This window comes from Dasypus novemcinctus, chromosome 19 (genome assembly GCF_030445035.2).
Source record: "Dasypus novemcinctus isolate mDasNov1 chromosome 19, mDasNov1.1.hap2, whole genome shotgun sequence".
NCBI lineage: Eukaryota > Metazoa > Chordata > Mammalia > Cingulata > Dasypodidae > Dasypus > Dasypus novemcinctus.
In genome coordinates, this window is record NC_080691.1 from 11,281,931 (window position 1) to 11,426,109 (window position 144,179).

The following is a 144,179-nucleotide window of genomic DNA, read 5'->3' on the forward strand; positions in this document are numbered from 1 at the left end:
TGTTTTAAGCCACAGAGTTGGTGGAAGTTGGCTCACAGGCACGTGGCAGGGCCGGTGGGTGGGCAGCTTGCTTCTGCGTGGCGCACGGCCTGGGAGGGGGCTGACGAGGAGGCGCACCGCCGCTCCGCCACGCAGCCTGCCCCCGGCGTGCGCTGACAGGGGGGTATTGACCCGCTGGGGGCCGTTTTCTGGGCACAGCCTTGACCCTTGACTCAACTGGCTCTGGGCGTTAACCGCTCAGGGGAACCCCCGCAGCCCTGCTGGGCGCTGCTCTGGGTACTGGGGACACGGCGGAAAACACGGGGGCAAGACCCTGACCGTGAGGCTGGCACTGTGGAAGGGGACACGGCGATACACCCGTGGAGCAGCTCGTGGCAGGGTGTGAAGGTGATGAGTGCGCTGGAAAACTAGACCAGGGCAGGCAGGCCGAGAAAGCCACGCCCCCCAGGAGGTGCCTGCAGCTAGTGCAGAGGCCCTGGGGCACGAGGGGGTGGGTGGGTTTGAGGATGGGGGGGGGGCCAGCGTGGCTGGAGCAGGGGGCAGGCAGAGGAGCTGAGGTCAGAGGGGACGGGGCCAGACCGTGGAAGACCTTAGAGCCCCTGGGGAGGACGTTGGCTTTGACTCTTAGGACGGTGGGAGCCACGGAGGACTGGCGCAGAGGAAGGAATGGCAAGACCTGACCTAGACTTAACAGGCTCATGCCCCACGGAGAAGAGACTGCGGGGCAGAGGAGGAGGTGGGGAAACCCTGGTCAAGGGGCGACAGCAACACACTCTGGAGCGTTTCCTCGTCGGCAACGTCGGCGCAACTCTGTCCCACGTCCACCCCAGGACGGACGGGAGGATGTAGTCAGTCCCTCTCATCCGCAGCAGGGCCTCTGAGAACGCTGCCGGCGGGCCCACCAGGCAGCTCGCGCTGCTGCGACAAGCAGCCCCGGGGGCAGCACCGCGGGAGCCCGTCGCGCGGGGTCACGATGCCGGTGGCCAGGCAGCACGAGGCGCAGCTCCACTGGCAGCACGCGTCCTCCCCTTCCAGGACCCGGGCGGCAGGAGAGGACAGGCCTGGGCGCCGCTGCTTCCACGGTGGGAGGGGTGGTCAGTGGGAGGCCTCCTCAAGAGCCCCCTTGGAATTGTCCCTTGGTCATCTCCGCCCTCCTCCCAGGGGTCCCTGCAGTCACCGGACACCAAGTCCAAAGCCTGCGCGTGGGTGTGTGATCCACCCCAGGAGCCGCCATCCGCTGCCATCCTGCCGTGTCATTGTCACACCGAGACGGAAGCGCCGCGGGGAGGTGGGCGGGGGCGCCACTGCCCTCAAACCCATAAGCAGGGGCCAAGCAAATGGGAGGAAGGGGCTGCCGGCAGGAAACCAGGTGGGCGCGCGAGGGGCCCCCGCGGCTGAGCGCGAGCAGCAGGGATTCTCAGCCTCGCCGCCAGAGGGCGCGGACGGGTGGGATTCGCCCAGAGGGTTCTTCACGGGAGCTGGGGGGCGTCCTGCAGACGGAGGAAGCTTAGCGGCGCCCCTGCCTTTCCCCGGGGGATGCAGCCGCACCCCACTCAGCCGCAACCACCGAGGGGCTCCAGGCCCTGCCCCTGCCCCCCCGGCTGCAGGGTGGCAAAATCGCCCTCTTGACACCTGGTGCCCATGGACAAGGGTGAGCCCGTGCAACAGACACCCTCCCTGCGGCAAAAGGTGGAGACACGCACACGCATTCACGGGTGTACCTGCATACATGTTCACCTACCAATCTACAAGAATTGCAACAGGAAACGTAACATGATTGAAAACGTCTCACCATGTTTGTACCCCAGCATCTTGGGGTAAGAGCTACGCTTCAAAGTTTTCTCAGTAAATGCACTCTGTAGTTTTTTAAAAAAGATGTTTTTATTTATTTATTTATTTATTTACTCCCCCCCCACCATTATTTGCACTCACTGTCTGCTGTCTGTGTCTGTTATTGTGTGCTCATCTTTTTTTTTTTTAAAGATTCAGTTTTTATTTATTTCTCTCCCCTTCTCCCCTTCCCGCATCACCCAGTTGTCTGCTCTCCGTGTCCATTCGCCGTGTGTTCTTCTGTGTCTGCTTGCATTCTTGTCAGCTGCACCGGGAATCTGTGCCTCTTTTTGCTGCATCAGCTCTCCGTGTGTGTGGTGCCACTCCTGGGCAGGCTGCACTTTTTTTGCATGGGGCAGCTCTCCTTGTGAGGAACACTCCTTGTACATATGGCTCCCTTATGCGGGGGACACCCCAGCGTGGTATGGCACTCCTTGCGCGCATCAGCACTGCATGTGGACCAGCTCACCACGGGTCAGGAGGCCCTGGATTTGAACCCTGGACCTCCCATGTGGTAGGTGGACACACTATCTCTTGAGTCAAATCCACTTCCCTCATCTTTTTAGTAGACACCAGGAACCAAACCCAGGACCTCCCATGGGTGAGGGAGGTGCCCAAACACTTGAGCCACCTCCACTTCCTGCTTGTTGTGTCTCTCATTGTGTCTCTTTATTGTGTCTCTTCATTGCATCATCTCATCTCATCTTGCTGCATCAGCTTGCTGAGACAGCCTGTCATGTATTTTTTTTGACCTGTAAGAGGTTAACTTTTCATGATCAAAGATCCATACAAGAATATAGTACTAAAAGAGTTTGTAAACTGAGAATCCTTTGTAATTTTTCATCAACCACTCCCTGATGTACTTTGCAACAAATAGAAAGAGATATGGATATGTAGATATAAAGATAGATGATAGAGAGCAAGACAGGTAGAAAGAGAGAGAACTAGAGACAGACGTAAATGGACAGATAGAAAGAAAAATAGATGATAGCCAGATTCGCTAGCTAGCTAGCTGATAGATGATAGATAGATGATAGACAATAGATGACAGAAAGACAGGTAACTTGATTTTTTAAAATGAAAGTTGACACACTGCAGCATGGGTTGGTTGCGTGGACTCTGGCACCCAGCCGGGTGCCTTTGACAGCTATTTTTCATATCTAAGCTTCAATTTCCTCAACTGTGAAATAAGGATAAAAATAGCATTTAGCTTGCCAAGGAGAATGAATTAAATAAATGCCTGGCAAATAGTAAGCACTCCAAAAATATCCACTTTTATTAGAATATTTTCATCATATTCTGGACTTTCTATTCCTTCAGAAGTTCAGGCAAGGCTCAAAATGCCCCCAGGTGGGCGGCACAAACCCGGGCAGCATGGGGCATGGGGTCCACGGCCAGCCTAACGCCCAGCTCAGCCCCGGCTCGACCCCGGCCGTCCACCCCGAGGCCAGACCTGCGCTCAGGGGGCTCCAGCACACAGTCGGTGGGAGGGACTCGTTTAACACACAGGAGCCGGACAGGTAAACCGCTTGCAGGACACGGCCTAACCAGGGGTGACTCCCAGCGCGGAAAGACCACGGAGGGCGAGCGAGCCCTAACGTCTTCACGGGTCACGGGCACTTTTCCGTATCAGCTGGCAGCCACAGGGCCTGCGCCGGGAAGGCGCGTCTGCTCGCCAACACGCAGAGGCCTGCAGCTCCTTCCCAGCCGCCCTTGACGACACCCAAATGGTCCCCGACCTCCTGGTAAGAGCCCCCATCCAGCCTCAGCCCCTCCCCGACCACATAGCCCTCCCAGGTGCCTGGAGCCCCGAGTGTGCGGGAGAATCCCTCTGGGGGCCGCCCGGAGCCCTGCACGGCCCGGGCACCCCGGCTGCTGGCTCAGGAGGGGCAGCCCCCCACACCCGTCCTGCGGGGGACGCAGCTCAGTCCCTTGCTCAGCTGGGGCCCCTCAGTGGTGGCACCCGGGCCCTGAGCCCGCCCTGCCCCTGCAGGTGGCCCTGGGCCCACCCTCGACACACCACGTGCCTCCAGAAAGCCGACCAGGGAGTCACGCGTTTCTTTTCTTTTTTTAAAGATTTGTTTTTTATTTATTTCTCTCCCCTCTCCCCCCACCCCCAGTTGTCTGTTCTCTGTGTTCATTTGCTGTGTGTTCTTCTGTGTCCGCTTGTGTCAGGGGCACCAGGAATCTGTGTCAGGTTTTTTGTTGTTGTGTCATCTTGCTGCATCAGCTCTCCATGTGTACGGCCCCACTCCTGGGCAGGCTGAACTTTTTTTCGCACTGGGCGGCTCTCCTTACACAGCATATTCCCAGCACGTGGGGCTCCCTTATGCGGGGGACACCCCACGTGGCACGGCACTCCTTGTGCGCATTAGCCCTGTGCGTGGGCCAGCTCCACATGGGTCAGGAGGCTCGGGGTTTGAGCCCTGGACCTCCCATGTGGTAGGCAGATGCCCTATCTGTTGGGCCAAATCCATTTCCCATGTGTTTTTTTTTTTCCTAAGATTTATTTTTAAATTTATTTCTCTCCCCTTCTCCCCCCACCCCCCAGTTGTCTGCTCTCTGTCCATTCACTGTGTGTTCTTCTGTGACCGCTTCTATCCTTATCAGCGGCACCGGGAATCTGTGCTTCTTTTTGTTGTGTCATCTTGCTGTGTCAGCTCTCCGTGTGTGCGGCCCCATTCCTGGGCAGGCTGCACTTTCTTTCGCGCTGGGCAGCTCTCCTTACAGGGCTCACTCCTTGCACATGGGGCTCCCCTACACAGGGGACACCCCTGAATGGCACAGCACTCCTTGTGCGCATCAGCACTGCGCATGGGCCAGCTCCACACGGGTCAGGAGGCCTGGGGTTTGAACCTCGGACCTCCCATATGGTAGGCAGATACCCTATCCATTGGGCCAAGTCTGTTTCCCCCAATGTGTTTCTTTAAGAAACAAATGCAGTAGCATTCACCCGTGGAGGTGCAGGCAAGGAGGGAGATGGAGAAGAGGAAGGCAGGTAAGGTCATAGCGGGTGACTCTACAGGGCAGGCCTGGGGCCACTGTGGCTGGAGCCAGAGGGAAAGGCCAGGTCTGCAGGGCCCCCAGGTGGAACTTCCCAGGCTGAGATGAAAAGCCCTAAAGCAGGGAGAGCTGGGAGTCATAGCTGCTTCAGGGGAGAAGGGGGCAGGTGAGGGGAGAGTGGAGGAGGAGGGAGACATGATGTGGAAGGTGGCAGGGCCAGGTGCCTGGGCAGTGCCAGGTCACAGCGTGCAGCAGTTTGCTATTATCTATGAATTCCAAAAAGAAATATAGGTTGTGCTTGTAAACTGGCCTGTTCCTCTGAGCGTGTTAGATTGTATTAGAGTCAGAGGTCACTTTTACTTTATTAAATCAAGATTAGGGCTTTTATTTGACCATGACATTAGGGTGTGCACTGTTGAGTCCCCGCCCCCTTGGTGGGGATAAAACAGGCTCTCACACACAGAGGAGAGCACAGGAGCAGATGCGCAGGAATAGAGCACACAGATATGCTGGAAAGAGAGATGAGCCTGCCAGTCCACAGCCGACCCTGGGGAGAGAGCAGAGCAGCTGAGCCCAAAGAAACGAGCCCCAGGGAGAGAGACGAGCCTCGGGCCAGCCCACAGCTGAGATAGGAAGGAGCTGGGACCACGGAGCCTTAGGAGGAAAGGAAAGGCTGAGCCCTGCAGAGACCGGCAGGCATCTTGCTCTAACACATGAAACAGACTTTGGTGAGGGAAGTAACTTATGTTTTATGGCCTGGTATCTGTAAGCTCCTACCCCAAATAAATACCCTTTATAAAAACCAACCCATTTCTGGTATTTTGCATCAGCATGCCTTTGGCTGAGTAATACACAGCATCAGGTGCCCAGGCAGGGTCAGGTGCCCAGGCAGCCTCAGGTCACAGCATCAGGTCACACAGGCAGGATCAGGTCACAGCTTCAGGTCACACGTCGGGTGCACTGGCATCTTCAGGTCACACAGGCAGCGCCAGGTGCCCGGGGAGCGTCAGCACCTGGCGGGGTGGATAACGGTGGCTATTGTGTGCAGCATCATCCTGTGTGGCAGATGGAATAATGGTCCCCTAGGAATCCCATGCCTTAATCCCCAGAGCCCACGATGAAGGCCCCTTACCCGGCAAAAGAACCTTGCAGGTGGGTTAAATTAAGGCTCATGGGTTGGGGGCCCTCAGGGATCCCTGTCACGGCCCCATGTGTCACAGCCAGCCTTAGAGAGGGAGGTGGGGGAGTTAGACTCAGACAAGGGGCTTTCGCGGTGGAAAAGGCTGAGGAGATGCGAGGAGGGGCCGTGGGCGCTTGGGCAAGGCAAGGGCACGGACTCCCCCAAAGCCCCTGGCAGGCCTCGCAGCTCTGCCCGCAGCCTGGCTTCACAGCTTCTGACCTCCACGGCCACAAGCAAGAAGGAAGTCTGGGCTCTGAACACACTGGGCCCTTTGCTCCTGCAGCGTGGGCGCTCAGGCCCTGGGCAGCGCCTGCCTGGAGCTCCAGCTGGTGGAGCTGGAGGGCCGTTAGCAGAAAAGATAACTCAGCGCATGAGGAATTCTTGATTTGCCAGAAATCCCCAGCTCCCCAGACTGGGGTTGCTCAGGGGAGCTGCGAGAGGAATCCCCAAAGCAGGCCAAGGTCAAGGGCGGAGAAGAAGCCCAGGAGCGGCCGGACGCCCCTGCCCCTGCCGGGTGGGCCCACAGCCGGGGGTGCCACTCGCTAGAACCCAGGAGAGACTAAATCCTGAGGCTAGCCCAGTGCTCCTGAAGAAGGCTTTCTAGGGCCCCCGGGTGGGGGGGTGCCATTTAACACTTACCGAAACAGCGATGCCCATTTGAGACCCAGCCAGGGCTCTGGACACTTTTTTTTTTTAAAGATTTATTTTTATTTGTTTCTCTCTCTCCCCCTCCCCCAGTTGTCTGCTCTCTGTGTCCATTCACTGCGTGTTCTTCTGTGTCCGCTTGTATTCTTGTCAGCGGCACGGAAATCTGTGTTTCTTTTTGTTGCGTCGTCTTTTTGTGTCAGTTCTCCATGTGTGCAGTGCCACTCCTGGGCAGGCTGCACTTTCTTTCATGCTGGGCGGCTCTCCTTATGGGGCGCACTCCTTGCACGTGGGGCTCCCCTACGTGGGGGACACCCCTGCGTGGCACGGCACTCCTTGCGCGCATCAGCACTGCGCATGGGCCAGCTCCACACGGGTCAGGAGGCCCTTGGTATTGAACCCTGGACCTCCCACGGGGCAGGCAGACACTCTATCAGTTGAGCCAAATCCACTTCCCAACTTTTTTTTTTTTAAGATTTATTTATTTAATTAATTTATTCCCCCCCGCCCCAACCATTTGCTCGTTGTCTGCTCTCTGTATCCATTCACTGCGCATTCTTCTGTGTCTGCTTGTCTCCCTTTGTTGCATCATCTTGCTGTGCCAGCTCTCCATGGGCACCAGCCATCAGCTTCCTGCGAGTGCAGGAGAGCCTGCCTTCACAAGGAGGCCCCTGGACGCGAACCCAGGGCCTCTCGTATGGTAGATGGGAGCCCAATGATTGAGCCACAGCCGCTCGGCGCTCTGGACACTTTTGCAAGGAGCCCACTCCCTCCTCCAGCTCAGCTCATCGCCTGCCTGGCACCCCCTCCACCTCTCTTCAGTGACAATGCCTCGTTTTCAAGACTTTGCAAGAAAGGGGGTGACTTTCTGGTGACTGTGTGGTGGAGCCAGGAGACAGCTGGAGCCATCGGCCGGTGGTCCCACCTGCTGGCCAGAGCCAAGGAGCTCCTCATCCAGGGACTCCTTGGCTGGCCGGTATCTGTGCAGGGCGGGATCTGCAGGAGAAAGGGACCCAGGACCCCAGGGCAAATGCTCCAGTGCGGAGGCTCATTTGGCTACTTAGCATCTGCCCTGAACCCTTCCTCATTTCAGTCGTGGAGGTTTCCGAGGACACGGCTGCCCTCAGGCTTCTCCCGTCTGTTCCCCGGCCGCTCTCCCTCCCAGATTTAATCTGGCATCGATAGCACTTCAGAAAATGTCTTCCCTAAGTGGTAAAGCCCTTTCTTAAACAATTTTCTGAGGAGATTTGTTAAGTGTTCCTAATAGAGCTGGTGTAGTATTTTCAAAATTCTGCTGGAGCTTTTGGATGTCTGATTGCACATTTTCTGATGGCGAGGATGCTGGCTCAACTTGGAGATGTAAATCTGAATTCAGACTGCTTCGTTTGTTTGCTCTTCTTCAGATAGCTTGTACATCTCCTGCCTTTCTTCTTCTGGGGTATTTAAAGAAGCAGTTAACTTAGCCCCAGAGCTCAGTTTTTGCAAAATGCCTTGTGCCTGTTTTGTTCAAGTTGTTTCTATTTTCCAATTCTTTTATCCAATTTTGTGTCACCACCATCCACACCACCCTCTGAAAGGACAGAAGACAATGATGTTGTCTTTGGCAAAGTCTCCAACAGTGAACTCAATAAACTCACCTTTGTCATTCAGAGCCATGCTCATACCTTTGTTAGAGGCTCCAGAAGTTGTTTTCCTGTTCATTCACTCTTCCCTTTCATCCTTTAGTTTCTAGTGAAATTAGTTTCAGACTTCCCCAGACTCCAGCATTTTCATTCAAGTTAGCCATTACCTTCATTATGTTGTTCATTATTTTAAGATGGGTTCAGGTACTTTTGGCTTCAACATTTGGCATTTGAGGGCTTTGTCTTCTAGTGACCCTCTCTCTCTTTAAAAAGGGACCAAAGCTATGCTTGAAATGAAAGTTAAGAGCTTTCTCTCTAGTTCTTTGGGAAGGCCTGTGTGTGTGTGTGTGTGTGTGTATTTTTTTAATGCTATTTCATTTTAGTACCATCCCATTTTATTTTATTTTATTTTTCTTCCCATCACCCTCCCCTGACCTGCTGTTTTCGCTGTCTGTGTCCATTTGCTGTGTGATCTTCTGTATCTATTTCTCTTTTTGTCTTCTCATCTTTCTCTTCTAGGATTAATTGAATCACTGGGATTCAATCCTGGGGACCTCAGATATGGAGAGAGGTTCCCTGTCAATTGTGCCACCTCAGTTCCTGATCTCTGCTGCATTTCACCTTGACTCTCCCCTTCATCTCACTTTTATTGCATCATCATCCTGCTGCATGACTCACTTGCATAGGTACTGGCTCACCCCGTGGGCACTCGGCTTGCTGCACAGGTGCTCTGCTCACCACGCAGGCAATGACTCACTATACAGGCACTAACATGTGCTCAGCTCGCCATGCAGGCGCTTGTGTGGGCACTCAGCTCACCACTCAGGCACTCACATGGGCACGTGGCTCACCACTCAGGTACTCATATGGGCACTCGGCTCACCATGTGGGCACTTGGTTCATCACATAGGCACACAGCTTGACACTCAGGCACTCACATGGGCACGTGGCTCACCATGTGGCACTTGGTTCACCACATAGGCGCACAGCTTGCCACTCAGGCACTCACATGGGCACGTGGCTCACCATGTGGGCACTTGGTTCATCACATAGGCGCAGAGCTTGCCACTCAGGCACTCACATGGGCACGTGGCTCACCATGTGGGCACTTGGTTCATCACATAGGCGCACAGCTTGCCACTCAGGCACTCACATGGGCACGTGGCTCACCATGTGGGCACTTGGTTCATCACATAGGCGCACAGCTTGACACTCAGGCACTCACATGAACACGTGGCTCACCATGTGGGCACTTGGTTCATCACATAGGCGCACAGCGTGCCACTCAGGCACTCACATGGGCACGTGGCTCACCACGTGGGCACTTGGTTCATCACATAGGCACAGAGCTTGCCACTCAGGCACTCACATGGGCACGTGGCTCACCACGTGGGCACTTGGTTCATCACATAGGCGCACAGCTTGCCACTCAGGCACTCACATGGGCACGTGGCTCACCATGTGGGCACTTGGTTCATCACATAGGCGCACAGCTTGCCACTCAGGCACTCACATGGGCACGTGGCTCACCATGTGGGCACTTGGTTCATCACATAGAAACAGAGCTTGACACTCAGGCACTCACATGGGCACTCGGCTCACCATGTGGGCCCTTGGTTCATCACATAGGCACACAGCTTGCCACTCAGGCACACACATGGGCACGTGGCTCACCACGTGGGCACTTGGTTCATCACATAGGCGCAGAGCTTGCCACTCAGGCACTCACATGGGCACTCAGCTCACCACGTGGGCACTTGGTTCATCACAAAGGCGCAGAGCTTGCCACTCAGGCACTCACATGGGCACTCAGCTCACCACGTGGGCACTTGGTTTATCACATAGACGCAGAGCTTGACACTCAGGCACTCACATGGGCACGTGGCTCACCATGTGGGCACTTGGTTCATCACATAGGCGCACAGCTTGACACTCAGGCACTCACATGGGCATGTGGCTCACCACGTGGGCACTTGGTTCATCACATAGGCGCACAGCTTGACACTCAGGCACTCACATGGGCACGTGGCTCACCATGTGGGCACTTGGTTCATCACATAGACGCAGAGCTTGCCACTCAGGCACTCACATGGGCACGTGGCTCACCATGTGGGCACTTGGTTCATCACATAGGCGCACAGCTTGACACTCAGGCACTCAAATGGGCACGTGGCTCACCACGTGGGCACTTGGTTCATCACATAGATGCAGAGCTTGACACGCAGGCACTCACATGGGCACGTGGCTCACCATGTGGGCACTTGGTTCATCACATAGGCGCAGAGCTTGCCACTCAGGCACTCACATGGGCACGTGGCTCACCCTGTGGGCACTTGGTTCATCACATAGACGCAGAGCTTGCCACTCAGGCACTCACATGGGCACGTGGCTCACCATGTGGGCTCTTGGTTCATCACATAGACGCAGAGCTTGCCACTCAGGCACTCACATGGGCACGTGGCTCACCACGTGGGCACTTGGTTCATCACATAGATGCAGAGCTTGCCACTCAGGCACTCACATGGGCACGTGGCTCACCATGTGGGCACTTGGTTCATCACATAGACGCAGAGCTTGACATGCAGGCACTCACATGGGCACGTGACTCACCATGTGGGCACTTGGTTCATCACATAGGCGCACAGCTTGCCACTCAGGCACTCACATGGGCACGTGGCTCACCATGTGGGCACTTGGTTCATCACATAGGCGCACAGCTTGACACTCAGGCACTCACATGAACACGTGGCTCACCATGTGGGCACTTGGTTCATCACATAGGCGCACAGCGTGCCACTCAGGCACTCACATGGGCACGTGGCTCACCACGTGGGCACTTGGTTCATCACATAGGCACAGAGCTTGCCACTCAGGCACTCACATGGGCACGTGGCTCACCACGTGGGCACTTGGTTCATCACATAGGCGCACAGCTTGCCACTCAGGCACTCACATGGGCACGTGGCTCACCATGTGGGCACTTGGTTCATCACATAGGCGCACAGCTTGCCACTCAGGCACTCACATGGGCACGTGGCTCACCATGTGGGCACTTGGTTCATCACATAGAAACAGAGCTTGACACTCAGGCACTCACATGGGCACTCGGCTCACCACGTGGGCCCTTGGTTCATCACATAGGCACACAGCTTGCCACTCAGGCACACACATGGGCACGTGGCTCACCACGTGGGCACTTGGTTCATCACATAGGCGCAGAGCTTGCCACTCAGGCACTCACATGGGCACTCAGCTCACCACGTGGGCACTTGGTTCATCACAAAGGCGCAGAGCTTGCCACTCAGGCACTCACATGGGCACTCAGCTCACCACGTGGGCACTTGGTTTATCACATAGACGCAGAGCTTGACACTCAGGCACTCACATGGGCACGTGGCTCACCATGTGGGCACTTGGTTCATCACATAGGCGCACAGCTTGACACTCAGGCACTCACATGGGCATGTGGCTCACCACGTGGGCACTTGGTTCATCACATAGGCGCACAGCTTGACACTCAGGCACTCACATGGGCACGTGGCTCACCATGTGGGCACTTGGTTCATCACATAGACGCAGAGCTTGCCACTCAGGCACTCACATGGGCACGTGGCTCACCATGTGGGCACTTGATTCATCACATAGGCACACAGCTTGCCACTCAGGCACACACATGGGCACGTGGCTCACCACGTGGGCACTTGGTTCATCACATAGATGCAGAGCTTGACACGCAGGCACTCACATGGGCACGTGGCTCACCATGTGGGCACTTGGTTCATCACATAGGCGCAGAGCTTGCCACTCAGGCACTCACATGGGCACGTGGCTCACCCTGTGGGCACTTGGTTCATCACATAGACGCAGAGCTTGCCACTCAGGCACTCACATGGGCACGTGGCTCACCATGTGGGCTCTTGGTTCATCACATAGACGCAGAGCTTGCCACTCAGGCACTCACATGGGCACGTGGCTCACCACGTGGGCACTTGGTTCATCACATAGATGCAGAGCTTGCCACTCAGGCACTCACATGGGCACGTGGCTCACCATGTGGGCACTTGGTTCATCACATAGACGCAGAGCTTGACATGCAGGCACTCACATGGGCACGTGACTCACCATGTGGGCACTTGGTTCATCACATAGACGCAGAGCTTGCCACTCAGGCACTCACATGGGCACGTGGCTCACCACGTGGGCACTTGGTTCACCACATAGGCGCACAGCATGTCACTCAGGCACTCACATGGGCACGTGGCTCACCATGTGGGCACTTGGTTCATCACATAGGCGCAGAGCTTGCCACTCAGGCACTCACATGGGCACGTGGCTCACCCTGTGGGCACTTGGTTCATCACATAGGCGCACAGCTTGAAACTCAGGCACTCACATGGGCATGTGGCTCATCAGGTGGGCACTTGGTTCATCACATAGGCGCAGAGCTTGCCACTCAGGCACTCACATGGGCACTCGGCTCACCACGTGGGCCCTTGGTTCATCACATAGGCGCATAGCTTGCCACTCAGGCACTCACATGGGCACGTGGCTCACCATGTGGGCACTTGGTTCATCACATAGGCGCACAGCTTGACACTCAGGCACTCACATGGGCACTCGGCTCACCACGTGGGCACTTGGTTCATCACATAGGCGCACAGCTTGCCACTCAGGCACTAACATGGGCACATGGCTCACCATGTGGGCACTTGGTTCACCACATAGGCGCACAGCTTGCCACTCAGGCACTGACATGGGCACGTGGCTCACCATGTGGGCACTTGGTTCATCACATAGACGCAGAGCTTGCCACTCAGGCACTCACATGGGCACGTGGCTCACCATGTGGGCACTTGGTTCATCACAGAGGCGCACAGCTTGACACTCAGGCACTCACATGGGCACGTGGCTCACCACGTGGGCACTTGGTTCATCACATAGATGCAGAGCTTGACACGCAGGCACTCACATGGGCACGTGGCTCACCATGTGGGCACTTGGTTCATCACATAGGCGCAGAGCTTGCCACTCAGGCACTCACATGGGCACGTGGGTCACCATGTGGGCACTTGGTTCATCACATAGACGCAGAGCTTGACACGCAGGCACTCACATGGGCACGTGGCTCACCATGTGGGCACTTGGTTCATCACATAGGCGCTGAGCTTGCCACTCAGGCACTCACATGGGCACGTGGCTCACCATGTGGGCTCTTGGTTCATCACATAGACGCAGAGCTTGCCACTCAGGCACTCACATGGGCACGTGGCTCACCATGTGGGCTCTTGGTTCATCACATAGACGCAGAGCTTGCCACTCAGGCACTCACATGGGCACGTGGCTCACCACGTGGGCACTTGGTTCATCACATAGATGCCGAGCTTGCCACTCAGGCACTCACATGGGCACGTGGCTCACCATGTGGGCACTTGGTTCATCACATAGACGCACAGCTTGACACTCAGGCACTCACATGGGCATGTGGCTCACCACGTGGGCACTTGGTTCATCACATAGATGCAGAGCTTGACACTCAGGCACTCACATGGGCACGTGGCTCACCATGTGGGCACTTGTTTCATCACATAGACGCAGAGCTTGACACGCAGGCACTCACATGGGCACGTGGCTCACCATGTGGGCACTTGGTTCATCACATAGGCGCCGAGCTTGCCACTCAGGCACTCACATGGGCACGTGGCTCACCATGTGGGCTCTTGGTTCATCACATAGACGCAGAGCTTGCCACTCAGGCACTCACATGGGCACGTGGCTCACCATGTGGGCACTTGGTTCACCACATAGGCGCAAAGCTTGCCACTCAGGCACTCACATGCGCACGTGGCTCACCATGTGGGCACTTGGTTCATCACATAGACGCAGAGCTTGCCACTCAGGCACTCACATGTGCACGTGGCTCACCACGTGGGCCCTTGGTTCATCACATAGGCGCACAGCTTGCCACTCAGGCACTCACATGGGCACTCGGCTCACCATGTGGGCACTTGGTTCATCACATAGGCGCACAGCTTGCCACTCAGGCACTCACATGGGCACTCGGCTCACCATGTGGGCACTTGGTTCATCACATAGGCGCAGAGCTTGCCACCTAGGCACTCACATGGGCACGTGGCTCACCACGTGGGCACTTGGTTCATCACATAGGCGCACAGCTTGCCACTCAGGCACTCACATGGGCACGTGGCTCACCATGTGGGCACTTGGTTCATCACATAGGCGCACAGCTTGACACTCAGGCACTCATATGGGCACGTGGCTCACCATGTGGGCACTTGGTTCATCACATAGGCGCACAGCTTGCCACTCAGGCACTCACATGGGCACGTGGCTCATCATGTGGGCACTTCGTTCATCACATAGGCGCACAGCTTGACACTCAGGCACTCACATGGGCACTCGGCTCACCACGTGGGCACTTGGTTCATCACATAGGCGCAATGCTTGCCACTCAGGCACTCACATGGGCACGTGGCTCACCCTGTGGGCACTTGGTTCATCACATAGGCGCACAGCTTGACACTCAGGCACTCACATGGGCATGTGGCTCATCAGGTGGGCACTTGGTTCATCACATAGGCGCAGAGCTTGCCACTCAGGCACTCACATGCGCACTCGGCTCACCACGTGGGCCCTTGGTTCATCACATAGGCGCACAGCTTGCCACTCAGGCACTCACATGGGCACGTGGCTCACCATGTGGGCACTTGGTTCATCACATAGGCGCACAGCTTGCCACTCAGGCACTCACATGGGCACGTGGCTCACCACGTGGGCACTTGGTTCATCACATAGGTTCACAGCTTGACACTCAGGCACTCACATGGGCACTCAGCTCACCACGTGGGTACTGGCTTACTGCATGCTTTCTCTTCTGCTTTTTCACCAGGAGGCCCCAGGGATCGAACCTTGGTCCTCCCACGTGGTAGGTGGAGGCCTTATCACTTGAGCCACATCCGCTTCCCAAGGCCTATATATTTTATCGTCAAGTGAAGAGATGGGCCCGTCCCAATTCTTGGTTCTTGAGGCCGAGCTTAGAGTTTTCGAGCTTAGAGCTGGCTTCCACAAAGACGACACAAGCCACAGGCCTTGCCAGAGTCTTTTGCGGGGAGGACAAACTTGTGAATTTTATAATATTCTCTACCAGAGAGAAAATCTTTTGGCTACCCCTTTGTTAACTCGTTAAGTTAGGTCTGTGTCATATTATAAAAGCAATCACAGTGTACCTTTTCAGTCATTTTAGCCCCAGCAGCAAGCACAGCTCTGGCTTCTATCACCATTGTACTGATTTGCCTACTCTTGAATTGTACTTGCATGAACTCATGCAACATGCTCTCTTTGGCATTTGGCTTCTTCCCCTTAACAACTTGTTTTACAGATATATCCATGCTATTGCATGAATCAGTATTTTTTAAAAATTTTTGCTGAGCAGTGTTCTTCGTGTGAATGAAGCACAATTTGTTTATTCTCCCATCGGTGGACATTTGACCTGCTTCCACCTTGGGGCGATTGTAACATCTGTAGTTAACATGCTCATACAACAGGGAAGAAAAATGTTTTTATTTCTTTTTGGTGAATACCAAAGAATGTCTTTGTTGGGTCGTATGCTAAGCATATATTTTAGTTTATGAAGGGGCATTGATGAGTCGATAAGAGCCATGGAATTTTGGATAAATATCTGTGCATGCATGTCTCCATTTATATAGCTATAGGATAGTATCTGTCACGGATATATGTGTAATAGGTGAAACTATGCATGCAGTTATCTGTGCTTAAATCTCGCTCTTTCTCTCTCTAGACTGGAAGGAGACACTAAGTCTCAACCTATGAAGCCCCTTCATAGAACATAACAGAGCACCTCGAGGTGAGCGGAGACAGCGCTGGTGGATAATTATTGCGGGGGAGGTTTCTGCTGTTGGTTGACCACTGCTCAGCTGCCCTTTGCTCTCAGCACATTTCACGTGCTCTCCTCACCTCTCTCTGCTTGCTATGGCATGGCTGCACCGCACCTCTGCTGCTGTCTGCGTACTTTATCAGTGCAGGTGCCAACCCACACTGGGCAAGCAGCGTGAGCCCCTCCCCCATCCGCAGAGCTAGGGGGATGCGAATTCCAGGGCTTGTGCAGGCAGTATCAGATCCAGAGGACTTGCAGGTACACAGATAGCAGGAGCCTGGGATGGCAGGTGGAAGCAGGAGAGGAAGCCTGCATTCCGGAAGGCAGAGCCGAGAGGGGAAATGCTGACCAGCTGGCTTGAGTCACCGAGTCCATCATATTCTTGAACATTTCATATTTAAACAATTACGTTCAGACACTTTTTGCAGAAACCACATGAGTGGGGGGTTTTGATACCTGCAAGCTGAGGGGGAGCCAGTGGTGTGTGAGATCCTGGGAGAACCCACCATCCTGCCCTGATTTGGGGGCAGGGATGTGAGAAGAAGGGCTGGCGTTGGTAGGCGGGCCTCTACCACTGGGGAGTCCTGATCCTAGAGGATCAGCAGGCTCCAGGGCAGGCCTGACAGGAAGCAGAGCACAGGCAACTCCGATTCAAGCAGGTGCCAGCATGGCTGGTCTTCTCCAGGCTGGAACAGGCCAAGAGAGGGGCTGGGAGGACAGTTGAATGGAAGGGAAGACACACACAGTCAACCACTCTTGCAGGGGAAGCACAGGACAAACTTCCCTACTGGACCACTTAGAGCCCTGGATCATTTTCTGTCTCTCAGGCCATTGAGTTCCTGGATATTTACCCTGACAGAACCCACCAAGTGGATTCTAGAGCAACCAGGGGCAGAATACAAGGAAAAGCCACCCAGCTGGTTGGTAAAGATGAGTAACTATCTAGTAACACCCTGGGTAAGGCAGGGCATTTTCTCATTCTAGGATGAGTCAATAGCGCACACACACACACACATACACACACACACATGTAGGAAGTATTTTATGGAAGCTGGCATAACAGAATGGGAAGAAGGAAGCCTAAGGATGCAGAAGAAGAACCACCTTTTTTTTTTTTCCAAAATACATTTTATCAGTGACACATGGAGTTTAAAGTTAAGCAATTTCAGAGAGAAAAATGCCTATTTTCAATAAAGATCTACTAAAGGAAACAGATATAAATTGTGGGCAGCACCTGCTCTCAGCCCAAAGATTAGGTTGGCACAGGTGGGCAGAGACAGGAGAAAGGCATCATTCTTTGTGCTAGAGTCACTACCTAGTTTAGCTGTGAACGTAGCCTTTTGCTGCCATCTATCTTGAGAATATGAAGGAATGAAGTGCAGGAACCTGAGGAAAGTGAGGACGATGGGCCAGCAAGCAGAGAGACCGCCACCCACTTCTCCGACGCCCCTCTTTCTACTAAAGTGGAGGAGGATGGTGGATGGAATCACTCTCAGTCGGCCCTAGAAGGCTCGCTGTGACCCCTTGTGGACCCTGTTCACCAGCAAGCATGTAGCCTTACAGTCCTCACACACTGTAGAAGCTGAGTTTTCCAAATGCTGGGGTGATGCTGTAACTGGGGGCAGGTCAAAATTGATTGGGGGGTGGTGCTCTCTGAGCCTGTAGCCTTTTCTTCTGAGCTTGTTTATCCACAGGGCTTGTCATGAGTGGAAAACACTGACTCATGTCCCTTATATGAACTTTGAGACACTAGGAACAGAGGTCACCTCCCTCAGAACCAAGATGACGAGGACAGGGAGACACTAGAAGCAGCTCAAATGTAAGATGCCCTTCAACAAGGAAGATCTGGCCTAAAATCCACTCCGTCCCACATGGACAGTTGGACGATGCCAAGCTAGCCTCACCACTTCTGTCCCATCTCCCATGCCTGTAACATTTCCCTTAGTGCTCAGATCAGGGAGAGAGATTTGAGCCTCGCCTCCTGTCTCCTTGCCTGTCAATCTTGCATTACAGTTCATTCTTTTCTCAATATCCTGATGCCACAGTATCGGCCTCTGTGCATTGGGCAGTGAGCTCTTGCTTGGTAACAATGATGTCACATTAAGCAAGTGATCAAGCTCTCAGAAGCAGCCAACTTGCTCACAGGTAATCAGATTTAGGGTCTCCCCACAGGATGGAGGTTGAAGCTGGAGAAGCCCAGCTTTGCCCCCATACTGGAGGCTTGTTAACCTCATCAGGAAGGAACTCTGGGGGCAGGTATGAGAGCAGTTAGGCACCTCCCCCCTAATTATCCTTTTATTCTAGAGAAGCAACAGAAAAATGGAAATTTTCATTAGAATCCTGAGGCCAAAGGAGATTCTGTGTCTTAGCATGATCCCTGCCCATGCCCTGTTGGCACAAAGCAATGTTTATTTATTAATGGCCCATCAATGTTAACATGCCCACGTGGAGCACCAAAGAGGAACCTCAACTAAAGCTGCGTGGCTCCTAAGCTCATTCTTGGAATTTTTCTAGCAAGATCATTTTATTTTGTCATCATGGAGAAATTAAACTTTTGAAGTGAACAAAATAAAACTACATATTAGAACATGTTTTACCAAAAAAAAAAGTAAAAATAACCCTATCATTTTATATATAGTGTTATTTTTACATTATTTTATGCACTGTGTATATATGTCATAAAAATAATGTGAATTTGCATTATAAACATATATGTATACATATTTTATACATACACGTACACAAAATCAATGGATTCCAGAGGTTCCTTTCTTCCAGGCCTTCCTGTCAAGTGTACCCCCACCCGCTTTGTTATTATTATCTTTTCTTTCTCTGTCCTCCCCAGCTACTGGTGCAAAGTTCCTTACTAATCAGTAACCTGTCTGTCACCTGGTTTTTTCCCTTAGACACGCAGCCTCATCTAACGGCTTTGAAGCCCAGTTTCAATTTAGAAACTAAATTCCCATAGCACTAATAGTCCACAAAGAGCTTCAGGCAGGCAGTGATGAGAGGGAACGGCGTCCATCTGACCACTTCCTTCCTCCCGCCAGACAGCGCCAGGAGCCCCATGTTCCCAGGCACGCCCGGCTCGTCCCTCCTGACTTGGAGTCCCTGGGACACCTGCTCAGCATGTACGACTCCTCGCATCTCATTTGGTTGTTTTATAAATGCCTGGGAGAAACAAAGTCCAACGAAGGCAAGACATTTAAATACGTATTTAAATAAATAGGTATGTGTGCATGTACATATTCACAGACACACACACAGCACTGGACTTGGCCTTGAGGGTGTCATGAAACAGTTGTTGAGTTTAATTGGAGAGGAAGCATGACAGCATCTTGGCCAAATGGGACTTACTATCTTTTAGCAGGAGAAAGTGACATCTTTTCTCTGGGTATTCGAGGCAGTAAGTTGCTTGTCTTGGAGCAGATGTATTGATTCTGGGCAGTCACTTAAACGTCCAGTGTTGGAGATTTGGACCCGAAGGGTGTCGGGAATGAAAGATCAGGGGTCTGCGAGCAGAGACTCATCAGACAGCTTTATTGTTCACAAGAGGCTCTATGTACACCCCAGTCCACATGGGCAGAAGCTGCAACACAGAGTTAACCGTCAGCATTACTCATAGTCTAAGGAATTCAAAAAATCTTATCTCAAGGTACAAAGTTTAAGTCTTCTATTTACTACACAAATGTCACCCACTCATCTTTTATTTTAGCCTTTCACAGCTTCATCCTGTTTGCCCGGAACTCTTAATTACCGCATTCCTTAGGTTGCAAGCGTAGCCGTGGAAACAGCACATCTCTCCTTGCGAGATCACTGTGCCTCAGTTTCCAACAGTCCAATTTGAAGATGTGACTAGACAAGCGTGGCCTCGGGTGGACAGGACCTTTTGTGACTCAGGAAAGCGACCTCTCTCTGCACCCCTGGCCCCTGGGGACAGCCCTCCCCTGGGAAGCCTGAGGCGGTGGTTTTACCTTGGACGGAGTCCGCGGTTGTAACTGAGGGCTGCTGGTGAGGGGTGGAGCCAAGGGCAATTAGAGAGGGGATCCCCACACTGACTTAGAAACTGGGTTCCTGAACTCTAATATGCACAGCAAGCACCTCGGGGGGCCTAAGAACCTGGGCTCCAGGCCCCCGCAGTGAGACTCGGACAGTGGGGGCAGGGGGCTGCTGATGGCCCCCGTGTTCTAATGCTGTCGGGGCTCCCGGTCATCCAGCAGAGCCCCGAGACGTCCCGCGTGGATGGGGGACCACGTGCCCCCATCTTCCGGGGCTGTCTCGGTGGACGCTCGCTGCCCTGGCGTGAGGACCGATATCGACCGTGCTCCCTCTCTCGGGGGCCCTGTCTGGACCGTAGGCGGTGCGGTCACCCTGGGTCGGGCCCCCACCTGTGCACACTCTGCCTCTGCAAGCTCTGGGTGCTGGGCCCGTCCCCCAGCAGCCCTGGTCGCAGGCCCCCCAAGACTGAGTCCCATCACTGCCCGCCAGAGGTGTCCCCACGTTTCGAGCTCTCCATTTAGGGTGAACAGTGGCAGAGCTGGGATTCTGATCTGCCAAGGCCAGTGACCACGGTGCTGAGCGGACACTGGGCAGCTCACGGGAAGACCATTTGGCAACCCGGGGCGGGCGTCGCTGGACCAAGGGAAAAGTCGGGCAGAGGAACCCCGCGCAGCTGGAGGACACGGCATCAGGGGCGGGGCAGCAGGGGCTCTGCTGGGGGGATTTGGACGGTACAGGACAGAGGGACGGCGCGTTCCGCCCCCTTCCTCCCGCAGACCTGCGCAGGTCACCCGTCTTCCCAGCTGTGGCTCAGGGAACTCGCATCTCAGTGTCCTGGAGTGACAGGCCAGCCCTGATCGGAGCTCAGGCTGGCATTCGCGTTGGAAGGACTTGGGATGGGCGCAGGGCCGGGGGCTCTGTGGGGCCTGGGGGTCAGGGCAGGGGCTTGGAGGCCGCTCAGAGGATAACCCAAAGGCCAGCAGGGAGGACGTGAGCAGATTGCGTTTTACAGAGACCGTTCTGGCTGCGCGGTGCAGAGTGGCTCGTGGGAGACAAATGTGAGTGAGCAGGTGACGCCGTGGACCCCTGCAGGGCCGGCGAGATGTGACCCTCGTTCAGCACCTTCTGAGCTCCAGCAGCCACTGCCCTGCATGCCAGCATGGGCAGGTCCTTCCCATGAGCGACGGGACTGGACCTACTAAGTGTAAACACCTTGTCACTGGGCAGGATTCAAGATCCAATCTGTCGACGGGAAGAATTCCAGGGCACGTTTCCAGTTCTCCATCAATTTCACACCCAGTCGCATTACTTTCTCAGGTGTGAAAGAACAGTCTGGAATCTAGCTTGTGACACTGTGAACTGGTATCCACATACCAGATTTGCATCAGTCTCATGTGAAAAATGGTTCATGTGACGCTGGAATAAAAGTTTGCTCTGCCCACCTCTCTGCTGCCTAAATAAGGGAGAATTTTTGAAATCAAAGTTAAAAGAAACAGTATTTTTTGTTTTCTCTCTACTCGCCAATTAAAGAGGAATTGTTGTGTATGGCACTCTGAAAATGCCATGAAACAGAGCAGTCCTAACATGGGAAATGAGTAATGGGAGTGATCCTGGATATTCAGAAATCTCACCCGACGTTCTGGGGCAGCCCCCACACCTAAGCCTTTTGTTGCTACGAGTCCCAGTCAGCTCCGCAGGTGAAATTCCTCATCTCAGGCCTGGGCTCCCTCTCGGCTCGTGCCTGGCTCATTCATTAACGCAGCTCCAGAGAAATCTGCCCGTTGCCCACGAGCTCCTTGGGCTGGGTCCCTCTGAGAGAAGCCTGCAGCCCCTTCACGTTACGGCATTTAAATATCCCTGGCATTTCACATTAAAATCATTTTTAACATTTCCCCCTGTGTGTTCTTCTAGGTATACTCTATCACCTGCTAAAACAGCTAAAAAGCTGCTAGCAAGAAATATTTAATTCTGACAGATGCATGGTGTCAAACCCTGCAGCTAAATGTGTTAGAAATACAGACTCACACGTGGTTTATGTCTCCCTTACATGAGGTAGTGCTAGGTGTGCACAAATTTGCACTTGCTAGTGGATATTTAGAGGAAAGCAAAAATACCTAATAGCTAGGCAGGCTTCTAAATTCACCTGATGGAAATGTTGCCTGGAGGTGATCTGATGTGTCCAAATTGAGGAAATGCGCCTGGCTCATGGGCACCGTGGATTAGGTTCAGGCGTCCCCAAGGGATTTTCTCTTGGGAAACGCACAGTTTTGATGGCAGGGCGGATGTCTGAAGATGAAGTAAGTGCTGGAATCTGATTTAAAGTGATTCTAAACTAAACATATTACTGTGCATTTTAGCCAGTGTTCAGGTGGACACGTCTGTTTAGTTTGTGACTACTATAAGGCTGAACTCTGTGAAATGGCTATTTCACCATTCTGAGCCATAAAATGTCAGTGTCATGACTAAGCAAGAGATGACTATAATTTATGTTCCCTAGATTTCTTACAATGTAAAAATGCGGTGATCAAAGACAGTAGTTGTTGTCAGTTTCATCAGGTGCCCCCCCTCCCCCATTTGCTCTAAGTTAGTGGAGCTTTTATTTCCTCACAGGCTAAAATGTGAGTTTCCGTGCAAGGATGAGAATCTGCCCTGGAATGTTTACTCCTCAGTCCATCCCATTTTTTGGCTGGAGACTAAAACGTGGTGGCCTGCTCTTGCTAGCCCAGCTCACGTCTTTCCCTGCAAAGACCTGCACCGCAGGACAGAACTTTCCAGTATCCCTCTCTCTGTCCCAGCACCACCCAAACGGCCGTGACTTGAGCCTCCTGCCTGTGTCACCAACAGGCCTGCTCTCAGCAGTCCCGACGGTCCTCAGGTAGGGCGTTGTGGAGATGACCCACCTCCATTCGTGAGTGTGGAAACCGAGGCAGGGAGCAATGACCCACCCCCTGTGGTGTCTGACCCCGGGTGCTGTCTCTCCTCTGGGCAGCAGTTCACACACTGGGTGTCCAACACGCGTTCCCTGAGAAGATAGGTCGGGGGCCTCCAAGCACAGGCAGGGTATGGGGTCTGCTCTCCCGGGCTGGGGCACACCCGGAAGTCAGGGAGCCAGCCACACAGAGGAGGGTGACCACAGAGAGGGGTGACCACAGAGGAGGGTGACCACAGAGAGGGGTGACCACAGAGAGGGGTGACTACAGGAAGGGTTGACCATAGAGGAGGGGTGGCCACAGAGAGGTGACCATACGGAGGAGGGGTGACCACATGGGGGAGGGGTGATGATCACATGGGGGAGGGGTGACCACACAGAGGAGGGTGACCACAGGGAGGGGTGACTATGGAGGAGGGGTGACCACAGAAAGGGGTGACCACATGGGGGAGGGGTGACCACGTACAGGAGGGTGACCACAGAGGAGGGGTGACTACGGAGGAGGGGTGACCACAGAGGGGGGGTGGCCACACGGAGGAGGGGTGGCCACAGAGAGGGGTGACCACAGAGAGGGGTGGCCACAGAGGAGGGTGACCACAGAGGAGGGTGACCAGAGAGGAGGATGACCACAGAGGAGGGTGACCACAGAGGAGGGTGGCCACAGAGGAGGGTGACCACAGAGGAGGGTGACCAGAGAGGAGGGTGACCACAGAGGAGGGTGGCCACAGAGGAGGGTGACCGCATGGAGGAGGGTGGCCACAGAGGAGGGTGACCACAGAGGAGGGTGGCCATAGAGGAGAGTGACCACAGAGGAGGGTGGCCACAGAGGACGGTGGCCACAGAAGAGGGTGGCCGCAGAGGAGGGTGGCCACAGAGGAGGGTGGCCACAGAGGAGGGTGGCCACAGAGGAGGGTGACCAGAGAGGAGGGTGACCACAGAGGAGGGTGGCCACAGAGGAGGGTGACCGCATGGAGGAGGGTGGCCACAGAGGAGGGTGACCACAGAGGAGGGTGGCCATAGAGGAGAGTGACCACAGAGGAGAGTGACCACAGAGGAGGGTGGCCATAGAGGAGAGTGACCACAGAGGAGGGTGGCCACAGAGGACGGTGGCCACAGAGGAGGGTGGCCGCAGAGGAGGGTGGCCACAGAGGAGGGTGGCCACAGAGGAGGGTGACCACAGAGGAGGGTGACCGCATGGAGGAGGGTGGCCACAGAGGAGGGTGACCACAGAGGAGGGTGGCCACAGAGGAGAGTGACCACAGAGGAGAGTGGCCACAGAGGACGGTGGCCGCAGAGGAGGGTGGCCACAGAGGAGAGTGGCCACAGAGGAGGGTGGCCACAGAGGAGGGTGACCACAGAGGAGAGTGGCCACAGAGGACGGTGGCCGCAGAGGAGGGTGGCCGCAGAGGAGGGTGGCCACAGAGGAGGGTGGCCACAGAGGAGGGTGGCCACAGAGGAGGGCGGCCACAGAGAAGGATGGCCACAGAGGAGGGTGGCCACAGAGGAGGGTGGCCCCAGAGGAGGGTGACCGCATGGAGAAGGGGTGGTCATAGGCCAGCTGAGATAACCCAACACCTTGGCGGAGCTGGCCTGTTATTTTAAGTGCCTGGAGTCTAGAAGTGGTTAATAAACATCTGGTAGGACCTGTTTGGGGGGCTGAGGATGCAGCCAGAGTCCCACGAAGTTCTACTCCGGGGAGCTTAGATAGTAACGATGGGGACTTAATGGTAAAGGCCATAAAAATTAACATGTCAAAATTAAATAGGTCAGGTGCTCGAAAATGTGTTGAAGGTGTGGGTCGAGTCAAAGAGGAAGAGGCGGACAGCGGGGACTCGCTCTTTATACAGAGTGGTCGTGGGGAGAGCTGACCCCCCGAATGGGGAGGGAGCGGGCGCAGTGCAGGGCATGGGCCAGCCCGGCCTTGGGGTAATGGAGCAAAGCAGCCGAGTGAGACCCCTTTGCACCGTATACGAGAGAGAGACCACAATTCATTAGGGCGCGAGCATATACATGTTCACACGCAAGCTAAGGTAGCAAAAAAGAGCTACAAAAGCTGGACGGAACGTCACACAACATCACACAGTTAATGTGACAAAAGAGCAATCAAAACCCTTCGCCCTTGAGAGAGAGGTGGATGCCCCTTGCAATTGCAAAAATCTCCCGCATGCCTGGGAGAGACTCTGGGCGGATTCCAAAGGCAACTGTGCGCCTTCCCAGGTCAGAAGGCTCACGGCTTCTCGTGGTAACATCCAAAGACCTGACCCCCTGCTGGGCCATTAAGCGCTCAAGAAGAAAGGGAGGCAGCGTCTTCCTTCCTCCTCAAAGATAATTCCATTGTTTTACCTCGGCACACACAGGCCTCAATAGACACTGAAGGAATGGGAGGTGGGAGGGGCAGGTGGCTGAGGACAGCTAGGGGGCTGGTGTGGGGAGGGAGGGGGCACTGGGAGAGAAGGAAAGGAGGAAGGACATGGGGTGGGGAGGGAAAGGGGGAGAGGAGAGAAGTGACAGAGAAATGGAGGGGGGGAGAGAGAATAAATGGAGGGAGGAAGGAAGGAGAGAAGAAACGGAGGGGGAGAGGAAGGAGAGAAGAAATGGAGGGGGGAGAGGCAGGAGAGAAGAAATGGAGGGAAGAAGGAAGGAGAGAAGAAATGGAGGGGAAAGGAAGGAGAGAAGAAATGGAGGGGGAGAGGAAGGAGAGAAGAGGAGAGATGGGAGGGGACGGAGGAGGGAGAGACTCAGCACACGTCAGATGCAGCCGAGGAAATGCAAATCCTTCCCAGGTATCCTCACCCCATCCCCAGCCCTCCCCCAGGTGGAAATGTCTAGAGCAGGCACAGGCTTAGGAGGGCCTGATGGACCTTGGACTTGGACCTTGGATCCTGACTGTTCTTTCCTGGCTGCATCACCCTGGGCAGGTGAACTTCATCTAAAGCTGTTTCCTGGCCTGCGAGATGGGGCTGGGGAGAGCCCTTATGCCCCTGCCACCGCGAGGGTCAGGTGAGGACAGCACGGGACACCTGTGCGGGCTGAGCGCCAGGCGCCCTCCGGGTGCCGCAGTAATGCCCGCTCGCGCCCGCTCCCTGCCAGTTGCCGTCCTGCATGGCTGGCTCGTCCCAGGGGCATGGGGCGGCCCTTCCACGCGCAGGCGGGTCCTCCGAGCAGGCGGGCAGGAGCTCTCCCGCTAGTGGAGCCTGATGGGCAGGGGGCGCCGGGCGCAGCCCACCCACAGCTTATGAGCCACGTGACCCTGGGGGTGCTCAGCTCCTCCCCTTCCCTTCCTCCTCTGAGAAGCGGATTCCCCTTTAAACAAGCCACCCAGCGCCGAGGGCTTGGAAGCGCTCCTGGAACATAATGAGGCTTGCTAGGTGTTAGTTGTCATTATCTGTTCATCTGATGAGCTGGGTCATTTTTAAATTGAAATTATGGAAATGATCTTCACATACAGTTGTAAGAAATACACTACAAACACACATGATAACATGGATGAATCTTGAGAACCTCATGTTGAGTGAAGCAACCCAAGCATTGAAGGACAAATACTACATGACCTCAGTGATATGAAATAAGCCAGCTGCCTCAGAGAGCTAGAGACTGGAAGATAGGCTTACAGGAAATCGGGAGGTGGAGGAAGGATGTAAGCTGACATCTACATGGGTGAAATCTATGATAAGCTGGAGGTAAGTATGTGTACAAGAAAGGGATAAAATGGGGCATAGGGCTACCTTTGGGTGGGGCTTTAGGGGTTTGAGGGGGGCTAAGGATGGGCGGATGGGTAATACTGCCCAAGAAATTGGGGGGAGGGTGGGGCAACACACAAACATAGGAAATTGTCAGGTGTTGGTTGAGAGTATAATGCTGAGAAAACCTTTTCAAAATATAATTAGGAAAGTTACCTGTTTAAGATACTCAAAGGGGATAACCTGATGCAGGACAGACTCCTAGGGAATATGTGAATGCTCATTTTGCCAGAGTGGGTTATACCATTGGGTAGAGACCCATATAATGAGAGTGAAGGTAGACCCACATCCTGGGGAGGACTAATGCCATCAAATAGAGGGAACTGTATCTCTCAAGAGAAAGGGTGGCTCCCAGGGCATTAGGGCAGTTGAGCGGGTCAGCCCCTCAGCACTGTTGCAAGTATCTCTGGACGTGGCTCCTCAGGAAATGAAAATTGACTGTCACTGTGGGCCCCAAGGAGAGGGGGAAATAGATATTTAATAGATGGAACCAGAGTAAATGTGAGGGCAAGGGAAGTGTTTCACAAGAGTACACAAGGATGGATATAAAACATGTAATATTACACCAAAAACATATAGGGGACGACAGACTAATAATGTAAACCATAATGTAAAACATAGGATAACTAAAAAAATTTAGAAAACTGTATAGCCTAGAGTATAAACCACAATGTAAACACAAATGTTACCTTGTTTGAAAGCTATTGTCTCATTATCTGTACATCAGTTTCAGTAAATATGATATGAATAAATTAAAAGATTATTTCTGTGGAAGAGAAAAGGTTTTATAATGGATACGTGGGACTACTGTATATTATATATATGAATTACTGTGATCTAAGGCTCCTGTGAAGAGAAGCTCAATAATTAGGGAAAAAAGAAAAGAAAAAGATAGGATGCAGAATTTTTCCAAATCAATATATATTCTATATCTAACTTTTAAACTCATCGCTATATTCCATTCACTATCAAGGGAATCTGACATTATATTGGGCTTCACTGTTCAGGAAGTTTTGGATCACAGAGTGGTTCAACAGTGGCAGCAGAGGAATACTGGTATGGGATGTTATTGACAGGCGATATATGGTTGACAGGGAGTTATACAAGGCATGTGTCCAGGGTGCGAGGAAATGTTTGGATATACTCATAGTGGAAACAATTAAAAACAACAGCTGGGGGGGGTATTGGGTTCCTGACTGGGGGGTGGGACTCTGTTGTGGTCCCTAGGGGAGCAGCGGCAGTCCCCCAAGTGCAACGGCAAGGACCAGGAAGGAATGAGGGTCCAACAGTGAGCCCCTGATACTAATGACTATGCTTGTGAGCCTATACACCTGAAATAAGAACAAGGCCTAGAGCAGCACTGTGCCTAGGGGTTCCCTCCTGACAGCCTCCATGTTACTCAAATGTGGCCAGTCTCAAAGCCAAACTCAGCTTGTAAATGCAATGCCTTCCCTCCAGCGTGGGACATGACACCTGGGGATGAGCCTCCCTGGCACCGAGGGATCACTACCAAGTACCAGCTGATGACGTAAATAGAAAATGACCTTGAATTAAAGGTTCAATGCGGACCAGCAGAATATCCCTGTCTACATATAATAACAGGAGTTAAAAATGCTGTTTGACCTAAAGTAAGGGGGAAATGGAAAGGACAAATGAGTTTATATGGCTATGAGTCTCTAAAAAAGAGTCTGGAGGTTGTCAGAAGGATTGCCCTTATGCACACCTGAGCAGAATCCCAGAGACAGATAAAGTAGATACAACCACAGGTATTGGTTCTTTTGAGGGCTAAAAAGACCCACAGGCTCTATGGTCATGGCAGATGGAGTTCACTGCCATGTCAGTTGGCCCTTCTTTGGAGCTGGTGTTTCTGCGTGATGGAACTGGACTCAGATGGGATCTCTTTTCACAAGACTTTCATGCTACTTTACTGGAATTGTAGTTGGTGCTGGGGTTTAAGATATATCTAAGGGATTTGAATCTCTGGACTGACAGTATGATAGCCAGGCCCTGAACCTCAACAGACTTCAGCTCCTACACTCTGATTTATTGGACTTACCCCACTCAGCTAACATGGAGTTGAAGAATGTCAACCACCACACCATGGAGCCTAGAGTGCTTACAACTGAAAGCAGGAAAATTGCATCCAGTATCCATGTGGAATCTAAGCCCCCTCTTGACATAGATGTGGAATGGACACAACCAAGCCAAGGTCGACAGGAAGGAGGACTACAGTAAGGATTAGAGTGGGTTTAATGATATTCTATTCATGAAATATTGTGGTTAATAATCGAGAAAATGTGGCATTGGTGTGGAAAAGTGGCCATGGTGGCTGCCAGGGGCGGGGAATGGGAGGAAGAGATGAGATGTGGAGGCATTTTCGGGACTTGGAGTTGTCCTGGGTGGTGCTCCAGGGACAATTGCCGGACATTGCCTGTTCTCCCATGGCCCACTGGATGGAACGTGGGAGAGTGTGGGCTATGGTGTGGACCATAGGCCATGGGGTGCAGCGATGCCCAGAGATGTACTCACCAGATGCAATGGATGTGTCATGATGATGGGGGAGAGTGTTACTGTGGGGGGAGTGGTGGGGGGGCGGTGGGGGTGAATGGGGACCTCATATTTTTTTAATGTAATATTTTTTAAAAAAATGAATAAATTGAGTAGAATTTGGAACAAAAAAAAAGAAGTAACGGAGAGAAGCCAGTGTCCCCAGGTACCCCCTCGTAAAGCTGTAGGACAAGACCGCACCGTTCAAGCCCACCCATCGTTCAGATCGTCCAGGAGCACCGTGCCGTGTGCGTGCGTTTGTGTGTGTGTGTGTATCTAACTCCACAGGTCGTCCAGGAGCACCGTGCCGTGTGCGTGAGTGTGTGTGTGTGTGTGTATCTAACTCCACAGGTTGTCCAGGAGCACCGTGCCATGTGCATGCGTGTGTGTGTGTGTGTGTACCTGACTCCACAGGTGGAGGCTGTGTGTCCACCACCACATTCACGCTCCAGGATGGCTGCATCCGTACAAGAACTCCACGTTTTGGTTGTTCTTCTATCATCACACACACACCCTCCTGCCCACTCTCCCCAAACCCCTGACCACCACAACTCCGCTCTCCATTTATCATTTTGCCATTTCAAAAATGTGTAGGTAGAATCATGCAATATGGAACCTTTAGGGATGGGTTTTTTTTTTAGATTTATTTTTTATTTTATTTCTCTCCCCTTCCCAGCCCCCCCACCCCCAGCTGTCTGCTCTCTGTGTCCATTCACTGTGTGTTCTCCTCTGTCCACTCGTATTCTTGTCAGCCGCACTGGGAAGCTGTCTCTTTTTGTTGCGTCATCTTGCTGCGTCGACTCTCCGTGCAGGCGGCACCACTCCTGGGCAGGCTGTATTTTTTTTTCTCCCAACGGGGAGCATTTCTTGTGCATGGGGCTCCCCTATGTGGGGGACACCCCTGCGTGACAGGGCACTCCTTGCGCGTATCAGCACTGCGCACGGGCCAGCTCCACACGGGTCAAGGAGGCCCAGGGTTTGAACTGCGGACCTCCCATGTGGTAGGCAGATGCCCTAACCACTGGGCCAAGGCCGCGTCCCTGGAGCTTCTCTCTTGAACCCAGCTCTGGTCTGAAAGTTCAGGTGGTTGTGAGGGATCCAGAGAATCAAGACAGCAAATGCTTGGCTTACTTTCATTAGAGAACTTGTAGCTTGACAGAAAAATCATGCTGAAAATATGGAGCTCCCATATACCTTTCTCCAATTAATAACACCTTGCATTAGTGTGCTACATTTGTTATAAGTGATGAAAGAATATTGTTATAATTGTACCATTGACTACCATCTGTGGCTTACACTGGGCTTCCCTGTTTGTGTTGTATAGCCCCATGGTTTTTGCTTTTTAAATTTATATTCTAGTAACATATATATTACCTAAAATTCCCTCTTTATTACCACATTCAAATATGTAATTCCATGCTGTTAATTATATCCAAAATGCTGTGCCAAACCTTACATCCAGGTATAAACTAGGAAAGTCTTAGATGGTGTTTGATTCCATTGTTTTGTTTGTCCTCTCCCCAAAGTAGATAAAAACGTCCAGTTTTCCTGGACTGAGAGCAGGAGAGCCCCAAGGCCTCACCTAGATGGGGCGGCTTTGTTATTGAGAGACCTCTAAGCCCTGCCCGGGCAAGTATCATCCAAGGTCAGTTTCCAGGACATACTAGAAGCTAATGCAGCACCTGACAACTGACCGTTCTCCATTTGGTGAACACGTTGGGTCACCTGTGCCACAAGCCTGCTTTAGCTGTTTTTATGTCCCCCAGGTGCACTGCCCATCCAGTCAGCCAGCACTGACCACAGAGTGATTCTCACCTGCGGAGGAGGGGACAGCTTACCCTAGGGGCATCTGGGAATGTCTGGGGCATTTGGGGCTGTCACAGGATATGCAGGCCTGGGGAACCAAGGCACGCTAACTGTCCCGAGCCGTGGTAGGTGTTTCCATATCATAAAGACCCAGATGTCGGTAGTGCCCGCTTGGGACGCCAGGCAGGTTTGAAGCTCCCTATGTCTCAGGACTGCCCCCTGCCACCATCTGATCAGTCACTTTTGTACCACCCACTGTCCAGTGGCCCTTCCAGAAAAAGCCTGTTTCTCTGGAGTTGCGAGTCAGACCTCCTCCAGTGGATCTGAGCGATTGACCAAGATCACATGACTGCCTAGTTCCGAGATTCCCAATCTCTCAAGCCAATTCTTTGCCATCACTGGTTTTGCTTCTGTATTTCAAAGCTTGTTTTTCTTCATGGCGGTTTCTATGCTTTGCAATAAAGGCTAATTAGTATATAATCCTGTACAAAGAACATACATTCACTTCTGAGGATGATAAATTAGATATTACTAATTTCTTATATTTTTGCTTGAAATTCTAATTTTGACGTGCACTGATTACATGCAAGGTAAGCCTCTACTTGTATTTTGAGATTAGATCTAAGAGGTTTTGCCTGCCTCCTTCTATTCTCTGTGTGGTCAAAGAATATTAACGAGAAGCAGTCAGATGTACCTGATATCCAACTATCTGCAATGAAGGCCACATAAAATTTTATATGACCTATTAGTTGAACTGTTTGTTGCTGATTTTATTCTCACCAAGATTACGACCATAAATATTTCTGTGTTTAGCTAGAGGGAGCCCTGACAAGCCCTGGAAAGTCGTGGCATCAAATCTCACTTTAAGGCTCTGCTTCTCGGGCAAGGCCATTAACACGTCTAGCTTCATTTGCCTCAGCTACAAACCAGGAGCTCAGATGCCCACGTGATGCTCCAGTCCAGAAGCTGGATGAAAGCAACGCTCTTTTTAAACAGGGACACAGCTGAAGCTCTAGCAACCCTTGCTCCAGCAAAATGGTTTCATCACGGTGGATTCTGGCACAATGCAGTCTGGCTTTTAATGTCATAATAATTAAGATTTTGAATTGGGATATCCATCCATTCAATGTGAGCTGTCAGTATCCTCAGAGGGTAATGTGAAATGCTTCTAGACCAACTTATCTATCATAAGCCATTGGTTTGCTCTTATTTTAGTAGGAGACCAAAGGTGCAATATTGGGTAAACTGTACTGCTTTGTTTGATCCATCATTGATCTGCTTATTTCCCTTCATTTACTTCTCCTTTCTGCTTATTTCAGTCTCCCCGCTGACCATATCACATGTGTGGGAACTAATATTTTGAAATATTTCTTCTCTGTTGGGTTTCTACTATCTTAAAGTACATTTTCTTCTTCTTAAGAAAGAAACTCAGAGATCATTTTCCAAATGAACAAAGTTATGTCATTACCTATGGAGAATCACTGCCACACTGTTTGTTTTGTTGCTCAGAGACAAGTTTGAATAATCTCTAATTTTCCCCAACCCTCGTCTATTTTCTAAATTCAGAGGAAATACTGGTGTTTTGATCTATATTGCCATCTCCAAACTATGCTGAGACAATCAAGTTTCAAAGTTGGCGTCTGGATTCTGGAAGACTTTAGTGGACAAGGCAATGCCCAGTGCCTTTTCCAGGCTTCTGTGGCTGCATCTGTAGTGACGAGCAGGCCAGAGTGGCCCGGGGAATGGGCTGAGAGTGTGGGGGGCCAGGGGTTACCCCCCGTGACCACAGCACTGCTGAAGCGCTGGTGGACTCCCCCAACAACGTGGTGCAGGGTGAGGCCAAAGCCCCAGGGTCCCTTGCACTGGGCCCCCCCCTCCCCCGGCGTCTTTCCTGTATCAGTGCCAGTGCGCCCTTAGGTGCCACTCACCACGGCCCCACTTGTGACCTCATTTAATACTATGACAACCTCTAGAGGAGGGCACTATTATTGTCCCTTTGCACAGATGCAAGAGCTGCTGCATAATCTCATAATCACAATCAATGACGTACTTAGAGACCTGTTACTGTGTACCAGGAATACTTGCCATAGGTATGTATGCGTGCGTATATAAGTCTATGAGTGTACACACAAATATACAGCCTGTGCAGAGTGTAGCTATCGTGTACACACACACATAGCATAGCTACAGCGTACACAGTACATGCACCCACCATGTGAAACCCTCACAGCCCTGAGCGGGCGCTGTCCCCTCACCCCAGTTTCACAGGTGATGCTGTTAGGCATAGAGGGTTTGAGTAATTTGCACGATTTCTTGCAGCTGATGAATGATGGAAGGTGGAATCAGCGTTCAAACCCACAAAGTTTGGCTCCAGAGCCGAGCTCTAGCCACTACCCTGCACTGCTTCTGCCTTCCATGCGCTCTGCATTCCTTTGTCATTTGAAGAGGCACAGAGAATCGAATCTCATGCTGGGCCTCTCCAAAACCTTCTCCTGTCCAAATAATAATATTTTTCTCTTTTATGACCCCAGTTCTGGATCCAGAAGTTTCTCTTTCATTATTCTTAGAGGTATTAATACCCTTGGTTGAATTTTGTACATGGCAGTTAGCCAGTTACAAAGAGGCAAACTGCCTCTATTTAGCTATTCATTAAAACTTCCTTAAAAGATGTTTCACAGCCCTTTTTCGGTTTTAATAACTGGGATGAAAAGTATGGAAAACGCTGCAACAGAAGTGGTAAGGAATTGGTAATTCACATTTATATACAAAGTAGACTGAAGGTAGGATAGAGAGTAAACCGCTTAGTCCATCCAGTAACACCCTGTCCCGTGTGAAGGAAGGCATCTGGTGATGTGGGCACAGGGTGCCCCTGCTCTCCTTGTAGCATGTGGCACAGCTGTAATTTTTAGGTTTTGTATCATCATGCACGGTTCAGGAAAGTATTTGGAATATCAAATGCATTCACGCAAGGAGTGCCGTGCCACGCAGGGGTGTCCCCCGCATAGGGGAGCCCCACGCGCAAGGTGTGCTCCCTGTAAGGAGAGCCGCCCAGTGCAAAAAAAGTGCAGCCTGCCCAGGAATGACGCCGCACACACAGAGAGCTGACACAAGAAGATGACGCATCAAAAAATGAGATACAGATTCCGGTGCTGCTGACAAGAATACAAGCGGACACAGAAGAACACACAGCGAATGGACACAGAGAGCAGACAACTGTGGGTGGGGGGGTGGGAAGAAAGAGAAATAAATAAAAAATAAATCTTAAAAAAAAAAAACAGTTGAAAGAATAAACAAATGGACAACTAGACATAGACTTATAAAATCCATTGTGCTGAAGATCCCTATGTACATCACCGAGGGTGACCTAACTGTGCTCCCACATATGGGCACTGAGCCTCTGTCTACTGAGCTGTGGGATTGCCCCATGCCCTTCATTCCCAGCTAGACCGGTCTTCCCAGTCCATGCCTGTGGCAGGCATCACCAATCAATCCCAGCATTCTCAGTGAGGCGGGGCAGAGCTCAGCATCCCTGTGAACACAGCACGCCATGGACACAGCCAATCCGGCAGAGGGGTGGATGAGCATCCTCTGTCAGTCCTCTCTGGAGGCCCAAGGCAGAGAATAACTTTGAGAAAGTGATTATCAAACAAATAATTAGAAGAGGGAAGGTCTCTGGGGTCTTTTGGGGATGCTTCAAACCTTCACAGTTGTTTAAAACCACTTCATTGTTCAAAACCGCTTTGCAGTGTCCAAGCCACATGCCTGGTGTGAGAGCAGGCAGGTGCCACAGCACTGCCAGCTACGGAGCCTTTCTTCAGCTGCAAAGGAAAAGGGAACAGCCTTTTCTCTACATTATCTCTTTATTGCCTCAGACCAAACCCACCCTGCAAACAGGTGTCCTCCAGAAACATAAGTGCTCGGTGCACATTAAATGAGCAAGAAGTGCAAAGGGGGGAGAGATGTGAGACAGGTGACAGCCAGAGCAGGTGTCTCCATGGGAACAAAGCCAGGAAGACCGGAAGTGAGTCGTCCAAGTTAGATGGAAACCCTGCGTGGAAGAGCTTCCCTGGGAGAGCTCAGGGGCTGGGGTGGGGTGCTCTCCTGCCAAGCTGCCCTGGAGACTCCTCTTGAAGGAAGAGCTCCAGGAGGAGGGCGCTCTGCTGGCAGGAATTCGCTCACCTGGCTTTTCTTCCATGAAGCAAATGGGAAACCACTGGGAGCTCAGGGCAGCAGGATAAAGATCTAAATTGTATTTTTCCTCCTCTTTTGGTCTGAGGTAAAAACAACGATGTTTTCTTTAAAGTGGACACCTTCCAAACTCCAGAAAAACTGGAACTGTACAACACAAAGAGCAAGCCCTAGTGTAAACTATGGGCTGTAGTTAATAGTGTGATTGTATGATACAGCCTCACTGATTTTAACGAGGGCACCACACCAGAGCGAGGTGCTGTTAACAGGGAACACTGTGTGTGTGCAGGGGGAGCTCTGCTCTTGGTATGCCTCTCCTGTAAACGTGCAGCTGCACTGATTTTTTAGAAAAGGACATAAGAGCCAGCTTGAAGGGGCTCCCATTGGCCAAACCTGGAACGATTGGCACATCAAAATAAACTGTAGAGTGCAGATTGCAGACCCCGGGATAAAATCAGAAACCATGAGCCTGCATTGATAAGAATGAGCAAGTTGGAAGTTGGGTGAGGAAGAGGGTATTTACATAATTTCAAAGCTTGACTTCACGGGGGAGATGCCTGGATGCCCCTAAACCATCCTTGGTAAAGGGACACACAGGATCCCTGCACCACCTAATGCGATGCCAAAGGTGCCACCCAAATGGAATCACGGGGCGCCGTCGGCAAGCCCAGGGGGGAGAGCCTGCACGCACCTGGCCTTAAGCCTCACAAGTGCCACGGTCATGAAAGCCAAAGAAAGAGTAAGAACCTGCTCCCAAGGAAGAGGGTTGAGGAGGCGTGACAGCTAAGCGCCGTGTGGCTCTGCGCTGGACCCTCTGGCTCCAAGGCCACTCTTGGGCCACTTGGCGGAACCTGAGTGAGTATGCGGATTAAATGGCAGTAATGTGAAAATACAAGCGTGTCTTAGATGCTGTTGTTTTGCTGCTGTTAGACTTTTGGGCATCACAGTGGCTCAGCGGTGGGTACTGGGATACCCTTCCCCGATGAGACCCACCCGACGCCGCCTTCGTGCTCCTACGTGGAGTCTTCAAGCCCCCCCAGGAGCCCTGCTCGCCCTCGTCCCTGCACGGGAGGAACAACAGCGCTCCTGGGGCCGTCTCATGAGCCAATCGCTGTTTTCCTTTAGTCGCTTAGCAGGCCACCCTGAATGCCTCCCGGCAGGTGATAAGCCCTTTACCCCGGATGCGCAGGAGCCGTGCCATTCGCCAATTCTCTTTCTGGCCTGGACTTCCTTGTGTTTTCAAAGTTCCTATTTTTTCTAAAGAAAGAAGCTTTAAATATATATACATATTTAATTGGAAAGAGTGTGACTTTCAGGAGACTCCGAGGCAAGCTAGCTTATCCTGAGTTCTGGAAAACAAGCTGGAGACTCTCTGATTCCTTGGCCATCCTCCTCTATTTATCAAACGCAGGGACAGACGGGTGCTTTGGTGTCGCCTGCCATCTGCACATACACGGTGACAGGCATGTTGGTCATCCCCTCTCCGCATCCTGGACGCGGTTGTGTCAGCACATGCTCAGCTTTCCCTGATGGTGGGTGTGGTGAGAGGGTCACAGGTCTGCGAGGAGAGGCCGGGGCGGAGAGGCAGGAGAACGGATTTGGGGTGCATCAGCTGCGGGGGTTCCCTCCACGCTCACCGTTACTGAAGGACTCCCCTCTCCCCGCTCACCTGGGAGTCTGAAAGAATCCCCAGGTGTGAGCTGAGAAAAATCCTTTCTCTGGTTGTCGAGTCTGTCCTTTAGCCCTCAAATGTCCTTTCCTCTCTAATAACAGCTTATATCTACACTGCACTCGCTATGTTCCAGAAAGTACTTTCTGGGGAGTTACCGTCATTACTCTTCACAGCACGTCCTGAGTTAGATGTTATCCCCCTCATTCTCCTCACAAGGCAGCGGAGGCACAGAGAGGTTAAGTAACTTGCCAGGGTCTCACAGCTCAGAACGGGCCGAGCCGGGCGCAGAGACCACAGCTTGCTTGGCGGTCACCCTCCACCCCGTGCTGCCCCTGGCACTGTTGCCACTTCAGTGTGTGCGCATTGACGCAGCTGCCCGCCAGCCACTGGCAGTTTCTTGGGGTGTCGTCAGCTTCTGGCAGGAAGTCCACGGGGGTACACAGAGGTGGAGTCCAGCTCCCGAGCTGTGCCCTGGAGAGGGGATGTGGAGAAGAAGACTGGACTCCAGCCACGATCACGGGAGGTGGCCCCTGCCTCCTACGGCAGAGACCCCCAGACACAGCAAAGGGTCTCAGTGTGGGGAGGTGCTGAAACATGTGAGGGGAGACGCTGAGGTGGATTGCTTTTACCAAAGCCCTTTCTTTTTTTTTTTTTTCCCTCTTCCTTTCCCCGCCCCGCCCCCCCAGTTGTCCTGTGTTCAATCACTGCGTGTTCTTTTGTCCGCTTCTGTTGTCAGTGGCTTGGGAATCTGTGTTCATTTTCATTGCATCATCTTGCTGCGTCAGCTCTCCGTGTGTGCAGCACCATTCCTGGGCAGGCTGCACTGTCTTTCGTGCTGGGCGGCTCTCCTTATGGGGCGCACTCCTTGCGCATGGGGCTCCCCTACACGGGGGACACACCTGCGTGGCAGGGCACTCCTTGTGCGCATCAGCACTGCGCGTGGGTCAGCTCCACATGGGCCAAGGAGGCCCGGAGTTTGAACCCCAGGTTTCCTATGTGGTAGGCGGATGCCCTATCCACTGGGCCAAGTCTGCTTCCCCAAAGCCCTTTCCTTAGCATCGCCTTCATTGTATACACAAGGTGATGAAAATGATGAAGCCTGACACTTTTTCTTTTTTTTTTAGCATTTTAAATATGTCAAAGCTGAAGTGACATAAGACCCATCTTACTGGACAAGAAGCTAAGGCACAGGGGCATTAAATAGCTAACCCAGTCATACAGGTAGACTGTGATGGAGTGAGGATTCGAACCCAGGACATCTGGCCTCAAAGTCAGTGCTCTAACAGCTGTGCTCTGCCAGCACCCACCGCCCCTTGTCATGAGGAAATAAAGTCTTACCTCACCCCCACACCAACTAAAGGGACGCTTTTCTCTTTCCGTTCCCCCGCGCCTGCCTCCAGAAGTCTCCCTTCGGTTTCCGGTGCCAGGTCGTGTTTAGTGCCGTGGATCGCACACTGCACCTTACAGCTCCCTGGTCACGGAGCCCGGCTGCGGTGATTAGCTCTTCATGGGAAATGCCCTAACGACGCTGATCAACCCGCTCACTTAGTTAATACACAGGATAAAAAAGCATCGTCAATTCAGCAAAGCGTGAGGAATCGAGGACATTCTTATAAAAACCAGACTGAATTGGAGGGTCAAGAATGAATTGGCTTGGTTCGTCAGGTGAAACAGAGCTGTTCCAGGTTGGAGGGGAGGTGTTTGGCAAAGTGGGCGATGTGGATTAGAGCACCCCGTCATCCCTCTGTACTTGACCATCCAGAGCTGTACAGAAGTGATGTGTTATCCCCTGGAGCAGGTGGAAAAACGGTCCCCAAACGTGTGCGCCCCCAGCCTGTGACCTGGCTCAGCTGGAGGAGTTTGCAGGTGTGGTGATGGGAAGGCTCCTGCGACCAGGAGGTGGTCCTGGGTGATGTAGGGAAGTTGGTGTCATCGCAGGGTCCTTTTATGGGGAAGAGGGAGATGGAGGCAGAGAAGGAGAAGTGAAGGTGCAGGCAGAGGTGGAAGTGGTGAAGGGCCACGGGCCAAGGAATGCGGGGCCCTTTAAAGGGTGGAAGCAGGGAGGGAATGGCTTCTCCTTGTAGCCTGCGGAGAGGAGCGCAGCCTGCTGACACTCGACCCGAACTGACTTTTTGTTTAAAGATTTATATATTTTATTACTATTATTTATTTCTCCCCTCTCCCATTGTCTGCTCTCCGTGTCCACTCGCTGTGTGTTCTTCTGTGTCTGCTTGCATTCTTGTCAGTGGCACAGGGAATCTGTGTCTCTTTTTGTTGCTTCATCTTGCTGCGTCAGCTCTGTGTGTGTGGCGCCATTCCTGGGCAGGCTGCACTTTTTTCATGTGGGGTGGCTCTCCATACGGGGTGCACTCCTTGTACATGGGGCTCACCTATGCGGGGAACACCCCTGCATGGCACGGCACTTCTTGCATGCATCAATGCTGCATGGGCCAGCTCCACATGGATCAGGAGGCCCGGAGTTTGAACCCTGGACCTCCCATGTGGTAGGTGGATGCTCTATCCACTGAGCCAAATCCACTTCCCTGAACTGACTTCTGACCTCTATTGCTGCAAGTGGATTTAAGGCGCTAGGTTTGTGGTCATTGGTTACAGCAGCAAGGAGTCACCAATGCATGCCCTTTGCTCAGAAGTGGGATTCTCGTAACTCCTGTAAATTTATGGCTAGGAGAGTACTCGGGCCCTAATAGGCATCATGAAGCATGTGTTGACTGAACACATAGATGTGTGGACAAGGGTAGATGCTGGCTAAAAGTGGTCTAAGCCCCCTTAACCGGATAGTCCTCTAACAGAAATGGTCCTGTGTATGGGTAGCCATACTCCGTCACTTAGCGGGAACTGAGTCTCCGTCCCCTGGGCTCTGGGGTTGCCGACAGGCCCCTGTAGCCCAGATGGGGCTGGTGTCATTTCCCACTTGCCTCCCTGGGCACCCCTCACCGATCGGTGACAGCGTTCACAGCGAGGCTGCGCAAAGTTTTGGAATCCACTCCATGAGTAGGCGATGGGTCTGCTGCCAGGTAGAGGCATTTCTGCAAGTGTATTTCTCATTTTCCCCAAACTGCTTTGCACTTCCAAAAGCTAGCTCGGCCTCAGGCCAAATGAGCACACTGACACTTACAGACTGTTTCTCTACTCTAGAGAGGAAGGCATCTTTTGTTTTCTCTTTGATTACTTGTTTACTGACCCAAACAGAAACCACCCCAGAAAGCATTTGGTCTAAATTAAATATAAAATGCAGTACACAGTTGTATTAGTCAGCCAAGTAATTGTAAGTAATACAATGTGACTGTATTACTTTAAAATCTGTTGCCACGTGTGGGAACAAGTGGCTGCCACGTCCACAAGGGCTCAGGCTTCCTGGGTTCCCCTCTCCCCGGGGCTTGCTTCTCTCCAGGCTCAGCTGCTCTGCTGCATCCACAAGGCCAGCTGTAGACTATCAGCTGAACAGCTTGTCTCCCTTCCCCTGCCCTTTGCCGTATCTGCTTCTCTGTGTGTTTACTTCCCAGGCTCCATCCCCTCACTCTAACCTCCCATCTCTGCAGCACGGTTTTTCTGTGAGTCTCTGCTCATGATGCAATGTCTTACTGATGTGGCCCAATCAAAGCTTTCACCCTTATTTAATCAAGTAAACCTCTGAATCCAATAGAATCTAATATGCCCAGAGGAAAAGACCAGTTCACAAACATAATCCAATATCTATGTTTGGAATTCGTAAATAATGCCAAACTGCTACAACAGTGAATGAGCAATGCGTTCAAATGTAGCCTGTTGATCAAGCTGCCCCGAAATGCAAACTAAGAATAAACATCCAGGCACGAGTGTCAGCCTGGGAACCCATTCCCAGACATCACAGGTGGTGGCTGGAGGGAAGCAAGAAACCCTGCGCCCGGCAGTCGCCGTCGTGTGCGACAGTGGGCCTTGGGGCAGAACGCACCCGCTCTGCTTTGGAGTGAAGAGTCATCTTTTGCAAAATTCACCTTTATAAGCCATCTTTCAAGGGAAAGCTTATTAGGAATGCATTCTGCTGGGGGTCAATCACTTAGCTGGCTTTTTCTCTTTTTTTCCCCCTAAAATGAAAGGAAGGCAACAGGAGCCTGGTCTGATCTACTAGAAATGCTTCTTGTGTCCCACACAGTTAGTTACAAGAGGGGCAGCCATCAGTGGGCCTGCCTGGCGGGGGGCTGGGGCCTGCGCCCTCAGGCCAAGACCACCCCTGCTCCCCAGGCCTCGGCTTGCACCGTCACCTGGGTCAAGTGCCCTGACTGCCGTTTGTGCCCGCACTCCATCACGGTGCCCCGGAGGCTGAGGAGATGCTGAGTTAGGGACCCGGGCTCAGGGGACCAGGCCCGCCCATGGCAGGGGCCCCGCTGAGCGCATATCCCGACGGCGGGACCCCGGCTCTGCCCCGCCTGGCCTCAGCCCCTCCCTCCAGCCACGCCGCCCTCTCCATGCCCGCAGAGGCGCTGAGCCGCCCCCCAGCTGCCCTTGCACCCCGTGTCCCCTGGCCTGCCCTGCCACGTAGCCCGTTTTATAGAACGTGTTCACATAGAAAATAAACATGTTTTTATTGTGGAGCTATAGATAGCGTGAAGCTGGCCCCTTACCCACTTGGGAGTGGACAGTCCAGTGGCATCAGTCATCCTCGCCACCAGCCAAGGCCACCACCTGGTCACCACTCCAAATGGGCTCCGCACCCCATGGCAGCTGCGCCCCCTCCCCCCAACCCCCGCCCCGGCCCCCAGCCCTGCTGCCGCCCCCCCGATCTCCTCTGTCGCCTGCTCAGCTCCGCTCCTCCACTCCGTCTGGGCCGCGTTCCAATGGCCCCGCCGATGTCCCATGCACCCCCAGGGAGGGCCCACCTTCTGGAGATCCAGGGCCCGATAGCGGGACAAAGCAGGAAGGAGGGGACAGCGGCTCTGGGGCGCAGCAGGCAGCCCTGGCCACCCGGGTCAGCACAGAGGGGCCCCCGCCCCAGCTCTCAGCTCCAAATCCACGGGCGCCCAGGGGGCCCCCACTGATCCTCAGGCCCCCCAGGGTTCTGGGAGCATGGCGTCATTTTCGCGTTACAGCCACGAGTGGGGAGGCTGGAGGGGCTGACAGTCTCCAGGGCCCCCACAGGGGCAGGGGCAGAGGCCCCGGCTGCCCCGCGCCCGCCTCCTGGCCCACGCTCACCGCCCCGCCAGGCTCCCACTGGGCCGCGCGCAAGGAGAATTGCCTTTAAAAGTCTTCTTAAACACGAAGATCCCCTGTGCTCCCCCTAATCTAGAATTCTAATTTCCCATGGGGCGCAGTAGAATTTAACAGTGATTCCTTCTTTCAAAAATGAAAGTAGCACGCCCAGAGCCTCTCCTTGTGCCAGGTGCCCTTCCAAGCCCTTTACATGTGGAAACTTTTAATTCACACAAGAACTCCACGACATAGAAATTAATACTCCCGCGTGACTGATGACAAGTCTGAGGCACAGAAAGGCTAAGCAAATTGCCCGAGGTCACACAGCTAGTGAGAGGCAGAGCCAGGATTTGAACCCAGGCAGTCTGGCTCCAGTGGGCTATGCTTATGCTGTGGAAAAAAATAGTTTCCTCTGAAAAAACACGGTCCAGTGACCAAAGGGGTAAAGCTAGACTTGTCCATTGCAGAAAGAACCATACATCCAAGCCAAGGAAATAACACCTCAAAGCATTTCCAAAATCAAAATTTGGAAGAAAAATAAGGGAGAAGGTTAATAGAAACTGGCAGTGTCTACTAAAGCTGAATACGTACAAAACTTGGGATCCAGTGGAGCCACTACCGAACACACATCCAACAAAACGTGTGGCTATGTTCACAGAAAGAAAATGAGCCATGCACCACTGTACACGCAGAAAAACAATGTGCTGCAACAGAAATCGTTCTCATAAATATAATGCTGAAGACATACCCCAGACACGAAAAAGTACCTGCTTTGTGACTCGGTAAAAACTCCATGAGCTGTGCAATTGCACAGGCACTTTCCAAATCTATGTTTTGTTTCAGTGGACGTCTTCAAACATTTAATAGATTTGACTTGACCTCCTTAAGCTTCATTTAGTACTCATTCTCTTTGTGTCTCAGTTGACTACTGAGATTGCCTGAAATAGTTTATTTCTTTTTTTTTTAGAATTTATTTATTTTTTTAAAAGATTTATTTATTTATTTAATTTCCCCCCCCCTCCCCTGGTTGTCTGTTCTTGGTGTCTATTTGCTGCGTCTTGTTTCTTTGTCCGCTTCTGTTGCCGTCAGCAGCACGGGAAGTGTGGGCGGCGCCATTCCTGGGCAGGCTGCACTTTCTTTCACGCTGGGCGGCTCTCCTTACGGGGCGCACTCCTTGCGCGTGGGGCTCCCCTACGTGGGGGACACCCCTGCGTGGCAGGGCACTCCTTGCGCGCATCAGCACTACGCATGGGCCAGCTCCACACGGGTCAAGGAGGCCCGGGGTTTGAACCGTGGACCTCCCATGTGGTAGACGGACGCCCTAACCACTGAGCCAAATCTGTTTCCCTAGTTTATTTATTTCTATTCTCTTTTTTAAACAAATGATTTTTCCTTTTGCGATCAGTGATTTGTCTTCCTGGAATTACTCCCTGAACACTCATCCCATGGAAAGTGAGCTGGGAAAGAGCACCATGGGAAGGAGGAGGGCGGGGGTGCGCCCGGGCGCCTGGCATCACCCTCTTTCAGCAGGAGCTCGGGCCCCCTGGCTGCCACCGGGGGAGGGGCCAGTGTCCAGCCAGGCCCTGCTGCGGCGCCTGCTCGGGGACCCTTGGCCTTGAGCCAGCTTCGGGCGCGCAGCCTGTGGGTTATGGCCGGTGCTGATGGGCTCCCGAGGCGCTCAGTCATGCGTGGGGGGTGTTGTAAGGCCTGAGTTTCCAGGTGCTGCCTTGGCAGCCTTGAGCCTCTCGTCGTGAACGCCCCTTCCTATGCCAGATACGCCCCCACGTAGCAGGGGAGGCCCCGCACCTGGGAGACCCCCGTCAGCCGGACCCACTGCTCCCACCTGGCAGGCTCCCTCCCTGCCAGCCCACGGGATGGTTCAGACAGGACTGCCATGTCCTCCTGCAGAGCTGGGTCCCCACCCTCCGGGCACTGCACGGCCCCTGCCCAGCCCTGCCTGGCCCCAGCCCGGCCCCTGCCAGGCCCCTGCTGGTTCCCAGCCCTCGGGGTCCTGCGTGGCGTGCACCGGCCTCCTGCCGGGCCGTGGGCACATGGGACTGATGAATGGCCATCTCCTAGTCCGCCCAGCACCGGGGGTCATGGGCCCAGCCGTCCCGGTGACCCAGGGAGGGACCCTCTCAAATCCCCAGGGTGTAGACGAGGCAGGAGCAGAGGGTGGACAACACCGTTTGTCCCCAGTTCCTCCCCCTGGCTGGGGAGACCGCGACAGTTGATGACAAGCCTTGCGCATTTTGCCAAACCTCTGAGCCAGAAATTCTACTTCCAGGAAATTATCCCAAGAAGTAGTTAGGAGAGTAATCCATCATGAAATGCCAGAGAATGTTGATCACAGTGGTATCTGTAATAGTAAAATGTGTGAGTCTGCTTTCATGCCCCGTGATAGGAAGGCTCTAAATAAAATATAGCCTAGCCACCCAGGGAGGATGAAGACGTTAAAAAGGATGCCTAGAAACCTGGTGAATGGCTCGGGAAAGTGACAGTTAGGCATAGTTAAAATTAAATCAAGTTATGCTGCAATATGCACAGTATGTTTTTTTTTTAAATTCGATAGCAACATCAATTTAATGTATTTTAGAATGAAATAGAAAATGTTCGTTATACATCATTTTAATTCTTACTATAACCTTAAAATTATCCTGGCACAGGAGAACGGTTTGAGAAAAATGAATGACTAAAATTATATATCAGTCTTTACTACAGCAAGGGTCCTGACATGTTTTAAGTTTTAATTTTAAAATAAGGTTCATGAAGAGTTGCAAAGAATGTACAGGGAGGCGCCATGTACCGTTCACCCAGCCTCCCCCGAGTTAACGTCTGATATAAGCATAGTTCAAGATCAAAACAAGGAAACTGACATTGGCCCAATCCCAGGAGCTAATGCGGATTTCGCCCGTTTTGCGTGCACATGCGTGTGGGTCTACATGGTCTCATGTAGCCATGCCTACCACCGAGGCACATGCCTGCACCCTGGCCGCCTCCCTCATGCCACCCCTTTAGAAACCCACCCCTCTGCCCCCTTCTCTTTGCCCCTAGCCTCCGGCATGCACTAACTTGCACTCATCCCTACAATTCAACTGCTTCACAAATATTATATAAACGGAATCGTGCAGTCACTCAGTCTCCTCTTGAGACTGCTGTTTTCCACTAGTGTAATTGTCTTGGGGTTCATCTAAGGTGTCGCATGGATGGATAAGCCCTTCCTTTCCAGTGCTGAGTCATATTCCACAGAGCGGGTGGGTAGATGCATCTGCCTGTCAAAGGCCATCGGGGTACTTTACAGTTTGGGGCCCACTATGGATAAAGTTGCTGCGAACTCCATCATGTACATGTTTCTGGGGTTTTTTGGTTTTTTTTTTTTTTTCCCATAAAAAATAAATGCCCGTGAAGGCAGTTGCTGGGCTATATGGTAGTTCCATTTTTAGTTTTAAAAGTACCTGTCCAACTGTCTTCCGACATGGCTGTGTTATTTTATATTCCCACCAGCAATGTGTGTGTGATCCAGTTTATCCTCATCCTCATCAACATTTGCCATTTTCATAAGAAAAAACAAAACAAAAGGCTGAAACAACATACGCTGGAAATGTTGGCAGGTGGGATCAGTAGGACTGGAAATGATTTTCCATTTCACTTCCCCCTGAATTTTCTACCATGAATATATGTTGCTTTTGTACTTAGGGGGGAAAAGTTAAGGTTTTATTCAAAGAAAGTATTGGGAAACTATTGATCCAGGCCAAAATTCAATGGGACCAACCTTGACAATCAAGAATCTTAACAGAGGGACTCGTATGTTTATGCAGCAACAGACTTCAGCTGCTGATCCATTTGGATAAAATACTCTTGCATTTGCTCCTTGTTAATTACATCACATTTAACGGTGACTGTGTGCAAAAATAATTTTTACTTGAACAATATTTAATTAATAAAGACACGATGAGAGTTAGGTTGACATTCCTTGGTATCTATAAATGAGAAAAAAAATAGAAATGTTTTGAAAAACCACAATTTTTAGCTGGCGGGCGGTGGGAAAACCCTTAGCTGATGACATATGGGAGATGAACTTTCTAAGAGAATTTGTTCATTTTCATTCTGGAATTCAGGGATTGATCTGCATTTATTATTCCTTCTGTAAACCAGTTTAATCCAAAAGGACACACTTAGATTTTATATCTTACCACAGGCTTGGGCACCAAAGCTTAATATTTTCATCTATTTTCTCCACAAAGATGATAATAAATTGCACTGTTTATTAGGTTTCACTCTATCCAATGACAGAAACTTGAAACTAAAATATTTTTTTGTTAGAATAAAGTTAGTTAGATCCGTGGATGGATTATATTTTTAATGTGAGTTTTGAGAACTCCAGGGAAGCTTGTTGTCGCTAGGCATGGCTTTATAAAAGCAACTTGAGCTCTAAGCCCTGGGTGCCAGGCTCCCATGCCCGCAGAGGGGACCAGCGAGCCTCTGCTGGATTCTTCCTTGTTCTTTCTCTGGGACTTCAGAAAAGCCACGGCCAGACCTCAGCCTGCAGCCTGCACCGCGGGGCTGGCCACCACGAACCAGCCGTCCACGCCAAACCGCGCCACCTCCGCCGCCGGGGGGGGGGCTTCAGACGTCCTAACTGCACTCCCAGCGCTGCCCAGCGGGTGACTACCTGCCACGTCACTTCTACCTCAGAGAGTGGGAGGAACGATACCAGGCATCTCGGCCACCGTGAGGGGCTGACATGAGGGTTCTTCTCGCCCTGGGAGCTGGGAGAGTCCATCATTTCCTGAGGCCCCGTGGCCTTCCGTGGCCTCCCGTGGCCTCCTGTGACCGAGGAAGACCGTCTCACATCTCCACACCCTCACAACCCGAGGTGCAGACGTGTGTGGAGAGCAGAACGTGACCCCGATATCAGGGGTCCCGGTCCTCATCTCGGCCTCCTGACCTGTTCTGTTCACAGATGGGAGCGAAATGGTGATTTGTCTTATTAAATGCCGAGCCTTTAGCCTGCACACCGAGTGCGCAAACGTGTCACCTGGATGTTTCTTTTGCTGAATCAGGAAGAAGTCCTGGAGGAAACAGGCCACGATCTCCTGGGCCGCATCAGGCCACGGATTCAGCAGGTTTTTCCTGAGAAGCCTAGGAATAATCTAAAGATAGACAAACAAGTGGCATTTTCTCCCTCTTGGAGTCCAACCCCTGTAAAAATAGTTCCTTGTGCACGTTTCTTGTTTTTAACGCACAGTAAATATTGAGCGACTCCAGACACAAAACCTGTTCCTGGTGCTGCAGATGCACCAGGGGCCTGAGCTCCAGGGCCGCCCCTCCGGCCGCTTAACCTCTCCAAGCCTCATCCTCAGAAGCTGACAATGCCCTGCTGGCTCTCGTGAGAATTAAATACGGTAAGGGCATCCTTAGCGCAGGGCCTGGTATCTAGTAAGTGCTAAATAAATGCTCAGGTGGTGTTCTTGCAGTAACGACTGCCCCTAGTAGAGCAGCTGACCCAGTGGAGTCGACAGAGCATATTTGCATTTATTTGGGCCTGTTTACATTCCCTTTATGTGGTGGGGACAAGAAAATACTCCCATGGGTGAAGGCAGGGAGTCACTCATCCCTAGGAACCCGCGGTCCACGTCCCTTCCCCTTCTATTAAGCACCTATTTCACCTCTCTTGTTTCTAATGTGACGCAAGAGGACCTCACGCTTGTAGAAGCTTTGGGTGAACTGCCAGGTGGGAATTAGTACTAAAGGGTTGTAGGGATTCCAGTCAAGACACGGCGTGGGACAGCACTCAGGGAAAGGGGCCTTGTAAATGTTCCCTGAGTCTACCACCCCCACAGTCGTAGGATTACTATGACGGCTCACATTTTATCCTGACACTCTGCCACATTTGTGTTTGTTATCTATAGTAAATATTGATTTTGGCATCACTGTATTGCTCAACTCTGCCTCCTTAGCACAGTTCCACAGACAGCATAAGGCAGCTAAGAAGCAAGTCAAAACAAATTTGTCCCTTTGCAAAGAACAGCACATGTGCCCGTGGTCTGAGAAAATGCAGTGTCTTTTCCACTCTTTGTTTTTTTATTATGGTAACATATATACCACACAGAAATCCCCATTTTAACCACTTCCATGTGTACAATTCAGTGATGTTAATTACATTCAGAGTATTTTGCTACCAACACCATTATCCATTACCAAAGCTTTTCCATCATCCCAAAGAGAAGCTCTGTACCCCTTAAGCAGTAACTCCCTCTTCCTCCCTCCTCGCTAACTCTTGGTGTCCTGTGATCTCCTTTCTGTCTCTATGAATTTGCTTATTCTTGTTGTTTCATATCATGGAATCATACGGTATGAGTTCTTGTGTGTCTGACTTATTTCACGCAACATCATGCTTTCAGGATTCATCCATATCGTGTCAGAGCTTCATTCCTCTTTATGGCTGAAGAATATTCTGTTTTATGCATACACTACATTTTGTTTATCCATTCATCTGTTGACGGACACTGGGTTGTTTCCACATTTTGGCTGTTGTGACTAATGCTGCTACAACATTTGTGTACAAATATCTGCTCAAGTTCCGCCTTTCAGTTCTTTTGGATGTATGCCTAGAGGTGGGATTGCCAGTTCAAATGGTAATCCTGTATTTAACTTTCTGAGGAACCACCAAACTGTCTTCCACACCGGCTGCACCATTTTGCATTCCTACTGCAAGGCACAAGGTTCCTGTTTCTCCACATCCTCATCAACCCTTGTTACTTTATGATTTAAAAAATGGTAGTAGCTATCTTAGCAGAGGTGAAGTGTTACCGCGCCATGGTGTTAATTTGCATTTCCTTTAAGGCTAATGATGATAAGCATCTTTTCATGTCCCAACTGACCATTTCTTCTTTGGAGAGATGTCGATCAAGTCCTTTGCCCATCTTTAAATTAATTTTGTCTTTTGGTTGTTGAGTTGTAGAAATTTTTTATATATTGGGGATATTAAACCGTTCTCGGATATATGATTTTCAAATGTTTTCTTCCATTCTGCAGTTTGCCTTTTCACTTCCTTGATAATGTTTTTTGAGGCACAAAAGTTTTTATTTTTATTGTGATGAAGTCCAATTGATCTATTTTTGTTCTTCTTGCTTGTGCTTTAGGTATCGTATCTAAAATGCACTTTTATAGACTAACAGATTGTCTCTACACAGGGAGGCAGCGTATGGAGTGCTTGCTCATATGTGGGCTCTTGGGTCAGACAGAGCTGAGTTCAAGTCTCAGCTCGGTCCCTTGCTGCCTGCAACATCTGGATGATTTACGGCACCTCTTTAAGCCCCAGTTCCCCCACTATCGACAAGAGTTCTGATAGGATCTCCTTCCTAAGACTTCTATAATGAATAAACTAGATAACAGAATTTTTAAAAGCTTTTAGCATTAGTTATTGGCATATATTTTTGCCAGTGACTGATAATGTTAATTCTTACAATTACTAGTATTGTTAGGTTTCGGGCAGTGATACCTCACCTGCATTTGAACTGCATTTCTAAATGGAGTTGTCATCTGCTGGAACACAGACTCTTTTGCATGCAGCTCATTGGCAATTTGGTCAAGAACACAGGCTGGCCCTTGTTGAGATCCAGTCAGTTTGGGGGGTCCATAAAGCCTGGAAAACCATAGCTCCCCTTGCCTACTGAGTCCTCGGCGGTTTGCAGGGGCTGAGGTCCAGATGAGAGCCCCCTTCCACCTGGTCCTCAGTGCGGGTATTTCATTCGAGATTCCATGGCTGCAAAGACCCTGCTGAAACACAGGAGGAGGCTTTCTGAGCAAAGGCTGGCGTGAACTTTCACATCTACCCAGGAAGGAGGTAGAGGGGCCGAGGTAGTCTCCTGCCAAAACAACAAACACCTGACAAAAAATGTGAACAACAATTTTCAAGGCACTTGAAACCAGGTAACAAAGGGCAGTGGACCCTGGGAGGCGGGGAGCAAACAGGCTGAGCCCCGTGCTTGCCCGGCTGACTGCCTCGGGAGAGGGTGCAGCCTGCGGGGCGGGGCAGGGGTGGACCCAGGCAGGCCTGGCTGGTGCCCTGAGAGGAGCGGACAGAGCTGAGAGCTGGGAAAAACCCAGGCAGCTGGAGCTGGGAGCACTGAGAACCCGACAGAAGAGAGCTGGACAGAGAGACAGAGAGGGACGTGCCTCGGGTCCGCTGTAAGAATTCACCTGCGTACAGATCAGTGCCCATGCCCGGGGGGCTACCTGGGGCCAGGGCCAGAACCTCCCAGCATAAGTGGGGAGCGCAGGCTTGGGAGCGCTCAGCGCTGGGGTGCATCTGTCTCCACCAGCCTGGCGACTCCCGGGCACTGCACGGGGCACTCAGTGGGCCCTGGGGCCCTGCTCCCCGGGGCTCTAATAAATCTTACGGCAAGACCTACAGGATCAAGCCGTTTCCAAGGAGCTTAGCTGCCTCGCAGAACAAAGCTCCACAATGTTTCTAAGAATACAAAGACATCCAGCAGCCAACGGGGTGAAAGTCACAACACCTGGCATTCAATCAAAATGGATTAGGGGTGCGAAGAAGCAGGAGCACGTGCCCTGTAGGACGATCAAGACATCCAGCCGTCCACCCGGCCACGGACGCAGCTGTCGGAATTAGCAGACAAACCCTCTGTGGTGACTACATTCCAGAGGTTCAAAAAGCTAGCTTAAACGTACTTTTTCTTGATGGTTAAAGTAAAATTAATTAGACCCTTGACTGGATCACCTTTGCGACGGCCCTTTTCCACAGTCCCGGGACCCTTGCTGTGTTGGGTGTGGTTCTGTGGACGCAGGCTCCAGCTCCCAGGGCCTCACTGGCTGATGTTTTTCTCCCCTGAAGAGGCTGTTCATTTCCTTTTCCTGGATATGGTCGGATTTCTGGACTGGCCATTCTCTAAAAGAGTTTCCTGCTGATGTTGTTAACTTTGGCTTTTTGTTGCTGAAAAATTACACTTCACTGGAAATACCTAAATATTGGCTGCAAGCTGGTGTATAACCACGTAAAAGTCAAGCCGATAGGTTGAAAGTGAGCCAAAATGGGCAGTGAATTTTCCAGGTAATTCTGGGAGTCAAAGAAAGGAGCAAAGGAAGTGTCAGACAACCAAAACTGCATCTCAAAGACATTTCTTCCTATTATTCTTATCACATTGCAAAGGCTCCCCCTATCAATCCACAGGAAGGCCTGACAGCCATTTAAAAATATGACAACATGCTCTATTAGCATATTCATGGGGAGGAAAGTAAATTGCTTAAGGACGGATTTTTCTTCTGGTTTGCCTAGGAATCTTTATTGTCATTGCTAATGCTATTGTCAAAATTTCAGTACTGCAACGGACGAGATTAAATCCAGAAGATTTTTAAAATGCCACGTTTGAAAAAATATCTTACTATAACCTTAAATTAATTCCACATTTGCACAGGATGGATGCGGTGTTTACTGTTTTTGATATGTTTCTGCACTCTGTTGAAGAGAGTGCTAAATCAAATACTGTTTTGGGTCAGTCTCTACTTTAAACTAGAATGGAAATACTCAAAATAAGCAATAGCTGTTAACACGGTGTTATAATCTTCCTTATTCTTAGAGCTTCTAGCCCTGGCCTAAGCCCCCAAAATTATGGAATTAAATTGATTCAATATGCTCAATCCACAAATGGACACTGGAAGGCAAAGTGGTGGATGCTGCAAGGCAATTCATTGTATCAAACCGAGAGGCTGACTCTTTTACTCGAAGAGATTAAAATAGCAAATGTAGGGACTTCTGCCTTTTGACAGACCAATTGTCCCTTTGAGAACATGCCTTGGAAAATACGAATACAGGAAATAAAATTTGGTACTCAAGATTTCAAGAGAAAGAGGATACACAGGGTGATACTTATGGACATTTATTTATGTATGTTGTATTTGTTATTTGCTGATAGATTCTCAAAGGAAAACAGTATATTTAAAAAAACAAAAAAACAAACCCTTTTCTATTCTATGGAGCAGTAAGCAAGCAAATGTATAAAGAAAGCAAGCGGGTTGTGAGAAATGGATCTCATTTCAGTCTGTTTCGCCAGTAAATTTCAAAGGGTTTCCACTTTCTGTTTAAATGGCATCACCTGTATCCTCCAAGGACATACATTTACTAGTCACCTGACACATTCGGGTCTTGAAGGTAGGATCATTTAAAGTTAGAGCCAGCAGCTCTCAAGCCCTCCCAGTAGCAGTGAGGGCCAGGCTGCAGCCCCAGCCTTTCGGCTCCTTGCTTTCCCCACATCCCTGCCTCCTGCCCCAGAAAATGCCCCTGTGGGACCAGGGCAAGCTGTTGAGAACACTGTGTGCTAAATATACCCAAGGATGGCACGTCTTGCAAATGGTAGGTCTTAGACTCAAGGAATCAGTGTATTGCTATGAAGGCATCGGGCCTTTCAGCCAAGTATGTGTCACAGGAGGAAGGCGAAAGGCCCTGTCCTGCCCCACCCTGCACCCTCACACGCCCTCACCTGTCACAGGTCCAAATCTGGCTGCAGGGGGGCAGGCAGCCCTCAGTTTACCTTCATCCCAGACTGAGAGAACGGGCCCTGGACCAGCTACTTGCCCCCCGTGCAGGCTGTCAGTACATCTAAGGAGATGCCAGCCTCTAAGAAAATGATTTCCCAGAGGCAAACCGGATCATGCACCTGGCCCTGCCCAGAGAATGAGCCCCGGAACCCAGCACCCCATTTCTGGGATGCTGCAAGGTAGCACTCGCAACTGGATCCCATCGTGCCCTGAATGAAGCCAGAGGCCTCCCTCCAGCCAGAGTGATGTGGTGGAAATCCAAGCACCAAAACCAGCCACACACGTTTTATTTGACCCATGTGGTGCATTGTCAGTAGCAGTAGTAGTAGTTTCAACATTTAAAAGAGAGACTTCTGAGGGTCAAATACATCCCTACCTTCATAGGTGAATGGCCTGCTGCGTGATTTTTAACTGCATATGCCACAATCTTAGGAGATGGGTTTAAGCGGGGCTGCTGCATCTGTTGTTTCTGTGTATTTATTTTTTTCTTAATCATCCATTTTCATCAAAATTACATCATATCACCTTTCCCACTTATAAGTCTCTGGATTGAATATGAACATGTTGAAGAGAGAGCTTGCAGTTAATGTATGGAGAGGTGTATTTTTCAGTGCTGCCTCATCACCAGTTACCAAAATGCAAAGAACCCACACCGATATCTGAGACTCTCCCTAGCCCCAATGCTCTCGACCTACTGCCTAGAGGTGAATTAATCCACAGACAAGTATTGGAGACAAGACTAATGAACTGACACTCAGGGCAGGCCAGGTTGGTAACAGTAACCAAGAAGGATGCGGAGGCTCTGCTAGAATGAGGAGACTGAGCATGGGTATCCAGAGACAAATAATGCCCAGTTCAGAGTATGTGGCAAACACTGTGTATTTACATTTGTAACGGGTATTAAGCTACTGGTGAAAGTAATTTCTCAAAAATCCCATAGTTGCTATTTGGAAAATGGGCAGCTCTGATGGGATGACAAGACACAGCACGTAGCAGGTACAGTCAATACCCAAGGTCTAGGTCAACTGTGGTAGACTCTGAGTGCCCTTGCAGTTTGGAGCCAGAAGGTCCGTGGATGTGGTGGGATCGACTGGATCCACTAGAATAGGACACCTGTGGGTTCTCAGAAGCAGCTGCGTGTGCTGGCCATTGGGGGGCGGGCCGAGGGCACGGGTGGCCCAGGCACGGGCGGGGAGATGAGCCGCTCAGCCTGGAGTGATCGAGACGGTGAACCCTGGTGCCCGGCAGGATGCAGCTTGCAGTCACCCCTCCCCATACTCTATCTCACTGCTGTCCATGAGTGAGCAGAGTTATCCCCTTTTACAGAGCGGCTCCTCGAGGCTCAGAGGAAAACCAGGCTTTCAAGACCACCCGGGACCCCGTGGCCAAGCAGGACCTTGAGCCCAGGGCAGCAGGGTTGGGGGCGGGGACTGAGCCTCTAGAGTCAGACCACCAGGTCTGGATCCCAGCCCCAACTGGAGAGCCTGGCGGACCACGGCCTCTCGGTGCCTCGGTTTTCTCTTCTGTAAAACTGGGGTGATAGTAGCTCCTAGAGCAGGGCCTAATGCTCAGACCCAATGGGATAAAATGCCTGAATCTGGGCCCTGAAGGTAATTTAAAACTCCTAGTGGAGTAGGCTGTTCTGGCAGCAAGGATGATACTTTGTTTTTTGGTTTGTTTGTTTTTTTTGAGATACTGGGGCTGGAGATTGAACCTGGGACCTCATGTGTGGGAAGCTGGCACTCAAATATAGAGCCACATCTTAGGAGGCACTGGCAACTGAACCCAGAACCTCCCGTGTGGGAAGCAGGTGCCCAACTGCTTGAGTCACACCCACTCCCCGATGATGCTTTGTTAGTGCCTCTATTTGGTATTTAATCCTCACCTCCCTATGAAGTGGCAGCTATTCCTATCATGCAAATGACACTTGATCAAATTCACCAGTTACATGTCAACCCGGCATTTAAACCCAGAGTCCAGGGACCACCAAGGAGTAGGTTTCCTCCTGGCCATGAGGCCTATTAATTTGGCAGGGACCTCACCAAGCACCAGAGAAAATGTGATCGAAACCCTCCTGATAGGATTAAAATCGCCAGGAACGGGAAGCAACGGGGTCTGAGCACCTTCACTCAAGCCCCCACCCCCCGTGTCCCGTCACTTGGCGCCGTGTTAATTCTCTGATTGAACATGGGTGCCCAGGTCAGATCACCTGGGCTTAAATCAAAGGAACTCAACCCCGTTAGGTGAGAATGAGGGTAACAATAGCACCAGCCAAGAGAATTATCAAAAAGCTAAAAAAGTTGAAAAGGACTTAGAAGGGTGGCAGCTAGTAAGTGCTCAAGAAACACCCTGTTCTGACAAGCCTCTTACAGAGCCCTCTAAGGAATGAATGTCTCTTCCCCAAGGGGAGAGTCTGCGTGTTCATTTTGGCTTGTTTCCAGCATGTCACACTAATGCATATTTGTTGAATGAGTGCCCTAGTTCCCCCCTTACTTTCTATTAGGGTTTAAAAATTGTAATGAATGAATAAATTACATCCACAGCACTTTCTGTCATGTCTCTCCAGCATGGCTGGAGACGTGTGATTAAATGATTAAATCCATCTCTTGGGGCTTCCATGCCTTGGCAGCCTGTAGCCTCAGCGCCAAGGGCGAGGATGAAAGCAAGATGACGGAGAAAACGCCAAGAGAGTCCAGGCTTAGGGCACACGTGGTGCAGTCACGAGCTCCTTGTAGTGTGCCCTGAAGCGGGGCCCGCTCCAGTGTCAGGCGACGTGGCCTGGGCTCCAGCAGCTTGTCCAGCGCTGAGCTACCGACCCGTGTTTTATGGTCTCCACCGTGGCGGACGCTCAGCCAGGGCCGGCAGCTGCTGCCTCCAGCCTGGCCCTTCGCAGTCGTATCGAGCCTGGGGTGGCCGGAGCCTTCCTGGCCTGGGCTGTGATGGACGGGCCGCTGGCCTCCACGTTTTAGGACAGGTGACGCGCTCCCCTGACGGCAGAGCCTGTCTGCCTGCATTCTCACCAGCGCTCAGCCCTGCAGGTGCCCCCACCCGACGGCTGCGGGCTGCCCGCCCCGCTGCCCCAGCAGAGGAGGCTGTCAAAGTCCCAAGGACGGGGGAGACAGCCGGCAGGTGTCCTGCAGGGGTGGCTCGGGGGACAGAGAGGCCGGCAGGTGTGGGCAGGCGCTGCTTCTCGCCGCCGGGCCTCCAGGCTCTGTGGGCAGCTCTGCCAGGACAGGGGCCCTGCGCCCCCAGACCCACGCCGACGACCCCGCCTCCTTAGGCAGGGGAGCCATCTACAGGGTTCACCCGCACGGGAGGGAGGGTGCTGGGCGGGGTGGAGAGTGGACGTCCTCCTCACCCCTGCCGGCCCCCGCGTGCCGAGCGGCCTGGGCGCCTTCCACCCTGCCTGCCCCCAGCTGCCATCTCCACAAACAGAAGCAGAAGTCAGGGGGCCCTGGAGGCTGTTTGCCTCCAAGAACTCCAGCTCATTCATTGCCCGACAGGTTCGGTCCAAGCTCTCGCTGCTTCGAGGGGGAGTAGGGCACTGGACCAAAGCAAGCCACATGCTTTTTGATAAATCCTCTTACTCCCTTTTGGAGTCCATGTTTCCCCTTTATTTTTCCCGCCCTGGTGAGGGAGCACTGAGCCATTTCCAGGACAGTGGTCAGAAAACAGGCACGGATGAGCCTTGTCCGGCTGAGCACGGCCACTGGGTATGACCCAGCAGAGGGGGAGCAGCCCGGTGAGTCCCAAAGACCCCGGCATGTCCCCCCACGCACACCCGTGCCACGAGGACGTGGGGGAGGGGGCAGATGTGAGGGTCAGACCACGCTGTGCTGCCTCCTGTCCCCGGAGACTGTTGTCGTCCCTGCAGGCCGACTGCGGCCAGCAGAACGGGTGCGAAATGGGAGGTGCGTCACCACAAGGGAAGTAGGTCGCGTCCCTGTGCCCCGCTCCCGCTCGCCTCGGTCCTGGCCGTCCCTTGCTGTCCTCCACCCTGGACGGCTGGCCTCTCTTTGCCTTCTTTCAGGTTAAAATGCTATTGTTCGAGTGCCTTTGGAAGTCAGAGTATAAAAGTTGACCCTGTTCTCTGCCATTTCCAGCCCGAGAGCAACTTGTAGGCTATTGGCTGGACCTGCCTCAGGGCACGGCCGTGCGGGGGAGTGGAGGTTTCAGTAGAGGCTGAGCCCCCCTCAATCCCAGGCTCACTCAGCCCCATCTTCACTCCTCTTTTGCCCGTGAGCCCCCCCACTGTGGACGCTGGCCACATTGCAGTGACCTTGGCAGGCCCTGCGCTCACAGGCGAGGGGTTCAGACAGTGCACGAGAAAACAAGCCAGTGAACACACCTGTGGGTGACGACGAGCACTCCCAAGGTCATCGTCCAGGTGATGGACAGAGAAAGGCTGCAGGGGGCCTGGCAGCGACCTTGGGCACTGAGGTCAGAAAGGCTCCTCCGAGCAGGGGCACGAGGACACACTCTATGAGAGGGGGATGACGCAAAGGAGCGGCCTGCGCGGGAGTTCCAGGCAGAGGACAAGCAGGTGCCAAGGCCCTGGGGTGGGGGGAGTGGGGGGTGGGTGCACGGGAAGGGGCCTGGTGGCCAAGGGCTCCGCCTGGCCCCAAGTCACACGACCATTCAGGAAGCGGCTCTGGCAGCTACCCCCGTCTCGGCTGAGGCCGGGCAGTCCCTGGAGGTGGACATGCTCGCCGTTCTTTGCCAACAGGTGGGCAGTGGCTGAACAGCCGCCCGCGGCCCGGCTCCGTCTCGGACGTGCGGAGGCCCGTGTCCAGCCAGGGCTCTGCTGGGGGGCCCAGGGCAGGCTCTGGGCCAGAGCTCCTGCCAGCACGGCCGGGCTCCCTCGTGGCGGCACATGCCATCCACGTCACGGCGCTAAGCAGTGGCATCCGGGGACGCCGGCCCCGCCCTGGAAATCCTCTGGGCAAGGCGAGCCCGGCGCCTGCTTCTCTTCGCCCTGGAAAAGGCTGTGCTCTCACCTTGGTTACTGTATTAGTCAGCCCAAGGGGTGCTGATGCAAATTACCAGAAATCGGCTGGGCATTATAAAGGGTATTTATCTGGGGTAGGAGCTTGCAGGTACCAGGCATAAAGCATAAGTTCCTTCCCTCAGCAAAGTCTATTGGGAGCAAGACGGCTGCCAGCGGCTGCGAGGTTCAGGCTTCCTGGGTTCCTATGTTCCAGGGTCTTGCTTTTCTCTGAGTTCAAGTTCCTTCCTTCCTGGGGCTGGCTTCTCTTTCCTCTGCGTGCTGACTTCCCAGGCTCCAGCTTAAGTCTTCAGCATCAAACTCAACATTAAAAACCCCAACTCTGTTCTTCGCCGTGCTTTCCATCTGTGAGTCCCCACCCACCAAGGGGTAGGGACGCAACGCCCTAATCATAACTCAATCATGCCCAGGTACAGATCAGATTACAAGCGTAATCCAATATTTCTTTTTGGAATTCATCAATTATATCAAACTGCTACAGTTACGGTCTCTGGAAGCTTCAGGTTCACTTGTGTTGTGAAAAAAGCAGATCGGACTTCTCTGGTCAGTGCTTTCATTTCCACAAGGCTGGTAATAACAACTACAAAAAAAATTCAGCTTTAGTACAAACTAGGCCTATTTTTGTCTGTTGAGCAGTTTAGCTTAAATCCCATAAGAAACTGGCCAGAAGCAGCAGCTTTGGACAGTTTGTTGAAGGTGAATCTGATGACAGTATTTGCTGAGTGTCACGGAAGCCAAGTGGATGAGAGGCTGACGGGCTAACGGAGGGAAATAAGACACAAAGTCACACAGTAGGGAAGCAGACTTGGCCCAGTGGCTAGGGCGTCCACCTACCACATGGGAGGTCCTCAGTTCAAACTCCAGGACTCCTTGACCCATGTGGAGCTGGCCCATGCGCAGTGCTGATGTGCGCAAGGAGTGCCCTGCCACGCAGGGTGTCCCACATGTGGGGGAGCCCCACACACAAGGAGTGTACCCCGTAAGGAGAGCCACCCTGTGTGAAAAAAGTGCAGCCTGCCCAGGAGTGGTGGCCGCACACATGGAGAGCTGACACAGCTGACTGGTGCAGCAAAGAGAGACACAGATTCCCGGTTCCGTTGACAACAACAGGAGTGGACAAAGAGGAGCACGTGGCAGATAGACACAGAAAGCAGACAAGTGGGGCAAGGGGGGAAAGGGAGAGAAATGAATTTTTTAAAAAATCGCACAGGATGTGGCAGAGGTGTAAAAGCAGGCACAGGCTTTCAGGGAAACGTGAACGTTCAATAGGCATCTGATGATATTCCATTGTTCATCATTTTAGATGTGATATGGCCTTGTGGTCATGTGTAAAAAATAGTCCTGATCAGTCATTGAATGTGCTACAATATTTACAGATCAAATGTAAAAAAGATATCTCTCTAGAGGGATTTCAAAGCTCTGCTTTCTCTGGGAAGAGAGATGTCAACCCAAGCCTTGTATTTGGTCGCAGCTCGATATTTCAGTGCTGGGACCACACAGCCCACAGACGGTTATAAATTGGCTCTACTCTTTTGAGTTTCCTCCCCTCTGGTACTGATCCTTGCTCAGCACTTTATCCACAGTTCTGCTTCTGAACATACAGAGATGAATCTTTTCAGAGTTGTGTCTAACTTCCCTGTAGGACAGAGCTTGTTCCTCTCTCACTGCCTTGGCAAATGCCTTGTCTCCACTCAGGGCAGGCACTTTGCGTTATTCTGTTTACCCAGCAGCTGAATCCGTAGGTTCTAGCACTTGCTCATGGGGGAAAGCCTCAGGGAATCAATGGTAGTCTTGGCATGACACTGAGCAAATAACATGCATTAAATAAAAACGAAGCATGGCAAGCTGGCAAATTGTTTTGTGCTAAATGAGATACAGTCAAAAGCTAGTTCGTATACAGGTAACTTGAAGATAAATCAGAAACATGGAGAATAAAAGTGTGCATTAAACAATTTTTATCTTGTGGTATGGAAATATTACCAGTATATTACTCACTGCTAAGTAGGACAATCCTGGCACCCATCTCATGGGGTTGTAGGGGAGTAAATGGGATGGTTGAGAACAAGCATTTCATCCAGTGTCTGGCACACAGCAGCTGTTTAATAAAAGGCAGGTATCATGAAAGAGAATATTTGTACAGGTTCCCAAACGCTGACCCTTGGATGGACAAAGTTTCCACTGCTCAGATGCATCCTTTTCAGGTAGATCTCTCACTGCTCCATGTAGGATAGGCTGGGAAGACTCCTGCAGGGTGGTCCAGGGAATGGGCAGGCTCCAGCTGGACACCTGCCTGTAGGAGCTTCCCCCCTCCTTGCCCTGTACGGAGAAGTAGAAGCTGGGACTGCTCAAACCTATCCCCCCTGGGGAAATTTTGTTAAACTTGCTCTGAAAGAACGAGGCTACTTCTTTTCAATGTGTCTCCAATCTTAATCATATTTCAAATTGAGAGAAGTGATATTTAGACTGCTGCTTCTATTTTGGCAAGCCCATGGAAAATGGATGGTATTCATTTTTTAAATGAAACCCAAATTCCAGAACAGGTCTGAGAACACTGGTGTTACCCTTAAGAGCTATGGAGTAAGGCAACCCCCTTTACGACACATTTCCCATTGCTTCATTCCGTTACTGAATTGGCACAGTGAGTTTCAGTTTTTATGCCTGAGATGGCTCGTGCAAATACAGTCAACTCATTGACAAAAGAGCAAAGCAATTCAGTGCGAAAGGGTAGCATTTTCAACAAAGGGTACTGGAACAACTGGACATCCATATGCAAAATAATGAATCTAGAAATAGACCTTACATTTCTCACAAAAATTAACTCAAAATGGATCATAGACGTAAATGTAACTTACAAAGATAAAGAACTTCTAGAAGATAAAATAGAAGAAAATCTAGGTGACCTTGGGTTTGGTGATGACTTTTTATTTTTTTATTTCTTTTTCCTCTCTTTATTTTTTTTAAATGTTACATTCAAAAAATAAGAGGTCCCCATATACCCTCCACCCCCCTCACCCCATTCCTCCCACATCAAAACCTCTTTCAGCATCGTAGCACATTCATTGCATTTGTGAATACATTTTGGAGCACTGCTGCACCACAAGGATAAAGGTTTATATTGTTGTTTACACTCTCTCCCAGTCCACCCGTGGACCATGGCAGGACAAACAATGTCCAGCATCTGTCCCTGCAGCACCACCCAGGACAACTCCAAGTCTTGAAAATGCCCCCACATCATATCTCTTCTTCCCTCTCCCTAATTTCAGCAGCTACCATGGCCACTTTCTCCACATCAATACTACAATTTCTTCCATTACTAATCACAATAGTTCCATAGTAGAATATCAGTAAGTCCACTCTAATCCATACTCTATTCCTCTGTCCTGTGGACCCTGGGATGGTTATGTCCAGTCCACCTCTATATTGAGAGGAGGCTTAGATTCCAAATGGATGATGGATGCAATTCTCCTGCTTGCAGTTGTAGGCACTCTTGGCTCCCTGGTGTGGTAGTTGACCTTTTTCACCTCCCTGTTAGCTGGCTGGGATAAGTCCAATAAACCAGAGGGTAAGAGTGACATGTCAGCTGAGGCTCAGGGCCTGGCTATCGCATGGACAGTCCAGAGATTCAGGTTTCCTGCATATACACCAACCCCAGCAGCAACCACAGGTTCAGTAAAAGTGAAAGCAGAGGCATATGTAGAAAGGTCACATCTGACTCCAACTCCATTACACTCAGGAACACAAACTTTAAAGTAGGGCCAACTGACATGGCCCTGAACTCCAGAGCCATCTGCCATGACCATAGAACCTGTGGGTCTCTGTAGCATTCAGGAGAACCAGTACCTGGAATTATATCTACTTTGGCTGTCTCTGGGACCCTGCTGAGTTGTACATAAGTGCGACCCTTCTGATGCCCTCCTGACTCTTTTTTAGAGACTTATAGCCATATAAACTCATTTGTCCTTTCCATTTCCCCCTTTTATTCAAGGTCAAAAAGCAGTTTTTAACACCTGATATTACATGTTGGCTGAGATATTCTGCTGGTCTGAGTTGACCCTTTTATTCAAGGTCTTTTTCTAGTTATATCATCGGCTGGTGCTTGCTAGTAATCCCTCAGTGCCAGGGAGGCTCATCCCCAGGAGTCATGTCCCACACTGGGGGGAAGGTAATGCATTTACATGCTGAGTTTGGCTTGGAGAGTGGCCACATGGAGGCTCTCAGGAGGTAACTCTCAGGCACCCTGCAGCTCTAGGCCTAGTTCATATTTCAGACACACAGGCTCATAAGCATGATCATCAGTATCAAGGGCTCATTATTGGACCATCCATCTTTGTTGGTCTTTGCCATTGCACTTAGGGGATTGTTGCTGTTCCATTGGGGAATGTGACAAAGCTCCCCTGGGTGGGAACTCAGCACTCCCTCAGTTGTTGTTTGTAACTGTAAGTACTATGAAAATACCCAACATATATCCAAACATTTTAATGTACCCTGTATACATGCCCTGGAGAACTCCCTCCCAACCATGTGCCCCCCACCAATAACACCCCACACCAGTGTTCCTCCCCTGCCATAGTTGGACCTCTCTGTGGTCCAAAACTTCTTCAAAAATGAAGCTGAATATATTGCCAAGTTCCATTAATAGTAAAATGGAATATAGTGATGGGTTTAAAGGTTAGATATAAAATACATCCTAATTTAGAAAAATTAAATAAAGTAAAAATAAATCGGGGTCTCAAAAAATGAAAAAAATGAAAATCTTTTTTTTGACGTTTTGCCTTTCATCACTGCAATAGGTGTTGCCCTGTATGTACAGTGGCAAGGCAATTTTTTTCATTTCTTCCTCAGTGTCTACATCCTTTCTTTTTTTCTTTTATAATTATTAAATTTGTCTTCACAAAAGTTTTAGATCACAATAGTTCACGTATACAATATAGGGTACTCCCACATATTCAACATCAAACACTTTGCCTCTTCCCCAGCAATGATCTTTTTACATGTTCATATTGCATTTGCTGCAGCTGATATATAGATATTGAAACATAGATTTCAAACATGGTTTCATTTTGGTTTACATTATAGTTTATATTTTAGACTACACAATTTTCTAAATTTTTAGTCATCTTATGTTTTACATTATGGTTTACATTTTAACCTATAGACTTTTATACATTTTTGGTGTAATTTAACATGTCCTATATCCACTGTTGCATGATCTTCCACAGTTACACTGATTCCATCTATTCAATACCTCTCTTCCCCTCCCCTCAGGGCCCACAGTGACAATCACTCTTCATTACTTGAAGGACCATATTCAAAAATACTTGCAACACTGTTGAGGGCTTGACAAGCTCGTTTGCCCTAACCCATTGGGAGCCACCAATTCTCTTGAGAGACACAGTTCCCTCTATTTCAAAACATCAGTCCCCCCCAGTATATGGGTACCCTTTCACACTCATTGTATGGGTCTCCACTCAATGATATAACCCACTATGAGAAAATGAGCACTCACACACTCCCTAGAAGCCTGCCCTATGTCACATGCCCCTCCTTAAGCATCTTAAACAGGTAACCTTCCTTATTATATTTTCTAAAGAGTTTTCTCAACATTATAGTTTCAACCACTACCTGACAATCTCCTATGTTCAAATATCCCCCCCACCCTCCCCCCAATTTCTTGGGCCATCTGACTCATCCTCCCATCCTTAGCCCCCCTCAAGCCCACAAAGCCCCACTCAAAGGTATCCCTATGCCCCCATTTTATCCCTTCCCTATACAAATACTTACCTCCAACTTATCATAGATTTCACCCATGTAGGTGTCAGCTCACAGACTTCCTCTCCCCCCAACTTCCTTTAAGCCTATCATCTGGTCTCTAGCTCTCTGAGACAGCTTGGTTTACTTATTTCATATCAGTGAGGTCATGTAGTATTTGTTCTTCAATACCTGGCTTGCTTCACTCTTGCTTCACTCAACAACCAAAAATACAATCCATGAAAGAAAAAATTGTTAAGTTGGACTTCATTAAAATTAAAACTTTCTTCTCTGTGATGAGCACAGAGAAAGAAAAGACAAGCTACACCTCACCAGGAGAAAATATTTGTGAAATACATATCTGATAAATGACTCCTATCCAAAATATTCAAAAACTCTTAAAATTCAAAGATAAGAAACAACCAAATTTCAAAAATGGGCAAAATACCTAAACAGGTACCTCACCTAAGAAGATATACAGATGACATATAAGTATATATCATTAGGGAATTGCAAATAAAAACAACAATAAGATATCTCTTTTTGCCTATTAGAATGGCTAAAATCTGAAGACTGACAGCACCAAATGCTGACAGTGATATGGAACGACCAGAACACTCATTAGTTGCTGATGGGAAGGAAAAATGGTACAGCCACTTTGCAAGACAGTTTGGCAGTTTCTTATGAAGTTAATCATTAGCTTACCATATGAAGTTAATCATTAGCTTACCATATGATCCAGCAATTATGTTCTCGATATTTACCCAAATGAGTTGAAAACATACATCCATGTAAAAACCTCCACAATAATGTTACAGCTGCTGTATTCTTAATTGCCAACAATTGGAAGCAACCAAAATGCCTTTCAATAGATGAATGGATAAGCAAACTGTGATATGTCCATACAATGGAATATTATTCAGTGATAAAGGAAATGTTCTATCTAGTCATGAAAAGACACGGAAAAACTTAAATGCATATGCTAAGTGAAATAATCCAGTCTGAAATGTTACAAACTGTGTGATCCAACTATACAACATCTCTGGAAAAGTCAACATGATAGAAACAGTAAAAAAAATCAGTGGTTGCCAGGGGTTCAGAGGTGGGTGGTGGTAGGGTATGTGATAAGCAGAACATGCAGTATTTTAGGGCAGTGAAACTATTCTGCATGATACTGTAATGGTGGCTACATGACATTATTCATTTGTCGAAACCCATAGAACTATAAAGCACAAGAGTGAACCCTAATGTAAACTGTGGACTTCAGTTAATCATAATGTAGCAATATCGGTTCATTAATCGCAACAAATGTACCACACTAATGCAAGATCCTAATAACAGGGGAAACAGTGTGTGAGGGGGCGCCATTTTATGGGAACCCTGTACCTTCTGTGCAGCTTTTCTGTAAACTAAAACTGTTGTAACAATAAAGTCCATTGCCTAACACACAAGGTCCTGAAGATGCTTCCCTATATTTTTTTCTAGAAGTTTCACAGTGTTGGTTCTTATATTTAAGTCTTTGATCCATTTTGATTTGATTTTTGTATGTGGTGTGAGGTAGGGGTCCCCCTGAATTATTTTGCATAAGGACATCCAGTTTCCCTGCACCATTTGTTGAGGAGACTTTTCTTTCCCCATTGAATGGACTTGGCACCCTTGTCAAAATCATTTGGCCATAGATGTGAGGGCTGGTTTCTGAGCTCTCGATTCAATTGCATTGCTCCTCATGCCTGTGCCATGCTGGTTTGATTACTGTAGCTTTACAGTAAAATTTAAATCAGGAAATGTGAGTCCTCCAAGTTTGTTCTTTTTCGAGGTGGTTTTGGCCATTTGGAGCCCCTTGCCCTTTCATATAAACAGGATTGCATCAATATTAAAAGGTTTGCATATCAAAGAACTCCATCGTGCAACTGCTGTGGAAGCTAGTTTGGCGTTTCCTCTGAAAGGTAAGCGTAGAAGTACCAGAGGACCCAGCAATCCCCCTACCCAGTGCATACCCCAAAGAATTGAAAGCAGGGACATGAACACATCTTTTCACACCGATCTTCATAGCGGCATTATTCACAATCACCAAAAGACAGAAGCAACTCAAGTGAATGGATTAAAAAAAGGTGGTATATGCATGCAATGGAATATCATTCAGCCGTATAAAGGAGACAGGTTCTTTTATGATCTGCACTGGGCAGATGAGAACACTGAGTCTTAAAGAAGTTGATTAGCATGCCCCAGGTCATGTGAGTCACAAGCGGCAGGGCCAGGGTGTAAAGGCTGGAAGGGTGTGTGACACACTCTGTGTTGTCACGTGCGGAAGGCGGAAGGGGAGTTCTGTTCTGGTTCCGGTGCTGGCGCTTTCTGGTCACGTGGGGGAAGAAAGTGGCTTTGGCTGTGGCCTGGCCCTTGGTCCACCCCCCTCTCCCTGGGCTCAGAGCTTCCGGGCCCCACCTCCCCTCTCAGTTCTCCTCTTGTCTTCCTTCCCTGCTTCTTTTGCCTCAAGGCTCAGTGGTCATGGATTTTGCTGCAGTTTATTCTTAGGCCGGACCTAGTTAAGGGCCCATGCCTTGGAGCAATTGTTTAAAGGAACTCCAAGTCCCTTTTTTGAATCCCCTCAATTTCTTGATCCCAGTAAAATAAGCAGACCAGTAGCTAGAGCTTGTTGGTTATTTACAATACGTGGCAGGCCATGCTAACCCTTCACATTCAGGATCTTCTTTAACCCTCACAAAACCACCCAAGGTGGATCTCATTATTTTATCCCATTTTTCACACCTGGGAAAACTGAAGTTTGGAGTGACAAACCCTCAGTCACACAGGCAGGAGCTGCAGAGCTTGGGTTTAAACGCAGCTCTGCCTGACTCTAAAGCCGGGCGCTTGACCATTACGCTAAATTACTTGCTCATATTAATGCTGATTTGTACTTTCTGGAGTAAATTAGCAATTCTGATTTTATAGCATCTAAGCCAGGTATGTTGCTATCATGATGATAATCACTGATTCAGAGAGATATTTATCTTAAATAGGTCTTTTAGCAGAAATGGACTTTCTGCTTCCGGCTTTTTTAAAAAACAAAAAGATGGCAAGAGAAAAGGAAATTCAAACGTAAAACCTGATAAGGGAATGCTTTAGTGTGGTCAAAAGCATTCACTTTGAAGTCAGAAGGCCCAGGTTCTGATTCTAGTTCTGCATTTTGCTAATTTCCCAACTGGGTAATTTTCTAAACTCTCTGAGGACCAGTTTCTTCACAGCCAACTGGGGATAATAATCGTCCCATCTCATTAGCCTGACATGGAAATTAGGCGGAGCTGTGGCTGTGGAGCACTGAGCGCGGTGTCTGGGCCCTGCGGATGGCTGGCTGTGTGAATGAAGGGATGCCGAAGGCCAACAACCCTGTAAAGCCCCTCACATCTCTCCTGCATGGAACTGAGGGGGTGAAAAAAAGGAATGACTGAGAAGGTGTAAAGGAATGAAACGTGTCGGATGCTGCCAGTAGGTGACTGTACAGAAGTGAAATTAAACCGTTGCTGAGAAGAAACAGTAGAAATAGGGGTGGATCTACACAAACCAGGTGCAGTCAGTGCACGACGTGGCTTACTGCGAGATCACAGGGGCCACTGGCCACTGGTGTGACTTCTGATTCCCCTTTCCACCACGTGCGGTAAACCAAGACAGAGAATCTATTCTTGCTAGTTTCAGGCACCCAGTAGTATGAGTAGAAGATGCCAATTCCTGATGACCTACTCTGCGCATCTAAACCCACCCCTTCCTGAACCTGTACCACTTTTACCTTTTGCAATAAATACCCCTATTGTTTACAACGTAATTGTCTCTCTTCTCACACTAGAATGTCGGTCTGTGAGGAGGAAGACTTTGTCTGTTTTGCCTATCAATATATCCTCAGAGTTTAGAACAGTGCCTACCACGTGCTGCGTGCTCTAAGCAACGTATGAAGTGGAAGGACGGGAAGTGCGGGGAACGGCACGTGATCAGATGTTGCTGAAGAATGGTGAAGAACGCACTAACTGGGTGTTCTGCCAAGTAGATGCAAGAGATGCACCATCAGGGCAACAGTGGGAGGCACTGATCAAAACTCTGACATGGACACAAATTGGGTAACTGCTGATCAGTTAGGACAGCACACAACCACTCTATCTTCAATCTCGTACATGGATACGAAAATACACTGAAGCTTTTCAGTCCCTGGTGGGCTCTCTGCATGTAAACATTCTGATTTGTTGCTGTGCAATAATTAACTCCCCATGTTTTGCTAAGCTGAATTGACGTGTTCAGGGACTGATATGTTCCTTTGGGTCTTCACTTCTTATTTCCCCAACAAAGCCAGTGTGAGTTGGGTTAAGAATAACAAGGGATGCTAGAGGGAGCAAGATGGCGGCTGAGTGAACTTCCCGGTCACTAGCTCCCGCGGGGAATCGGCTGGGCGGAGTTGGAGACTCTTTGGGACTGGGCTGTTTCGGGACTTTTCCTGGTCCGGAGGTGTCTGGACATCAATTGAGAGGGAAGGTAACAGAGAGGATCCGTCTATGAAACATATACGGACATTCCAGCTACGTGTGGAGGATTCCCTCCTTGGGTAGGCGGAGCCGAGGCGTCTGGCGCCGTGGCGGCGGGGGAGCCGGGCGAGCGCCGAGCGGCGCCGTCCGGGAGAGGGGGGTGTGGACCGAGCCCAGCCGAGGGCAGGGGGGGCGGAGCCAAGCAGGGCCGAGCGCCGAGCGGAGGCAGACGTCGGGGCGGAGCCGAGCCTGGCCGAGCGCCGAGCGGAGGCAGACGTCCGGGCGGAGCCCAGCCGGGCGAGCGGCAGCGGAGGGGGGGGGGTGGGCGGAGCCGAGCCGGCTGAGCGGTAGCGGCGGGGGGACGGAGCCGAGCCAGGCTGAGCGGTAGCGGCGGGGGGACGGAGCCGGGCCAGGCTGAGCGCCGAGCAGCGACGGCCGAGGGGGCGGGGCCGAGCCGGGCCAAGCAGCAGCGGCCGGGGGAGTCAGGCCCAGCCTGGCGGTGGGGTTTCTGTTCTTTGTGTGTGTGTGTGTGTGTGTGTTTTTGTTTTGTTTTGTTTTGTTTTGTTATCCTTTCTTTCTTGTCCCTGATCTTCTTCTTATTCTATTTTATTTTAACAATACAATAGGTCCTGCAGGAAACACCTCACATTTGATGGGTTTCCTCATCCTCCACTGCCTCATTTCTCTGTGAATAGATTTAGCCTATCTACACTACCCCTTTTCCCCTACAACTTGATATCCTCCACCATCTGCTATCCCTCCTATATCCCACCTCCCTTTCTTTGACCCACAAAGTGTCTGACTCTTAATTTCTAATATCTTTGTTTAGTTTTCCATCTGGTATCCGCCCTTGAAATTATTACCTCTCTTTTCTCTTTCCCTCTCTTATGAAAACAATAGCTTCTTAGTATGTACCACATTCCTCCCATATTCAGTCGTCTACCTCATTATAGGTACTTTCCTACTACTATAACTCTACACAATTTACATGATCTAACCTCCATCCTCCCAGAACTCATATTGTTGCTTTGTTAACATATATCACCAGTACTACTTTACACTTTTCCCTTCCTTACACAATTGCCTTTCCCCAACACTAATACTTTCCTTTAAAGTGAACTTAACCAGCAATAAGAAATCGGAATAAGAGGAACAAAGGGACAAAGAGAAGATATAACACTAACGCAAAAACAACAGCTAATTAATCTCCAAGACTAGACAAAGAAGCTAAGGAACTGATTAAACCCGTCAAGAAGAAATGATGACAAGACAGCAACAAAAAAATACAAATCAAACCAGTAACCAGGAAAACATGGCTGAATCCAATCAACAAACTAAAAATCAGGAAGGGGAGTAGATCTTCGCACAAGCAATGAAAGATCTCAGAACATTTATCACCGACAAATTTGATGAAGTAATGAAAGAGGTTAACAACATGAAGACAACACTTGGAGGGGAAATTGCAGACATGCGCAAAAAAATAACAGATATGATGGAAATGAACACCACAATTCAAGAAATCAAAAATATGCTTGCAGCTAATATCAGCAGACTAGAAGAGGCAGAGCAGAGAATGAGTGATGTGGAAGACAGTACACTGGAAATCAAACAGATAGTAGAAGTGGTCAATAAAAAGGTAGAAAAAATCCAGATAGGACTTGGGACCTGAATGATAATGCAAAATGCTCAAACATACGTATTATAGGCATTCCAGAAGGAGAAGAGAAGGGAAAGGGGTCAGAAGGAGTGTTGCAGGAAATAATGACTGAAAACTTCCCAAATCTACTGAAAGAGACAGATGTACATATCCAAGAAGCACAGCGCATTCCACTGGTCATAAACCCCAACAGGACCACCCTAAGACATATACTTGTCAAATTATCCAATGCTCAAGACAAAGAGAAAATTCTAAAAGCAGCAAGAGAAAAGAAAACCATCACATACAAGGGAAGCTCCATAAGATTAAGTGCTGATTTCTCATCTGAAACGATGGAGGCAAGAAGGCAGTGGTATGATATAGTCAAGGTACTAAAGGAAAAAAATTTCCAACCAAGAATACTCTATCCAGCTAAACTAGCATTCAAAAATGATGGAGAGTTCAAAATATTCACAGATAAACAGAAACTGAAAGAGTATATCAGCAAGAAACCTCCCCTTCAAGAAATTCTTAAGGGAGTTCTGCAGGAAGAAAGGAACAAACAGGACAGTCAGAGATGGAGGAAAGTGTAAGAACAACAAAAAAGACAAAAATAGAAGGGGAAAATAAAATATTACAAACAAAATATAACAAACACAAATCCAACCAAAATATGGCTACCACATATAATTCTCTGAACGTAATAACACTGAATGTCAATGGACAAAACTCACCTATCAAAAGATTCAGACTGGGACACTGGATAGGGAAATATGACCCAACTATATGCTGTCTACAAGAGACACATCTTAGACCCAGAGACGCATGGAGATTGAAAGTGAATGGCTGGAAAACAATCATACAAGCAAACAATAACCAAAAAAAGGCAGGAGTAGCTATATTAATATCAGACAAAATAGACTTTAAATGCGAAAAAATTGTGAGAGATAAAGAAGGATACTACATTTTAGTGAAAGGGACAATCTGTCAAGAAGATCGAACGATCATAAATATTTATGCCCCTAACAAGGGTGCCTCTAAATACGTGAGACAAACACTGGAAAAACTAAGTGAAAAAATAGATGCATCTACAATTATAGTGGGGGATTTTAATATACCACTATCTAATCTGGACAGAACATCTCAAAAGAGAATCACTAAAGAAACAGAACATTTGAACAGTATACTAGAAGAGCTGGATCTAATAGACATATATAGATCATTACACCCAAACACAGCAGGATATACATTTTTCTCAAGTGCACATGGAACATTCTCCAAGATAGACCATATGCTAGGCCACAAAGAAAGGCTTAATGAATTTAGAAATATCGAAGTCATACAAAACAATATCTCTGATCACAGTGGAGTGAAGCTGGAAATTTGCAAGGGACGGAGGCCCAGACTTCACACCACAATTTGGAAATTAAACAGCACACTCTTAGAAAAACAGTGGGTCAAAGAGGAAATCTCAAAAGAAATCAATGACTACCTTGAATCAAATGATAATGATAACACAACATACCAAAATGTATGGGATGCAGCAAAAGCAGTACTGAGAGGGAAATTTATAGCCATAAATTCACGTATCAAAAAAGAAGAAAGAGCAAAAATTGAAGAACTAACTGTTCTTTTGACGGAATTAGAAAAACAACAACAAAGTAACCCAACAGGAAGAAGAAGGAAGGAAATAACAAAGATAAGAGCAGAACTAAATGAAATAGAAAATAAGAAAGCACTTGAAAAAATAAACAAGACCAAGAGCTGGTTTTTTGAGAAGATCAACAAAATTGACAAACCTTTAGCAAGACTAACAAAGAAAAAAAGAGAAAAGATGCAAATACACAAAATAAGAAATGAGAAAGGTGATATCACCACTGGCCCCACAGAAATAAAGACTATCATAAGAGAATACTTTGAAAAACTATATTCCAACAGAAATGACAATTTGGAGGAAATGGACAAATTCCTAGAAACACATAAGCAGCCCATATTGACAAACGAAGAAATTGAGGATCTTAACAAACCAATCATAAGCAAAGAGATAGAATCAGTCATTAAAAATCTCCCAACTAAGAAGAGCCCAGGGCCAGACGGCTTCACAGGTGAATTCTACAAAACATTCCGGAAAGAACTAACACCAATCCTGTTGAAACTATTCCAAAAAATCGAAACAGAAGGAACATTGCCGAACTCCTTCTATGAGGCCAACATTATCCTAGTACCAAAGCCAAACAAAGACACCACAAGAAAGGAAAATTACAGACCAATTTCTCTAATGAACCTAGACGCAAAAATACTTAACAAAATACTTGCTAATCATATTCAACAACACATTAAACGAATTATACACCATGACCAAGTGGGATTTATTCCAGGTATGCAAGGATAGTTCAACATAAGAAAATCAATTAATGTGATACACCATATAAACAGATTGAAGGAAAAAAACCACATGATTATATCTATAGATGCAGAAAAGTCATTTGACAAAATACAGCACCCCTTCTTGATAAAAACACTCCAAAAGATCAGAATACAAGGAAATTTTTTGAACATGATAAAAAGTATATATGAAAAACCTACAGCCAGCATTGTCTACAATGGCGAAATCCTGAAATCCTTTTCTCTAAACTCAGGAACAAGACAAGGATGCCCATTGTCTCCACTCCTATTTAACATTGTCTTGGAAGTACTTGCACGAGCACTGAGGCAAGAACCAGATATAAAAGGCATTCAGATTGGAAGGGAAGAAGTCAAAATTTCATTATTTGCAGATGACATGATCTTATACATAGAAAACCCTGAGAGATCTACAACAAAGCTGCTAGAACTCATAAATGAGTTCAGCAAAGTCGCAGGTTATAAGATCAATGAGCAAAAATCAGTAGGATTTCTGTACACCAATAATGAGCAAGATCAGGAGGAAATCAAGAAACAAATACCATTCACAATAGTAAATAAAAAAATCAAATACTTAGGAATAAATTTAACTAAAGAGGTAAAGAACTTATACACCGAGAACTATACAAGACTGTTCAAGGAAATCAAAGAAGACCTAAATAAATGGAAGAATATTCCTTGTTCATGGATAGGAAGACTGAATATTATTAAGATGTCTATCCTACCAAAACTGATCTACACATTCAATGCAATCCCAATAAAAATCAACACAGCCTTCTTTAAGGAACTAGAAAAACTAACTATGAAATTTATTTGGAAAGAAAAGAGGCCCTGAATAGCCAAAGACATATTGAAAAAGAAAAACGAAATAGGAGGAATCACACTTCCTGACTTCAAAACATACTACAAAGCTACAGTGGTGAAAACAGCATGGTATTGGCATAAGGAGAGACATACAGACCAATGGAATCAAATTGAAAGTTCAGATATAGAATCTCAGGTATATAGCCATATAATATTCGATAAAGCCACCAAACCCTCTTAACTGGGAGAGAATGGCCTATTCAGCAAATGGTGCCTGGAGAACTGGATAGCCATATGTAGAAGAATGAAAGAGGATTACCATCTCACACCTTATACAAAGATCAACTCAAGATGGATCAAAGACCTAAATATAAGAGCCAAGACCATAAAGATCTTGGAAAGAAGTGTAGGGAAACATCTACAGGACCTTGTAATAGGAAATGGCTTTATGAACTTCACACCAGAAGCACGAGCAGCAAAAGAACAAATAGATAAATGGGACTTCCTCAAAATTAAAGCCTTCTGCACCTCAAAGGAGTTTGTCAAGAAAGTAAAAAGGGAACCCACACAATGGGAGAAAATATTTGGCAACCATATATCTGATAAGAGACTTATAACTTGCATATATAAAGAACTCATAAATCTTGAAAACAAAAAGATAAACAACCCATTTAAAAAATGGGAAAAAGATTTAAACAGACACTTCTCCAAAGAAGAAATACAAATGGCTAAAAAGCACATGAAAAAATGTTCCAAATCTCTAGCTATCAGGGAAATGCAAATCAAAACTACAATGAGATACCATCTTACTCCCATAAGATTGGCAGCTATGAAAAAAACAGAAGAATACAAATGCTGGAGAGGATGTGAAGAAATGGGAACACTCATCCACTGCTGGTGGGAATGCAGAAGGATCCAACCATTCTGGAGGACAGTTTGGCGGTTTCTCAAAAAACTAACCATAGATTTGCCATATGACCCAGCAATACCACTGCTGGGTATATACCCATCAGAACTGAAAACAAGGACACAAACAGATATATGTACACCATGTTCATAGCAGCATTGTTTACTATCGCCAAAAGTTGGAATCAATCCAAATGTCCATCAACAGATGAGTGGATCAATAAAATGTGGTATATACACACAATGGGATACTACTCGGCTGTTAGAACAAATACACTACAATCACACGTGATAACATGGATGAACCTTAAGAATCTTATGTTGAGTGAAGCAACCCAGGCATTGAAGGACAAATACTGCATGACCTCAATGATATGAAATAAGCAAACTGCCTCAGAGAGCTAGACACCGGAAAAGAGGCTTACAGGAAATCAGGGGGTGGAGGAAGGATGTGAGTTAACGTCTGTAGGGGTGGAATCTGTGATGAGCTGGCGGTATGTATGAGCACAAAGAAGGGACAAAATGGGGGCAAGGGGTTGCCTTTGGGTGGGGCTTTGTGGGTTTGAGGGGGGCTGGGGATGGGCAGAGGAGTAATATTGTCCAAAAATTGGGGGGAGGGAGGGGCAACATACGAACATGGGAGAGCGTCAGGTGTTCGTTGAGAACAAAATGTTGAGAAAATCGTATCAAAGTATAAGTAGGAGGGTTACCTGTTTAGGATGCTCAGGGGGTATGGTCTGATGCGGGACGGACTCAGGGCGAATAGCTGAAGGCTCATTTTGCCAAGGTGGGTTGTACCATTGGGAAGAGACCCAAGAAGTGAGAGGTGGGGTGGACCCACATCCTGGGGAGGACTAATGCCGTCGAATAGAGAGAACTGTATCTCTAGTGAGAAAGGATCGCTCCCAGGGCATTAGGGCAGTTGAGAAAGTCAGGCCCTGAATACTGCTGCAAGTATCTCTGGACATGGCCTCTCGGGAAATCGAGATTGGCTGGCGTTGTGGACCCCAAGGGGAGGGGAAAATGGATGTAGAATGGATGGAAACAAGGTAAATATGGGGGCAAGAGAGGAGTTTTGTGAGAGTACACGAAGATGAATGTAAAACATGTAATATTACTCCAAAAACATATAGGGGAAGACAGACTAATAATGTAAAACATAAGGCAAAACATAGGATAACTAAAAAGGTTAGAAAACTGTATAACCTAAATTATGGACCACATAGTAAGCACAGATGTCATCTTGTTTGAAAGCTATTGTCTCAGAATCTGTACATCAGTTTCAGGAAATATGATATGAACAAGTTATGTGAATATCGCTGTGGAAGGGAAAAGGTTTAATGGTGAATCTGGGGAAGTACTGTATATTGTATACATGAATTTCAGTGATCTAAGACTCTTGTGAAGCTAACATGTTGGGATTGACTTTACGGGAAGTTTTGGATCACAGAATGGTTCAACAATGGCAGCGGAGGAATACTGATACAGGATGTTATTGACAGGATATATATGGTTGACAGGGAGTGTTATACAGGGCATATGCCCAGGGTATATAGTAATGTGGAAACAATTAAAAACAATAGCTGGGGGGGGGTACTGGGCCCCTGGCCGGGGAGACACTGTCGTGGACCCTAGGGGAGCAGAGGCAGTCCCCCAGGTGCAACGGCAAGAACCAGGAAGGAAGGAGGGCCCAACAGTGGGCTCCTGATACTTATGGGTATGCTTTTGAGCCTATACACCTGCAATAAGAATAAGGACTAGAGTAGCACTGTGCCTGGGAGTTTCCTCCTGACAGCCTTCATGTTACTCAAATGTGTCCACTCTCACAGCCAAACTCAGCATGTAGATGCAGTGCATTCCCCCCAGCGTGGGACATGACACCTGGGGATGAGCCTCCCTGGCACCGAGGGATCACTACCACATATCAGCTGAAGATGCAACTAGAAAAGGACCTTGAATTAAAGGTTCAACACGGATCAGCAGAATATCCCTGTCTACATATAATAACATGACTTCAAAATGCTGTTTGACCTAATGTAAGGGGGAAATGGAAAGGAGAAATGAGAATATAAGGCTATGAGTCTCTAAAAAAGAGTCTGGAGGTTGTCAGAAGGAATGCCCTTATGCACAACTGAGCAGAGTCTGAGAGACAGATAAAGTAGATACAACCCCAGGTATTGGTTCTTTTGAGGGATAAAGAGACCCACGGGTCCTATGCTCATGGCAGATGGGGTTCACTGTCATGGCAGATGGCCCTTCTTTGGAGCTGGTGTTTCTGAGTGATGGAATTGGACTCAGAGGGGATCTCTCTTCACAAGATTTGCATGCTACTTTAATGGAATTGTAGTTGGTGCTGGGGTTTTAGATATATTTAGGGGTTCTGAATCTCTGGACTGATAATATGACACCCAGGCCCAGAACCTCAACAGACTTCAGCTCCTACACTTTGATTTATTGGACTTACCCCACTCAGCTAACATCGAGTTGAAGAAGGTCAACCACCACACCATGGAGCCTAGAGTGTCCACAACTGAAAGCAGGAGGAGAGCATCCAGTATCCATGTGGAATCTAAGCCCCCACTTGACATAGATGTGCAATGGACACAACCAATCCAATGTCCACAGAGACAATGTGGAATGGGTGTGGGAAGGGTAGCCATGGTGGCAGCTGGGTTTGGGGAATGGGAGGAAGAGATGAGATGTGGAGGCATTTTCGGGACGAGGAGATGTCCTGGGTGGTGCTTCATGGACAATTACAGGACATTGTAGATCCCCCCAGGGCCCACTGGATGGAACATGGGAGAGTGTGGGCTATGATGTGGACCATTGACTAGGGGTGCAGTGATGCTCAGAGATGTACTTACCAGGTGCAATGGATGTGTCACAATGATGGGAGAGAGTGTTGCTGTGGGGGGAGTGGGGGGTGGGGGCGGGGGGGTTGAATGGGACCTCATATTTTTTTAATGTAACTTTAAAAAAATAAATAAATAATTAAAAAAAAAAAGAATAACAAGGTAGGGAAGTAAAATGGTACAGCCGCTGTGGAAAGCAGTGTGGCGGAGCCTTGATACGTGAAGCATGGAATTACTGTACAGCCTAGCCGTTCCACCCTAGGTGTACACCCAAAGAAATGGAAAGCAGGGACTCAGACAGATGCTTGTACGTCCATGTTCATGGCAGCATTGCTTACAACAGTCAGAAGGTGGAAACAACCCATGGTGTGCATCAACAGATGAAAGGACTCACAAAACGTGGTTCATGCACACAGGAAAATATTTTTGGCTTAAGAAGGAATGCGGTTCTGAGACATGCAACACAGGTGAACCTCGACAAATTCTGCTGAGTGAGATAAGCAAGGCACATAAGGACAATCCTGTGTGACTTCACTGATAGAAACTATCTAGAAATGGCAAATTTGTAGAGATGAAAAGTAGATCAGAGATGACCAGGCATGGGAGGAAGTTGTAGGGGGAAGGTTGTGGAACTGGAGAGGTTGCATGATGGGCATAGAGTGTTTGTAAATTTTGGAAATTTTTAAATACAATTTTAAAGAGGGAGGAGAAGATGTGGCTCAAGCCGTTGAGCCCCCACCTCCCACATGGGAGGTCCCAGTTCCAGTTCCTGTTGCCTCCTGAAAAAACAAAACAAACAACAAGCAAAACAAATGAAAAATCTAACTCAGGGGAGCCAACGTGGCTCAGTGGTTGAGCACTGGCTGAGGTCCCAGCTTCATTCCCCAGGTCCCAGTACCTCAAAATAAAAAAATCTTTTTTAAAGAATAAAAATGGAAGTCTGTCTTATGTTCACATGAGTAGCTGATGAATTAGATAACTCCGTCTTGGCTTTAATTTAACTTTGCTCTGACAAGAGAACATTCAGAGCGTCTTTGGACCCTCTCTGTTCTCCTGAGGTCTCCTGTCCCGCCTTCGGGCAGCACCGCAGCCCACCCCCGTCAGTTCCCGACAGAGCCCGCTCCGCACGCCGGGCAGGGAGGCCTGGCACAGGGCTCTGGTTGGGTTGTCCCAGCAGCAGAGCCTGGCACACAGATTAGGTGTGGGCAGTTCACGTGGGAGGCAAAGCCAACGAAACCCCAGGATGGGCAGAGACTCAAGAATGAGAGAGGCAGGACAGGAGGACAATGAAAGGTGTGATGCCATGCCAGCCACCGCCATGGGCCGCTGGCACTTGAACCCACAGGGTTCTGTCCCCTGGCTTTGTTTCCCAGGCTGCCTTAATAAATGACCACAAACCGGGGGGCAGCACAGAAATGTAGCCTCTCCTGCCTCTGGACGGGAGGGAAGCCCGAAATCAAGGGGTGGGCAGGCTGAGGCCCTCCGGAGGCTCCCAGGGCGAGCATGTCCCCGGCCTCTGTCCGGCCTCTGTTCAGCCTCTGGCGGTGGCTGGCCATCCCTGGGGAGCCCGGGCTTGGGCTGCACCGCTCCAGGCTCCGGCTGCACTGGCCGCCTTCCCTCTGTGTGGTCTTCAAACTTCTTCTCCTTAATAAGGAAACCAGTTACGGGAGTTAGCGCCGACTTCATCTTCACTTGACCCCATCTGCAAAGACCATATTCCAAATAAGGCCACATCTGCAGGTATGGGGGTTACGGCCTGAATGTACCTTTTGGGGGACACAACTCAACACACCAGACCTCCCCTTTCAGCCCCTGCCCCATCCTTTCCACAATTCTTTCATGAGGACCCATCGTCTTTTACCGCTATCATTTATTTACAATTTACAATCAGTCTTCCCCCCAAAACTGTGAAATCTTGGCCCAGGGATCTTATCTGCTCTGCTCCTGTAGCTCCACAACCAAGGTCAATGCCTGGAACACAAAGGACATGATGTAAATCTTTGATGGAAACATTGAAACCAACAAATTAGGGAGCTCAGTCCCATATCAGTTCTGCCCATTCTTGATCTTGCTCTAAATACAGCATCTATCAGGAGCTTAACTAGAGAACCATCGGATGAAGACACCCAGGCCACACCTGGAGAGTTATCTCAGAACCATCAATTAATGTTCACTTCTCTGGGCAGTTGAATTGTGTTTTCACATAAGAGTGGCAGAAAAGAAATCCACTAGGATATAAAATAATCAAGCTCTCACGGCACTTATAGAGTTGAGAGGAGCATGGAAAAATGTCACTGCATCAAGATGCAGGTTCCCAGTTCTGCCCCAAATGTTCCCCAAATGTTATAATGCAGATTGCATTTAAGAGGCGTTGGGGTCTACAGATAATGCTTAAATGAAAATGTTAGCTTTCTCTTACATCTATTCTAATGCTCGTGTCTCTGTGTTCTTAGTTCCTTAAGGTAATTTCATCATTCTCATACAGGGAAATAAAATGGACCCTTCCATTTTGCTGCCTGGCCATGCACGTGCTGCTCTCCTGGCCAGAAGCGGGGGCTGCAGGGTCAGTGTGGAGCTTTGACCGGTGGCTGCTCAATCTCCCAGGAGCAGAGCCTCAGCTTTCATTCAATAGTTTTGTAAGCGTGCAGGGTCCCCTTCTTTGGTGTACACAGTAGTGTATTACACTTAATTGGGTTAGAGAGCTAAATTACAGAATCGCTGTGATTACAGAAGCTCACTTTTGACATTTCTAGGAAGTGCTGTGTTAACCAATCTGAGGACCTCTTGGCAGGGGATTTTTATCTAAATTTCTCAAGCAATCCCAAAAGGAGTTTCTGGAAGGAAAAATTCTTAAAAAAACACTCACAAGACTATTGGGGAACCCCAAATCCCCAAGCTCCTTCAGCATATCTGCATTACCCTGCTAGAGGCACCTGCCAGACAAGTGTCTTCTCCCGGGCCCGGGCAAGTCCTCAGGGGCTGAGCTCCCATGGGCCCATCAGCCAGTGAGAAGCTGCAGCTCTGCCAGTAAAACCCCCAAACAATTTTTTTTAAAGATTTAGTTTATTTATTTACCCCCCCCCCCCACCCTGCTGCCTGCACTCGCTGTCTGCTCTCTGGTTCCATTCGTTGTGCGTTCTTCTGTGTCTACTTGTCTTCTCATCCCCTCTTTAGGAGGCACCAGGAACCAATCCTGGGACCTCCGACGTGGGAGCGAGGCACACACTCACTTGAGCCACCTCAGCTCTCTGGCCCCCAAACGATCTTAATCAGCTCAGTCAGTTTTATTACAATTGGGACTATCCTGATAATGCAAAAAATGCACCCTTTTCAGCTCTGCTCTGTGAAGCTCTGTGTGCTAAACAGAGCAGCGAGGAGTGAGCCGTCCTGGGGTGCTGTTTCTTTAAGATGTGCCACCTGCCCAGATCCCCAGTTACTCCTGGGGTCTCTGGGCATAGATGGGAAACCACAGGCAGGGAGGATTTTAGCTCTAACTGCCTTAGAAAACTGCCCCCACATCCCAACCCTTGTCTGGTTAAACGGGCATGAAGAGGGAAGAGACAGTCGTTGCTGTGGTTGGGTCATAGGGGGAGGTACTTAGGGGAATGTCTGAGAGCTGGGGCTCTCCAAGTCATCTTGCTCCTCTCAAATATTATCAGCCCATCTTTCCAAAGCATGTGTTTCCCTGATGATCTTATCCATTTTAGAAGTTCTTGAAGTGGGAGACGGTGGAGCTGCTGCTGCTGTGGTCCTGCCCGGCCAGTCTTGCAGGAGAACCCGCCCAGCTTGCCTCTGCAGGTGCGGGCTGGCATGGCTTCCTGTACACCGTACCCTGTGCACCACCTGCTCTCCGGTGGGAAACTCTGAGCTGTGGTCTGTGGCTCTATTTTGTGGCATATTATTACACCTGCAGGAAGTAGCCGGAATGCTAGGATCCTGGTAATTAGCTAGCAAGTCTCCTAAAGCTCAGCTATCTCGGGCACAGAGCCTGAGTTCTAAAAAGCAGCTGCTCTGCTGATTCAAAGAATCAGGACTCCCAAATCCCCACCCCAGAATGGACCTCTTTGCACCCCCTTATATACACAGTTCTTTCTTCCTTTCTGCTCAAGTCTGTCATTTGCAATGTCTTTTCCCATCTGTGCATTTATGAATTAGGGATTTTCATTGCAATCAACATTGATTATTTCAGTTCTAACCACAAAAGGGAAAATAGTAAAAAGATATGGGCAACTTCCACTTTTGGAAAGATGGAGTAGACGTGCTTCCCCTCTTACTCTTGCTAAGTCCAGTTAAAACCTTGGACATTATAAATAAAGAAAATACAGGAAGACTCTGAAGGTGGGGAGACAGAGGTAGGTGAGCTGAACTGGGAGACTTGAGGAATGGCCCATGTCAGTTCCCTGGATCTTCTTTTTGCCTCATATATCCCCGACTGGGTGCTGGCGAAGCTAACACCATGGAAATGCGCAAAGAAAACCCACCAGAGGTCTGTTCTGCCTCACTAAAGAACAAGAAAGGGGCACTTGGAAAGGCATAAACTCGTATGTAGACCTGAGCCACTCCACTGCAGCCAGACACTGCAGGAAAAAACCTCAGCCCTGAAGGAAAAGGCTGAGCAGGGAGCCCAGCACCACACGGCCAATGTGGCGTCAGAGAAAACTGAGCAGGAAGCTGGGGTTTTCATCCTGCTCATCATAAATAAACACAATCCTTAAATTCAATGCAATGTTAATCCAAACTCACTCTGGATTTCTATGGAACTTGGCAACATTATTCCAAAAAATCCTATGGAGTAAAATATATGTTGCAATAACTGGGCAAAAAAAAAAAAAAAAGCTGGTGCAGAGGGCTGGCCGTGAGCCGGAAGAACGCTCCTCCGTCTGTAATGAAGGGTTGGTGCTGGGAAGCGGCCACCCAGGCACAGTCTATCTTCCAGAGATTTGCGTTCATGCGTGGCCAAGTGACAGGTCCTCCCCAATGCACTATGAGCTCAAGTGACGCGTGTCGCTCCTGAGCCATGGTTTTATGAAAGTCTCTGTCTTCTCCATCCTCTCTCGGACCCCATTTGTGTTTAGACTAAGTGACAATAGGTCCGAAATGTTGCTGATGCAAGCTAGAAGGAAAGCTACCTGCCAACCCCAGGTGCTTTTCTCAGACAGGTAGGTGAAACAATGTTTGTGGTAAGGCATTGAATCTTGTGGTATATTTATTACAGCTCTCAGCACTAATTTGATGATACAAAAATAATAGCAAGGATTCATTGTTCTGCTGCATATCCTAACATAAAATTCTATAAATTTATAATGATGAAAACAATGTTAAGACGATACAAGAAGGGACAGACTAGTCAACAGAAGAGAAAAAATAGTCCAGAGACAGATCCACATGTATAGAAACTGAGCATACAATTAAGATGGTATTTCAAATCAGAGGCGGGAAGCATCAACTACTCAACCAACGATTTCTTTCCATTTGGGGAGAAAAAGTAGGCCCCTACCTCATGCATTAAATAAAATAACAACACCTGGATGAAGTAGAGAGTTAAGGGTAAGAAAACTGCAAAAACATTTCTTAAAAGCTTATAAAACAATGTGTTTTAGATATGAAAAAGGAAATTCCTACTTACTAACTTAGAGAACATAGAAGTTATAAAGGAGAAATTCTGATAAATTTTAATATTAAAAAATTAAGACAAATAAACAATAGGTAGTTCAAATAATGGTGATAGATTTAGCATGATATCTATATTAGCTGTTTATCTATTTTTTTTGAGGTACCAGCGACTGGAGATTGAACCCGGGACCTCGTATGCGGGAAGTTGGTGCTCAACCACTGAGCCACATCGGCTTCCCTGAGCTGGGTTTTTTCGGTTGTTTGTTTGCTAGTTCGTTTTTTTTTAGGAGGCACCAGGGACCAAATCCAGGGCCTCCCATGTGGGAGGAGATCACTCAACCACTTGGGCCCCGTCCACTCCCATGTTTATCTATTCTGACACATTTCAGCAGATGGCAGTAAAAGAATCCTGGAGTTACAAAATCAGAACACTGTGAAAATGTCCTGACAGAAGCACTGAATGTGTCTCAAGGAAGACGTGACCTTTTCTAAACAGTACCATTAGGCTGCCTGACCAGTGGTGGCCCTGCGTTTGCACATCGAAAGGGAGAGTCCAAGATGGTGGGGGGGGTGCTGTCGAGATAGGAGAATAGAATAACAGTAATAGCAGCAATAATGATGACAACGATAATGATAGCAATGATAATTATGTAAAGCTCTTGATATGTAGCAGCACAAAGTTTTTGATGTGTTGGATCAATTTGAGGTCACAGCTACAATATTTGTGACACTCCACCTGGGTTCAAGTACCTGCCCTGTCACATATCAGCTGTCTGCTCATAAAATGCATCCTTTCCCTGGTCTTGCCCCAGTTTTCTCATCCAGAACATGATGGTAAAGAGCTCCCATCTCCTGGGACTGTTGCGAGTATGAAGCAGATTACTGTATAAAGAACCAGGGCAGGGCCACAGGCAAGAGGCGCGTTTCCTGGGTTCTCTTTCTTTTTTTTTTTTTTTTTTTTAATTTTTTTATTTTTTATTGACTTTGTAATAATATTACATTAAAAATATATATGTCTTTCTTTTGTTATTTTTATTTTCTCACATCCGTAGCGAAAAAGGTATAAAATATTAACATAATTTGACCACCAGTTAGAATTTTTTCCTAATTTTAAAGAGACAGCCAAAATTTTATGTTTTAAAAATACGAATTTATTTGACTACTAAAAACTGAATCACTTGCATAAATTTGTCGAATGTATTTAGTTCCTTTTTTAAGGATTCTCTATTTGAGGCCTTTGCCGACATGTGATAATATTTGAACAAATATGAAAAAAAGTTATTTTTGAGGATTTTGCTAGAAAATAGTTTACATGATCTTGAGTAAACCCCACATAGCAATGGGGTTTGCAAAAGAAAAATTAAATAGTATTTTCTGTATTAGTAAACTAAATTTTATAATAATTTAAATAATTTTAAAAGAAAAACTATTCAACAATATTCAGTAAAATAATTTAATTTACATTATAACAAAAATCATAGTTTCAGTCTTATTCCCGGACTCATGTCTATAATGTGATCTCCTGAAAAATTGATACAAAGTATAAAGAAACCACATATAACTTAGAAGATAAAGTTTAAAAACAAGCAATAAAGCAGGATTGAAATCTTGAAATGCCAAAGGCTAAAGTTTATTACACACATTCAGGATTGATTTAGTCTGTGTTGGGGAATGACTACACCAAAATTTCATTTCTAGGCTCAAGCATTTGCCAGGTCACCTGGGACGGGGCTTACAGGAAAGTTTCTAGAAGATAAAATAATTCCCGGATTGTGTCACTCACACGGTCTGCTTTTCATCCTTGTCTCTTCTCCCCCTCTTCTATTTTGCAAGGACATTTCAAGGTGGTGGTTATCGTCCCTCACCAAGCCTCCGGGCTAAGTGATTCCTGCTGGGAATTCTCAGGCAGGAATCTCCCCCCAGGAGCTTAGAGCCACCCCCTCCCCCGGGGGTCTGGGCACCTTCTCCCCTGGGGGAGGTGAGAGGACAGGACCCCTTCGGCTTCTCCCCTGGAGGTCTGGCAACAACTCTTTCAGTGACAGCCCAAGGAGGCTGCTTTCTTCCTTTCCTTTTAATTTTGGGGGACGGGTGGAGATGGTGGGCAAAGGAACGACCACAAGGGGAGCCTTACCTCCTGGGCTCATGGAACGTCATTGCTCTCATGTGGGTTCATCAACACCTTCCTTCTCATAGGACATTTTAGTAAACTTGTACAAACTCTAATTTCTTTGGGTTATTCCCATCCTGGAACTAGTCTTTAGCGTCTGCACCACTAACGTGAAAGAACCTAACGTGAAGGTTCTAGAAGGCATCCTGCTTCCTCACGGGGTTTCCGCAGAGGACTTTCGTGTGCCGTCCACAGGGCAGGGGCGGGGCCAGGGACACACGGCCTGGGCCTGCCCTGGACCTCCTCATCCTCCTTCTCAGCACCTGTCTCAGTTTGCCGGTGCTGCTGCGACAAACGCCCCGGAACGGGAGTTCATTCTCCCGTGACTTTGGAGCCTGCAAGTCCAAAGTCGAGGCCCCGCAGGCCGTGCTTTCTCCTGGAGGCTGCAGGGCTTGGGGCCGGGGTTGCCACAGACCTTCCTTGCCATTCCTGGGCTGCCCATCTCCCGCGTCGCACGGCCGCCGGCCTCGTTCCCTGGCTTCTCCCGACGCCTGGCTGTTGCCGAGTGCTGTGCTGAATTTCCTCTGCCAATAAGGACTCAAGCCCTGTGGCTTCAGGCCCACCTGACTCAATGTCACCCCCTCTGAGGGCACTCCTCACGGATCCTCTGGTCACACGTGGACTGAGGCCAGCGTCTCAGAGGTCCCAATCGTGAGTGAGTGGACACCCACAGGACCAGAGCTCAGGACTTGCACAGCCTTCTGTGGGGGACATGACCTAATACCCCCAGAATGCTTGTCTAACAGGCCGAGGTCTGCTCTCTGGAGCAGTTCTTTACAAGCGGCGTGTCATGGTGCTTTTGTAGGTGAAAGAAATATTGTAACCAAAATTTTAAAAAGTTAAATAGATGGACTAAAAGAATAGAATAGAAAGAATAGAATAGAATAGAATAGAATAGAATAGAATAGAATAGAATAGAATAGAATAGAATAGAATAGAATAGAATAGAATAGAGGAAAGGAAAGGGGAGGGAAAGGGAAGGGAGGGGGGAAGGGGAGAGAAGGGGAGGAGAGGAGAGAAGAGGAGAGAAGAGGAGAGCTCAGAGTCCATCACATGCAGTAATGATAAATAACGGATTTGTGAAATTTTACATCAGTTATATGTGTGTGTGTGATATAAAGTGTGAAATGTATTTCTTATTCTGAATTCTGGCCAAAAGCAATTGAAATTCACTCCTCTAAAGCATATACCCTAAATGGTTAATATTTATATTGGTAAACAGAGAAAGTCATTAAAATCAGGTCATGGTAATTGAGCATTAATATAGATCCTTAGTGTTCAGCATCAAAAATAATCATAATAATAGAAAATACTTAAACAACATTGCTATGTGCTAGGTCAGATTCTAAGTGCATTGCATATATTAAAACACTTAATTCTCACAAATATTTTATGAACTAGATACTGTTGTAAAATTTGAGAGAGGTTCAATTATTTGTGTATAGAAAGGCCAGGAGTCAGGAATGATTTTGAGAAGGAAAAATGGTTTATTGATGACCGGCTGGACTCGGGAGCTTTCTGTTGCAAACCCAAGTCCCGAACAAGATTTGTGAGTCCCTTTTGTTTCAGTTCTCAATAGGCTTGAATTAGCATCTATCTTCCACATCCTAGGTAAACTTTTAGCATGGACTTCATACATTCTAGATAAGCTTTTAGCACATTTGGTTTGCATTTTCCCTGAATATTTAAAGTTTATAAACTTTCCATTGTTAAACTGTTTCCTGGGACTGGAGTTGTTGCCATGGTCACCAAGGGCAGGACTGCAGCCTCTCACCATCCCACACCCACAAGTCAGGACAGACAGCTTAGGTTAAGGTTATCTCCAAAGAGTCAAAGAGCCTCCCACCCATAGCTCACATCAATACTATTAGTATCCTCAAGTTACAATTGAGAAACCTGAAGCACAGAGAAGCTGGCAAGTTATGCAACGCTATTATTTCTTGCCATGTGCATCACCTAGTTACTTCTAAGCTACTTGGAGCCTGCTTTTTATTTCTTATATGAAACAGAATGAGGCAAGTACGAATAGTTTGTGGGTGGAATATTGTCACAGAAAGGATAACGTGGTCTCAAAACTATTCTACAAATGGTAACACGTCCTCAGACTTCGTTGTCAATCTTTGCAATTTCAAGGTGAGAGAGCAGACTACTGGCCTATTCTGGCTTCCATTAACTAAGACATTTACCAAGGAGCTTCTAAAAGAAACTTTAGTTTATGCCTCTGGGATGAGGGCAGCATGAATTGAAAACTGCACAAAAATAACGTCACTGGCATTCGTCTCCTAAGCCTCGGTCAATGCCGCTGCTCCAGCTCTGTTAGTCATAGTTTACCCTTTGGAAAACAAGGTCACAGGGAGCCCAGAATTGGAATGTGAGTATTAATTCCTTAGTGATCATCTCGCAGAGAGGATCCAGTGAAAGAGAGCTGGGGTCTGCTGCATGTTTGTCTCCACCTCTCCCCCTTCTCTTTCTACCCCCCCTTCTCTCTCCACTTCTCCCCCTTCTCTCTCCACTTCTCCCCCTTCTCTCTCCACTTCTCCCCCTTCTCCTCCACCTCTCTCCCTTCTCTCTCCATCTTTTTCCCTTTTCTCTCCACCTCTCCCCCTTCTTCTCCACCTCTCCCCCTTGTCTCTCATCCACCTCTCCCCCTTCTCCTCCACCTCTCACCCTTCTCTACACCTCTCCCCCTTCTCTCTTCACCTCTCCCCTTCTCTCTCCTCCTTTTCCTTTCTCCTCCACCTCTCCCCCTTCTCCTCTACTTTCCCCCTTCTCTCTCCACCTGCCCCCTTCTCTCTCCACCTCTCCGCCTTCTTCTTCTCTCCCCCTTCTCTCTCCACCTCTCTCCCTTCTCTCTCCACCTCTCCTCTTTCTCTCTTTCCCCTTTCCTGCTCTCTGAATAAACACATCTGCCAGCCGACCAAGCCATGGCGAGTCTGAGTCATCCTATTCCTGAAAGACCATCTTTCATCTCCCTGTGAATCCCACGCCAGCAGAGTCAGTCGGGCCGGCCTGCCCGTTCTGGCATCTTCTGTAACATTTGCCAGCATGGAGGAAATAGCTTTTTCTATACGTCACTGGCTTTTGTGGCCTCACCCTTACTCTAACATTCTCTTCCCACTGGTGGAGTTTTAGATTCACTCCTGAATTTCTTCTGGGCTGGCCTCCCCCTGCACAGACATGTGAATAGACACCGGAGTCTGCAGAGGCCAATCCGGAGGATGAAGTCACAGAACTGGCTTCTCCCGCCTGCCTCCAGGAAACCCGGGTCCTGAAACTTGACTCTGGGGCGACTGCCCTCTCTCACTTCCTACCAGAGCACAGCAGGCGCCTTGCAGGTGGGGAGCTAGACCCTGGAGCAGGAGGGCCACACTTTCAACGGCTCCAGAAATACTGGTTCATCTTCCAATATGCAAGGCAGGGGGGAAAGGGGAAATTGTGGTTTTTAAACCCAAACTCCAGTCGTTTGAGCAACATTTTCATGATCTTTGCCATTGAAGGAATATCTTCATGGTTTTTGTCATACCTGTAGTGCCTCTTCACATTGAATCGTTGTCTGCTTTTGTAAACGTATTTTAAAAGGAAGCTCGAGATCATCCCTGGAAATGGAAAACCACCTTCACGTTCCAAAATTATAAAAGGTAAATGCGATGAAACTCAAACCATGATGTTACATTTAAAGTAGAAGCATGATAATGCAATACACGTTGAGGGAAAATGCAGACAGGAAGCGAGCTCCTTAGGAAGTGCTGGGATCAGTGAGTGGAAAATGGGGAGGGGCCTGGAGGGCGAGGGAGAGAGGCGGAGAGTGCCTGGAGCGAGGGTGCCAGAGGCGAGCAAGAGCACCTGTGAGACTCAGGTGGGGTCCAGAGCAGGTGCAGGTTCAGCCTCTTCCCAGCTGCAGGGGCAGGGCGCTGCACGAGGCTCTCAACTTCCCGCTGCGGGGGCGGGCGACCAGCCACTGTGCGGCCTTTGAAGTCCAGAGAGCGAAAGACACGGGAGGCCCCTGGCTCACACCTAGGAAGTCAACACAATCATATGCTGTTCTTACTTCAGCCCTAAACCAGCCCCTCCCCTTGCACGAGGCTGCGGTGAAACCAGCCTGCTCTGCCTGCTGTCAGGGCTCTGCTATTGTCCCCGAGGCGTGTTCAAGCCCTAGCCCCTGTCCCTGGAAGCAGGGGTCTCCGCAGATGTGCTAATTAAGATGAGGCCAAACCAGGTCGGGGGGCCCTAACCCGACGTGACTGGTGTCTTTACAAGGGGGAATTTGCTCAGAGACAGAGACAGACACTGGGGAGACAGCCTTGTGAGGGGCAACAGGCAGAGATGGGAGTGATGGGGTTTACAAGGCAAGGTTTGCCAGCAAACACCGCAAGCACCAAGAGGCGGGGAGGGCTTCTCCCCACAGGAGGCAGAGGCAGCAGGCTGCAGCACCTGGCTTTACACGTCTGTTTCAAGTCCCCTTCTATGTCTGTTTCAAGTCCCCCTCCTATCACCATTGTTTGTGGTCATTTGTTACGGCATCCCCAGAACAATAATACCCCTTGGCTTTAACCTTCTTCCAAAATCAGCATGTAATCGAAAACAATGATCCATTTATCTGTGGACACGCAGACTTAAAATGTTAACAAATTCCCCACAGGAGTTTCTGCCCTTCCTAGTTTTTGTCTAAGGAAAATTTCACATACTTGTGAACTTGACTAAGTAGACTGATTTTTTTAAACAAATCAGTTTTATTGATACATAGTAATAAAGCACACAATTCACTCAAAGCATACAATCAATGGTATTAGGTATAATCAAAAAGTTGTGTGTTCATCATTTCAATCATTATTAGAGCATTTTTATTATTTCAATATTGATAATAGGCGGCGGGCTTGGCCCAGTGGTTAGGGCGTCCGTCTACCACATGGGAGGTCTGCGGTTCAAACCCCGGGCCTCCTTGACCCATGTGGAGCTGGCCATGCGCAGTACTGATGCACAAGGAGTGCCCTGCCATGCAGGGGTGTCCCCCACGTAGGGGAGCCCCATGTGCAAGGAGTGCGCCCCATAAGGAGAGCTGCCCAGCGCGAAAGAAAGAGCAGCCTGCCCAGGAATGGTGCCACACACACACAGAGCTGACACAACAAAAAGAAACAAAGATTCCTGTGCTGCTGACAACAACAGAAGCGGACAAAGAAGACGCAGCAAATAGATGCAGAGAACAGACAACCGGGGTGGGGGAGGGGAGAGAAAGAAATAAATAAATCTTTAAAAAAATTTTTTAAATAAAATAATAATAATAAACAAAAAACAGATAAGCAAACAAGAAAATTCCTCACCTATCATTCTCTGTTTCCCCTGCTGTTCATGGCTGCTATTTCTGGCTATTCTTGCATAATTATTTATTTGTTTATTAAGCATTTTATTGAGATACACTCACATACTATCCAAACTGTATAATCAATGGCCTTTAGTATAATCACAATGTTGTACATTCATCATCTCAAAATCTTTAGAACAATTTCATTACTACAAAAAGAAAGACTCCACGCTCTTTAGCATTCCTTCCTCAGACCAGCATAACCACTAATCTAATTTCATCTTTATAAATGGATTTATATTTACATTTACATAAATGGAATCATACAATATGTAGTACTCTGTGTGTCTAGTCTCCTTCACTTAGTATAATGTGGGATTTTTTTGTCTGGTATTAACATTTTGTAGTATTAACATAATTTGTTCAACATCAAAGAAAACGGTCTTATATATGCAATTCTACCCATGGTCCTATTTCACATAATATATTTATATTTCACATAACACATTTAGTTCATAATAGGGCAGTCATGCAATATTTGCTCTTTTGTGCCTGGCTTGCTTCACTCAGCATAATGTCCTCCCGGTTCATCCATGTTGTCACATGTTTCATGGCTTCATTTCTTCTTACTGCTGCATGATATTCCCTCTTGTGTATATATCACAATTTATTTATCCATTCATCAGTTGATAGACACATGGGTTGTTTCCAACTTTTGGCAATCATGAATAATGCTGCTGTGAACATTGGTGTGCAGATGTCTGTTCATGTCACTGCTTTCAGTTCTCCAGGTCCCATGGCAAGTCCATATTCAACTTCCTTAGAAACTGCCTAACAGTCCCCCACAGTGGCTGTACCATTCTGCATTCCCACCAACAGTGAATAAGCATTCCTATGTCTCCACATCCTCTCTAACATTTACAGTTTTCTGACTTTTTAATAGTGGCCAGTCTAATAAATGTGAAATGATATCTCATTGTAGTGTTGATTTGCATTTCCCTAATCAGTAGTGATGTTGAACATTTTTTTCATGTGTTTTTCCACCATTTGTAGTTCTTTAGACAGTTATCTTTTTGAGTCTTTTGTCCAATTTTTAATCAGATAGTTCATCTTTTTATTGTTGAATTGTATGATCTACTTATATATTATGGATATTTTAAAGGCTTATCAGATATGTGATTGCCAAATATTTTCTCCCTTTCTGCCTTTTCACCCTTTTGACCAAGTCCTCTGATGTACGAAAGTGTTGAATTTTGAGGAGGTCCTATTTATCTATTTTTTCTTTTGTTGCTTGTGCTTTGGGCATAAGGTTTAAGAAATTACCACCTACAACAAGATCTTCAAGATGTTGTCCCACATTTTCTTCTAGGAGTTTTATGGTTGTTTTTATATTTAGGTCCTTGATCCATTTTTAGTTAATTTTTGTGTAAGGTATGAGATAGGGATCTTCCTTCTTTCTTTTGAATATGGATATCCAGTTCTCCCAGCATCGTTTGTTAAATAGTCTGTTCTGGCCCAGCTGGGTGGGCTTAACAGCCTTGTCAAAAATTGCTTTGCTGTAGATGCAAAGATCAATTTCTGAGTTCTCGATTTAATTCTGTTGGTCAATCTATCTGTCCTTATGTCAGTACCATGCTGTTTTTAGCACTATAGCTAAGTTATATGCTTTAAAGTCAAGAAGTAAGCGTCCTCCGGTTCATTTTTCTTTTTAAAGATATTTTGGCTATTTGGGGCTCCTTATCCTTCCAAATAAATTTTAATAATTGGCTTTTTGCTTTTGGCAAAATAGACTGTTGAGATTTTTATTGAGATTGTGTTGAATTCTGAAAGCCAGTTTGGGTAGAATTGACATTTTAACGATATTTAGTGTTCCAATCCATGAACATAGATTGCCCTTCCATTTATTTAAGTCTTCTTTGGTTTCTTTCAACACAGTTTTGTAGTTCTCTGAATACATGTTCTTTATGTCCTTGGTTAAGTTTATTCCTAAATATTTGAATATTTTTGTTGCTATTATAAATGGAATTTTTTTCTGATTGCCTCCTCAGATTGCACATCAGTAGTGTATAGAAACACTATTGATTTTTGTGTATTTACCTTGTATTCCATCACTTTGCTGAACTCGTCTATTAATTCTAGTAGCTTTGTTGTGGATTTTTCAGGATTTTCTAGATAAAGGATCATGTCATCAGTGAACAGTAAAAGTTTTACTTCTTCCTTTCCTATTTGAGTGACTTTTATTTCTTTATCTAGGCTAATTGCTCTAGCTAGAACTTCTAGCACAGTATTGAATAATAATGGTGACAGTGGGCATTCTTGTCTTGTTCCTGATCTCAGCAGGAAAGCTTTGAATCTTTCAACATTGGATACAATGCTAGCTGTAGGTTTTTCATATATGCACTTTACCATATTGAGAAAGCTTCCTTCTATTTCTATCTTCTGAAGTGTTTTTATCAAGAAAGGATGCTGTATTTTGTCAAATGCCTTTTCTGCCTCAATCGAGAGGATGATGTGATTTTTCTTCTTTAATTTACCCATCTGGTTTATTACACTAATGGATTTTCTTGTGTTGACCCACGCTTGCATACCTGGGATAAACACACTTGATCATGGTGTATAATTCTTTTACTGTGCTTTTGGATTCTGTTTGCAAGTATTTTTATTGAGAATTTTAGCATCTATATTCATTAGAGATATTGGTCTGTAATTTTCTTTTTTTGTAGTATCTTTATCTGGTTTTGATATTAAGGTGATGTTGGCTTCACAGAATGAGTTTGGCACCATTCTTCCCTGTTCAATTTTTTGGAAGAGCTTGAGCAAGATTGGTATTAAGTCATCTTTGAATGATTGGTAGAATTCATCTGTGAAGTCCTCTGGTCCCGCGACATCTTTGGGGGATATTGATGACTGTTTCAATCTCTTCATTTGTGATCAGTTTGTTGAGGTCTTCTAGTTCTTCTAGGGTCAATGTAAGAGGTTCATGTGTGTCAAGGAATTTGTCCATCTCATCTACATTGTCTAGTTTTTTGGCATACAGCTGTTCATAGTATGTTCTTACAGTCTCTCTTATTTCAATGGGGTAAGTGGTAATGTCTCCCCTCTCATTTCTGATTTTATTTATTTGTGTCTTCTCTCTTTTTCTCTTAACCAATCTAGCTAAGGGTTAGTCAATTTTGTTGATCTTCTCAAAGAACCAACTTTCGGTTTTCTTGATTCTCTCTTGGTTTTTGTTCTTGATTTCATTTATTTCTGCCCTGATCTTTACTATTTCTTTCCTTCGGCTTGCTTTAGTTTTCCAGTTCTTCCAGAACTATAATAGCGACTAAATAATAAAATATTTTAGCTCTTTCTTCTTTTTTTAATGTAAGCTTGAGGGCTATAAATTTCCCTCTAGTCCTGCCTTTGTTGTATCCCGTACATTTTGATATATTCTCTTCTCATTTTCATTCATCTGAAGATATTTCCTGAATTCCCTTGCAATTTCTTCTTTGACCCACTGATTATTTAAGAGTGTGTGGTCTAATCTTCATATATTTATTAATTTTCCTAATTGATTTCTAGCTTCATTCTGTTATGATCAGAGAAAGAGTTTTGTATAATTTCAATCTTTTTTTAATTTATTGAGACTTATCTCATGACCTAATATATGGTCTATCTTGGAGAAGGATTCATGAGCCCTTGAAATGAATGGACATCCTACTGTTTGGGATGCAATGCTCTACAGTTGTCTGTTAGATTTAGTTCATTTATCACATTATTCAAGCTCTCTGTTTCTTTATTTATCCTCTGTCCAGATGTTCTATGCAAAACTGAAAGTGGTATATTGAAATCTCCAACTATTTATTGTAGAAATCTATTTCTCCCTTCAGCTCTGCCAGTGTGTGACTCATATATCTTGGGGCACTGAGTTTCAGTTATTACTTCTTGCTGAATTGCCCCCTTTTATTAAAATATAATGACCTTTTTCATCAATTATAACAGTTTTGCATTTAAAATCTCTTCTGTCCAATATTAGCATCACTACTCCAGCCCTGTTTTGGTTACTATTTGCATGGAATAACTTTTTCCAACCTTTCGTTTTTAACCTGGTTGTGTCCTTACAACTGAGGTGAGTTTTTGTAGACAGCACATAGATGGCTCATATTTTTTCATTCATTCTCAGTCTATGTATTTTGATTGGGGAGTTCAAGCCATTAACATTCTCATAAGGCATTGCTTACGTCACGCATTTCAACCCTTGGCTTTCGGTTGTCATATTGTACTCTTGTCATCTTTTTACCCTTGAATTTACCCTTTATAATAATCTTCATTTCTACACTCCTCCGAGTCTCTCGCCCTGTTTTTTCCCTTTCAGGCTGCCACATTCCCTTTAGTATCTCTTGTAAATCTTATCTTTTGGTAACATATTCTGTCAGTTTTTGTTTCTCTGTGAAAACTTTGAATTCCCCTTCATTTCGAAGGACAGCTTTGCTGGATACAGAATTCTTGGCTGGCAGTTTTTTCCCTCTCAATACCTTAAATGCATCACACCACTTTCTTCTCTCCTCCATGGTTTCTGATGAAAGATCAGCACTTAATCTTATTGAGTTTCCCTTGTATGTGATGCTTTGCTTTTCTCTTGCAGCTTTCAAAATCTTCTCTTTATCTCTGATATTTATCATTCTGAGTAGTAAGTTTCTCAGGGTAGGTCTATTTGGATTTATTCAGTTTGGGGGGCATTGTCTTTCTATATTTAGGTCTTGATATTTATGTCTTTAATAAGGGTAGAGAAGTTTTCAGTCATTATTTCCTCAAATATTCTTTTTGTCCCTTTTCCATTTTCTTCTCCTTCTGGGATGCCAATAATGCCTATGTTTTTGTATTTTGTGTTCTCATTCAATTCCTTGAGAACCTGTTCCATTTTTTTTCCATTCTCTTCTCTTTCTATTCTCCCATCTTTTCCAGTTCAGATGTTCTGTCTTCAAAATCACTAATTCTGTCTTTGAGCAACTCAAATCTGCTTTTATATGCCTCTAATGTATTTTTAATCTCATCAATCGTGTCTTTCATTCCTATAAGATCTGTTATATTTCTTTGCAGACTTTCAAATTGTTCTTACTGTTCACCTAGTATTGTTTTAATATCTTTTATCTCATTAGTCTTATTTTCTTTCAATTCTTTAAATTGACTTAGGACAGTTATGTGATTATCATTGATTAGTTGTCTTAAATCCTGTATCTCTTCAGGCTATTTGCTTTGTTCCTTTGGCTGGGCCATCTCTTCCTGTTTCCTAGTATGGCTTGTAATTTCTTTGCTGATGTCTAAGCATCTGAATATGTTGGTGAAATTACTCTGGTGGCCAATTTCTCTCTTGCCTACTATTAGTTTTTCACAGCTCTTCCTTGATATTTGATTCAACTTAATCTAAGTCTTTAAATTATCAAAATTGTGCTGGGGGAAGCAGCTGCGGCTCAGTCAGTTGGGCTCCCATCTACCATATGGGAGGCCCTGGGTTTGCATCCTGGGACCTCCTTGTGAAGGCAGGTTTACCCACACGCTGCGGAGAACCACCGGCCCACAAGCACCATGGAGTGCCACCCAGCCTGCAAGTGCTGCGGAGTGCCACCCGGCCCGCAAAGTGCCATGGAGTGCCACCTGGCCTGCAAGCACCACGGAGTGCCACTGGCCCACAAACACCATGGAGAACTGACTCAGCTAGGTGACACAACAAACAGGGAGACAAGTTCAAACACAGAAGAGCACACAGTGAATGGACACAGAGAGCAGACAACAAGCAAGCCACAAGGGGGGAGAATAAACAAAAATAAATATACACAGAAGAATGCACAGAAAATGGACACAGAAAGCACACAGCAAGCAAGCCACGGGGGTGGGGGGGGTGGGGATTGTGCCAGGGACTTACTAATGGGGCACAGATTTTCTCCCAGGGGTTGGTTAAAGAGACCCCTAAAAGCAGTTTTTGTCCATGCAATTTTCAGACCAACCAGCCAATGGCACTTGTTGGCATCCCTTTCCATGGAGGTGCATCTCTCTCAGTTTTCCTTTGTTTTTGTCTGGCTGGAGCTAAGATTCAAAGCAGGCTCTGCTGGTCAAATTCACTGAGGAAAAGCCTCCTGACTCTCCTTCCCTTTTCCCTTGAAACAGCTGACAGGGAGGAAGATGTTTTCTCCCCTCTCCATCAGCTGCAATGAGCCAGGGCTTTTACCCCCCTTTAATATCTTGGAGGTGGAGGGGGGGAGCCCTTCCTTGTAGCCAGAATGGTTCATAACTCAGTTTGTCATTTTGGAATCTTTGTCTCTCTGTCCCTCACCCTCTTAGGACTCATAAATCCCTGTCCTGCTCTGCTGACCCCCAAAGCAGGTCCCTCAGGCAGCTTTTGCCTCTTTCTCCATTGTTTTTGTGAGAGAGCTGAGCCTTATCTGCATAACCCAACCCCATCTTCCCCAGTAGACTGCTTTTTATGTAGTTTCTGTTCCTTGGTTTCTACTGGCAAAATTATTCCAGAACCATCTAGTCTTAAATTCTGGCCACAATGAACAGTTAAGACAGTGCTTCTCAGAATGTGGTGCTCATATCACTGATGCACAAAGTCTTTATATGTTGCTAAAAGATTAAAAATTGTGATGGTGATATGCTTATTTAAAATGTCTTTAAATACATCAAACCTATTATTAGGATGGACTTAAGTTTAAAGAGTGAATTAACTGAACAAAAATATTAAATATGTAACAATGAAGATGATACCCAGATATCACAAATGTTATGAAGGCAAGACACATTATTAATATTTGGGAAACATTGAGCTAGAACAAGTCTTTATGATGTCCCAATTAGACTCCTATATATCAAGCATCTGTTGATTTCATTCTTTTTGACCATAATCCATTTGTCAAAAAGTAACTGTCTCAACATCATTAGCCTTTAGGGAAATGCAATTCAAAACCACAATGAGATACCATTTTACAGCCCCTAGATATGGCTACTATTAAAGAGAAATGGAAAAATTGCAGGTGTTGGAGAGGATGTGAAGAAATAGTAATACTCATTGATGTTGGTGGGAATGTAAAATGATACAACCACAGTGGAAGATAGTTTGACAGTTCCTCAAAAAACTGAGTGCAGAATGACATAGGACCCAGCTAATCTCACACCTAGGTATATATCTAAAAGAAGACAAGGACTCAAACAGATATTTGCACACTGATGTTCATAAAGGCATTATTCACAATTGCCAAAAGATGGAAGCCACCCAAGCATCCATCAATTGATGAATGAGTAGACAAAACGTTGTATAGACGTACAATGGATTATTATTCAGCCATAAAGAGGAATGAAGTCCTGATGCATTCAATGATGTGGATGAACCTTGAATACATCATGTTGAGTGAAAAAAGTCAGTCACAAAAGGACAAATATTGTATGATCTCACTGATGTGAATTAATTAGAAAAAGCAAACTCACAGAGTCAGAATCTAGAATACAGTTCCCCAGGGGATGGAGGTAGGGAATAGTAAGTTAAAAAAAATATAACTGTGAGAGGAGTTCTACTACCATGCATTTCCTCAGATTTTCCAATGCAATGATCCTTTCCACAGTCAGGCTGAGTAATGTTGGTTCAGTCTCTTTTCACATCTTCTGAAATCCAGGGAAATAAAAAACAGGGTTGTATCAGAAACCTACCTCTTCCATCCAACCTCTTCTGGAAAATGGATAGTAGAAGCAATGATTGGTGGTGCTGTAACTTTTGCCCCCTATTGTTGTTGGGGGAAGTGCTAACCAACTTTATTTCTATCAGAAACATTGATGACTATTTACCTACTCAATTGTGGGGCCATGGAACACTCAGAAATGTCTTCCAATATGCCTTCCCTCTGCTTCCAGGCTTGAGGATACACTTATAAGATAACCTGCTGTCCTAAGTCTGTTACAACAAGGAGCCCACTGGTTGCCCAGCAGTAGTTGCTATCTTCACCATGATCCCCAACCAGGGTGAAAAGTCTTTTTGGTTTGGTACAGCCAGGTAGATCTTTGTAATAGCTTTGCCAGGGAACAAGGCCTTTTCCTTTAGAGAAATAACATTATAATAGACAGCAGTAATGATTAGCACCAAAAGGCAGCCATCTAGGACCTTCTGGAGGACATCAGAGGGAAACACGCATCACCATTAGGCAAGTAGGCAGTTGCCTAGAGTCACGAAAGGAACAATGTCTACAGTTCAATATTTGGGGTCTGTTTCCTCCTTTACAATCTGTTAACTATTGACCCCATTTCTCTATCTGTAAAAATGGATGCTGTTACTAAAGGTCAGGATCAATTCCAGGAAAGTACTGGAAAGCACTTAATGAAACTGCACAAAGTTAGGTTTCTGATCTGTAAGCTCTGCTTTGCTGGTCCTTCAGAGTAGGCATTCACATTTATAGTCTCTTGACATTAGGTATGAAATCTGCTTTCTTCACTGAAGCTTCCCTACTTTTAACCCTCCAGACACTTTTACTAACCCTTTAGAGTTTGAACATTAAGGCTGAAGCAAAACTCAAAATAAATCAACATTAGGGTTCGTTAGTTATTTGAATGGTTTGGTGACGGAAGAATTACAACAGAGTGTTTTGGTTATGTGTAGGTTTCATCGGCATTTACTACCTGAATACTTTCCTAACAGGCATAAGTGAGAGCTCTGTTCTGTCAGGAACTGGTGCATTTCACTTTGAAAATAAGCGGTGTTTTCCTGACTAAGGCATTAGATGTTTAAAGTGGAAGAATGGCCAACACTTTGGTAGTTTATATCCTTTCCAAAATGAGCTCACATTCATTTTTACTGATTATTTCCTGACATAGCCCAATTTATTTGGTGTTATTTGTACTAACTCAGATATGGCAAAGAAGGGGTTAAATGCTGCTTCATTTATTAATTCTAAATCAGCTTCATATACAAAAAAACAGCAAGCCTCAGAAGGAGAGGTAAAACTTGCTAATACGTATATGAAAAATTGTTATTTTGAACAAAAAAAATCAATGAAACAAAATAAAAGAACAATGAAAAAGCTTTTACTTGTAGTCAGAGCAGATTAGGTAACTCTGGGAGGGATTAAACCTCCTGCTGAGGACAAGAAAGGACTAAAGCACAGACAGCCAGCAGTTTAACACAGAATTACCAGGCTGGTATCGAGGCTTATACAGAAACCCAGAGAGGTAATTCGAGATTTTGAGACCTCTCTTCTCAGGACGCCAATTCAAGAAGGATTAGCTGAAAGACTGGGAGCCTCAGTGGCATATTTGACAGCCAGATGAGCGAGAAAAGCACTGGCATTTACGCTGTGATGGGGACTGGTGTGCCCCTCCCAGCACCTTAGGAGCACATGGCGAGCAGAAGTTGGCAGCCGTTCACAAGAACTGCATCCAGGACAGGCTTAACCCTAGATGGCCAACACCTGTAGGTGGCTTGCATCAGTAATTTCAGTTCCTCTCTAGAAGAGTATAATGTCACCCTAGCACTATTCCACAAAACTTTGCAAATATGAAAATGAATGAATATACATAGAAAGGACCATTACTCAGCTGTAAGAAGTAACACGGTATTAACACATGGGATAACATGGATGAAGACTTTAGGTTGAGTAAAGCAAGCCAGGCACTGGAGGACAAATATTACATGACGCATTGATGTGAATTAAGCAAACTGAGCAGACTCGCAGAGCTAGAGTCTGGAAGATAGGTTTACAGGAGACAGAAAGGAAGTAGAGGGTGGTGAGTCGATGCCCATGAGGGCAAAATCTATGAAAAGGTGGAAGGGTGTGGCTGGGCAGTGGATGGGCATGACAGTGGTGCAATGATGAGACTGGGTCCAGTGAAGCTGGTCTGTGAGGGGGAGTAGGGTTGGGGGGGGAGTGGATTGGACAATCCACTGGACTGGGGAGAGGGTTGAGGGAAGAAGCAGATGAATTCAGGGGATTTGCAGGTCTGTGCTTAAACCTATAATGTTGGAAATGTTCTTTTGCAAATATGGCAGGGGAGGGTCACTGGTGTCGGGTGGTGGGGGTGGGGGATAGGGCACACCTAGGGCAGGCTTCTATGGAATATGACCATGTTCATTTTGTCATGGTGTGTTATATCACCGGGTAGAGACCCACACAATACTTAAGAAAATATTAAACTCTTATCCTAGTGAGTCCTGCTATGTTCTCAGTTAGAGGACCAAAAATCTCTTGAGAACATAGGCAGTGCCTAATAGAAGAAAACAGACCAATAAGTCAAGCCCTCAATATTACTGCAAGTAACTATGAATCTTATTCTTCAGAAATTGAAACTTACTGATTACCATAGTTTCTGAGGGGTGGGGAGAGGAGAAGAACAGAATAGATGGAACGTAGGGCATTTTTAGGGCTTTAGAAATGTTCAGCATGATCTTGCAATAACGGATATAGGCCACTTCAAATTTTGTCAAAACCTATAAAAGTGCACGATCCAAAATGTAAACCATAATGTACACCGTAATGTAAACCATTGACTATGTTTAGTGGCAATGCTTTGATACATGTACATCAATTGTAACAAATGTAACATCTGCATGTAAAATGTTATTAATAAAGGAAAGGGGAAAGGGGGAGGACATTAGGTATATGGGATTCACTTGTATTCTCTATGTGACTTTTCTGTATCTTAAACCTTCCTTGAAGATAAAATGAAAAAAAAAGACACTGAGGGAATATATGGCAAAAATGTCACTATATATACAAGACAACAGACCTTACAGTGATGACACAATGTCAAATTATTTTTTTATTATTGCAAATTTGTTTAAATTTTTTTTGTATTTTGAAATTACTGGTTATTTTGTAAATTATTATCTCATTTTCTTATTAATTTGAATAGATTATTTTGTTGGCTTCATTTTTGGAGAAGGCTCATAGCAGTAGTGGGGAGGATCACTGCTGTGGGGTGTCAGCGATGTGGGGATGCATGGGTATAGGTTCACCTGGGGCATGCCTCTAAGACATATGAATATGTTCAAGTGTTCATGGGACATTTTCTCAGTGGGTGGAGACCCACACAATAATGGAAAGAATATCGAATTTCCATACTAGAGGGTTCTGCTACATTCTCTAATAGGACATCAGGAATCCCCTGAGTGCAAGGGCAATGTCTAGTGAAGGAAGACAGACCATTATACCAGGCTCTTGGCATTGATGATTGTACTTATCAACCTTTTCTTTTGAAATTGAAACTTAACCTAGTATTGTATACTGCCTAAGAGTTACCCCTGAAAGCCTCCTTGTTTCTCAAATGTGGCCTCTCTCTAAGCCAAACTCTGCATATAAATACACTACCTTCCCCCTGGCATGGGACATGACTCCCAGGGATAAGCCTCCCTGGCACTGAAGGATTATTACCAAGCACCAACTAGCAATGCATCTGGAAAAATACCTTGACTGAAAGGGGGGAATGCTAAGTACAAATGAGGTTTTATGGCTAAGAGGTTTCAAAGTGAGTTGTGAGGTCACTCCAGAGGTTATGCTTATGCACATCTTGGCAGGCTTTCATTGACTGCCACAGTAAACAGTGCCTCAAATAGCAGGGCTTCTGAGCACTCTAGGATTTCCAGAAACTATAAGCAGGGCACACAGCTCATGAATTCAGCACCCTGTCAGTGAGCCTTAGTTTGGAATTTATTCTCCCTGGTATAGAGAGTTATACTCATTTATAGTTTCTCTACACAATGGCTCTTCTGCCCCTTTTATTTGAACCCATAATTAGCACTATACTTGATAAATATATGTCCCAGAGACTTAAATCTTTGGTCTGTCCATGTGCCAGTTAAGCCCTGAATTTCAGCAGAGTTGCAACACTTATTCTCCAGGTCATTGGACTCACCCAGGACAGCTAACAAGGAGGTGATGATGGACAACACCAATCCCACGGAACAGAGAGTTCCTTGCTGCAACTGTAAGCAAGATTGCTCTATCTATCTGCCCCATGAATCTAAGCCCCTCTCAATTAGAAGCACAGTGGGCATCACCATCCCCAAATCCTCAAGACTGGGAAATGAACAATGGACTAAACTAGAGTTAGTATTATTCTATTATAGACTTATTATTCTAGCAATGGAAGAACTCTAATCATTGATGCAAGGCAGTGGCCACCAGAAGTTCTGAGGGATGGGAGCGGCAAGAATAGGTATAATGTGGGATCATTTAGAGACATTGGATTCGTCCTACATGACATTACTTGATGGATACAGGTCATTGTATATTTTGTCATAACTTACAAAATTGTGCAGGACCAAGTGTAAACTGTAGGGTAATCAGTAGTCCATAGTTAGTAGCAATGCTTCAATATGGATTCATCAATTGTAACTAATGTACCACACTAATGAAGGATGTTGGTAATGTGGGAAACTGTGGGAGGGGAGGGAGTAGGACATATGGGAATCCCTTATATTTTTTATGTAACATTTATATAATCTAAATCTTTAAAAATAAAAATTAATTATAAAAAAGAAATAAACAGGCACCTAAGGAAATAAAACAATATCAATGAAAACCAACAAAAACTCACACCCAGTGGAAACAGAGTCAATCCACAAGGTTTCATAAGGCACAGACTTTAAAGTAACCATGCATATATGTTCAGTGAGGTAAAAGATGAAACCGTGAGGTGAAAGATGAAACAGCAGAGAAATGGAAACTATAAAAACTGGAGATTTTATAACTTAGAAAAGGCAAAATATAAAGGTCAAAGGATCTATTTAAGAGCAGATTAATCATTCCAGAGAATTAATGGACTAGAACTAGAATCAGGAGGAAATATCTTGATAATAAACCAAGAGACAAAGAATGAAAGATACATAAAGTAAAATAAGAAATATAGAGGATACATTGAGAAGGTCCAACATTTTAGAGTATTTGTATTTCAAGGAACAGAGGAGGAATAAAACTAGTCAGAAGCAATATTTGAAGAGATAATGGTTTAGGACTTGAGAAAATTGATGGAAGGTATCGAGGAGGACATTAAATAATCCCTAAGAACCCCAGCAAGAAATAAATAAAAGATGTATCCCCCTTGGCCCATCACAGTGAAACTGCTGAAAGCCAAAGACAAATGGAAAAAATCTTAGACAAATGGAAAAAATCAAAGACAAATGGAAAAAATCAGAAGGAAACAAAGACAGATAGCCTTCATTGGAACAATGATATTGACAGCTTACTTCTCAACCTAAACAATGGAAGATAGAACATGATGGGATGTCTTTACATAGCTGAAGAAAATTAAATGTCAACCAATTACTCTATATTCAGGAATAATTTCCCTCAAAAATTAAGATGAAACAAAATATTTTTAGAATGTACCAACTAAAAACATTTGTCACAGATCCACATTAATGAAAACCCTAATGGAGTCAGAGGAAAAAAATCTCCAATTATAGGTTAGAGATGCAGGAAGCAATGCAGACTAGAAAGGGTAAAAATGTGGATATATCTAAATGAGTATTGACTGCATAGAACAATAATGAAAAGAATGGCTTGTGGAACTTAAATTATATAGAATTAAAATGCTTCATGTCAAGTGCATATAAATCAGGAAGTGGGTAAATAGATATAAACTGCTCTAAGGTTCTCTTATGTACTGGGAGAGAGAAAGACTATCAATCTTTATTAGACCTTAAATAATTGAGGATGCATATTTTAATGTCTAAAGTAACCTGAAAGTATAGTTTAAAAAGTGTGTAACATAAGAGAGTAAAAGGAAAATTGAAAATACGTACTGTAAAAGGCAAAAAGCAAAACAAGACAAATGGCACATAGTAAAATGGCAGATGTAAATTCAAATTTTGGGGGAATGATATACTCATAAACAGACTGGCTCAATGTAGAAATACTGATTTTCGCTCTGAATTCAAAAGGAAAAAACCTATATGCTGATTACAAAAATCTGTGCAAATGGGAGCAGCCATAGGGAGACAAGTTCCCAGGTGCTGGTAGTAAAAGAGCAATCTACAATAATAATAATAGCAACAACCAAGTTAGTTATGGTGCTCGTATCTTTATTAACTCAGTCTTCACAAGAGTTACCTGCAGTCAGGACTCTCATCCCCATTTAACAGGTGATGGAACCTGAACTACAATAAGATGGCACAACCTGCAGGTGGTACTCTGCTGCCTCTCTCTAAATGACCTATGCTAGAAAACCCAACCCCAGCTTCATTAACCTTTTTAGCAACTAGATAAAAATGTATCCAAAAACAAAAAATTAAAAAAGATCCAGTCTTTGGTACAGAGAGACATGCTTTTTACAAAAGATTATTACTAAAAGAGGAAGGGCACTTTTGCAATGGGGCTAACTCTCTGACCATGAGATATGCAGGCTCCTGCAAGTCCAGGCAGGAAAGGACTATTTTTTTTTCAGGAGGTACCAGGGATTGAACCCAGTACCTCCTATGTGGGAAGCAGGCACTCAACCACCGAGCGACACCTGATCTTCTTTTAAGACACCAGGGCTCTTCTTTTAAGGAGAGGAGAAAGCAAAGCTAAAACAAACCAGGTGTGGGGCAGTGAGCTGAGCAGGTGGTATGATGGGGCAAGGGGTAAGGGGTTGTTCATTTTCCCAGTATTCAAGGGTGGGCCAAAGTATAGAGTCTGGGGAAGGGAGGGAAACCTGACAAAAGCTGGTCCAACTAAGCAGCAAGCATTTTGTCTGTAGAGACAAGGAGTTCAGCTAGTCATTTATGAAAGGATGGGAATTTGAATATTCTGTATCTGGCTGCATATTAAGCAAACAAGGGCATCATTCTCAAATTTTATCTAAGACACATGGGGAAGGGTGATTTGTTTGCTGGAAGACATTTTCAAGAACACAGAAGGGGGGATTTCTTGACAGTGAAACAGGTGAAGTCCATATTGCCAAGAGCCACATAGGCAGACACTTAAGTAGATAGGATTGTCTGCCATCATGGGCAAAAATGTATGGAGAAGTGTACAGCCAAAGTCAAGAGTGGCTATTTTTGTAAGGTGGAGCTACAGATTACTTTTCCTTTACTTTGTTTTTGTATATCTGTAGTTCTATTTTTTTCTGCAATTGGCATATTTTGGGTTGATAGGTTATTAAATGAGAAAACACATGATTAAGACATAATAACTGGCACATAAAAATTGTTCAAGAAATGTTACCTGTTGTTATCCTAAAATAAAATAATGTAAAAAAGATTCTTTCAAGAGAGAATAATTAGCATCCTAGAGCATAGTCTACATCTACCAGTTTCCTCATATGAGCAAAGCTAAGCCCAGATCTTGACAATTACCTCTCTAACCTGGTGATTATGAAGGCATTTGTAAGCAGTCCTGCCTGTGACTTTTGGAGCATCACTAAAGAGAGGCAGTGGAAGACAGAAGAGTAGTCCCGTTCAGGTAGGTGGACCCCATTCAGCTAGGTGGAGCCCATTCATCTGGGTGGACCCCATTCAGCTAGGTAGTCCCGTTCAGCTAAGTAGATCCCATTCATCTGGGTGGACTCCATTCACTAGATGGACCCATTCAGCTAGGTAGACCCATTCAGTTGCATGGACCCCATTCAGCTAGGTATACCTCATTCAGCTGGGTGGACCCCATTCAGCTAGGTGGACCCCATTCAGCTAGGTACTCCCATTCAGCTAGGTAAACCCCCTTCAGCTGGGTGGACCCCATTTAGCTGGATGGACCCCATTCAGCTAGGTCAGGATCTTGGCACTGGCAGATCCAGGCTGGCTGCTCCAGAAGCCTGTGTCTTTCCCCTCCTTATGCCACTTGTAGTCTCCTTGGCTGTATCATGGCACCATTTTGCCACCTGTGGATGGTTTGAGGACACTCAGCACTTGTCACGAGTGAACTTTATACTGGGTCTGGCAACCCTGGAAGCATTTCAAAGGCTGGTTTTAGGAGCACCCATCCTGAAACACCTGTCTCTGCATTTTGTTTTGTTTCATTCTGTCCTAAATTTAGCAAAAGAGAGAAATAGTTTAATGATGACTTGGTTTTGTAGTTGTCACTGGGAAACTGAGTCTGGTGTCTCTATGCCTGGTTCAGAAGCCTGGGAACACAGGTCTAGGACAATTCCTGGCACCTGCTAGGGAAGCCAAAGAGGGTTTCATTCTTGGTCATTTCACTTCAAGTTGAGGCTGAGCTGCTCGTCCCCTGGGACAGTGTTTCTACTTGGACCTGAACAAGTGCACAACCCAGCGCGGAGCCGGTGAGTCCCGCAGCTGTCCCCAAGCCAGGTGGGAAAATAAGCCTGGAAGCACTGAGCAGAAAGCCAGGTCAGATGACTCTGAGTTAACTCAAGCCATGTCACCTTCCTGTGCGGGTGTCATTTATCATAAAATGGACCTAGCATCGGAGCATGCCTCAGAGGGCTCTTGGGAGAATAAATGCAGCAAGACATGCAAAGCTTTAGAAGAGGGCCCTGCCCAGAGGAAGCCCTTATCCTTGAGTGTCATTATTCACGCCAAGCCTGTGTGCAAGTGCAGTTCAGTCAGGCTGTTAAATAAACAGCATGCATCTCAGATTTATATAAGAGAATTCCAGAATGGTGAACAGGAGCTGTTTCCCTTCAATAATTTTTGTGTGTCTTTTACCTCTGTCCCCAGACTCTTTAGCAGGCATGCAGACTACAGATAGCTTTTGAAAAATTATAAACATGATATGGATCTTTTCAACCTGACTTTATTTAAAATGGGGGAGCTTTTGATGTCGAGAATTTTTTTTTTTACTGGCAGGCAAATGAGTTTACTTAATCCACTCTGATTGTTTATAAATCATCCCTGCTCCCGCCTGGTTTTGCATTGTCTGGAGAAGAGGAAATTAGAGACTGCACACTAATTACAATTTAACAAGCAGATTAGCTGCGGCAGAAGAGCTTTCCTATGGGATTAATCGAGAGCCTTGTGGCGACAGGAGGACTCAGCTAATGACTTTGAGTAAGCACGTCTGGCCATCGGTGGTGACTAATGAAAACTACACATGACCATAACCCTCCCACGATGGTGTGACAGGAGAAGTGACTGCCCCAGCGGTGGTGGCGGCTTCAGAACAGGGAAGAGGCACCGTGAGTTCACAGGTCAGGACAGAGAGAGCGCGACGGTGAAAGCTGGGCTCGCGCGGCCCTCCTGCCGGCCCTCCTGCCGGGGCCACAGCCTGCCCGGTGACCAGCTGCTGAGCTTCTCCCTGGCCCTCGGGCCCTGCCTCTGTAAAGTTGGTCTGTGCTAACAGCACCCACCCCCCTGGCCCCTGGGGGATGGGGTGGGAGGGTGTGAGAACATTCGGGCCATCCTGCCTTTCCTAGTAGAGCCGGGTGAGCTCTGGCTGTTAGGAGCGTAGGAGGGCGAACGGGCCAGCGCCCTGGTAGGACATGAGTCCACGCACTCAGAGGCTGTGGCTGGAGGAGGCCCACACAGGCGGTGCTGGAAAAGGTGTGGGCAAAGGGACCGGCAGGAGTGCCTCGCCTCTGGACACTTGCTCCAGGGGCTGTTTCTACCTCCAGGCTTACAGGAGAGAGGAGCGAGCAGCTCCAGACCCACCAGCGCTGTGGTCAGAGCAGGGGCAGAGGGGCTGCAGCCTTCCCTGGGGAACAGAGCCCCCGAGCACGGCAGCAGCGGCGGGTGAGGGCAACACGGCGCTGGAAGCCTCTCTGCTCTTGCTCCACGGAGCTCTGCCCGTGCGTCCCACGGGCGAAACCTCGTGCGTCCGAGGGAGGGCAGCCGGGGGACGCGCGCAGAGGGGCCAGCCTCCTGCGCAGCCAGGCAGGGCGGGTACGAGGGGTTGAATCGCGTGCCCCACAGGGACACGTTCAAGACCAACGCCCCTGTCCCGGGGTGGGAATCCACCCGTGAATAGGTAGTTAAGGGGAGACCTTAACCCAATACGACTGGGGTCCTTGTAAGACCAGAACATGTGGACTCAGAGCAGGAGACTTGGAGAGGGACGGCGGCGCGATGGAGGCAGCGCTGGAGTGGTGGGCCAGCAGTGGGTGGCCAGAGGGCCACAGACCTAGAGAAAGACCCCTCCTTTAGGTCTGGGATAAAGGCCACGGCCGCGGAAGCACATTAGACGTGGCCACTCCCGTTCCAGGTTTTGGCCTCCTGAGCACCCATCCCTGTTGCAGAGGTCGCTGGGGCTCTCCCTGCACAGTGCTCTCCCTGCACTGGCCAGTGCTTTGAGAGGAAAATGAGAACGTGGCGATTACTTCCCCGTGCTTCCTTTGCCGTCCGGGTCACTGCTCCTCAAGTCCTGGCCTTTCTGGCAACAGTGAAACCCAGTTTTTGTCTCTCCAGCCATATGGGATTGCTGAGAGTGCGGCTGGATCCTCACGCTATTTAGTTCAAGTACTCTCGAAACATATGCCTCCCCAAACCAAAGCCGACTGGCCGTCGCTGCTCCAAGAGGGGATGCCATAAGCACAAGCACGATGGCCCATTTCAGGTGATCTGAAACAATATCAGAATTCTGTATACATCACTGCACTCAAAAAATGTTTTGGTGCTTGGAAAAGGGGCCTCCTCTTCATGTCACTCTGAAAGCGTCTTGCCAGATTCTGCCAGCAATCAAGGAGCTGGGAAATCCTTGTCTAGGGAATGAAGAGCCACCTTCCAAGGTCAAATAATCAGTTTTCTGGTAGGTGGTAAGGAATTCACTGTTCAAAGTCCTGGTTGCCAAAATTTATGTGAATAAAGAAACTCAGGAACGTTCACCCTGCAAAGAATTGGAGAGGGAGAACAAAAGATGAACGTGGAAACAGATTGAGCCGTTATATCCCCTACTAGCCTATTGGGTCATGACCCCTACTGGGTCATGTCAAATAATTGACATTCTGCTCCCCCTCCTGAATTACGATTTCTCTGTCTACATCTGCCTCCCTCCGTGCATCTAAAGTAACTTCTGGCCAAGTTGTCAGGGCAGTGTTGGCCTCTGCCCATATCCGTGTTGCAGAGGGACATACCTTACGTAAGGACTGTTTTTAAGACATTTTGTCCCCCCGCAGCTTTCATTGGTCTGTCTCAGCAATATGGGGAGTTAAGTGATTTGCTTAAAACATCTTGGCATAGGTAAGGATGTGGCTGCCCTTGTGATGATCAGACCTAAAACCTTACAAGTTTTGGGAGGAAATGCAAGACCCTCTTCCTCTGTCTGCATGTCTTGTTTTATGAGCTCCCGCAGGTCTGGGCCCACCTGCCCTCACCCCGGCTTGCTGCACGTGGATACCTGTGCACAGCCACCATTTCTTTGTCCAGTACCAGGCCCTTTGCTGCTCAAGGTGGACATGGAAGGCAGGGGACTGCTGGGCTTCCTGGGAAGGGCCAGCCAGGGAGCAAGGAGGCCGGAAGTGGACAGCCTGGCGGGAAGCTGCCCTGCGTAGCTGCAGGGGGATGATCCGTATCTAGTCCAACCGTGCCGCCATTACCTATGAGATTAGTGAATCTCCTTATGCCTCCATTTCCTGAACCGTGAGAACTATCACGTGGCATCGCTGGAGGGACTCACTGAGATAATGCACACGAAGTTCAGTGTGAGCCACGCTCCTTGTTGGCCTTTCTCTTTGGTAAACCTGCCAAGACTGTGGCAGCCCCAGGGCTTCCACGTGGGTTGTTTCCCCTGCGTGGATGCTTTTTGTCTGGATCATTCCACAGTTGGCTCCAAGTGTTATAGTTTGTGCTCCAGTGCTTGCTGCAAAATCAGGCAGATGCTGGGACTTCAGGTGAAATCACACCCCTGCCATGCTTCTTCCCCTCCCAGGATCGCTTCCTTAAGAGACCCCATGCCTGATGATTCATGGCATGTATCTTCTTCTAGAATAATCGCGTCCTCCAGACAAGCTCACCGGGAAACAGATGGTGGTATCTTCAACACCCGGCCGTGGAGTCAGACTGGCCGAGGACGACCCTCCGCTGAGCCTCAGTGTCTGTGTCTGTAAAATAGGGATAATTGTCCCTGATCCATTTGGCCATTGTGATAATTTAATGAAAGGCTACCTGTGACCAGGGTTAGCATGAAGAAAGCGCTCCACAAAGGCTGATGTATTTTAATTTATCCCTATTCTCAGAATCAGGACAAAATAATTCCTTGGCTGCTATTTGGTTAAGGCTGTTCTGATTTGGGACTCACTCGAAATCATTTTTAGAATGCCTCCTTTTTAATTTAAGAAATAATAATCCCCCACCATGCTCCACTGGAAGAAACTTTTCCACTCTCCTAAGGGACGCACACAGGAAGAGGCCAAGACCCCGTGGGAGTTGTCCTGATGCGGGCCTGGTGCTCCTGCTGCCATCTTGCTCTCAGTCCAAGGAGAAAGGCGTTGTGAGGACGGCCGTGACATGGAGGATGGCTGTGACATGAAGGAATCTGTGACATGGAGGAGGGCCACGACATGGAGGACGGCGGAGACATGGAGGAATCTGTGACATAGAGGATGGCCGCGACATGGAGGACGGCCACGACATGGAGGACGGCCGTGACATGGAGGACGGCCGCCACATGGAGGATGGCCGCGACATGGAGGACGGCCGCGACATGGAGGATAACCGCGACATGGAGGACGGCTGTGACATGGAGGATGGCCACAACATAGAGGACAGGGGGCTCCTCGTTGTCTTTGTTGAGCTGCTGATTCAACAAACTCAGGGATACACCTGGCACTGAGGCTTCCTAGTGGACCTAATGAAACCCTTTTTGATAAGCCCGGATCCTCTGCAACTGTCCTGAGAGCAGTTAACTTCCAAAACACCTTTGTAAATGGCAGCGTCTTCTCCATTACAGCACTTGCCACATCATCTTAGAGACATTCATTTTCTCTCCCGAAGATTGTGACCTCCCTGAAGAAATGGGCAGTGCTTTATTCTCCTTTTATTTCCAGAAGCAGGCACAACAACTGGCATGCAACAAGCATTTAGGAATATTTGCTAGGCTGGATTTCTGGGATGGTTTTAAGTATTCTTGTAGATACCTCAATCAATGTGGAAACTACTTGCAATTGATTTCAAAAAGCAACTAGAGAGAAGCAGATGGGACTCAAGCATTTGGACACCCACCTACCACATGGGAGGTCCCGGGTTCTGTTCCCAGTGCCTCCTAGAGAAGACGAGCAAGATGGTGAGTTGATGTGACCGGCTGGTGTGACGGGCTGACCTAACGAGCTAATGCAACAAGATGATGCTGCATGGAGACACAAAGAGGAAACACAACGAGAGACACAACAAAGCAGGGCGCAGAGGTGACTCAAGCGATTGAGCACCTCTCTCCCACAAGTGAGGTCCCAGGTTCAGTTCCCAGTGCCTCCTAAAGAGAAGACAAGCAAACTCAGAGAGCAGACAGCGAGCGCAAACAACTGGAGGGGGAATAAATACATTTTTTTTTTTTTAAAGCAACCAGAAACTGTGCTGGGAACTTTGAGGAAGGCAGAGGTGAGCAAGTCCTGGGCCTGCCTCCCGAGAACTTACAGCCTGGGAGAAGACAGCAAACGTGAGTATGTGACACTGCTGGGAAGCACAGGTGCCTGTGGCTGGTCTCAGTTCAGGTCTGTGTTGGTCGGGGGTTGATTTTCTCATGTCTCAAGCCTTCCAGGGCTTGCTGACTTTCCTCCAGCTCTCAATGCAGTCTGGGCGAAGGCCTTTTCGATTCCTTTGGCCTTTTCCTCATGCCTGCAGATGGCTGCTCAGGTCCCAGCTGTCACACTCTCACTTGAGGAAAGAGGAGTGTAATGAGGGATCGACGTCATCTCTCCCCTTTTATTAGGACAGTCAGACTTTCCAAGACCTGCTGCCTCCCCCGAGCCTCCTGCCAGAGCCTCACGGCACAGACTTGGAGCGAATGGCCACCCCAGGCACAAGGGAGTGAGCAAGGAGGGGCAAAACGTCCTGCCTCTTGGGCTAGGTGCATTGAAACCCTGAAGAAGTGTGGGTTCTGCGAGGCCGATAAAGACAAGGAGAAGGGGTTTGGGAGCGACGGTTGAAAAAGTGCACCGCATACCTGATGTAGAACGTTCTATAAAGTCTTCATGAAGGAAGAAGAAACTGATTTCGTTGGACTGAGCTCAGCCGGTTTCACTGACTGAGCTGAACTGGTCCCCTCTTGGGTCAGGCCACCTTTCACTGCTGAGGTGATGAGCTCAGGTGGACTCGGGGCTGGCTACTGAGGACACAGGCGGTGCCTGCCGCAGTGAAGGAGACAGTAGACAGTCAATCTCACAGCCAAGCCTCATTCTTAGCAGGGACCAGTGCTCCAAGGAGGGCCCACGATTTTATGTGGCCACAGCAGCAGGGGAAGAAGTGCCTGTCGGGACTGTTGGGGGGTGGCTTCCGTGGGAACCTGACGACTGAGATGTCAGCCGAAGACTGGGGGGAGTGAGGAGGTGCAGGGGGAAGAGAGGAGAACCCCGGGCGGAAAGTGTAGAGGGTGCAAAGGCCCTGTGCAGCGGGCCACAGCAAATGCCGGGAGCCAGAAGGCGGCCTGTGTGATGGGAGCTGGCAGGAGAGCCGGGGCAGGGGGAGCTGGGCTGGAGAGAGGCGGGCGCCGGTGACGGGGGCCAAGAGCGAGGGGGGGCTGCTGCAGGTGCCGAGGGCTGGGCCATGGAGGCCTGCTTTGCAGCTAAGGCGGCCTTAGCCGGAGCATGAAGAGCAGACTGGAGGGGGCTCGGTGCCTGGCAGAGGGGAGGCGCAGTCGCTCGGGAGGGAGTTGTTGCCTCGGCTGCGGTGGGAGGCGGTGTCCGTGGGAACGTGGGCGGACCCCTGTCCCGGGGTATTGTGTTCTGTTGAGTGGCTGTGAACGCTGGCAGGGTGAGTACGGACCCGTTGTTCCTAGAGGAAACACAGGGCCGGCCTCCTGAGGGCCCCTGGCCACAGCATGTTCATCAGCCAGTCCCAACAACGTCTGTCTTACATGGGTTTCTCTTATTTAATACATAGTGTTGATTTGCTAATGTTGAACGCCCAGTCACAGCCACACACCTAAGCTCATCTAACCCAAGAGGTTTCTCCGCGAGCTCATCACGGCCTCCTTGAGCTCAGGACCACTAGCGAACGCTCCCTCCCTCTGCCATTTAAACAGCAAAATCACTCAAAAAAGTGTTAAAATGCAGGGAAAAAAAAGTGATGCGAAATAAATGGCTGAAAGACGATTGTTTAAATGTGAGAGCTGAAGCAAGCAGAGGCACCTTGCTCAGCTCTAGCTGGGATCAGCTAGATTTTTGTGTCTCTGCATGGGTCTGTGAATGACCACAAAAGCCGGCATGTATCATTTTTGGGTTTACAAATAAATTTTAGTGAGCCGGCGAATCTGCAAAGAGAGAATCCAGGAATGAGGAGGATGGACTGTGCTAGTAAGAGCAGTGGCAGCCTCTGCCCTGGACCGAGATGTCCTGCTCCTGCAAGGCCCGGGCTAAAGGCTTTGTTTATTTCTCACAATAACCCAATAAGACAGAGGGTCTCACCATCACCATTTTACACACGAGGACATCGAGGCAGAGAGAAATACAGGGGCTTGCCCACGGTCAAGAAGCTTCTCACGTGTCAGGGCCGAGATGCAAACCAGCCAGGCTGGCCCCGGCGCCCCAGCTGTTAACGGGGAGAGGGGGTGCAGAGCAGGTGCGGGCACCCTCAAGTGTTTTTGTTTTATCAGAAAGAACATTGTGAATAATGTAATTGAATCATAAATGGGCTCACAGTAGACAGGTGACTGCAGACCGTGCTCTCGTGGGCTTTAGAATCAGGCACTGGGAATTAAATGCCTTTCAGAGCCAGGCAGGTGAGGGGAGGTGGCTGGAGGTCCGAGACGCCCTCCCTCAAGGTCATCGTGCAGACATGCAGCCCTCATGTAAACGCATGGTTTGATTTCATCAAGAGATGCCCCAAATCTAGAATTGGATTGAAATCTCCCCATTCTTATGTGCTGGCAACTAAGTCTATTTAGCACTGCGTGGGGCGATACTGAGAGTGCACAGGGGTCCAGGAGCGGGTGCTGGGGGGCTGAGTGCGGAGAGAACCCCCACGCTGGGCTGGGTCTGGGGTCTGAGCTGTCTGCACGGTGCCAGAGGGTGGGGCCAGGGCTGGCTGGCTCTGAGGGTTTTGGGTAAGCCCCGGGGACCAGCTCATGCTGCTGGCGTGGACTTTGCTCTGAGCCCACAGGGAGGGGGAGCGAACCTGCCCAGGTGATCAGAAGGCACCAGCGGAGGCCTCCCGGCACACTAGGGCCATGGTCCATCGAGGACCTGGGCGTCTTTCCACCCTTCAGGACAGGCCCTGCTCTCGGAGGGATTTATTTAGGAAGGGCAGCAATGCTGGGGAGGAGAAAGCATAAACCTTTCAACAAAGAAAGTCTGGAGGCCATGACCCAGCTTCCATTAGGCTAAGGTACCTCCTGTGCAAATGGAGGCCACGAACCAGCCGCCTATTGGCTGGCTAAGAGCTCATGGTTATTTTAATATTTCATGTGATTTCTTGCAGTCCTAAATAGGCACATGAATCTGTTTGGCAACATAATGAAAAGAAAATCCAGTCCTACCTGAAGATACATTGGGTATTTTGTAGGGGCAGAAATGAAGCAAGTTTGTCTTTCTTTACTCAAGGCTGAACTCTGCTCTCTTGGTGCCAAATGCTAGCGCGTTCACAGAAAGAAGGGCTCCTCTTCGCATTGGATACAGGGTCTTTTAAGGGCCGAAAATCATAAATTTTTCAATGGATTTTTATTATCTTTGAAATGAGCTACAGGCTTTTCCTTCACCAAGTAATTAAGTTTTTATTCTGGTGTTTGTTTCTTGGTGGTGGGGTTAATAAAAACAACCAGCTCTTCAACTGTAAACTTCGTAGGGGCCAGGGGGTATTTGCTGAGGCATCAGGGTCTACCCGTTCCCTGGTGCAGCGCCTGGCACGGAACCTGGGCTCAAACACGTTTGGCTGTTTCGCACCAGGGCCGGGTATGCTTTTCCCATAGGGCCAGCTAGTTCATATTTTAGTCTTCAAGAGCCGTTCATTCTCCGCAGGTGTTTACTCAACTCTGCCATTGCAGCGGGAGAACAGTCAGAGACAATCGCAGCCAGACGGGCGTGGCCGTGCGGCAACAGGAGTGTTCTCAGCAGCAGAGGGCGGCTTGGGTTGGCTGGGGGCTGTGGACAGGAGTGTTCTCAGCAGCAGAGGGTGGCTTGGGTTGGCTGGGGGCTGTGGACAGGCGTGTTCTCAGCAGCAGAGGGTGGCTTGGGTTGGCTGGGGGCTGTGGACAGGCGTGTTCTCAGCAGCAGAGGGTGGCTTGGGGTGGGTGGGGCTGTGGACAGGAGTGTTCTCAGCAGCAGAGGGCGGCTTGGGGTGGGTGGGGGCTGTGGACAGGAGTGTTCTCAGCAGCAGAGGGTGGCTTGGGTTGGCTGGGGGCTGTGGACAGGAGTGTTCTCAGCAGCAGACGGTGGCTTGGGTTGGCTGGGGGCTGTGGACAGGAGTGTTCTCAGCAGCAGAGGGTGGCTTGGGTTGGCTGGGGGCTGTGGACAGGAGTGTTCTCAGCAGCAGAGGGTGGCTTGGGTTGGGTGGGGCTGTGGACAGGAGTGTTCTCAGCAGCAGAGGGTGGCTTGGGTTGGGTGGGGCTGTGGACAGGAGTGTTCTCAGCAGCAGAGGGTGGCTTGGGTTGGGTGGGGCTGTGGACAGGAGTGTTCTCAGCAGCAGAGGGTGGCTTGGGTTGGGTGGGGCTGTGGACAGGAGTGTTCTCAGCAGCAGAGGGTGGCTTGGGTTGGGTGGGGCTGTGGACAGGAGTGTTCTCAGCAGCAGAGGGTGGCTTGGGGTGGGTGGGGCTGTGGACAGGAGTGTTCTCAGCAGCAGAGGGTGGCTTGGGTTGGGTGGGGCTGTGGACAGGAGTGTTCTCAGCAGCAGAGGGTGGCTTGGGGTGGGTGGGGCTGTGGACAGGAATGTTCTCAGCAGCAGAGGGCAGCTTGGGTGGGGTGGGGGCTGTGGACAGGAGTGTTCTCAGCAGCAGAGGTTGTCTTGGGGTGGGTGGGGGCTGTGGACAGGAGTGTTCTCAGCAGCAGAAGGCGGGTTGGGGTGGGTGGGGCTGTGGACAGGAGTGTTCTCAGCAGCAGAGGGCGGCTTGGGTTGGGTGGGGCTGTGGACAGGAGTGTTCTCAGCAGCAGAGGGTGGCTTGGGTTGGGTGGGGCTGTGGACAGGAGTGTTCTCAGCAGCAGAGGGTGGCTTGGGTGGGGTGGAGCTATAGACAGGAGTGTTCTCAGCAGCAGAGGGTGGCTTGGGTGGGGTGGGGGCTGTGGTTGGCTGACCCTGTTTTACACCCTAAAGTTTAGGGCCCTTTGTTATGCAGCGATGGATGACAGAAACGCTATGGAATTAGTATTACTATTTTTAAATGACTCATCTGCTCTTGGGCTGTAAACTCCACCTGGGCAGGTACCATTTCTGTTTTATAAATTGCTGTCTACCCACGTTCCAGCACAGTGCTTGGCCCAGATTCTCAGCCCTGGAGATAGTTCTTGCATACCTTCAGGTGATTTGTATTCTAGATCTCAACACTTGCAAATTTTATGTCCTGGTATTTTTAAAAGTTGATGAGCTATAGCAAAATGATGGGGAATTTAGAGATTAGTGACACAGGTCCTAGTCCTTTCTCTGCCAGAAATCTTGGATAAATCCCGTGCTCTGTCTGTGCTCTGATATCTCATCAGTAAAATGAAGCCCTTGGACCAGGTGGTCTTCTCTGAAGCAGTGCAGCTGCCCCTGCAGCAATGTAGGTGATTTTATGTGGCACCGGGTACAACATGAAATGATATTAAAATGTATAATGCCATTTAAATTCTCCTTTGGTTCTTCTTACCTCAAGGAGAGAGTCTATTTGTAGGTTTATAAAACTTTCTGGAGAGAGAGCTTCAAGTTCAGGCTCAGAATCTAAACAGTAGCTAGAATCATATAACATTTTATAACAATAATGTTCAGTATATTTAGTTTCTATGGTTACCTCCTAGTCATTGCAAGTAATTTTGGATTTATATTCCCAGTGTAGTAAAATTTTCCTTTCTTAAAAAAAAGAAGTGTGAGTAAAAACATAAGTTTCTAGATGTAAGGCATTCTTAATTCTTTTTTTCCCTCGTCATTCCACCTTCAGGCTTTCACTCCAGTAGCCTTCTAAGCAACAGCCTTTAGAAATAATGAGGACAAATCGTATTTTTCTCATCTCTCTTTCACACTTCGTTACATGCAGAAAAACTCAGAGAGCACCCCCCTGTGAGTCCAAACCCCGACCCCACAGGACTCACGGGCTTGTAAAGTTCACCTCTTCCGTCATCCCTGCTCATCCTCCCACTCAGTGCAACAACCATGAAAACCGGAAAAGTTTTCAAGCAGAAGTCTCTACCTGCTGTCATTTAACATGGAAAACAATGTCAGGGACATCCTGTGTCACTGGGCATTGAACAAAAATGGAATACAAGTTACAGGCGCTTTCACTCGAAGCCTGCTTGACCGCATTAGATTTGCACAGCAGCTGTCCTTAACTCAGGAGAAGACACTTGAGATCATGTTCTTGTGAATTGTAAACTTTGCGTCAAGTCAAATGGCCATATCCAGAAGACACAGACATAACTGTCAATCATTATCAGAAAGAAATTCATATCCCTTCTACTACAAACACTGCAAATTCCAAGTATAATATCTTACAAGCAATAGAAGCTAGTGGTATTGACTTGTGTGAAAAAGTACCAAAAGTTAGGTTTTAAAATTTTCCTCCAGGTTACAAATAAGGCTTTCATTGGTAGCCCCTAAAATTGCAAATCACCGTTCTTTGCTCACTGCTTTCAGAAATAAATCTATTTTAAAAATGAAAATATTTGTAGCATTGATAACAGGGGTTTTCAGGAAATTAAAAATCATGAGATAACAATTTTTATCTTTCTCAAGTGTCAAATTAATATTTCTTCAACCATGAGATGCATCTTATGGAAAACATCAATGCACAAAAATGATCAGCAAATGTTCATCTAGTCTCCTCTTTCCCACCTTCTCCCCCATGTACACACACAGATATTCCTTCCTTCTGAATTTTCTATTAGAGTCATGAAATGCAAGAGGAAGCTCTGGCTCAATTCCTTATCACAGGCTGAATTGACCTTTCACAGATATTTCGACCATTCATAGAATGAGAGAATCATCGTGTTGCATATATGGTGCCTGGAAACTCTAAAATGAGGGAAAGACAGAGAAATGGAGTTCTGGTTTGAAATGGCATGGCTAACTCTAATGGCTCTGGGAGCCTGGGAAAGCAAGGCAAGTGCAGTTAGCTGATTATTCGACTCTGGTGAACAGGGGGGTACACAGGGTGCTCACGTTCTTTCTATTAATACAACCATTTCCATTAGGAAGTGTGGGCTTGCTGTTTCCCAAAACAAAGTGTGGGCGCTAGAAGCTCATTGTGGACCACATTCACCAGCGTCAAGGGCTGTTTGATCTCAGTACCTAAGAACCTGTGAATGATCGGAAATGACAAGGAAAAGAGCGACAGGATATGAGTGGGAATTAAATCAAAAGAAAAGAGGTTAGAAGCCAAATTTTCAATTTACCTTCTTTCTGAGAATTCAGCCTAACATCTGGAATGAGGACCAGATTGAAGCTTAAGAAAAATGATAAAATGAAGGGTTAGATGTTATCCATTTCTCTAAAAAAAGAAAAATTCTACCAGCACCTAATGCCATTTTGTCTCAGTTACTGCCAACCTTTGTGTCTAGGTACTTTACTTCCAATTCCCCTCCTTCTGTTCTCCAATAGATTTGAACTCAAGAAAACTAAGTTTAATTCCTGGCTCTGCCATTTATTTATTATGTTGTATTAGGTAAATGTATTATTTTAGAGTCTCTATAAATGAAGATAATGATACCAATCTTTGTATGTTTGAATAATTTCAAATAAAGTAATATAACTCCAACTCTAATAGTCTTAACAAAAAGGCCTTTCTCTTGTCCCACGTTAGGACGCCCAGCCTAAGTAAACCACGGGCCACCTTGATTCAGAAGCCCAACGCTATCATCAGGGACCTGGCCCTTCCCATCTCTTTGGTTAATGAGACGTTTCCTTCATCCTTACATGGACAGCAGTACCGTTGTAGCGGTATCAGGTGTTACATTCAGATACAACAACATCCACAGGATTAAGAGAGACTATTTCTTTCCCATGGTTGTCTCTGGAACGAAGGAAAAATTGTCCCCAAGGACAGAACTTCCTTCTCCTTGGCAAACACCAAGCCACATATCCACTTATGAACCTATCATTGCCCATGAGAAATGAATTACCAACATACCGATGAGGCCTAATTCTAGAGCTGGGAAGGGGTTGGCTTGCCCCAAGGGTCATGGTTGTGTGTAGGGAGTGTAGACAGCTTAAAAAATCAGTGTCTCTTGGAAGCAACAGGGCTAATGGTTGCTAGACGGGCAACCAGCCAAGTCCACCTCGCAGATCCTCCATGTTGTCGCTGTAGAGTGCTAAGATGTTTTCACAGGCTTCTGAACCTAAGCTCCAGGAACCTATCCCACTAGACCTTCCAGTCTCCTGGATCAGTTCAGTGTGGTTTCCTGGTTTCATTTACTTAGACCTTAAATATAAGGCTTAAACACAGGGTCTAATAAGAGCCTAAATATAGGGTCATATAATATTGGACCTAAAGAATGCCTTGGAAAACATCTTCTTCACATTCTGGTTTACGAAGTCCCACAGCTTGAGAGGAGAGAAAAGGTTAGGGTAGAGGACAATGCTTTTCTAAACATTATAAAGTCCTGAAAATCTATTGTGCAATGATAAATTGCTCACTGAGAATTTTCCTCATGGTTTTAGGACCCCTTCCAAATATGTTTACAACTTGACTTTCCAGACAAGATTGAAGTATGAAATAAAAGGCATCTGTGATGAAATAATATTCTGCAATATTAACTGACATCATCCCTCATTATTTCCTTTCATACTTGGACCCTCCCCATATTTGGATATATAGACCTTCTGACATTCATTGCTTCAGAGAGGTGTTTCAGCAGAGGGCTCACAGAGCTGGACCCTGCCTCTGCTTCCAAGCAAGGGAGCAGGGGCCATATTTACCCTCTCGCCTGAAACAACTGACAAGCAGAAAAAATACAGAAAACGACGGTTTTCAAAATATTGGACATCAAGCAATGAAGAACAGCGATCCCTGAGAAGCTGGCAACAATGGCTCCATCCATGGAGCTCCAGAAGAAACAGGGATTTCCCTCTCTGTTCACCTTGTGCCCAGTGCAGGGCCTGGGATAGAGCAGGCATTCCTTCAAAGTTTGGCAGATGCATGTGTAAACAGCAGAACTACTTAAATTTGTGGCATTATTCTTCTTAGTACAATAAATAACTGCTTTTTGGAGTTTCCCTAAAATCGGAGTTGAGTTGATGGAAATGTGTTAGCACACAAATGATCCGATGTACAATGGAGGTGCTTACAAGACAACAACAAGCACAACAGGTCTTTTATAGATTAATGACATTCCAGAATCAAGACAGCGAGGTCACAAATGGTAGGTTAATAATCAAATTTTCAACCTCCAATGATGATCTGAGGCTAAGAAAAATGATTTGTCAAAGTCACATGTCTGGTAAATTGGTGGAGCCAGAATGTGAACAGAGATTGGTCTGATGGCAGAGGCCATGGTCTCTCCACCATGTTGGCTGATGGGGGATCCCACCTGCCTCTCTCCACCATGTTGGCTGAGCAATCCCACCTGCCTCTCCCCACCATGTTGGCTGTTGGGGGATTCCACCTGCCTCTCCCCACCATGTTGGCTGTTGGGGGATTCCACCTGCCTCTCCCCACCATGTTGGCTGATGGGGGATTCCACCTGCCTCTCCCCACCATGTTGGCTGATGGGGATCCCACCTGCCTCTCCCCACCATGTTGGCTGATGGGGATCCCACCTGCCTCTCCCCACCATGTTGGCTGATGGGGATCCCACCTGCCTCTCCTCACCATGTTGGCTGATGGGGATCCCACCTGCCTCTCCCCACCATGTTGGCTGATGGGGATCCCACCTGCCTCTCCCCACCATGTTGGCTGATGGGGGATTCCACCTGCCTCTCCCCACCATGTTGGCTGATGGGGATCCCACCTGCCTCTCCCCACCATGTTGGCTGTTGGGGGATCCCACCTGCCTCTCTACACCATGTTGGCTGATGGGGATCCCGCCTACCTCTCCCCACCATGTTGGCTGATGGGGATCCCACCTGCCTCTCCCCACCATGTTGGCTGATGGGGATCCCACCTGCCTCTCCCCACCATGTTGGCTGATGGGGATCCCACCTGCCTCTCCCCACCATGTTGGCTGATGGGGATCCCACCTGCCTCTCCCCACCATGTTGGCTGATGGGGATCCCGCCTACCTCTCCCCACCATGTTGCCTGAGGGATCCCACCTGCCTTTCTTAGTCTGCCCTATCGGATAAGGGGGCTCAACAAGGAATGGACCTGGAATAATGATCCTTCAATTGACCCCCATATGAAGTCTGTCCAAGCACCAGAGTGTGAAAATATTCACCAAAACTCATTCTCTTAAGTTCTTTGCTATTTTCAGCTTTGACAATATCCCTAAATATCTTCCATTTTCCTTAACAATCGGAGAAATTCTGCCAGACATTTTTAAAGTGGGATCCTTGATCATATTAGTGAATTTGCAAATGGAGAGATAATGTTTGCTATTCTATTTTCAAGTGTTCAACTTTTTAACATATTTTGTTGTCAAAAAAAAGCAAAACAAGTGGAGTCTTTTTCTGCTCTCTTCTAACACAGTCTTGGAAGAGGATGCACTAGGAACTCTGCTCTTTTAGGTCCCTCAGATAATTAAATTTGGTCCAGGTTCTCTGTGCCCTGAAGATCATCTGATGATAACAATAACAGCAACAAGAACATTTACTAGGAATTCCTGAGTGTCAGGCACTGTGCCAATAAGGCTTTCCCTCTTATGGCTACCTGGCAAAGTAGGAATTGGTATTGATTCACATCTGAGGTAGTTGACAATTAAAGTGATTCAGTAACTCATTCAAGGTCCTACGGTAGCAGGATAAGCTTGGACTTGACCCAGGGTCTGAATGACACCAAGTTTTATGCTTTTGACCACGCTGCTGTGGGAGGGCAGGGCGAGTGAGATATCTACTCAGTGCATTAGCAAGTACCAGGGCATTTTGCAACTGTGGACATAACAGTTGATGGAAGGTGAACCTGGAAATTTTTTTTCACTAGCGTCGTAGGAAATGTTTAATAGAAAAACAGAATCTACAAGATCCCTGCCACCATAGCCGTTATCTTAAACTTGGCTAGGAACTGTATAACAGAACACAGAGACCGAAAGCTGCATCAGTTTTACCAGGACCTGTGGCGACCGTGGCTCCAGCTGTTTCCTGGGGAGAAGTGTGGGGGTCCCAAGACCTCCACCGGCTGCTTGGCTTGTTAGGAGGACTCACAGGGCTCAGCGTTCACGGGCTGCGATTGATCACAGCAACAATGATGTAAAGCAAATCAGCAGGGGAAAAAGACACGTGGAGCGAAGTCCGGGAGAGACCAAGCTGGAGCTCCGGCGCCCTCGCCCCTAGAGACGCACAGGATGCGCTTAACCCCCCAGCACCGACGAGGGGGAAACGTTGCCTGCCGGGGAAGCTCTAGAGGCTCTGTGGGTGGAACGGGGGCTGGTCTTCCTAAAACGTACCCAAATTTCAGACTCCCTGAGGGAAGTCAGGTTTTCCCTATAAACCATATTATCTGCACTGTTTGGTCACAGTGCACCAACGTCATCGGGGAGTTGTGGGGGACCCTCCTGAAACCCCAGGTCCGAGACACCAGCCAAGGGCGAGCCTTGCCAACAGGACTTTCTAAGGAGACTCTCAGGCCGGCTTTGTTCACTCTTTCCTCCACAGGAGAGAGTCTGTTAGAGAGAAGAGGGAAAATGGGGGTAATACGCCCCCCTCCCGTGACATGCAGATGAAATCTAGCCCTGGCCTGTCTCGCGTCGCTGGAAAGCTGAGCTGCGGTCTGCGGGGGGTTCCTAGGCTGTGCCTCCTGCCCTGGGGAAGGGAGATGCCCCACGGGCTGCGGCTGCCTCGGGCTTGGCCCCTGCTCCCCAGGGGGAAGCACTGGTGGGGTTTCAACGTGGCCCCAGGAGCGCCCTCCACTGAGCCTCCTCCCCCAGGGCCAGGAGCCCTGCTCTGCCCCACCACCCCCACCCCAGTCACCCCCACCGGCCAGGCAGCCACGGAGCTGTGTCCTTGCCATGGCCCTCCTGGTGGCCAGTGACTGCACAGGGCCAGGCGGCCGGGATTCGGCCCTTCCCTTCATATCTAGAGGCTGAGACAGGTGTTGCTCAAGCGGGGAGGGAGGCGGCCGGTGCCAGCTGGGCCTAGAAGCACCTGTGCCCCCAGGCCCCCAAGTGGCCTCTGAATATTGGAAAGTCTGTTTTTGCAGGACTCCGGGCTGCTGAACTGTGGCATCGGGATCATAATGCTCATTGGTTAAGATGGTTACCAAGAGGTCGGTCAGTGGGGCAATTAGCCTAATATTAGCATCTCATGGACTTGACTCTGAAACTTCACAACCCTGTAAATGACCTGACTTCAACCTGCAGCCTCCTTTGTTCTGGAATTTTCTCCGTAAAAACAAGTTGTAACTTCCTCGTGACTCCTTAATAAGTGGTACTGCAAATGAGAGCTTTTCCCACTGCAATCTTCAGGGAGACACCTAACCGCCCCTTTCCACAGGTTTTCACGGCACTGCCCACTAATGAGGACCTTGCAGGTGCAGAGGTGGGGAAAAAATTAAGGAGAAATGTCTAAACGTGGACCCTGGGGTGTGGGTCCCGGGTGAAAACACCTCATTGCCCCCTTTGCACAGTGTGTTGTATTGGAAAGAATAAAGTCAGAGGGGTGGAATGAACTGCGAATGCAAATGGCTTTTTTTTTGGCTGATCGACTTCATTTATTTATTTTTAGTGTGGTACATTTGTTACAGTTGACACACACTTACGGAAGCATTGCCACCAACCGTGGTCTAGAGTTTACATTATGGTTTACTCTCTGCACTGCACAATTTTATAGGTTTTGGACAAAATGTATAATGGCCTGTATCCATCATTGCAGTTTCATGCAGGGCAATTCCAATGTCCCCCAAATGCTCCCGTGTTACATCCATCTTCCCTCTCCCTCCTCTCAGAACCTCTGGGGGCCACTGCTCTTATGTCAGTGATACAAGTTCTTCCATTGCTTGAATAATAATAAGTCTACTTTAGCCCATTATTCATTCCCCAGCCTTGAGGATTTGGGGATGGTGATGCCCACTCTGTTTCTATTTGGGAGGGGGCTTAGGTCCCATGGGGCAGGGGATGGGACTGTCTCCCTTGCAGTTGCAGACACTCTCTGTTTCTTGGGTTCAGCGTTGCCCAATGCAAACGGCTTTTTAACTAGAGGAAACCTGAGGATGGTATTATGGCCCCCTCACTCTATTTAAGAGCACACAGCACACGTGGTAAGATGCCACCGAAAACCACCGCCTCCACGAGGGCTTTTGCTCGCTATAAAAACATCTCCACACAACTCACACCATCCTCTCCCCAGGAGGTTTCCAGACGCCTCCTCCCAGCGAGGTCACGGGGAGCTGGTGCAGGTGGAGCTTAAGATCGCTGCACCCGGCCAAGCCATGGCAGCGGTAAAAGGAGGTCTCACCAAAGAGGTCTCCAGAAGCTTTCGTCTTGCATCCAAGCTATTTCTGCAATCCCAACGCTTTCATTACTTTTTCTCAGTACAAATTGGAAAGTTAAAAAAAAAAGCTAGAAACAGAAGACCATCGTGCATTTGGGCTTGAGGAGTTTCTGTGATTGTCATCTTGATCCCCGTCCCATCCCCATCACTCTATGAACAAGGAAGTTTCCCAGCAACAGTGGTTGCTCATATGTAAGGAGGATTTTCACAAGTACCTGGTGAGAATGTGGCCTTATTTTTATTCCTTATTTTATTTTTTAATTATCTTTTTTTAAAAGTTAATAGATCACACAAAATGTTACATTAAAAAACGTAAGAAGTTCCCATATACACCTCTCCCCGCCCCCCACCCCTATCATTTTTTTAGTTGTTGTTTTTTTTTTGTTAAAGATACATAGATGACAAAAAATGTTACATTAAAAAATATAAGAGGGAAGCGGATTTGGCTCAACTGATAGAGCATTTGCCTACCACATGGGAGGCCCAGGGTTCAAACCCAGGCCCTCCTGACCCCTGTGGTGAGCTGGCCCACGCACAGTGCTGATGCGTGCAAGGAGTGCCAAGCCACGCAGGGGTGTCCCCCACATAGGGGTGCCCCACATGTAAGGAGTGTGCCCTGTAAGGAGAGCTGCCCCACACAAAAAAGTGCAGCCTGTCCAGGGTGGCACCACATACACAGAGAGCTGACGCAGCAAGATGATGTGACAAAAAGAGACACAGATTCCTGGTGCCACTGACAAGAATGCAAGCAGACACTGAAGAACACACAGCAAATGGACACAGAGAGAAGACAGTGGGGGCAGGGAAGGAGAGGAGAGAAATAAATAAACCTTAAAAAAAATATGTATATATATATAAGAGGTTTCCATATACCCCCCACCCCCCCCACACACATACCCCAATCCTCCCACATCAACAACCTCTTTCATCATTGTGGCACAGTCATTGCATTTGGTGAATACATTTTGGAGCATTGCTGTACCACATGGATAATAGTTTACACTTTCCCCAGTGCATGTAGTTGGTTATGGCAGGATATATAATGTCCAACATCCATCCCTGCAATATCATTTAGGACAACTCCAAATCCCAAAAATGCCCCCAAATCACATCTCTTCTTCCCTCTCCCTGCCCTCAGCAACTACTATGGCCACTTTCTCCACATCATTGCTACAATTTCCTCCTTACTCATCACAATAGTTCTATAGTAGAATATCAGTAAGTCCACTCTAATCCATATTCCATTCCTCCATATGGACCCACCCAGGGATGGTGATGTCCACTCCACCTCCATATTGAGAGGGGGCTTAAATTCCACACAGAGGATGGATGCAATTCTCCTGCTTGCAGTTGTAGGCTGCAAGTTGTAGGCACTCTTGGTTTCCTGGTGTGGTGGTTGACCATCTTTACCTCCCTGTTAACTGACTTGGGTAAGTCTAACAAACCAGAGAGTAGGAGTTGCAACTCTGCTGAGGCTCAGAGCCCAGCTGGTACATGGACAGTCCAGGAATTCAAGTCTCCTGGATATACACCAACCCCAGTGCCAACCACAGGTTCAGTAAAAGTGACAGAAGAGGCATGTGTAGAAGGGTCACATCTGAATCCAACTCCATCACACTCAGGAACACGAATTCCAAAGTAGGGCCCACTGACATGGCACTGAACTCCAGAGCCATCTGCCATGACCATAGAAACTGTGGGTCTCTGTAGCCCTCAGGAGAACCAGTACCTGGGGTTGTATCTACTTTGGCTGTCTCTGGGGTCCTGCTGAGGTGCATGACCGACTCTTTTATGAAGACTCTTAGCCATATAAACTCATTTGTATTTGCCATTTCCCCCTTTTACTCAAGGTCAAAAAACAGTTTTTAACACATCCTACATGTAGACTGAAATATTCTGCTGGTCTGAGTTGACCCTTTTATTCAAGGTCTCTTTCTAGTTGCATCACCAGTTAGTGATTGGTAGTAATTCTTTGGTGCCAGGGAGGTTTATCCCTGCCAGTCATTTCCTATGCTGGGGGGAATGTAATGCGTTTACATGCTGAGTTTGGCTTAGAGAGTGGCCACATTTAAGCAACATGGAGGCTCTCAGGAGGTAACTCTTAGGTACCCTGCAGCTCTAGGTCCAGTTCATATTTCAGGCACACAGACTTATAAGCATAATCATCAGTATCAATGGCTCATCATTAGACCATCCTTCTTCGTTGGCCTTTGCTGTTGCACTTAGGGGATTTTTGCTGTTCCATTGGGGAATGTGACAAAGCTCCCCTGGGTAGGAACTCAGCACTCCTCAGTTGTTGTTTGTAACTGTAAGTACTATGAAAATACCCAACATATATCCAAACATTTTTATGTACCCTGTATACATACCCTGGAGAACTCCCTCCCAACCATGTGCTCCCTATCAATAACATCTCACACCAGTGTTCCTCCCCTGCCATAGTTGAACTTCTCTGTGGTCCAAACTTCTTCAAAAATGAAGCCAAATATATTGCCAAATTCAATTAATAGGAAAATGAAATATAGTGATGGGTTTAAAGATTAGAAATAGAATACATACTAATTTAGAAAAACTAAAATAAGTAAAAATAAATTGGGGAATTAAGAAATGAAAAATATTATAAAGCTTTGTTTTTGATGTTTTGCCTTTCATCACTGTAATAGATGTTGCCCTGTATGTACAATGGCAAGGCAATTTCTTTCATTTCTTCCTAAGTGTCTAAATCATTTCTTATTTTTTTTCTAATTTTTAATTTTGTCTTCAAAATGTTTTAGATCACAGCTAAGATCAAGTGATGTGGCCTTATTTTGTTGCCACAGATTCAATGCACTGGGTGTGCCCTGGAGCTAACTCATATTAATTTAATGCTTTGCGCAAATCAGAACTGAAAAGGTCTGATGAGCTCTACTGTTCGACAAATGGTCATGAACTTACTAAACCATGATTATATTTATGAAAAACCTTGCATGAATAAAAGGAATCAACATAATTAGTATTTGGAAGGACAACAACAGCTGGATAAAAATGACCATCTTTTATTAATTGCATACATTTTGCATAAGGAGATCATTTTTCCTGGTTTGGGTAACATTACACAATCATTGTACATAATTGTGCAAACAGTTGGCCTGTGACAATTTAATGATATTTTGCAAAACTCTCATTTTGCAAGCTGTTCCTATCAGCCACACTCCTCAGTTACCCTTTTAATCATAAATCAGCTCTAGGCCCATTGGCACAAGCTAGCTGTTCAAATGCCGCTGTAAAGTGTTTCCAGCTCCCACCTTATCCTCTTGCCCTGTCCACCCTCCACTGAGATGCTGTAAGGAGCAGGAAAACAAAAGCCCACAATAATGGGCAGTGGTCACTTGACCTTTTACCATGGGAATCTCACATCCAAGTTCACATCTCAGCCAGTCACACAATGGAAGCTCTCCTACTCAGATGCCTGGAGGCTGTACATTTAGAGGATTGAGCGTTTTTGTATGCCCAGGAGCCACACTGACTATGATTTCATAGGGAAAATGATCAGCTGAATAAAACATCCCAGACAAGGGAGAAGGGTGGGTGCTGCCAGGAAACCTCAGAGAAGAAATTCTGCTTTAACTAAAAATATCCTGCAGAGCATTGGTAGTTGGGAATGGAAATACAACTTTCTCTTTTGTTTGTCTAGAAAGACCATCATCATTGTTGGTACAAATTTCCCTTAACAATTTGTTTTTAGATTTATTCATTTATTTTTATTTATTTCTCTTCCCTCCCCCTCTCCCGCAGTTGTCTGCTCTCTGTGTCCATTCTCTGTGTGTTCTTCTGTGTCCGCTTGTATTCTTGTCAGTGGCACCAGGAATCTGTGTCTCTTTTTGTTGCATCATCTTGCTGCATCAGCTCTCCGTGTGTGCGGTGCCACTCCTGGGCAGGCTGCACTTTCTTTCACACTGGGCGGCTCTCCTTACGGGGCACACTACTTGGGCATGGGGCTCCCCTATGCGGAGGACACCCTTGCATGGCATGGCACTCCTTGCATGTATCAGTACTGTGTGTGGGCCAGCGCCACATGGGTCAGGAGGCCCTGAGTTTGAACCCTGGGCCTCCCATGTGGTAGGTGGGTGCCTTACTCGTTGGACCTAATTGGCTTCCCACCCTTAACAATTTAAATAAAATTTTCCTCCTACAAAAGAGTCTTTCCTTCGGGGTCTTAGGGTTTGAAGACTACAGGCTGCCTAGCTCAGTCTCCTGCTCTCCCCTCGTTTCAACAGTGTCACCATTCTCCTTGGAGGACTCCTGTCTCCACCACTCTCAGAGTGTGTGGCTTGGGTGATGGGTACCAGGCAAATGGCCCCACCAAATAGAGCACCGTGTCACCCCAGTCATGAGACAGACCCAACATGGGTGCGTGAGTCATAGCCCTGGAATTATTGCTAGGACCACTGGCAAAGAGGATGCCTTTCTGTGGACTGCTGAACCAGTAGGACATGTGTCCGCAGAGGCAAGAGCGACCACGGGGAGCACACCTGTGGCAGAGCAGACCCAGTGCAGGGAGGGTGGAGCTAAGCAACGGAGACAGAGCATTTTCTTATTTGGGCGCTGTAGCAATTTGATATAGGTGATGAATTCCAAAGAGAATATTGGATCTTGTGATCTGATCTGTACCTGGGCACGACTGAGTTATGATAAGAGTGTATGGCGAGGTACGGCAAAGAACAGAGTTGAAGGCCTTTAATGCTGGAGTTTTGGTTTTGGAGTTTGATGCTGAAGACTTAAACTGGAGCCCTGGGAAGTCAGCAGGCAGAGGAAAGAGAAGCCAGCCCCAGGAAGGAAGGAACCTTGAACCCAGAGAGAAGCAAGCCCCAGGAACGCAGGAGCCCAGGAAGCCTGAACCCTCGCATACGTCGGCAGCCATCTTGCTCCAAATAGACTTGGGTGAGGGAAGTAACTTATGCTTTATGAGCCGGTATCTGTAAGCTCCTACCCCAAATAAATACCCTTTGTAAAAACCAACCAATTTCTGGTATTTTGCATCAGCACCCTTTGGCTGACTGATTCAGGCGCCTCCATCCATCCATACCTGAAGCAGTCACTTACCCTTTCTTTGAGTGATTCTGTTAATTCACAGGTAAGCCTATGCATTCACTTTCTGTTGAAGCTACTTTGAGATGGGCCTGCAACTTACAACCGAAGACCTGATTAGTATATACAGCATGGGATTCTTAGAGAAAATTACCTTGCAATAATACAAAGACTCCCATTTTTTTAAAAAAAGTCCATTCCACTATCTGTGTCTTGTATTAGATTAGTCTCCTGACACATTTTCTATTCAAACTGAGTCAAGGTACAATAAACTCCCAAAAATAAGATTTCTTACCACTCCCCCCAAAATTATGTTCATAACTGAGTCACTATTTATTTGAATCCATACAACTTCTCACTTATTATGAAGAAGCCTCCTGCTTACTTAATTTTGAATATCACTATATCAGCACTTGCAGAAGTCATCATCATCTGAACAACCCCATTTGGTTGCATGCATTTGAATAAAATCATTTATAAAACTTAAGGAGAAAAAGGCAATATTTTGAAATTGCTATATTCTCTTAATGAATGCTATAAATATGTCTGTATAATTAAATAAATAAATAAATAAATAATTTGAATATTTCAGTCACAATCCTAAAATTTGCATATTAAAGTGGCTGAAAACTACTTTAAAATTCTCATTAGAAAAATTATTTTTAATCTAGCTAGAGACTTTGCAAAATGTTTTCCACGGGATAATTACAAATGTTCTGATAAACATGCCCACATTCATATACAGGTAGCAAACACTGGATTAAACAAAGGTAAATCTGTTTTTTTTAATATACTGTACATTTAGAACAAGGTAATCCAGAGTGTGCCCACAGAGCCCGCCCCCCAGTTTCCCTGTTATTCATGCTTTGTATTACTGTGGCCCATTTGTTATCAATCATAAACCAATACTGATACATTATTGCTAGCCAACACCTCAGTTTATTTAGATTTCCTTAGTTATTACCTAAGTTTCCTTTTCTCTCCCAGGCTCCCACAGGGCATTTAGCCATCATGCCTTCAGGTGCCTCTTGGCTGTGACCGTTGCTTAGACCCTCCTTGCTTCAAGTGACCTTTGAGCTTTGAGGAGGGCTGGGCAGGAGTGTGTGGGAGCCCCCATCCTGGGGTCCACCCAGAGTCGTACCTGGTTAGACGGGGAGGCAGAGCACAGAGGTGAAGGGCCACTCCGAGAGCAGCATGCCAAGGGAGCGCACTAACACGGTGGCTTATCACCGTCCATCTGACCTGCACCCCCAGCCGAGGTCGTGTTTGTCAGGGGTCCCCAATGCAAAATAGCTTTCAGTCCTTCCGTTCTTTGGTAGGAGGCCAGGACCTGCAGCTCACGCTCCACAAGTGGTGAGCTCTGCTCCCCTGCTCATGCCAAGTACCAGAAATCTGCTGGCTTTTATAAAGGGTATTTATTTGGGGTAAAAACTTACCATTACAAGGCCCAAAAGAGTCCAACTCAAGGTTCCTTTCTCACCAACTTCAGCTGCCATGTGTTGAAGCAGGATGGTTGCCCATCTCTGTGAGGGCTCAGCCTTCTTCTCTCTCAGCTACAGGCTGGCAGAGGGCTCATCTCTCTCCCCGGGGCTTGAGCTGTTTGAGCATTCTCCTTTCTGTTACATGGCAGGATCGAAATGACCAAGTTCCGTCCTCTTCTGTGTCTTCTTCTGTGTGTCTTCTTGAGTGAGTGTCCACTTACATAGCCCACCAAGGGGGGGGCTCTACCCTGAGCTACACCCTGTAGCCATTTGATATTCTTGATGAATTCCAAAAAGAAATATTGAATTAGGTTTGTAAACTGATCTTTTCCTCTGGGCATATGAGATTATATTGGATTCATAGGTTTACTTGGTTAAGTAATTGTGTAAACCTCTTGTGCCAGTAGGGCGTTGAGTCTGCACCCCTTGGTGGGTGGGAACTCACAGATAAAAGGCATGGCAAAGGACAGAGTTAAGGGCTTTTGATGTTGGAGTTTTGATGTTGGAGTTTGATGCTGAAGCCTTAAGCTGCAGCCCCTGGAAGACAGGAACCCTGAGCCCAGAGAGAAGAAGACCTGGGAAGAGAAGACCCCAGGAAGCCTGAACCCTGGGGACGTTGGCAGCCATCTTGCTCCAACATATGGAAATAGACTCTGGTGAGGGAAGTAACTTATGCTTTATGGCCTGGTGTCTGCAAGCTCCTACCCCAAATAAATACCCTTTATAAAAACCAGCCCATCTCTGGTATTTTGCATCAGCACCCCTTTGGCTGACTAATACACACCCTACCGACATGGTTGAATCAAAGCCGTAATCGTCACATAGTTAATCAAAGACATCTCAGCTGAATCAAAGGATATCACTCCCAGAGGAACAGACCAGTTTACAAACATAATCCTTATCTTTTTAGGGTTCATAAATAATCTCAAATTGCCACAGATGCAGAGCACTTTAGCTGTGTTGTCTCATTAATTTTCTTAACAGTCTCATTAGAGATTAACTACCTAATCTCCTTTTTGATTAATAAATGGAAGATCAAAGAGTCTAGGAAATTATTCTGGACACCTCAGTCACTGTGCAGCAGAACCAGAATTCGACCCAAGGGTCCCAGACTAAACTTCATGCTCTTTGCACTTCTGGACAGTGCTCTGCATTTACAGGAAAGACAAGAGTCTGGAGAAGGTTTCCATGGTGCAGGCTGGTAAAAGAAAAGAGTTATTAAGAACTTCTTTATGGAGATAACACAGAGAATTTAGGCACACAAAATTGTTTCCTTAATAGTGAGGTGTTCATAGTAGATATTGTCTTCAGCTGCAAGCAGTAGGAATCCCTGATATAGTAGCTTGAACATGAGGGAATGTTTCCATTTTCAAATGGCATCGTGACTCCAGAGGTAGGGAGCTTGTAGTTGGAAATATGTCTCAATGCTGCCTTCAAGAATCCGGGCCCTTTCTCTTCTTTCTCCCACATCCTCAGCCTCTGGCTTCCATCTTCATGATTGCAAGATGGCTGCTTCACCTCCAGTCATCACATCCACATTTTTTGCAGGAGAAAACGGAGGCTGGGGATTGGGGTAGAGACGCTAAAATCCTTCTCCTCACAAGCTGTATTTTTTTGTTTGCAAAGAGATGCCTTTGCAAGGTGCTTCCACGTAAATCTCAGTGGCCTGAATTATGTTACAGAGCCACCCCCAATTGCAGGGGGAATCGCAAAGATGAGAATTATGCTTTCCAGCCTCTGCAACAGAAGAAGGCAAGAGGCAAGGGAGTTGTTAATAGTTTTGGAGTAGATATTCTAAAGCGACTGCCACAGGGTATTGCATCCTAAGTTAAAGAACAGGGGCTTCCAGGCCCCTAAAGCAGCGAGAAAAAAAAATCACAGGAGCCAAAACATTTGGCCTAACATTTACAGATCATTTTGAATTCTGATCTTAGCAGGATGCTTCAGGAGGGTTTTCACTAGTCGTGAAAAGAACATGTGATTCAGGGAAGCACGCATCTTTTAAAATGAGTGGGGAAGGGTATTTAAAGATAGGGGTGTGAAAACGGTATTAAACACGAGTGTGCTCCCCGATGCTCAGGAGCAGGAAGAAAAGCTGCAGCATGCCTGAGCAGCTAGCACGCCAGCGCCAGGCGACGCGTGGGTGGCTAATGATAGAGAACTGTTTGCCATGCCATAGAAACGTGAGGCGTGTTCCGGCGGTAAATGTGAATCTGTTTTCTGGAGGAAGCCACTCCTCATGTGTCATGAGCGGGTGCTCCATCAGGGAGAAGGCTCTTAGGCTCTTTGCAGTGATTAGGGGGGAAGCACAGCGGGGACACTGTGCTGCGTTTGGAGCAGCATGACCCCGTTGCTTTCACAGGGCTGTGACCGACTTGCATATCAGCACCTTAGACAAAAGCTGAGATGGGCTCTGACTTAGACGGGAAGGGGCTGTCAGGCCCTGCAAGGGTCCCTGCTTTTCTAATAGCTTGTAACACATTCCTGTCCTCAGAGCATCAGTGAATCAGCCACCAGGAGTGGATGATCCGAGTGCAGACAGGCCGAGCCCCTCTGAAAGGATTCCTTTGCTTCTTCCAACCAATGGCACCTTAGTTTTCTTCTTCTTTTTTTTTTAAGATTTATTTTATTTCTCTCCCCTTCCCCGCATTGCCTGCTGTCTGTGTCCATTTGCTATGTGTTCTTCTGTGTCCACTTGCATTGTCAGTCACCGGGAATCTGTGTCTCTTTTTTGTTGCGTCATCTTGCTGTGTCAGCTCTCCGTGTGTGCAGTGCTACTCTTGGGCGGGCTGTGGTCTTTTCATGCAGGGCGGCTCAATGCGGGGCGCACTCCTTGTGCATGGGGCTCCCCTATGCAGGGGCACCCCTGCATGGCACAGCACTCCTTGCGTGCGGCAGCACTGCACGTGGGCCAGCTCACCATACAAGTCAGGGGTCCCTGGGTATGGAACTCTGGGCCCTCCCTATGGTGGGTGGATGCTCTGTCAGTTGAGCCATGTCTGCTTCCACCTTAGTTTTCTTATAGGCACAAGGAGAACACGAGGTTGAGGGTAACTCTGAAACATTTAAGATGAAGACAATAGGTCCTCCTCTAGTGCAATCAGAGCCAAAATAATGGTTACAGATTCCGTTTTAACCTTGACTTGCTTTGTGAGAGAACAATGACTTCCTGATGGGTAGAGAGGGCTAAAAGCACTGCACCGCTGCGTTTACATGAAATTCACGGCTATGCAAGGCTAGTCTGTGGTGGCAGGCGACGAAAACGCAGTTACTTCTGAGGCGTCTCTGGCAGAAGCCAGTAGTGAACTTCCTGGGGTGATAGAAAAATGCCGAATATTGATACATGATGGCTGCAGAGGCAGCAGCTCCTGGGGCCAGCTCTTCTGGCAGTCACAGGAGAACAAGAGAAGGACTGCACACCTGGGGTGCACCTTAGGCTGCGCCCCCCACCTGGACCTGCTACCTCTGCCCACAACCCACCTGCCAAAGCAAGCCCCGTGGCCATGCCCCATACCAAGGCCCTCTCTAGAGGGGGTGGGGGTGGGGACGGAGCAAATTCAGGGAGGCAGGGCTCCCCACCTACCACGGGGCCGCGTTCTCTCCATCTCTGTCTGCTGCACCCCCCAGTTCCAAGAGCTCACATGGTCCTTGGCCCTCAGGCCAGCACAGTGGGGTGCGGTCGGTACAGCCTCAGCTGGAGCCCCGTCGGTGCCGGGGAATCTGGAGCTTCAAGGGTTGCACAGATTCCCAGGGGCTCACGCAGCCAGGAAGCACGGGAGCTGGGGTTCGGGCCTGGACAGTCGGCTCCAGGGTCCACACGTGCCTCCCTCCCCTACTGTCCACCTGCCAAGGAGGGTGCGTGGCTACCTGCTGCCTTCCCCGCTCGTTTTATTGAGTGTCTCCTGCAGACCGAACCTCATTCAGCTGACTGGAGTGAGTCGAAGTCAAGGGCTCTGGCATGGACCCAGAAAAGGAGTTAACCACTGGAGGACAGGAGCACACGAGCTCCTTACGGGGCTGCCTGGTGGTGCCGCCTGGGAGGGGACGTCCCTCCCAGTGGGAAACCCTCTAGAGGGGAGGCAGGGAAGGGAAAACCCCAAATCCCTGGGCAGAGGAGGAAGGAAGGCAGAGGGGGCCACATGCCCGAGCGAGGCCGGTCAGCGCAGGGGGAGCCTCAGGGACAGAGGGCTCCACGGAGCCAAAGCGTTTGAGGCCCTCGATGTCCAACCAACAGAGAAGAGGAGCCAGCGAAGTGGGACAACACGGAAGGGTGGATGCCCGGATGGAGCGTCTGGCTCATTTTTCCAAATCTAACTCGTACTCATACTCCACCCTTATCCGAGCTAAGCAGATCGAATCCACGTGGCACTGTCTTAAGTAAACAAATGACGACTTTCATGTCATTTGACTCTTTATTTTCCTTTTTCATTTGGACATTTCCACATTTTCAGGTCTTTCTTCGTGCCCCCCATTTCCACCTGTTCGCCCCTTCACATGGCATAAGCCGCCTGCCTCTTCGTGCCTCCCCAAGCCTCCGTGACCTTCCGCTCGCAGGAAGGCTGTTCATACAGCAACCTTGACCTTGGTGGCCACAGCTAGAGGCTGTCTGGCCAGCTCTCCCACCCTGGGTCGTGATCTGGGGTTTGCAGAGGAAGGGGAGGCCCCAGTAGGCTTTAATCGAGACTGTTCCTCCTCAGGTGGAAGGAACCTTTGCCTCCAGGGGCCGGGGTGGAGCCATGCCCGCCTCCTGGTCTACCTGGACCAGGCTACAGAAGACAGATGCTGGTCCCGGTCACTTGTCACAAAGGGCTTCCACGGTCCTACATTCCTGCTTCGATTACTTATTAAGGACCTCTCAGACTGTTGTATTAAAAAAGATTTTGAGGTCCAGCTCTGTCCCATTTGGGAAGAATGAGATCAAAGAGCAACGTCTGTCTTTAGTACCGGGTGGGGGTGGGGTCCTGGCGCAGGCACCCCAGACGTGCGCCCTCTCGGAGGACGTGACCTTCATGAGACTCCTTATGCTTGGTTCCCTCCAGGAGAGCTGCCTTATGTGACTAGAGGGCAAGGCAGGTTTTGTTATGTTCATTATTTGCATTAATAAATTTTTATTATCTTTTTTTTAAAGATTCATAGATCACACAAAATGTTACATTAAAAAACATAAAAGGTTCCTGTATACCCCACTCTCCACCCCCTCACTCCTCCTACATCAACAACCTCCTTCATCAGTGTGGCACACTCATTGCATTTGATGAATACATTTTGGAACACCACTACACCTCATGGATTATAGTTTACATTCTCTCCCAGCGTTAATAATTTTAATATTAGAAGATTTTATTTGGGGGCCCTGAGATATGTCAAACATCGTATATTACATATGTCAGCTCACTTACCTTATATCAACTGTCTGAGTAGAGAACATGCCCCCTGCACCTAAACGATGACGACACAGGCACAGTGAGTGGTAGAAAACCCAGCCAAGGTCACAGATAAAGGATCTTTGGAACCCGCATTCAGGCCCGGATCTTTGAGAGGATCTTGGGTGAAATCAAGATGTGAGTGTGTCCTAGAAATGCCACGTGCTATCAGGCCTGAACACTTACCAGTCGTGCGGCCACAACTCAGCTTGGTGGAACGGCTTCTAAGGATGCCGGGTAAACGCCTTTTTGCCCTTGACTCCACGTTTGTGAGAGAAAGTATATTCCGTGTATGCGTTGCTTAAGTACAGCCTGTTAATAATACATGGGAACAAATCTGAAGTCATTTTTCCTCTGTTAGCAAGAGCTGACATTGTATCCAAGTCAACAGAAAGGTTCCGCACTAAGCTCCGTGGTGGTCTTTACGGGGAAATGCCGTGGCAGGTTCACATATCCTGGACGTTTGGGGTTCTCAGCCTGGCATTCCCCTTTGCCCCGACCTTCTTCCACTTCCCTGCTTCTTTCCCCGTCTGTTACTTCTTTTTTAAAAAAGATTTATTTTATTTATTTACGGCTCCCCCTTGCCCCTTGCTTGCTGTCTGTTCTCTGTGTCCCTTCACTGCGCGTTCTTCTGTGTCTGCTTGTCTCCCTTTGTTGCGTCATCTTGCACCAGCTCTCCATGGGCGCAGGCCGTCAGCTCTCCGTCGGGTGGGCGAGCCTGCCTGCACCAGGAGGCCCCGGGATGTGAACCCAGGGCCTCCCATACAGTGGGCGGGAGCCCAGTGGATTGAGGCACATGCGTTTCCCCCTTCCCCATCCGTTACTTTTTTTTTTCCATCTGTTACTTTTTAATCTCTTCATCTCACTTTCTTTTACTCAGGAAGGTGAATTGTTCCTGAGGTCTTGATAGTTGGTGAAGAATAACCACACGGGAGGGCATTTCCCAGCCTCTGCCCTCTGCCTCCAGGCACATCCCTGCCTGCTTAGGTCTCAGTGTCCGCTCTGCCTCCGCTGCTCCACTCACGTAGCCCGAGGCGGCCTGCGTCTGCTCTTTAGGTACAGCCATACCAGTCTGCGAAGTGTCTGTCCCCTCCAGGTAACATCTGTCACCCTCCCTGTTAGGAAAAGAGACAGTTAAGCTGAAAGAATTACAAAACTGTCTAGCTCTTCGTCTCTGCATATTTATCGGCTCTTAACCTCTGATTTCGGAGCATCTGAGAAGAGTGTCCTTATGCTTTCGGAAAACCTGAACTCCATGTAGCTTGGGCATGAAGACACAAGTGTTTAAAGGCTGTCCTGGTATTTTGTCAGCACGTAAGCATATATACCCTCGATCCCATCTGTGAAATAGTAATAATAATAGCATCCACATCCTGAGGATGCTATGAAAATTAAATAAATTTAAAGGCATAGAAGCTTAGAAGAGTACCCAACACATATGTCCAGCGAGCTGCTGTTAGATTGGTAAGATGGGACAGAATTCGCCTCCCCACTGAGTGCAGGCTGTTGTATTAAATGGAAATGTCCAGAGGCCGGTACAGAGAAAGCAACCAAATATTAGGGCTTGTCAGGAATTCCACCAGCATGATAGTCCACATCTAAGTACATGAATATAGTACGGACATCAAGGGGATTCTCCAAACCTGGAGGAACCAAATTCGAGTTGTCCAAGAGCTGCACATTATCACGTGGTCCAGAGGCTTGGGTTGGGCAGGAAACATTACGGACCCAGAGAGGCCAGCTTGTTTCATCCTCCAGCTGTCCCACAAGACAAAGACTGGGATGCCATTGTAGCTCAGGATGCTTCGTGCAGTTTCATGAAGTGCCCATCAGCCGCGCTGACTGGTACCACTGCCAGGCGCTTGCCCTGTGGGAATTTAAGAAATTCTCCATGGAGCAGCCTTCAGGGAGGGTCAGCCTCCAGTCTCGGTCCTGGGTGTTCTTTGACTTTTGCTGTTAGCCCAGCCCTTACAGTGAAGCAGGCTCGAGCGATTTGCAGGGAGTCAGGCTAAGACGGGATGGCCTTAACTCCATGAAGGAGGCTGAGTCAGGGTAGGAGGAGGCGAGCAAGGCACCCAGGGTGCAGTGCGAGGAGGCAGTCATCACCGGGCTTGGGCAGGTGCATGGCTGAACCCTGTGCCCGAGCCCTGGTTCCAGAGTTCCCCCCTATGCCATGCACCAAACCGTTCCCATCAGCAGATAGGAGGTGATCTTGCCTGTCTTTTAAAAGACCCTCTCCTGACCCTGCTTCTGCTCCCAGGGACCACACTTTCCCTCTGCTCACCTCCAGTTTCTTTGGTTCATCTCCTTGCATCATCTCCTGAACCTGTTCCAGTCAGGCTTCTGCTTCTCAGCCACACTGAACCTGCTCTTGGCAAAGTCAGCATGACTTCTACGGCCATAAGTCCAGGGGTCTACTGTCAGTCCTCACCTAACTCGATGCAACAGCAGCTTTTGATGTGATCCTCCTCTAAACGTTCTCTCCACTCAGCCACAGGAGCTGGTGTAGCCCAGTACTTCTTCCTCGCTGCGCCCTCTGTCTCCCTCACTGTTCCTTCCGTGTCCCCAGCCTCTTTACTTTTGGCTGTCCTGAGCCTGTCTTGGCCCCACTCCCTGCGTGGCCTCACCAGTCCTGGGGTTATACCATGCGTGATCCCCGGTGTCACCCCAGCGTTCTGCTTGAGCCATCTGGTCGACCTGTCTGCCTGAGTATCTCAAGCCAAACTGCCAAATCTGAGCTCTGCACTTTGCTCTGAGAAGGTTACTCTTGTAGCATTTTCTGCCTCAGTATTTAATGTTTATCTATTCAGACATTCCTTGGGCTCCATTTTAACCTCCTCTGCCTATCTCATATCCCACATCCAGTCAGATCTACCTGCAAATTTTACCCCCATCTGACCACATCTCTTGACCACCACCAGTTCCACTGCAGTCCAACATGCTGTGATATATTTCCTGAATTACTGCACCACCCTCCTACCGCTTTCCCTGCTCCCAACCCTGCCCCTCACCCCCCTTCTGTCTGCATCAGAGGGGTTCATAAAATGAGCATAGTGGTACTTCGCTGTCCTGCTTATCCAGAGAAGCAAAATCCCAAAATTTGCCTGAACCAGCAGGCCTCAGACTGGACTGTTTGAATCCCCAGAGACACATGGAAATGTCCCAGAAGGGAGGTAGGCACACAAGGGTACTTTGCACGGATTTGATTTCCTAAACCGTCAATGTCTACGCACACACTTTCTAAAGCTCATCTGCTTGAGAATGAGCTGCAGAGAATGGCAGGCCCAGGAGAAAGAGATTTTGCTCTTGGCACACCAGCCCTTCTCCCATTCCACACAACCAGGCTTGGCCCTCACCAGATCTGTGTTTAGTTGGTCCCATTTTAGTTTCTGGGATGCGAACCACTGACCTAAGTGGAGAGCGTTGGGTAGGTGTGGAGACTGAAAGTCTGAATTCTTTGCTCTTAAAAAAAAAAAAAAATGAGCGAAGACCAAATTGAATTTGCTTTTGTCACAGAATGCAGATGTTCAAAGAACTGAGAGCCATTCTGTTGCAGATGTCCTTCCGTGCCTGTCTACTTACCTGCCGGCAGGTTTCTCAGGGTTTACACTCATAACTAGAATCAGCAAAACACAATCGGCGGCAGGCATGGTCTCATTCTAACAGTAAGTGACATCTCTGCTCGGCTGTGTGACCCCATCAGAAGAGAACCCAAATCAAGGCTTTCCTTAGAAAACCCAAGAGCACGGAGAACAGGAGGGGCACGTGGGTGTGGGACTCCGGCTTCCTCACAGGTGGTCTCTGATCGGAGACCCCACCAGCCACAGGGGGTGGGGATGCCTTATCTCGAGCACCCCCCTGGGGTCTCTGGACCCTCCCTGCCCACCTCAGCCCTGCACGATCTGTGTCAGCCCTTCCAATGTCACTCGGCATTTTCCCATGTAGTGCTGGACTGCCTTTCGTGCTTTTCAACCTGCATATTCTGCGAACCCCTGGCTGATCCTTATCTCCTGAGAGAAATAGTGGGATTTTTCTCTCATTCCTACCAGTGCTCTCAATTTCTAGAGACTGTTTCTCAAATGCCACCCCCTCATGCATCACTTTTAGGACTTTGGCAGCATTCATATCCTAGCTGTCAGTCTGTCCTGCCGCTTTGGTAATATTTCTCTTGGAATTGGCTCCCTGCACTTTACCTTGGGCACATCTAGTAAACACCAGTGAGCTCCTATCAGGACAGGGCTGGAAGTTATCCTGTACAGAAGCCAGCCGTAAGGACCACAGTGCAAAACAGGCAGTGGGATTCACTGCCCCCTAAGCTCTGAGGCTCAAGATGGTTCCCCTTTAGTTAAAAGGCTCAGCTAATAAGCATTAAATATTTAGCATCAAGATACCTGAGCACCCAGGTGAGACTTGCTCCTTGCTGTCCTCACAAGAGTTCAACACTCAAAGGCTTGCCCACCCTGTAAGCAGATGTTTTATGATGCCTAGTTTGTGTTCTCACCTTGGAAGGTGGTGTCCATTCTGGGGGCTCAGTATTCACCATCTTGTGGAACGATATAAGGAGGTGGGTGAGCAGGGGTGATGGGGGACATCGGGGACAGCAGGGGGGAGAGGAGGAGGATTGCAGGGGCAGGAGGGGGACAGCAGGGAGGTCTGCAGCATCGAGCTAGCTGGGAGGGCTTACAAAGCAAAAACAGAAGCCTAGCACAAATATTATACATAATGGCAAAATGTTGAAATCTGTCTTTGTGAGTCTGAATGAAACAAAGATGCCCACTATCACCACTTCTGTTAAACACTGTGCTGAGTTTAGCTAGTCTAATGAGCAGAAATGAAACTGCCATTGTTTGCAGATTACATCATTATATAGAGAGAAAATCTAAAGTATATGCAGATAACTTTTAAATCAATAAGTAAATTTAGTGAAGAAAGTTGGATGCCAAATCAGTATAAAAAATTAACTCTACTTTTGAATCCCAGTAATAGACATATAGAAGATTAAATCAAATAAAGTTGTCATTTACAGTAGAACAATAAATCGAATCATGAAGAATAAATCTAATCAAAGATGTTCAAGACTTCTACAATGCCAACTATAAAGCATCAGATAAATGAAGTAAGATATGTATATCTGGATAAACCCAAGTTAATGGATTGCAGTCTTAATGCTGCAAAAGTGTTCATAGAGTTTCAAAATAACTCCAATAAATATTTCAGAAAGTATTTGACAAGCCAATCCTAAAATTTCTATGAAAATGCAAAGGGTAAGGAATAGGCAAGAAAATTTCGAAGAAAGACAAATTTGGAGGATTTCCCCTACCAGATATTAAGATGTAATATAATGCTGCAATTATTTAATCAGCATAGTATTGATTCACGGGTTGATAAATAAACCTTTGAAACAGAGTAGAACACCTAGAGACAGATCTATACAAATGCAGACAGCTGACATGTCAAAGACATCATTGCAAGATGATGGAGGAAGAAAGGACTGTTTTTCAATAAATGTTCTGAGTTCATCAGATATCCATATGGGAATTTTTTTTTCAGAAATTTTAATCTTAACCATTATCTCACACCTTACTTCAAAAGCATTTCTATGTGAATTTTACAGCTAAGTAAAAGGTAAAACACAGAACTTCTAGGGAAAAAAATGTACTATTTCTTTAGCAAACCACAAAAAATAATGGAGTGAAGCCTTGATAAAATAGTTTATGTAAGATTAGGAACACTGTTCATCAAAAGGCCACAGTAAGAAGGTAAAAAGGCAAACCACAGAGTGGAAGAAAATATTTTTGAGCATAAAATCAACAAAAGGCTCATGTTCTGGATACATAAGGAGTTCTACAAATCAATAAACAAAAAAACATTCAAACCCATTTTTTAAAATGGCAAAATTCTTGCAAATGCACTTTTTTTGTCTTTATTTTTTTTAAATATTACATTAAAAAAATATGAGGTCTCCATATACCTCCCACCCCCCTCACCCCACTCCTCCCACAACAACAACCTCCTCTATCATCATGGGACATTGATTGCACTTGGTGAATACATCTCTGAGCACTGCTGCACCACATGGTCAATGGTCCACATTATAGTTTACACTCTCCCCCAGTCCACCCAGTGGGCCATGGGTGGACATATAATGTCCAGTAACTGTCCCTGCATTACCACCCAGGACAACTCCAAGTACTGAAAATGCCCCACATCACATCTCTTCTTCCCACTCCCTACCCTCAGCAGTCATCATGGCCACTTTCTCCACATCAATGCTACATTTTCTTCAACTACTAAATCATAATAGTTCATGAATAGAATATCAGTAAATCCACTCTAATCCATATTCTATTCCTCCATCCTGTAGACCCTGGAATGGTTGCATCCACTCCATGTCTATATCAAGAGGGGGCTTAGATTCCACATGGCTGCTGGATGCAATTCTCCTGCTTTCAATTGTAGGCACTCTTGCCTCCCTGAGGTGGTGGTTGACCTTTTTCACCTTCATGTTAGCTGAGTGGGGTTAAGTCCAATAAACCAGAGCGTAGGAGCTGCAAGTCTGTTGAGGCTCAGGACCTGGCTATCACATGGACAGTCCAGAGATTCAGGTCCCCTGAGTACACACTAAACCCCAGTGCCAACCACAGGTCTGGTAAAAGCAACAGGAGAGCCTTGTGAACAAAGATCACATCTGATTTCAACTCCATCACACTCAGGAACACAAACTCCAAAGTACGGCCAAATGACATGGCACTGAACTCCATCTGTCATGATCATAGAAACTGTGGGTCTCTGTAGCCCTCAGAAGAACTAATACCTGGGGTTGTATCTACTTTATCTGTCTCTGGGACTCTGCTGAGGTGGTGTAAGGGTGACACCTCTGATAACCTCCCAGCTCTCTTTTGGAGACTCATACTCATATAAACTAATTTGTCCTTTCCATTTCCCCCTTTTATTCAAGGTCAAAAAGCATTTTTAACCCCTGATATTACATGTAGGCTGAGATATTCTGCTGATCTGAGTTGACCCTTTTATTCAAGGTCTTTTTCTAGTTACATCATCAGCTGGTGCTTGGTAGTAATTCTTCAGTACCAGGAAGGCTCATCCCTGGGAGTCATGTCCCACACTGGGGGGAAGGTAATGCATTTACATGCTGAGTTTGGCTTTGAGACTGGCAATATTTGAGCAACACAGAGGCTCTCAGGAGGTAACTCTTAGGCACCCTGCAGCTCTAGGCCTAGTTCTTATTTCAGGTGCACAGGCTCACAAGCATAGTCATTAATATCAAGTGCTCATTGTTGGACCTTCCTTCTTTTTTGGTCTTTGCTGTTGCACTTGGGGGATTCTTGCTGTTCCATTAGGGAATGTAATAGAGCTCCCCTGGCTAGGAACTCAGCACTCCCTCAGTTGTTTTTAACTGTAACCACTATGAAAATATCGGAACATTTTTATGTACCCTGGATATATGCCCTGGAGAACTCCCTGCCAACCATGTGCCCCCCATCAATAACACCCCACACAAGTATTCCTCCCCTGCCATTGTTGATCTTCTCTGTGATCCAAAACTTCTTTGAAAATGAAGCCTAATATATTGCCATGCTCCATTAATAGTAAAATGGAATATAGTGATGAGTTTAAAGGTTATATATAGAATACATCCTAATTTAGAAAAATTAAGGTAAAAATAAATTGGGGTATATCAAAATTAAAAAATGAAAATGC